This window comes from Watersipora subatra, chromosome 3 (assembly GCF_963576615.1).
Source record: "Watersipora subatra chromosome 3, tzWatSuba1.1, whole genome shotgun sequence".
NCBI lineage: Eukaryota > Metazoa > Bryozoa > Gymnolaemata > Cheilostomatida > Watersiporidae > Watersipora > Watersipora subatra.
Window position 1 is genome coordinate 28,943,701 of NC_088710.1, and position 144,179 is coordinate 29,087,879.

The window sequence follows — 144,179 nt, forward strand, 5'->3', positions numbered from 1 at the left end:
GTTCAGCACAAGCACAAACGCGTTTTGGTCGAGCCTGGCATCAGTATTAGCAGTATTTTAGTTGTTTTTTTTATTTATTATGGTGAGATATCCAACAATCTTTACCGAATTTTTTTTTTGTGAAACTTTAAAATCAAAGGAGTTATTTCACTTAGGGCATTTTGTTTGCTTAAATTGACAATTTACTAAGCTGGCACTAGGCAATCAAACGCCCTATCACTGCAGATAAGGCCTTTTGATTGCTTAATTGGACTGGTTTCTCATTGTTAGTTTGCCACAAGACCATTTGCCATGACTGGATTATCAAAGGATTACAAGTTTAAATTCCGATATTAACCCGCAATTAGTCAACAAAATAATATATGTTGCAATTCCTATTACTCATCCAGTCAACACTTGGATTAAAGCCCTGTAATAGCCATATTTAGCTCAAAAGTTAAGAGATGATCAAAGATCTAGGTATCCTTCAAACCTGATGTCATGAAATGAAAGGAGTAAGTAAAATAGTAGTTTAAAAAAGATCAAACGCTTTTATTGAAAATAATTTAAAGCAAACAACTGAGTGCAATAATGTCAGTATTTTAAAAAAGCAAAACCTTCCAATGGACATGTAATTAAAACAAATTTTTCATCAAATCTCTGAGTCGGATCTCTAAATCGAGACTTTTGTCACTTAGATATCGTCCTGTCATAATAAATATATTATGATAACAAATATAGCAATAAGATGAGCACTTAGAAGTGCACTAGCTTGTATGAGCTGCCTTAAAACAACCAAATATATATGCTTCAGTTTCGCTTCCCTTTGTTTATATACTCTTTGATTACATAATGCTGCTCATAATGTCCAACTTTGTGTATGTTCAGGCCAATCAAAACGCTGTATCTGCAGATAGAGAGCTTTGATTGCCACTTTATGTGTGGTAAATGTGGATAGGGCATTTTGCACATTGTGAAAAGTGCTATTTCTGGTGGTCTCAGATATATGAAATTTCGAGACATGTTAGATTTCAACCTAAATTACATATAAGCACAAAAAAGTGAATTTTGAAAAACTTTTCAGATAGGGCGTTTTGCTCGCTTAGGGCAGTATAAAGTTATGATAATGTATTATTTTCGTTGTAATTAACAAGTTGATGCATTTTAGTCGTAATTTGATACGGATTTAAACTAGAGGCTGAGTCATAAGTAAGTGACTGGAGTAAATGAAATCCTTTAAATCGTTGAAGCTTTAAAATCTATGTTTCAATTTGGTAGAAGAATATCGCAAGAGATAAAATATTACTGCTTCATAGAATTTTAGTAATGGGAGGTAGGGACACGGATTTGCTGAAAAACCTAAAAACATCAGGCATCTTTTGCATCAATTTTTAATCTGCATAACATCTGTTTGGGCTATTAAAATGGTTTTGCTTATTTTGGTAGAAACCTGGTCACCGCATCCAAGCACTATATCCACCAGATGGAAAATGGTACGAAGCACAGCTGGACGCTTTCTTGAAGGGGGTATGTTGCTGATTAACGGTTAATTTCCACAAGAGCGTGCCACATTAATAAAAGTTTTATTTCAAAAAATTTATAAGAAATAATATTACTATAAAATCTATGTTTGAATGCCATGGCACTGCATTTTTTAACCCTTCCAATTATAGTGGCAAAAATTGTCGATTGTGCTTCATAATATATGTTCAATCTTTATTAGCTTCAACTCTATCTAAAACCTTTTTGTTATAGATTTTATTTTTCCAACACGTTAAAAAATAGTACTATTCAAAAAACTTAATGCATTCCTACTTCGTGCATTGCTAATGCTATGTGAAGCTACGATCCCTTCGAATCTCGAAAAACAATGCTCTACCATGTTCCTTACTCTTACGAAACTATTACTTTGACCACCATTGGAGTCACTATTGGAGCTGCTACTTTAATTATATGTGTAATCACTAAAATCTTAATCCGTCAGTCATCAACAATCATCAATATTGTTATCAACATAAGTAATTATCTGTTTTCAATTCTGGATGCACTTGCGAAAGCTATAATAGCACTAAATATTTCGAAAATCAGAAAGAACAAATGTTTCTTTTTATGTTGAAAAGTCCTAAACAAAAATTTAAAATTGCTTCGTGAGTTTAGGGTAATTTTACCGAGAAACTTTTGGACAACACTTTCAATACCATAAAAAGTCTTAAAGACTGTTAGTTATGTTGTCAACGAATAATAAAATTAAGTTACTACGCAATTGCCAGGAAATTCGCAACATGCACATATGCCGGTCGTCCATTGATTTCACCTAAATGCGCATGCAGCGGTGAAAGGGTTAATAAAATTTTATGTAATCTCTAATTGAATCCCCATTCATTTAAACGCCCCTCTACTAGACCTGTACTATAATAGATGGCTGTTAAAGATAGAACGCCACCGTTCAAGTGATCGTTACTTCTTTTGAAAAAAACACATAAAAACTATATAACACACAAACTAAGCTGTGATCCAGTGATAACATATACACTGGGCGTTGAGCTTGCAAAATGCCATCGTTAACTGCTTATTCTAATGCTGTAGCATGTGCAAGAAATTTTAGCCTCAAATAGTAGTACAGATGTCATCATATTTGCTAAACGGTTTTTTCATATATGCCGAACTATCAAGGCCGCTTAAACAATAAAATTATTATCAGCCTGATAGAGTTATTAATTATTTCCACGGTGCTGCTTTCAAAGCTTCAACGAAAACACTGTAAAGCTTAGAAGTTAGAAAACTCGCTTCAATATGCATTGACAAAAGTATTAATTGCTATTGTTGTAACTGAGTCATTGTTAGTAAAAATTTGTCAACATTTTTCTATCCATCCTGTCCAAAATCAGATCCAAAGATCAAAGAATGTTGAAGTCGCAGTCAGCTGGATGTGGTTGTCAATTAAAGGGTGACACTCTAGTTTTCAAGAGTAGTTTTCTAGAGTAGCACTCAAATGAACATGGCCTTCAAATTAAGATTCTACCTTATGTCAATTTAGCTGTATTTCAGAATGTTATAATATTGGAGTTTTGGGTCAAGGTTAAAATAGCAAGCATAACTTTGCAAATATCGACGCAAAAAGATTTTAGTTTTAAATGAGGCTCTGCTTTCATATATTTGCAAATCGCTAATGCATGAATTTAAAAAAAGAACCCAAGGGTATATTTCTCTTTGTGTAGTAGCATCTAATCAAAAATGCATTGATTTTAAATAAGTGCAGCTTGACATACATGGATTATCAACACCGAAGAGTGATTTTCAGACATCAGATTAAATGTAGATAATGCTATGATAAGTGGCTTTAAACTAACACAATGTACTAGGGACCCAAGCGGGATTATTTTGCTGTAGCTCAAATGCAGTAGAAAAAATAAAGGTGTCTAGCTTTTCAAGTATTTCAGTCAAATTCGTTGCCTACATAAATGCTGACACTAGTCTTTGTGTTCTGCTGCTGTCAGGTTACAAAACATAGCTCTCCTAGTCAGAGGCATTTAGGTATCTAGAGCAATCTAGGCATTAGTGGTTTCAATGAACACCTGAACAATGCGTGTTTAACCACAGTGGTTGACCCCATAGGTCAAGTATTAGCCTAATTAACTTTTAATTTAAGACTAATTTAACTTTTGAATGGAGCTGAGCAATGATATGTGATTCATCAAAGCCATAGCTTATCAGATTTTTATAAATGATAATTCACATTATTTACTATTTCAGTCAGCAGAAAACGGTAAAGCGCAGAGGAAATAGCAGAATTTGACAAGCAGTGAACTGAAAAATCAGGCAAACTGCCAACAAGATCAGTGTTGGATGCTATACACTCAACGCTGCCTAACAGAAGTGTTTTAGTGATTCGGGCTCGAGCCAACAACTTGCTAAAGAAGGCTGCGAGAAAAAATGCCAGCTGAATTTTTTATGTTGAACCTTCTTATTATCATTGCGTTGTATTTGTCAATAAATGTGCTCTTTTTGAAGACTAAAAGTGACCAACTCCGCAGTAATGCACTTGTATAGTTATTTTGTATCAAGCAGTCTTAGCTATTATTTTATGTACAGAAAATGTGCATAAAACAATGACTATGATAGATAATACAATACCGACAATAGATATTATCTGTTGTACTGCACTGTACACTATTATGTATTATTCAAGAAACAAGCTCTAAGATAAATTATAATAATTCTTTTAAAGAAAAACCAAATATAAGGAAATATGTCGCAGCAGCCAGTCTACTGACAACTTACTGTCAAACCGACAAGCCCAAAAGATTACTTAGAACGCTGTGCTTGACTAAAAACAATTATAAATTCACTACACAATGAGAAATATATCTTTTTGGGTCATTTTCCAAATTTAAGTGAATGTGTCTGAGTAGAATGTTCTATCAATTTCTTGACAGTTCAGGGCATTATTATTACTGGTAAAATGTAAATAATAACACTCAGTATTACTATTGATCAATAAAACCACCCAAAGTCAAGATATCTAAAGTTAGAAAAAATTTGGTACTGTGCTGGGTCCAGCCCGACTGATCATTGCTAACAATAAATTGTAGTAAGAAAGAAGTTTTGAAAAGCGAAAATGCCCTCAAGATAGAATGTTATTGTATTTTTATTGGCTCTCTATGTGACATTAAGTTTTTCCCCGGGTTCTACATAGGCACAATGGGCTTGTTTGGAATCTACCCAATTTATGGTGCTGTGGTATTGCGCAGATTTTGCAACCTGACACTCCATTCCCGAGTGGGGAAATGTTTTTACTTAACGTTCTAAGAGTGGCTTAAGATGAATAGAAAGACATTCCTGTTATTGTATGTTAGATTGAGTAACTTAGTATGTTGTGCAAGTAATTCATATTATTACTGTAGATAATATGCACAGCAAGCAAAGATGTGTGTGTTTCATTTTAGCAATCACAGTAACTGAGTTGCGTCCATGCATTGTTACCAACTAATTTTTTAAAGTTTTTGTATGCAGTGCAGCAGCGATATGTGACTGAATAAGAAACTATAACATAGACCATATTTATAAATATTGAGTTAAATTATTCGTTTATTTTAGTGAGCAGAAAGTTATGCAGCCTAAAAGAAAATTGAGAGTTCAAAAAGCCATGATCGGAAGATTGAGGCAAACTACCAAAAATGCCAGAGCTGTATACTGTTAAAAGAAATTGGTGTTTGAAAATTATAATGATGACTTATGCCCGAGCCCACAACTTACTCAAGAAGCGGCAAAATTAAACTGGCAGCAGGGTCTTCTTGTTGTTGAGGCTTTTGTAATATCGCATTAAACTTGACGTCTGAATAAATTTACTCCGTTTGGTGACTAAGCAACGACCATTCTATGGTACTTGACTAGTTGAATTTTTTAGTATCAAGCATGGGGGCTGTTGTTGTTTTAAATACAAATTTATTGATTCCTACGTTAAAGTTTAACATACTATGCAATATGTAAATTCTAACAACAATTATTGTTGTTTTATACAGATTGTTGTTTTATTGTACAGATTATAGCAGACTCTTAGTTGATCTATAAGTGATAGCAACATCCCAAATTATGTGTAAGCCATGGCACCTCTGCATTGATATGTAAGTTATAGCAACCTCCTAAATGATATATAAATAACAGCAGCTTCCTAATTACTATATAATTCATTGCAGCCTCCTAACTGATATATAAATAGTAGCTACCAACTATATGAAATTCAAATTATAGTAAACTCTTTTGTGATCTACAAGTCATAGCAACATCCTAAATTCTATGTAACCCATAGCAACCACTGCAATGATATGTAAGTTATAGCAACCTCCTAAATGATATATAAATAGCAGCAGCCACCTAGTTAATATATTATTCATAGCAGTCTCCTAACTGATATATAAATAGTACTGTAGCTACCAACTAGATGAAATTCAAATTATAGCAAACTCTCAGGCGATCTATAAGTGATAGCAGCATCCTAAATTATATGTAACCCATAGCAGCCTCTGCAATGATATGTAAGTTATAGAAACCTCTTAAATGATATATAAATAGCAGCAGCCTTCTAATTAATATATAATTCATTGCAGCCTCCTAACTGATATATAAATAGTAGCTACCAACTATAAGAAATTCAAATTATAGTAAGCTCTTATGTGATCTATAAGTCATAGCAACATCCTAAATTCTATGTAACTCATAGCAACCTCTGCAATGATATGTAAGTTATAGCAACCTCCTAAATGATGTAAAAATAGCAGCAGCCTCCTAATTTATATATAATTCATTGCAGCCTACTAAATGATATATAAATACTAGCTATCAACTATGGGAAATACAAATTATAGCAAGGTCTTAGGTGATCTATAAGTGATAGCAACATCCTAAATTATATGTAACTCATAGCAGCCTCTGCAATGATATGTAAGTAATAGCAACCTCCTAAATGATATATAAATATCAGCAGCCTCCTAATTAATATATAATCCATAGCAGCCTCCTAACTGATATATAAATAATAGCTATCAATTATGGAAAATTCAAATTATAGCAAGGTCTTAGGTGATTTATAAGTGATAGCATCATCCTAAATTATATGTAACTCATAGCAGCCTCTGCAATGATATGTAAGTTATAGCAACCTCCTAAATGATATATAAATATCAGCAGCCTCCTAATTAATATATAATCCATAGCAGCCTCCTAACTGATATATAAATAATAGCTATCAACTATGGAACATTCAAATTATAGCAAGGTCTTAGGTGATCTATAAGTGATAGCAACATCCTAAATTATATGTAACTCATAGCAGCCTCTGCAATGATATGTAAGTTATAGCAACCTCCTAAATGATATAGAAATATCAGCAGCCTCCTAATTAATATATAATCCATAGCAGCCTCCTAACTGATATATAAATAATAGCTATCAACTATGGAAAATTCAAATTATAGAAAGGTCTTAGGTGATCTATAAGTGATAGCAACATCCTAAATTATATGTAACTCATTGCAGCCTCTGCAATGATATGTAAGTAATAGCAACCTCCTAAATGATATATAAATATCAGCAGCCTCCTAATTAATATATAATCCATAGCAGCCTCCTAACTGATATATAAATAATAGCTATCAATTATGGAAAATTCAAATTATAGCAAGGTCTTAGGTGATCTATAAGTGATAGCAACATCCTAAATTATATGTAACTCATAGCAGCCTCTGCAATGATATGTAAGTTATAGCAACCTCCAAAACAATTTATAAATAGCAGCAGCCTCCTAAATAATATATAACTTATAGCAGCCTCCTCACTGATATATAGATAATTGCTACCAACTATGTGAAATTCAAATTATAGCAATTTCTCAAGTGATCTATAAGTTATAGCAACATACTTTATTATATGTAAATCAGAGCAGCCTCTAAAAGAAACAAGTTATAGATAATCCTTAATGATATAAGTTATGGCATCTTACCAAAGTGTATGTAAGCTATGCCATGCTATGTAATGTTTCCACTGTAACTATTACATAAGTTACAATGGTAACATTTTAATTTATGTGTATTTTGTAGCAATCTGCTAACTGGTAATCATTATTTTTGCTTACTCATTGAGTTATGAATTATTTTACCTTCAAATTGATATGTAATTTACAACAACCATCTAGACATTCTCCAAGTTTTTCTAGTTTTTCTAGTATGCATATATACAAAGTATGATAAGGCGATGAATATATATTGTATGATACCACATTCTCCTAAAATTTCCATAAAAATATATAATAATTAGGAGGTGAATAAATATATATATATCTACAATGTAGATAAATTAGACCATATAGGAGGCTTACCCATATATATTTGCGTTAACTCCTAATCCCTTATATTCCGAAACCTCCTAACTGGTATATATTTATTCAACTCCTAACTTGGAAATATGGGTATATATATATATATATATATATATATATATACTAAACTAAAAGTAATAATTTTATTAGTCTTGGATACATTTACTAATTAACAAAATTATACTTTTTGCTATAACCAATCATCGTTTCATAAATATTTGGATGTCCACCTCGCTATAATATTTGCGTCAAATTTTCTATAGCAGCTTTAGCTAGTAAATCAGGTTCATGATTAGAATTTATCTTTACTTTTCACTTGTGGGAAGTGAGGAAAATAGATTGATCAATTCGCACCTTCAACTCCCACACAAAAAGCTTCAAACTGTTGGCTTGGCATGATTTTGTTAAAAATTTGTTCATTTTGTAATTTAACACTTAAACTTACAGAACAATGTATCTATTAATGACATCTATTCATCACATTGTTGTATTGATTATGGAATGTTTAAGTGGCACCACAAGTGCAGCAGTGATGTCAGTGTGGAAACTGCTATGAATGAGGAAAGAGGGAAATGAATGAGTGCTACACGAACCATGATATGTGCCATTATGTTTCTCAAGTTGATCTAAGTGTGTTGCAAAAGGGCAGAAGGTTGCAGAGCTTATAAAAGCAGGTCTATTGAGAGTGACATATTAAAACTACCGGCGCTACCATAATAGGTTTGGTAGCTAATTGAATTTTTTTCTGCTAATTTCACTAGATGTCATGTCACTTCCAAGCAACATTCAAAAAGTTATCAGAAGGGAATGAAAGTTTAACAGTTTGTTAGTTTCTAAGTATCCTGATGCGGAGTGCCTAAACAATATGAAAGGCTGAAGGAACATGAGATGTACAACATGGTATGTAAAGACAGAGGAAGTCATGCACCCACAAATCATTTTAAATCCCACAAAAAATTAATTAATAATTTAGGAAGTTATAAAAGACATCATACTACTAGTTTGAGGCTATAATTAGTCCCTTATACGCGTGTGCAACAAGAACACGTTGCAAAATGCTGATCGTCCTTTACGGAAAGCTAATCATCATGAACGGAAGCGATTGTTCAAGCGCTGCTAAAAAGATTTGTTTACAAGAAGATATCGACTGGTTTTAAGTAAAGAAGATGATTTTAGGGCAGAAGAATGTGAGGAAGACGATGAAAGTGAAAAAGAAGATCAACAGAGTGAATTGGATTGCGAAAGTGAGACTGAAATGAAAAAAGGAATAATGACGGATATCAAAGAGGAGCTGATTTAAAACCAAAATAATTACATTTTGATGACAGCTGGGCAAGAGTAGAAGTTCGAATTCTTAAACAGGTAAGTGTTTTTTCATTATCTAAAGCTTTTTATAACATTGTCCATTATAAATGTTATACTTTACGAAACGACTAAATATGGCCTTCAAAAACATTGCGATGCTTCGGAGCCTGTTGATTATAAATATATTTGGCTAGTTATTTGTTTAGTTTTGCATATAGGTATTCTCAAAAAGCCTACTCTGTTGTCTTACTGGTCCACATTCTTTTATTATCTACGCTGATTTTTAATTAAATTGAAAGTAGAAAGAAAATTAAACGCAAGTTTACACTTTACTGACACTTTTGAAGACCCTGCTGGAAATAAATTGTTCAAGTTAGAAAATGTTTTTGCCATGATATGCAACCGGTTCTATCTTGTTTTTCTGCCTGATAAATTTGTATGCAAAATTGTTACATAAATCTAGTTTCAAGAAATGTATAAAAATCAGACAACAAAAATCATAACTGCGTATATTTGGATCTCTAGTTGCAGTTTTTGCAAGCTGTCTGGAGGAAAAAATCTCATTCTGCTGGAAAATTTCTCAGCAACACATTTCTCAGCTCATTTCACAGCTGCTGATAGACAAGCTACACAAGCTTTTCTACGAGTGTCAAAGACTCTTACAAAAGCAATGCTTCCTTATTCTCATGCTGAGATTGTAAATAATGCATGGTTGAGGCTATGCAAACAATTTTTTCCAGATAAGCGTGATATGATTCGTAAATTCAAGGCTATACGACCTTTTGGGAAAAATTCTACTGGTAGAATTGAAACCATTAATGATTAGCTTGACTTTGCTAACCCATATAGACCAAGTAGATTACTTTTCAATCGCTATTGATGAGCCTACTGATATAATGGCCTACTACTCAATTAGCAGTCTTTGTAAGGCATGTAGGCTACTGTTTGTACACGATCAACTGGTAATGTTATTTTTATCATGTACAGTTCACCCTTGAGATACAATTACCCTAATATACGATTTTTTCATCTTACAAAGTCAAACACTGTGATATCTTCACCTCGCTATACAAATTTTATTTCACCATAAAATTTTGAGAAAAGTTTCGCCCGAGGTAAAATTTGGCGGTCGGTGTGCTCATAACGCACGTCGAAATGAAAAAAACACTGAAATATAGTTTGCCAAAAACATTTTCAGAACGTTTAGAAGCGACACGATGATCGATTTCTCTCATGTCAGCATTCTGCATGGAAAATTTGGACGAGTATAACTGGAGTGGCTCAGAACCTGGTCACATGATGAGGGAATTTTCTGTTTTTGTCTAATATTTAATATCTCATGCCAAATCTTACCAACTTTTTCTAGATTTAAATTTTGTCATACATTTCTCTATTTTTCTATACATTTTCCAAACATGTACCTCTCTGTGTGCAATAATCTTATGCAAGATTCTGCAACTATTTATGCACATTTTTGCATAATATCTTATATTTCTTAACAATATTGGGTTATTAGTAGTGGTTTATTGCACTATTGCTGTGATAGAATATAGCATTGTGGCAAGTGTCTAATATTAATCATGATACATGATTGAATGCAACTGAGCATGTGCAAGACATGTGACAAAAACAGAAAATTCCCCCGTCAAGTGACCAGGTTCTGAGCCACTCCAGTTATACTCATCCGGAAATTTCGTGTAAAATACACAAGCGAAAGCAAATATTCATTTGTAGCGTTATTATAGCTTTTACTATAAAATTTTAAACTCGGCATACGTATATAACTGCAAATATCTACATTTAATTTGTTAGCTATAGAATCTGAGACCGATACAAATGTTACAAAACGAAGGAAAAATGATTTCTATGTCAACAAAGTTGGATGTCATAAATAAGAAAAAAGCACCATATTATTAACGTTGTCAAGGAATATGATCGCAACCAATCAGCATTTGCAATTATTATTAAAACAAGAGCTCAATTAAAGCAAGCACAAGAAAAAGCTTCCGACTGAAGATTTGAATGAGCTAGGTCGTGCACGCGATCAGCATTGAAAAGGAGCAACCATTTAGTAAAGGCGAGGAAGTAGAAGATACAGAAAACCCAACATTCACAGAAATATTTCAAGTGTTTAATTTACTGATGTGGACTGGTACATTAAAACAATGCATGTATAATATATATTATTTGTTTCTTGTGGTACATTTTTCATATTTTATTCATTCTATTTTTTTTTTTGATTTTATATTTTATTTTCTTGTTTAACCATGTCTTTGCAGGTGGGCTTGTTATCTCCTTTGTGAATACAATTCATTGTATGTATGTAATTCATATAACTAGCTACTCATGATAGTTGACACATTTACATTACTTTCTGAAACTTGTTAAAGCCCTTTCCTCTAGGGTATAAATACGTATAAACTTTGTACGTATAGTTACATTGATTCCTGCGCACATTTCATACAAGAAAAACTACTGTAGCACCTTCTATGGATCATTCTACAAGCTTTAGCTAGCTAACAGTTCTCTGCATTGCTCCAGCATTTTTTTTTAAACCAGAAGAAAAATTGGACAGGACTAGACAACCTTCTTTAGCTTGCTAAAAATTCCATTTTATTACGTATTAAATTAATCTCCAAGTGTACAGCAACATAATTAGCATTGATACCTTTTTTCCTCCTCTCTGCTTTATTCGCTACAATATACCAGCTAAAGTCACGTTACCCCAAAGGTATGTATGTCCTGTATAGTAAATAAAAAAAAAATTTCTGTAGCCATTAAATAGTCAGGTGTGTGAAAGGCCGCTTTCGATAACTGCATCGGTCGGCCTTTCTTATTGAATTCTGGTCGAAAAATGTTTCAACTAGACACGCTAAATTTTATAATGAAAGTGAAGACAAACTTATGAAGGATAAAATTTCGTGATAAAAAGTTGAAATTCATTAAAATACTTCAAAATACATAATAAAACTAGGTTTTAAGGGTGAGTTTGGCAAGCTAAACCTATTTGAAGTAAATTCAACGTTTATGTTACGCGTACCTTTTGAAGGTAAGAACTTGTTACCGTACGATCTGCATTTGGTACACAGACTATAGTTTTACAGTATTGCAGATTTTAATCATTAGGTGCACTTAATACAACACAGATACTGTAGGTAACTATAGTTACTAGAGTTAACATACTATTTTGTTACTAATTTTCAATATGTACAACATTTTTTAATATTTCGGACGATTTTTACCATTTTTTTTCGTTGTATAATTACAATGGTTCCTATACCCGGATATACGATTTTTTCACCATACGATGCCAGCCTTGGAACGGATTACCATCGTATCTCGAGGGTGCACTGTAGTTGCAAACTGAAGTCATACAAGTGCATTTTAGGAGACAGTTGAAGGAGAACACAACTCCAAGTGGAAAATGATGCACTTATTTTATGATTTTTGGTTCAAAGTGACTAATCCAAACATTTATACTACACGCTTATTTATAAAGCATCAGCATGTTTCTCTATAAAGCATAGTATTATGTTCTATTCTTGTACCCTGTGTCGGTGATTCTTTGATGGTGAAGAAATAAAAGAGGGCTTCTTACTTTGGTTGGATTAGAAGGAGAAACCACCACCCAGCTATCTATGATGCACTAATTAAAGGACTTGATAATATGAATATACCTTTCCACAAATGTATATCTGTCACAACAGATGGTGCAAAAGCCGTGGTTGGAAGAGAGCAGTGTCATAGCTAGATTGAAGAATGATATGGCATCAGTGCTAGCATTCTATTGCATCATTCACCAAACTATTTTATGCAGAAAACCAAATAATCTATTTCAACAACTAATGTGTGAGATGAGGCTATGAAGATGATCAACTTTTTCAGAAGTCAATCAGCTCTCAGATACAGAAACTCAAGGAAGTTCATAAAAAGCAATGGCAATTGTTAAGATTTACTAACATACAATAACATCAGATGGCTAAGTATTGGAAAATATGCGTATGTGTGTACGTGTGTGTACGTGCGCGTGCGTGTAAATCAGCATTTGAGTTCAAAATCATTTGAGATCAAGATCATTTGAGATCAAGATCATTTGAGATCATTTCAGATCAAGATCATTTGATCATTTGAGTTCAAGATCATTTGAGATCTAGATCATTTGAGATCTAGATCATTTGAGATCAAGATCATTTGAGATCAAGATCATTTGAGATCAAGATCATTTGAGATCAAGATCATTTGATCATTTGAGTTCAAAATCATTTGAGATCAAGATCCATTGAGATCAAGATCATTTGAGATCAAAAGCATTTGATCATTTGAGATCAAGGTCATTTGAGATCAAGATCATTTGAGATCAAGATCATTTGAGATCAAGATCATTTGATCATTTGAGATCAAGATCATTTGAGATCAAGATCATTTGGGATCAAGATCATTTGATCATTTGAGATCATTTGAGATCAAGATCATTTGAGTTCAAGATCATTTGAGATCAATATCATTTGAGATCAAGATCATTTGAGATCAAGATCATTTGAGATCAACATCATTTGAGATCAACATCATTTGATCATTTGAGATCAAGATCAAGATCAAGTTCAAGATCAATCAAGTTGAGATCCACTTTGACTCAAGATCATTTGTGAGAGCCAGATTACCAAGAGATAGCGAGCAGTCATAAAATCTTTTTAAAAAAAGTGATTTTGCAGTAAATTAATTCACCCACTGGGGTCTGATATAATCTTGAAAATTTTTCTGCGAAAGGGTGAAAAATATTTTTAGAAAACATTTTGATGGACGGTGCAGTGCACTCAGAGGATGCAATTTTGATCCATTCCAGGGTTGGTATAATATAGTGAAAAAATCATATGCAGGGGTATAGAAACCCTAGTAATTATATAATGCAAACATCCCCTGGTGAAAATTGTCAAAGTTTTATATAAGTGATGCGCATATTAAAAACTAGCATAATAGTATAGTAACCTTACAGTAAGTTTATGGTTATGATCTGCAATGAAATGTAACATTATAAGGCACCATAGAGAGTTCTTGCCTTCAAGACTAATGCACGTATAACATAAACTTTGAATTCACCTCAAAATTTAGCTTACTAAACACACGCACCCACCCGATGCTGTTTTCATAATGAAGTGGAATTTTGTTAGGAGGTTAGAAGAGGTTGCCTGATCACTGACCTCTTTGAAGAGATCGAAAATCCAAATTTGCTACTGATTTTGAAGAAAAGATATTACCACTTCACATAGGAATTGCTGAACTGAAAGAAATCAGTCATCGTGTCTCTTTAAAGCATTGTGAAAATATTTTTGTCGAACAGCATTTCGGTGGATTTGCAATTTTCATGCACACAATAAGCACACTGACTGCCAAATTTGAACTTGGGCAAAAATTTTGTTGAATTTGTGAAATGAGATTTGTATGGCGTGGTGAAAAAATCATCATGTTTCCCTTGGTAAGGTAAAAAAATCGTACATCAGGGTAATCATATCTTGAAGGAGCACTATATATTTTTATAAGATGAGGTCAGCATGATTTAATTTTAATGAAATATGCATAATGAACATTGAGTTCAGGTAACTTGGTCAAATTATGAAAATCTAGCCTAGCTTTCATATAATAAAAACCATCTATACACTAACAATAGACATCAATTTACCAAATATTCATTGATAAAATAACCAACTGGGGGTGTATTTGAACATGTAACTCTTCTGGTAATACTAGCGTCATTTCATTCATTGTGATTTTATTGTATGTCAGACATTTGACTTCATATTATAATTCATTGAATAATAAATACATACTCTAGGTTTCCGTTTTCATTTGTTTAAATCACACTAAAAGGCAACTGCTTTACTCACTAGGTTTCCTGAAATCCGGTTGCTCATCAAAATTATTACTATTTGTCCTCTTTTCACTGGGGGCATCTGCCTTGCTACAAGAAGCTCCATGTTTCCAACCAATATCTTTGTCCATTTTCCTTCTTTCAGAACAGCTGGTCAAAGTTAGGTTTCGTCATAAAGTTACTGCATGGGCAGTGAAGTGCTGTTAAAACAATTAGGAGATAAAATGCCAATGATTGATATTTGACTAGTGTTATATAACATGCATCATATGCTGTGTGATGCTAAGGTATTTAAAACTATTGATTTTTAATGAATACGTTGAATGATTATTAAAGTGTTTGAGTAACTTAATCTAGTCTAAACCTGCCAAAATTTATATAATAAAGTTTTTCTCATTTCTATTGTTTTATTAATATATTTGATCTTTATATTTGACCACCTAGAAAATAGACAGCGCATGTTTCATTTTTAGGGTGTTGTTATTCCCTGCAGGTATATCAACCATGGAAAGTTTATATAATTTGTAATATCTGAAGAATTTGATTGCTGTACACAAAGTTTATTATGTGAAAATAAAAATATAAACGCTCTAAAACTGTATATTATAAAAGAGTGTTTTGAACAGTGTCAATAGATTTTGAGAGAAAATGAAACAACATCAACGGTGTTTAGTTGTGAACCATTTAGTAAGTAATAATTAGAAAAAGTATGTTCTACTCCAATGCTTACAATAAAAAATGATTGGATACTGATTCAATAATTACAAACAGATTACAATCCAACAATTACAATAACAACAAAAAGAGAACAACCAAAACTGCTCATCAAATACATAGGGTAATACCAGGTTATAAAAACCTGAGCCAATCAACTGTACTTGGCAAAATCAGTGTGCAATAGTTAAATCATGCTGCAGTCATCCTCAAACCCAGAAGAAGGTATAATGCAAAAACAGACCAACTGTTTCAGTTACTAAAGACAGCTGAGAAGCTGGAAGTGATATCATATACCCATACGAGTAGTCAAAAAAAATACAAAAAAAGAAATAAAAAGGACTGTTGGTCGACAACTTCTGTCAGAAGAATCAGCCAGCTCCACCAGCAGGGGGAAGCCTGAGCTGATGCAGACATGACTATGCCAGGTATTGCCGCTAACAGTGACACTAGCTCCACCAAGCAAGGAGGGATAATAGAAGAAATCAGCTGTTTGGAGCCTGGGCTCAGGTGGCTCTTCCACTTAAATTCTAATTAGAGAATGGTACATTCGAGGTCAGATCCAATGGGCCCTGTGGACAGGCCAGCTCTTGACTTGGTTCAATTTGATTGGGTTCAACTAAATAAAACTAGGTCATGCAAAGTGAAGTTTGCTTCGCCACAGTGTGTATGAAAATGAAACAACGCAAGCAATGAACAGAGCACTTTTGCGCTTTCTCCACATATGGGCTTTATCATATATTTCTTATATACAAACACATCCATAAATACTTTTCCACCACTGACGAGTTGATCTGATTTTGGTGTTGTGTTGTAAAAGAATCTTGCAGACTTTCTACACACATGAGTCTCCATGACACTGCAAATATCAATTTGTACATATATGCATTTATGCATGTATGCATAAGTACTTGTTCATCGAAAAAAGTATGCGTAGGTACTTGTACATCGGTAAAAGTATGGATAGGTACTTGTTCATTGGTAAAAGTATACATGGAGACATTTATGTGCAAATTAATGTTTGCGTTTATAAATACTTGACAATAAAAACTTGTTTTTAATTCAAATTATGATTAGATGAAGCAGATTTTTTCAAAAACTTACTGTTTGCTGCCAAAAAGGTGCATTAAAATATATGAAATGCATTCTTATGAATTATATAAAAAGCATCAAAATTTGTCTCTATATCTTGAAAGAGGTTATACCTGGCAACTTAACTATTGTACTGATCAAACCTCAAAGCTCTAAAGGTGCTGATGTCTGGACCGAGACTCTGACCAGGTATATCAATGAAAACCACCATCCAGTATGGCATTATAGGGTATGCTGAATATTTATCAGCCACTGGAAGTGGAAAATGCCCTTTAGTGAACAGCCGGGGCATTCATATTGCACTTCCGAAAAAAGCTCAAAGAAGAAGTTGAAGGTCGAGGGCAACCCAATGAAATATAAGCAGAATTTGATGCCCTCAATGCAGACAAATTTCGAACTCTCCACAAGGTAAACCAAAATCGAGCTGAATGCCGTGAAAAGCAACCCGATCTCACCGTAAGGACACGATGTAGAGGTCGAAAGACTAATCTTTATCACGTATGCAGACTTGTTGGGGCAATACCTGCCAACAATAGCCAAGACGTTTTGCAACTCCTTGAACTACCCCCTGCTACAGAGACATCTTCTGGCCGTGCACACACCAACACTAGCAAACTTAAATCATTTTTTCAGTGAGGGCGTTTGGCACTGCCTTTGCAAAATTTGCCAGTTTTTCTAAGACAAAAGAAAGATAACCAGATGAAGCCTGTGTCAGTACTAGCTGAGATGACCCAGCGGTATTCATCAGCTTACTCGCTTACTCTGATGGTAAAGCCGTTGGCCAAACAGATAAAGCAAACACCAGACTGGCTCAGTCACCGACTTGCAAATGACGGTTATCAGGCAAAGACAAACCTTTTCTTAGGATTCGAAAGAAAGAGACATAGTCGCTGAAGCAGCCCCAGCCGTGAAAAGCGCAGTCTGGTAAATCAGTAGTGTTGCAGCAGTACAGCCTAATACTCATTGCGCTCAAGCCCTCCACACTGATTGACTGGAAAAAAATGGACGCCAGAGGTCGTCACATAAAATCACCTCTGGAGGACAGCAAAACCAAAGGCTCAGTAACTTATTTTAACCTATGGAGAAAGTAGGACATGAGCCGGCACAAGAGAACAAACACATGGATACACCCGAGTCCTTAGCTCCAGGTGAGACTCAAAGTGCAGGAAGGATACTGGGGGCCCTACTTCCGAGTTTCAAAAACCAATGAGAATTAGGAGAGTGACGGTACCTGCTTTAAAAGTGGCATGGCCAATCCCAATTACACTAGCCGAGCTTAAGCAAGAAGACCTGCAGATTCTGCCTCGAAAGTGGCGGGCTTCAACTCAGTTTACAAGAGCTGGCCAGACTAGTAGGAAAGTCGGACAAAACAATATGGCCACCCATTCAGTCATCACTGGAGCAAGAGTACAGTTTGGCCTGAGCGCAAACTCTCAGCTGGACAAACTTCAGTTATTTCTTTTCCAGAAAGCTGGAGGGTTAGTGTGTGCAGTTGCTGATCGATACACGGTTGCAACACTATGTTTAGTAAGCAAGTGGTCAATCAAGTTCCTGTGGTGTTGTAAGACCAACTCGAAAAAAATGATGTCCATAAGATGTTGCTCAATAAAGCCCAATTGCTTTTCTACCTGATAAGCCTAATGAGGCTAAAATATATCAAAATAGAAATATTGTAGTCAGTTGAACTAACAAAGATGCCACTCTGAGAGGCTGCATTTAGTTGCCCAAGTGCTCCTTAGAATTTAAGTAGTGGGTTGTCCTGGTAAAATGGCGATCGTCGACCTGCATTTGCCAGTGTGGCTGCTTTTTGCAAAATAAGGTACAGTTAGTGAAGGATATGGTGATTCCAGCCCGGACCAAAATGACCATTCTCATGGCAAAGCTCGAAAGGCAAGTATGCGACCTGCTGGGTAAGGCTCTCATAGAACCAGCCGACAGAGCTTGGAGCCCAATAATAGTGAGTGGGAGACCGAAAGGAAATAAAATGGCATTGTTATGTAGGCTACAGCCGACTCAAAACAGTTACCAAACAGGATTACTCCTTCCTTCCCTGAATCGACTACACATTTAATGCGTTCGTCAGCATGCTACTTGCAGGCCCTTAACATGCTACCTCAGTGGCTACTTGCAGGCCCGCATGAATGTTGACATCAAAGAGAAGTTGGCATTTATTTCCAGTTCTTGTCTCTGGAAGTGGAAGGTCTGTCCTTTCAGGTTGATATTCGTGTCGAGTATTTTCAAGAGGCTGATTGTCACCATTGGTGAACACTCCAATTGTGCCTATATGACACTTATATCGCTATGAATTAAAAGATGCACCTTCAGCTTTTAGAAAAGGTTTTCGAGAAATGGCAGAAACCATATTGAAGTTGAAGCCATCTATGTAAAAACTGCTGGGATAAGGGTCAGATAGCCAGACAACATGGCCAAACAGGAAGGCAAAAACTACCAATCTAGCAAAAACAGTTTGGAAGCTAAAAGAATTTTTGGTTACAGTCAATTATTATTAACAGTACATTCCAGGTGTGTCACGATGATGAGCCCTCACTACAGGCTGGTCAAAAAAAAATCATGGATCTGGTCCTGAGAAGAGCAGTCAGCATTCAACCAGCTTAAAATCAGCTACATAACCCCTGTACTGGGATGTCTGAAATATCAGAGGGTATACATATTGGACTCACATGCTAGCAAACACAAGGTGTAAACAGTGCCGTGACAGGAGCAAGATAGATGGAATAGGTATTGGTGTACCATAGCAAAACCTTGTCACTCGCCAAGAAAAAAACTACTGCTCATGTGAAAAGAGCTGCTAGTAGTCATAAAAGCGCCAAATTACTCCAGATCCTACCTTTATAGCCGGGATTCCCGTTCAGCCAGTCCTGGAATCAATAGAAGGAACCTTTCTACCAGCTGACACATCAAGGCCAGGTTCTGTTACTTGTGGAGCATCACACCGGCTAAAGGCACAAAAATGCAGATGGGCTCAGCCAGCAAACCCAGGAGGACAGCCGACAGTGTGAGCTCACAAAAACTAGTATAGAGAGCCAACTAAGTGGAGCTGGCTCGTGAGGGCTGGGACGAGACGGAGGAATCAAAGTGAGACACCAAAACCTTGTCACTAATCGTCAGGACGCCGCAAGACGGCCTGCCATTTAGGACAACTTCCTGACTTGAAAGTGGCAGATGTAGAAATTGAACCAGGGCAGGCCAAAACCACCCTGGCAACTCTTGACCTTTCTCGAGTAACAATGCGAGATACCTGGAAAAGCTTGCCTAGTCTGGGCCGTTTGGGCAGACTCGTTGCCACTCTATAATGAAAGTTGTCAGCAATGAAACGAAGGTAATTCCAGGGCAGCTAGAGCTGGGCGGCTAAAAGCTCAAGATACTGCACAAGATCTCTCTACTCTGACCATCTGGTACTCTCTGACCTTTTCATGAGATGGCAAGATAGTAAAAGCACTGAATACATTTGGGCGTTTAACTACTTTGGTTTACCTGAGCAGATCTAAATTGATTAGGGAAACCCTTTTTGAGAGCAGATGATGAATGAGCTCAGCCAACGGTAAAAAAGAAACAAGTCGGACTCACTCACCACACCTTATCATTCATCCATTAATGGGATAGTAGAGGAAAATAACAGAGGGCTAGTAAACTCTTTGAGAGTCCTGTTGCTAAGTGTATGTCATGGCATTTGGGATGAGCTACTTCCAGGACTGATGAGAACATAACAGGCACACCAAACTAACCAGCTTTAGAAATACTACATATGTGGCATATCTTCCTTTATTACATCATGTGTAACATACATATATGTTACATATAATGTAATATGCATGTAATACATACATACATATGATTCAACATATCATAGTATTAAAACAATGGTTGACATCCCAGTTCCCGTGTCCAGTTTCGTTTTTTCTTCATGGCCATTTATGAGAGCGCGGCACATTATCTCTGGTTCTCTCCACACACCTCAGCAGATTATTCATCTTTATTTTAGAAGACACTAGTTGTAGCTTAGAGAGTGTGAGTTCTGCAGGTTTGTTTAAATTGCGTTCTGCTTCAAGCTTTTTGATTTGACTTTGGAATAGCTGTCCTCCACAAGCAGACAGTCTGTAGGTGTTCCTATTAGGCAAAGGTTGAAGAACAATGGTTGCAGGTGTCGACAGTTCTTTTTTATGCATTCAATACTACCACAGGTGTGACAAGGTCTTAGAATCATTTAGGTGCCTGTGTTCTTGGAGAGAAATGGTACACCCACAATATTTGAATTTAATGAAGATACTTTTAAGATTCTCTAGTCATACTTTGAACATCTTTATTGGCTTGCTCCATACCCTTAGCTATTTCTAAGGCTTCATCTAGTGTCAGTTTTGCTCCTGAGAGTAGTTTACAACGTATGCTCTCAGATGAAATGTTGCATACAAATTGAACTCGCAATACTCATGGTCTAAAATTGGCACAGGCATTACAGTGTTCCGAAATTGCTTTGAGTTGTGCTAGAAACAGGGTCACAGTTTTATCTGGTAGCTGTATTTTTTGCGAAAATAGAAAGTTTCTACAATCATCGAGGGCTAGAAATAATTGTTCAGTTAAAAATTGTGTACATGCTGGAAGACCTTTTTTATATATATCAGGAGCTGTGAGACTATAAAAAAGACTGTTTTTAACAGTATATTTTGACAGTCATTTATTATGGTGAATATTTCAAGCCATTCAAAATAAAGAGTGAATGTTTCCAAATAGTCATCATCTTGGTTCCAGTGAATGGAGAAAAAAATTAATGTTTCTTGCTTGTTGAGCTTGTTTCAAAAGAAAATATATGACTAAAAAGTGTGATAGGATAATAAATAATAGTTATAGTTATAATTGATAGTTGGTGTAATTTTACATTTGGTATGCAAAGTATACAAGTATACATGACTGTCAACAAAAGCCTCCGTTTGTTGACATGCATGTATAATTTATGACATTCTACGCAATCAAGTGAATCCCATACTCGTTGCCAGTTGTTATCTTATTACCCGTTGTGATAGATACACAGCCTAAGTGATAGTAATTACAGCAGTGTCATAAATAGTGTTTACACAAGGCCCTTGAAGTACAGTAAAGGAATGTTAACCAAGTAGTCATAAAGTTACTTTAGTGTCAATTAGCAGAATTGGTGGTTTGATTTGCCACTTTGTTTACGTGTATAATTATTACAGTTCATGAGCATGTGTAGAGGTCAATATGAGCGTGTGTTGATAAGTGATTTGGTTATTGTAAGAGTAGATAGCCACTAGTTATGTGTAACATTATGAAAAGAAAGTAACTGCTAAATGTGTATAGGAATAATGATGTATACATTACAGCTTTAATGAACATACATGATTTCTCCATAAGCTAAAGAAAAATTTGATCTGTAAAAATTTACCTACCGAAATTACACAATTTTAAATTTTCATTTCCTACATAGAATTTTGATATTTTGTTAGGCCCGTCATTTTACATGTCCGCTGATGAAAGTAGTAAAAGGCACACTTTTTGACCTAAACAGTAGCACAAGTGTTTACTTCTTACGACAACGGCTGGTGATATTTATTTCTTATTATCAGAGCAAAATCTAATTTTTTCAGGTCAAGCAGGTATATCAATCTGATATGGCAGAAGAAAATAATGTCAGTCATGATGGCAGAGCCATCACAACTGACATTATTATCCCATTAGCCATCGTGTCCAGCCAACCGCTCTAAAGCTAGAAGACTCGGCCTCAGCGAAATTACAGAGAACCGAACAGAAAAGACTAAGTCGGCACTCGATTCGGCCAAAAAAACAGATAGCCAATTACTGGCCAATAGGGAACCACTGAGTGACCACCAAGTTAGAGATTGAGAGATGGATCTACCACCGAATCGGCAATTGAGAGACCAACCTACCACCGAGTCAGCAAATGAGAGAGCGACCAGCTACCGAATCGGCAATTCTGAAACTGATCTACCACTGAGCCGACAAATGAAAGTTCAAACTAATACTGAGTAAGCCCTTTTGGAGAAGGTGTGGAGCCTTTACTTAAAGTAATTTGGGTTCAGAAACCAGTTTCATGTACCTCATAAGTAAGCTATGAAAATGTCTTACAATTGAATGGTGTAACTACTGCAGACGCTGGTTTCATCTATGTATATAAATCTCAGTCTGTTAGGTGTATGTGCAGCTACAGCAATACAACAACTATAGCTGGACATACACACATATAAAATCGTATAAAAGGAGCCCAAATAAGCCAAGCAAGCCACAGCACGGGAAAGTCTTGCTACATACAGTTGATTGTATGTGCACTCTCAACTGTATTCGTTATATATTTGTAGAAATGCATACACTTCCTTCTATACTCAATATGGTTTGGTTTCTTGTGGAGCCATAAAAGGTCACAGCAAAATCCTTTACAAATTAACATGCAAGTTGATTGAATTCATCCCAGCCAAAAGTCATTTGATGAATTATGTACATGAAAAGCTTTGTGTTATAGTTTTAAACTGAAAAAAAAGAACGTTATTACCATATATACTCATGTATAAGTAAAGTCTCGGGAAGAAAATGTTGGAAAAGATTTATAAAAGAGTGACGTTTATGAATATGCTCTGCTAAGTCAAATTATAGAATATGAACGTTAAAAGGAAACTCAGTTTTTATAAATGCAATATAAACATTCCAGTATCGCCTTAACAGACACGCATAATAATGGTCCTTCGCAATATGAATGTTAAAGTTTTTTATTTATTTGCAGATACAGTGCACCCTTGCCATGCAATTTTGTGTCTGCTCCAGACTTGGCATCGTAAGGCAAAAATATTGTATAAACGGGTATACAAACCCATAGCAATTATCTAACGCAAACATCCCCTGGTAAAAATTATCAAAATATTATATAAGTACTGTACATATTAAAAATGATTAACAAGCTAGTATGTTAGCCCTAGTAACTATAGTTACATCCAGCAACTTCAATTTTTTTAGTGATTACGATATGATATAAAATGTAACATTACAATGTACCTTCGAGACAGAGGTATTACGTAAATTACTTTGAATTACTTTGAAATTAATTTGAATTTAACCGAATTTAGATTACTAAACAAGCACTTAAAGCTGAGCTTTAATATGTATTGTCATCTATTTAACAGAACTTAACTTTTTTATTGCTAAAATTTTATCACCTATACCTATAAATTTCCGACTTCCTTTTCACCTTCACTATAAGCCGACCTTATAAAAACCCTTTTCAACCGAAGTTGACAAGAAAGCTCAAGCAATGCTGTTCTCAAAAATTTTCTGTTTAATATGTAATGAAGTGGGTTTTGTTAGCAGGTTAAGGAAAGTTTTTTGATTCCAGATGCCCTGTTCGAAGGGATCGCAACTCAAACTTTGTTAACAGTTTCAAAGGAGAAAAATTATCATTTTTCGCTCAAGGAATGCTGAGTTGAGAGAAATGGGTCATCGTACCTCTTTCAGGCATTGTGAAAAGGTTTTCAGCGGACAAAATATCGGCCTCTTTGTTATTTCGGCGTAATAACCAAATCGACTGCCAAATTTGAATTTTGAGCAAAATACATGACTGAATTCGTATGGCGAAATAGAATTCGTATGGCGAAGTAGAATTCGTATGGCGAAATAAAAATTGTATGGCGAAGTAGAAATTGTATGGCAAAGTAGAATTCATATGGCGAAGTAGAATTCGTCTGGCGAAGTAAAATTCGTATGGCGAGGACGAAAAACAACCTCATTGGGCAAGGCCAAGCATGGTGTCACAAACAAAGGCAAATTTTTCTCTGCCTTTTGCAACCATAATTTTTAGTTAATTAGCAAGAGAACATGTTCAGATGTGTGAAAACACAAAAGTTCTCATAATGAAATCTTCTCTCATGAAAATATTGGGCATGCAAGTAGGTTTTTCCTGTATGGGACAATTGATAATTCCTCTCAAACTTTACAATTCATTCTGAAATAAATTTTGCTTTTATTTTATAATCAATACAATAGTGGATTTTCTAGCCCAGGTGTTTTTTTCCGAGCAAATGCAAGTTTCTCATTATAATTCAGGTGAGCAAAAATCAGTTTGTCCAGCGCGTCACAATTTCAGTGCATTTATAAATGATAGCTTGGGAAGAACAGGCTGCAACTATAGTTGCAGCCTGTTCTTCCCAAGCTATCTGAGCTAAAAAATTGTTATCTATAATTTGATTTTGGGCTGCTATAGCTTAGCCAAACTCACCAATTTGCTGAAAATACTGCACGTTTCTGTTTAATAAGTACATGGAAGTATTTGTGACGGGCGTGACAGTTTCAATAACATGGTGATGTCTGCCTTTGTTTGGAAATTCTCTATGATACCCTGGCATGTGAAAGCAATGCTGGATATTCCAAGTCTATGAAGCTAGTTTCTTTGAGAAAAATAATGAATTAAAATTATTTTATGTTTTGTAACTCAGAATATGGAGGTTGTCAATATTAGCCTACTCTTATCATACACACACCTAGTGTTCAAATCACGAGGTAATCTTTGAACGAACTGTTTAATTTTAAAGTACGGTTACAAAAATTCTCTATCACTCACGCATCAAATCTTTAGTCAGTAGAGAAAGTAGGTTTCCCTTATAGATACTGGTAAGACGTTTTTTAACTGGCATGTATTCTAATGACTGCCAAACCGCTGTTAACATCATGCCAAACTTTCTGTCCACAAGCGACGAAAGCTTCGGAAACACCTGCTGACCTACACGTTGAGTGACATCTCTGATATTTTCAATGAAGAATATCCGGTCGTCAAAATGAGCCTTAGTAAATTTAAAGAGTTGGGTCAAGTAAATTGCAAGCCATTGTCTAGACATGATCAAATTGTCTGCTCGCAAATACTGCGAAAATGCGGAGTTAACTCTACTGGGACTCTACCCTCTGTTCGTTTTTTGGAAATGCCCACTACTGTCCACCAGCTTTTGAAAATAACTGTGTGTAACATGGAAAAATATTCATGTGTAAAGAGAGATTGTGACTCTTGTGGCGCTGATTCAATCAATAGTTTGGTTGTTAGCGTTGAAGAACATGTGAATTTCTATCATTGGAGAGATGGTGAAAACGGCTCCCTAAACAAGCTCGAAGGTCAGATGCCATCATCTGACTTGCTTGTGCTGCTGAAATACCAACTGACATCACTTTTCCTTCGTTTGTACGCTTCCAAAGGTCAACACAAATCAATCATTTACCTCAAACAGAATTTGAAAAATGGGGCAGTGATCATTCACAAAGACTTTAGTGAGAACTTTAACTGTAAGCAAGCAAACAAAATCCAAAGCACCTGCTACACCACGATAGGGGTGACAGTATTCACTGTCATGATTCATTGTGGGCTGAATGGAGTCCTAGCCCAAAAATAGTGTGCAATAGTTAGTGATAGCCTAAAACACACGAAAGATGCTGTTTACACGTTTAATGGAGAACTTGTGAAATTTCTGAAAGCAGACAATATTAACTTGCAACATATTCATTATGTAAGTGATGGATCCGCATCGCAAATCAAAATTTGTTTCACAGTTCAGAACTTGATTGGCTATAAGGGAGAAATGGGTAAGGCAGCTGACTGGAGTTTTTTTTTAGACATCGCATCGCAAAGGCTCAGTAGATGGTGTTGAGAGAAGCATCAATCAACAGGTTCTAATGGCAGAATATCGAGGATGATATGTCGTAAACTCGGCAAAATTATTTGCAGAAGCTGCAACAATAGTAACTTCCAAATCAGTAAAACCAATGAATATTTTATACATCTCAGAAAATATGATCACTAAAACGGCAAGGAGCTGCAAAGAACGCTGGTCCACTGCACCTCCAAATCGTGGCATTCGATCTTGCCATTACATAGCAAGTAAGGAAGATGGTGATGTTACTCCGATGGAATGGTGTGATTCCACTTATCAGCCAGTTTCATCCACACTGAACAGCGAACCGAATCAAAAGGCAACCATAGGAGATACTTCACAAACACTGACTCAGCTCTTACCCCAAACGTTGGTCACAGTGGCTTATGACTCTGAAGTCAGCTTTGGAGAAATTCTCACAATCGAAGCAAATGAAAGTAGTTACACTGTAAAGTACATACACCGTGCACACAAGCAGCTCAAGTGACCAAACCCCAACGACATAAGATCCACCCACAAGAATTTGCTTCTTAAAGTATGCCTAGTTGTTGTACCAGGAGCAACTACCAGGTCACTGAGATACTTTGTACTAGGAAATTAGGCAATAATAATGGCAGAATATGTTCTTAAGAAAAAATGGTTTACTGCATGAAAGTCTGACAGCCTTCAGGTTATATGTGTTTTATGTTTAAATAAAATAAATACAATATATGGTAATTTTAAACTATTGTTTGGTTTAGCACAAGTATATGCGATGTTTCAACTACAACTCATAACAATTTGTGGTCTAACAACTAGAAAACATAGAAAAATGCTTAATTTTCATAATGTTATTTTTGTCCCACGCGTCACAGTCACGCGCGTCACAGGTGGCAGTATTCTTTCAAACCTTACAGAATCATTAAAATTTCGCCTGGAAACAAAATGATATGTATTCCTAATAGGAGAACAATTGAGCTTTCAGCTCGTGAAATAATAATGTTATGAGTCCAAATTTCAGAAGATTTTCCAACTGATCAAAATTTAGTTTTTCATGTCAAATTATGGTTCCGCGCGTCACACCAGCTTTAATGGTTCATAATTTGTTAATGCGTTGCATGACAAAGATGAAATCTCATTGAGTGATGGTTGATGTCAAGTGCTTTCTAAAAAGGTATGAATAATACCAGAATTACGCATCTGAGCTGAGAAGTATGCGAGGAAGCACTCAAATGACCGGCGCGTCACAATATTGCCAAAAACGGCCTTATCCCAGTGCATTTTGTGAGCCAAAAAAATTGTATAACAGGGGAACATCATATCCCCAGGGCTCACTGTGTCCGGTTTCGGTCGCTTTAAACTATTATTTAAAACTTGGAGTTGTCATCTTGCTTTTGATAACTCTTAACACATTATGCATTCACCAGGTTACTTTGCCTCACGAGGGCTGTGTTCCAGCATTGGTACCTAGCGTCTCACATCGCAATTGACGTTCAAATTGGCTTAAAGGTGGTACAGTTTTTCCTTAGTCAATGGAATGATGCCAACAGATCCGGGTCAATTATGATAGCCAAGTTCTATTTTGATAGGTAATTACTGATACCGTCCCACCCTTAATTGTGAGCAGTGAGTGCTCCTGTCACTCTTACTGAAGTTCGCGAAGACCCCATTTCTGCGTTTATCTCTCTTCAATGCCTGGTAAATGAACGTGAGATCCTATTGTTGACTGTCTCAACAACCAAAATACATGCTTCTCGTGGCGGGTTCCGTACATCCAAGGAGCGCCCAACTCGCCGAGTGATCTCTTCATAAAATGAGTAGGCTATTACTGATTCCTGCATAATTTCACTTTCCTTAAGTTTAATAATACTTGTAATCATGATATAATCGTCCCTGTGAATATTTCTTCAATTAAAAAAATGATCATTACTGTCTTGGAGTTAAAAATAAACTAACAAACGAATAAACTCTGGCTGCAAGTTCTAATTTTAGTAACTGTTATTACTAATATTAGGACTACTATTAATAATAATATTAGTAATTATTATTAATATTATTCATATTAATTATCCAACAACCAAACAAGAGGGAAGCGATTGATTAGGAGATTTATGTTAAATGCACATGTGCACACGACTCCCGAAAAGTTATCCGTTAACGGCCGTCACCAAACCCTTGCAATGAATTCCAGTCAACAAATTTAACTATTTTTCAGTAAAGTCGTTTAAGTATAATAATGATACAAAATGCATATAAACCTATTTAAATATGTTATCAAGCCTTTGAAAGGTTACCGCAAATTCCTAAAACTAACCCATCTGATCGGATTATACACAAACAGACAGATTAATTTGGACGAAAATCACCACAAAACGCTTGAAAAGCTTGGTTTATTAAAAGTTAAGACCGGAAATTGAAACGCCGAGCGACAGAGAATAGAACGATAAAGTCGTGCGCATTTCACGAAAACATAACGTGCATATTTCACCAGTCATTAGCACTGTCGAAGGATTCTGTAATTAACATAAGAGTACTGAAATCGTTTCATTTTTGCCGATTTCAAAGTAACTGACATTTTAGACTCTTGAGTACTTCGGTATTCTAGCTGATGTACAACGCAGTGTAAGTAAAGGAAATGACGATGATATTTTTTTCTAACGATTCTCATGAGTTGTTTTAATATTATGAGATTATACTTATGAGATTAGAAAAACTATGATGTTTTTAAATGTAAACAAAATTGTGTATTGGCCTTATATTATTACAATATTAATAATATTGGTTATTCTAATAAAATCAGTGCATTTTACTTCTAATATTGGCCAATATTGCATTTCTCCTATTGCAGGCGGAGAGATATAAACATAATCTTTTCCTCTCATTATTGCTAATTGTTGTATATAATAACACCCACACCCAGTACATTACAACTACCATTGCAGTTATCCTATTGCACTGCAGTGCCATTTGACTGCTAATATTGCATTTCTCAACCATCAGTACCCTTTCTTTTTTTCCAATATCTCTTTGGTCGTGGGCTGTATGACAGTGGAATTTCTAGCAATATTAACATTATTATTATTAATAATATTATTAATAATTGGTTAACTCGAGTAATTGAGAATCCACACATATCTCCATAACATGTTAATTCACAGAGCTGTTGGTATCAAATATCAGTTAAAATCCGATATAACATACATATATTATCTTAAACAATCTTATGACAGTACTTTCAATCATAAAAAGTAAGCGCTATAGTGTGTTATACCGTTATGTCTGATATCAGCCATGTACAGATAGACAGCACCATGTACAGCAGCGTTGCAAATTTCATAGCAAATTGCCACAGATATAGCATCTACAAATTCCAGAGATGGGATAATCATCATTACAAGCCAACTCCCAGATTTCCATCCACAAATAGAACATTGGAAACTTTACATAAAAACTATAGATAACAACCAAAACCTTGAAGGTTAGAGCCCAAATTAAAACCAAGGATTAGCTTCTAAATAGTGCATTTTAAGATAAGCGGCTAACCAGATTCCTTAACAGGTACGGTGGCCAGACAATAGCAACTTGCATCATGCAGTATATCAAAATCCGCATCTGGTACCAATCTACACCAAACCAAAAGTTTATAATTAGAGATTACGTATGATATAATCTCTGCTGATGGAAAACAAAAAGAAGTAGGCAAAAACATTCAAAAACTACAAGATTCCCAATTGAAGACCTGAAACATATAGTTTCACTCCTGGACACTAAGGCTAACTTTTATTCAAAATAAAAAGACGAATATTTAATCATACTCTTCACTCTTTTAGCACAGCTTCTTCATAGCAGTCAGACGCATCAGTAGAACAAGCTGAAGAATTGATTATCGAGAGGGCAAGAGAGTGGCGTCATCTCAAGTTTCAGACATTTACTTTTCATCTCTTATAATCTAGTCTTACGGTATAACTAGTATATCTGTATAGCACTCTTAAAATAAACATAGGGTCATGAGAAACTATAAAACTGCAGTCTTAAATTGCAGTATTTGGAAAGGTCAACTGCCAAATCTTACGTACATTAATAAACAAGTTAAATCGATTAAAATAGCCACTAATCAAGATCAGACCTTACCAAGGAGCTATTAGCATTAACTACCTACAGCAGCACATCTGTGGTCGATAAATAAACTGAGCCATTCCCAAAACGCTGTAGGGAACTGGTACGATCATCCAGTTCTATCAATCACCAATACAACAATACTGCTAAAAAAAAACGAGTGAAATGTTGCACCTCATACTGCAGGAAAGAGTTCCTAAATAATTGTTTGCTTTTAGTAGCAATAGCATGTATTTGAGAATCTTCAACGATCAACTTAAGCTTTAAAGTGCTGCCATTGCACAAAGATTATTTAGGCAAGTCAAGCCAAACTTCATTTAAAACAAGTCTAGATGGGGCGTTTTCTGAGATTACGATTACGGCACGAAACTTTAGACAAGACGCCATAGTTGGTTGCTACGGAAATGCTACGCCTCCAAATGATAACATATTACTGAGGCACTAACGTTTCCCCTCCAAAACTTACCTTAAAAAGTAGCTAGGGTTATTCACCTACAATGATTCCGTTTTTCCGTTCTTTACTCTGTTGATAGCTTTATGTATTGGCAGTTGTCCTTTCCTAAATGTTTGAAAAGATAACTCTAGAATTGTCTATCAGATAATTGGTAAATCCGTTTTTGAATAAATAAATTGCAAACATTTTGAGAATTACTTTGACCTTATAAGTTGGAGATGTTTCTACTTTTTTTGCTTTGGCTTCATTGGCAGATTTGCAGCAGAAATAACAACAAGACATTAATTTAATAAATTATGAGTTAAAATGTTAATTTTACAATTTTCACAGTATGATAGAAAGACCGAGACACCGTCCACTTATTTAACTATGGCCCTTTTGTTGCTGGTGGTACATTTTGCAAATTGATGAATTTGATAAATCAAAGTGCGCTTTTCTCTTTGGCTGTGAATTTGAAGGTGCAAAATAAAACACTGTGGGAACTGCATATTTCTTCAAGATCTTTACGCCTCTCACTTTTGAATATCAGTTATCAGTAAAGCACGCCTGAAATAAAAATCAAGTCAGAGATATACATATTAAGTAACATTAACAGAAGTAATACTAACATATTTTCATTACAATAGACCTACCTAGAAAAGTATGTGCAATGTGCTGAAAATATAGCACCGAACAAGAATGATAAACCTAACCAACCCACAAACAAACAAACCAGTTGAAGTGGCATAATGGGCGATGACATGAGTTGTCTACAGAGACTAATATTTTCCTCAAACTTATGAATTCTTAGATCTGTAGAAGATTCCTTTACACTAAGTATCAGCTTCTACTTTTACTAGCAGCATTATTGTTAAGACTCATTAACTAGGTGGTCTTTTGTACTTAGTACTTTATACTAAACTTAGCCTCTTTATGAAATGTTACAACTTGCTGATCATAAACATGATGAGCTAGTGGGCTGCCACAGTTTGTTTCCTTTACCAAAGTTGAAAGAGGAGAGACACTTCATATTTATCAGCCATTGATTCCGTAGTAAGTCAGCCTTTGGAAACTGATGGAAAGTAAACTCTGAGTCTCTATTAGTGCGAAGAGGTTTTGTACAACTGCTTGGCACTAAAACTAATTTAAAAAGAGTCAGCATGATGTAAATTAAGTGTAAAACTTCTTGGGTACATTTAAGTAAACCTTTGCAGACATGTAGTAGTAGATTGTTGCCTAACCTTGATAGAATTGGAAGTAAAGAGAGCAGCCGAAGTCTACTCGAATATATATCACACACAGCTTCGAAGCTGTGTGTGACTCGCCGGGTACCAGATTAAGATGTCACATGATGCAAAGGCTATATATACAGAATTATCAAGCCTCTAGGTCCTCTTGACTTTTCTTAGTGGTAACTGATCTGTAAAATCTAACATGGTGTCATAGGTAGAAAATATTTATGCCAGATTTATCATATGGTACAAGACCCCCAATAAAGATGTCAGGTTGTCAGCCTGTAGAACAACTCCATTGCCGTGAGGATATTCCCCTAGTAAACTCATGTTTGACCGACCAATAAGGTCAACCTTATGCGTACCTTATGAGAGGGATGTAGACTATGGTCAGTTCAAAGATACCAGAGAACACATGAAAGTAAATTTGATGGTAATAGGAAATACAGGGCAAAACAACTCCTGAAAACTTTACTGGGGCAGGTTGTACACGTTAGGTCTCCTACTGACATTGGAACTGAGGGTACCGTGCTGAATAAGAATACCTCTCCTTATAGTTACTATATTAGGGTGGAGTGAGATCCAGATAAACAAGAGAAAATTTTTTGAGTCATACCCTGATTTGTCTGGTGGCTGTGACATGGATGGAGGAGAGGACCAGCCACCAGCTACTCTCAGAGGTACCAGAACTAAAATCTTTCTTTCGAGGCACAAACAACAGGTTGAGAATGTGATGCCACTTGGGAACGTGGAGTCAGTAATTGGCAAGTAATCCAGGCATGAGCAGCAGGTTGGGAATGTTATACCAACAAGAAATGGGATGCAAGTAGAAGGCGAGCAACCCATAAGCGCTCAAGGTGCAAGGAATGGTCGGGTGACAATATATGGCAGAATTAGCAAACCACCCAATATGGGGACTATGAGGTTTATTGAGGTCCATTTGTAGTTTTAGATACAGACCAATGTCAAGTTCTAGTTCTGGTGCGTACAATGGCTCAGGAAGGGATCTGGATCCAGAAAATTATATGATTATTATGATTAACATTGAATAGGTTCGTATTCTCGATGTGGTATTATTTGGTGTGGCATATTCACACGAATTATGAAAAAGAGGCTGGAAACCATGTTGTGCCCAGTTTGTTAACATGTGTATACGTATAATGGCAGGCCGTAATTCAAACAGAACATTATATTAGACATACACTCATCAAATACACCACAATTATTGAGGGCTATAAAATCTTAAAGAATTACATAATTAACTGCAAACAACTGTTTGACATTTTTTCTAAAATCAAAAGGTTGAAACTTATAGAAAAACTCAACTGTTTGGAAAAAGCACCATATCGATTGTAAAGTTGTTGAAATATGAATATAACTACTTGAGCAAGAAATGAGCTAGGAGATGGTGCTTGTCTGGTTGATGGCATTGATAAGCCTGATCACCTCCTCATCTTTGTTCTGTAACAAAATATATAAGAGTGGCAGATAATGACAAGTGGCAGTTGATGACAAGTGGCAAATGATGACAAGTGGCAAATGATGACAAGTGGCAGTTGATGACAAGCGGCCGGAGGCACAGTTAAGAAGTAAGTTACAACTGAAAGACGCAGTAAATAAAATTTACAAAACTAGCTAGTAAGATGTAATGTTCATCATTTTTCAGTAGCTAATGAATTAACTTACAAAACATAATCAGTGCTTGTAAAAACCTAAGGAACTCAAGATTCAAGCTTGAGGTGTACAATCTGTTTAATGATATCATAAATAATTTCCTTACAACATTGTCATGCAGAAACCAAGATTCATGTCGCAATCAAACCAATCCAAGTGACAATTATTAAATGAGAACCATGACTAAAGTACTTTGTTAGCCATAGTACTTGATGGTGAAGTATGTAGTACTCAGTTAGTTGCAGTACTTGATGGTGAAGTATGCAGTACTTTGTCAGTTGTAGTACGTGGTGGTAAAGTATGCAGTACTTTGTTAGTTGTAGTACTTGATGGTGAAGTATGTAGTACTTTGTTAGTTGTAGTACTTGATGGTGAAGTATGTAGTACTCAGTTAGTTGCAGTACTTGATGGTGAAGTATGCAGCCCTTTATTAGTTGTAGTACTTGATGGTGAAGTACGTAGCACTTGGTTAATTGCGGTGATCCGACGGCCAGCATGTTTCCAGATTAAAATAGACAAAACTTTATTGCGGTTCAAACACCTGGGTGAAAAATACCTGTGAAATGTGTTTTAACTGCGATCAAGTTTTGTTGATTTTAATTTTGAAACATCCTGGCAGTCAGATCACCTCAAACATTGAAAACCATAGCAAATAATAAAAATACTGATACTTTAGAATCTACTAAGATTTTGTGAAAGTTCATATTTAATTAAATATTTATTAAGTGAACTGAGCAGATAACAAGCAATAAATATTTCCTACCTTCCAAATAATGACTAGAGACTCATCTGAGTAAGTTATCAGGCCATGGCAGCACAACTCTACACCCAATGAGAAATAAATGGAATTGTCGATTATACGATAACAAAAAAGGAAAGAAGACAACTCTTGGATGTACCGCTGACAATTTGAGATAACGTAAAACATTTATGCAAAGTTTTTGCTTCACACTTCGTAAAAATTCCATATCACATGACCTGCTAAGTCGGCAAAATTTTTCACAAAAATATTGCTTTCTTTCGTTCCGCACTTGAGAGAAAGAAAACAACGATGTCTCTATTATATATACAAGTACCATAGCTGTCTGGTCCATCAGATGGTCGATAAAGCACAGGGAATCAGTAGGCGTATATAATCTTATAATCTTCAGCAATAATTGAGACGATCGATTGATGCAGATGTTAGAGTGTCGCACTACTAATCCTATCACGAGTTGGAGAATCGGCAAAAGTTATCTTGTAGCATAACCTTAAACCCTGGTGACGAATAGACAGACGGACAGATAGTCACCGCTCTATTTAGAGTGAAATATTTATTTGTTTTGCTTTAGTGTGGACGTATAAAATATTTTTCTTATTTTTCTATTGCAGGATAAACTTCGCAGTCTGCAAAAAATGAACAAGTGTTGTAAATTGGCGTTGTAGGTGTGCACTCCTTTTAACTTATTGTAAAATTACAGCAATATTGGACCAAAAACTGAGCAAAATTGATGAAATAAAAATAAGAAAAGTTGTCAACACAAACCAAAAATACTACAGTTACAGTAGTAATAAATACTAAATTAAGGTAGTTTTTTTCATTCATGAAAGATCAGATCACCTCGTAACGATCCTGGAATGAATTAGGTAATTCACATGTATTTTAATGTAACTATAACATAAATTTCCTTTAATGTAAAATTTTCTGGAACAGATTATTTATGTTGTAGGAGCCTCTACTGTACCTTACTCACTGTGCCCAAATGCTACTTCTACAGCCCAAATCACACTTATACAACTCATATCATACAATTCATATCTTACTCCTACAATTCATATCATACCCTTTCAACTCATATCATACACTGGTAACTCGTATCATACCCTTGTAACTCACACCCTACCCTTTCAACTCATATCCTCCTCTTGCAACTCATACCCTACCCTTGCAACTCGTGTCATACTCTTGCAACTCATATCAAATCGTTGCAACTCGTATGATACCCTCGCAACTCATACCGTACCCTTGCAATTCATATGATACCCTTGCAACTCATATCACACCTTTGCAACTCCTATCATACCCTTGCAACTCATATCATACCCTTTCAACTCATAACATACCCTTGCAACCCATATCATACCCTTTCAACTCATATCATACCCTTGCAACTTCTATCATACCCTTGCAACTCATATCATACCCTTTCAACTCATAACATACCGTTGCAACTCATATCATACCCTTGCAACTCATATCATACCCTTGCAACTCATATCATACCCTTGCAACTCATATCATACCCTTGCAACTCATATCATACCCTTGCAACTCATATCATACCATTGTAACTCATATCATACCTTTGCAACTCATATCATACCCTTGCAACTCATATCATACTCTCACAGCGAATACCCTACTCACACAACCCAGCAGCAAACAACAGTCCAAGAATCAATGATTTGCAACACAGAAGTGTCTGCCAGATGCCTGAATTGATTAACAATCAACGAACATCAAAACCTCTATTTGAACACCGGCTTTCTTCGAACGCTACCTTTAATAGAACCCCACTATAGGAGAAAGGTTAAAAATAGAGCATCATCTTTAAATAGAGCGCTTTAAATACGAGTTGACTGCCACTTTGAAATTTTGTGATCTTTACAAACCCATAGTAGAAAGTCATCAGTAAAAAAATGTCCACAGGATCACATCAATAGAGTGATCTCAGTCTGGAACTTCGGGTGTACTTTGGGTGTACTGTAGAACTGTCGGTGTACTTCAGCATGTAAGTTACATACTATGGGTGTACTTTAGCATGTAAGTTACACACTGTGGGTGTACTGCAGCATGTAAGTTACATACTATGGGTGTACTGTAGCATGTAAGTTACATACTATGGGTGTACTGTAGCATGTAAGTTACACACTATGGGTGTACTGCAGCATGTAAGTTACATACTATGGGTGTACTGTAGCATGTAAGTTACACACTGTGGGTGTACTGCAGCATGCATGTTACATACTGTGGGTGTACTGTAGCATGTACGTTACATAATATGGGTGTACTGCAGCATGTAAGTTACAAACTATGGTTGTACTGTAGCATGTAAGTTACATACTATGGGTGTACTGTAGCATGTATGTTACATACTGTGGGTGTACTGCAGCATGTAAGTTACATACTGTGGGTGTACTGTAGCATGGAAGTTACATAGTATGGGTGTACTGTAGCATGTACATTACATAATATGGGTGTACTGTAGCATGTAAGTTACACACTATGGGTGTACTGCAGCATGTAAGTTACATACTACGGATGTACTGTAACATGTAAGTTACACACTGTGGGTGTACTGCAGCATGTAAGTTGCATACTGTGGGTGTACTGTAGCATGGAAGTTACATACTATGGGTGTACTGCAGCATGTAAGTTACATACGATGGGTGTAATGTAGCATGTAAGTTACATACTGTGGGTGTACTGCAGCATGTAAGTTACATATTGTGGGTGTACTGTAGCATGTAAGTTACATACCACGGGTGTACTGTAGCAAGTAAGTTACACACTGTGGGTGTACTGCAGCATGTAAGTTACATACTGTGGGTGTACTGTAGCATGTAAGTTACATACTACGGGTGTACCGTAGCATGTAAGTTACATACTATGGGTATACTGTAGCCTGTAAGTTACATACTATGGGTGTACTGTAGCATGCAAGTTACATACTACGGGTATACTGTAGCATGTAAGTTACATACTATGGGTATACTGTAGCATGTAAGTTACATAATATGGGTGTACTGTAGCATGTAAGTTACATATAATGGGTATACTGCAGCATGTAAGTTACAAACTATGGGTATACTGTAGCATGTAAGTTACATAATATGGGTGTACTGTAGCATGTAAGTTACATAAAATGGGTATACTGCAGCATGTAAGTTACAAACTATGGGTGTACTGCAGCATGTAAGTTACATACTATGGGTGTACTGTAGCATGTAAGTTACATACTATGGGTGTACTGCAGCATGTAAGTTATATACTATGAGTGTACTGCAGCATGTAAGTTACACACTATGGGTGTACTGCAGCATGTAAGTTCTGGTAAAAGCAAATACTAAACAATATAAACGAAGTGTTGTTTGGCTATCAGGTTCATCAGACGATATACAAACCTATTGAAAAAGTAAAAATACTGGATGTTCACACCCTACAGTCATCTGGTAGTATGTTATATGACTAGGTCATCTTAACTCATCAAGTCGGAATGAATCTTTTTTATTATTGTAAAAGCTGACATGGCCATATATAATCTTTCACACCTTGAGAAGTAGTTGGTATTTTTTCAAACTGAAAACTGCATCTTATTCAAAATAAAATGTCCTTCATAATGATACATGAAATAGCTAGCTTTACTAAATTTTTCTTTCTATAAAAATATGAAAAAATAGTTTAAGAAATAATTTCCAAATCGCACCTAAAGTGCAGGAAATTATTGGTATAAGAACAAAAATGTAGTGTTACACATCCTTTGTGACCTGTAACCTCTTATATTTGTCGTTACCATCATAGTGAGCAGCGCTGAAACCTTTTCATCACGATAGCTTTTTTATTTTGCACTACAGAGGAAAAGTTTTCATCGAGCACAACGCGGAGTTATAACTGGGATTGTAGAAGTTGCGTGATTAACACTGTTTTGTGTTCTTTGAAGCTTAAAATCGCGAAGTTCTTTGATAGTTTGGACAAAATAAAAACGTTGACTTGGGTTTCTAGACTATTTAAAAAAAAACTCAACGCTTTTAATTGGTTGAAACAGAATCATAAACTCCTAGAGATTTTACATAATAAAATTCACGTCTATTGTGTTGATCATGTCATAGCAATGAAAAAAATTAAATGGGATACTTGGCTCTGAAGATTTGCCTTCGTTTTTGATTACCAACTTTGGAAAAATAAAAAAACACTCACTTTGACAATATAGGGTTTCAAATAGGTTGTATCTTGTAGAAAATTTATGGAGATACAAATAAAAAACTATTTAGCTACTGTTAGTGGTTGCCATGCAACAAGCAAATGAACTGTGCAATGTCAGAAAGTCAGCTTGCTGACTTTGAAGAGTTAAGACTAGACAGAAACTCAATGATACCTTGTTGGAACATAGTATACAAGGCCAAGGGAGGAAGAGAATGTCTGTGCATATTCACACTTTCCAGATAGCAAGGAGACGACGTGGAGGCTTTTCTCATAGGCAACCAGCAGCAAGTCCTGTGCAAACATAGGAACTGTAATTAATGCTCAGACAGCGATCCATCCCATGCCAGCCAGCTTGCCAGACACAACCAAAGGAATTAAGTATAATAATACAGGTACCAACGGTTGAGCAAGCTTGGTATAGAACACAACTGAGAAACTGATGGAACAATAGATTTTCCCTAGACAACTTATGTACACAATGGAATTGGCCTGACGCCTGCTCTACCAGTTTCTACTCAAGAGTAGGTTACACCTTCCCAAAAGGGTTTTATAGAGATTATTCTATGAACATGTTTTGGACAATTAGATTCCAGTCATGAGCACAGTAAATAGAAAAGCTTTGTAACAGAAATAATTTCAAACTACTCATCAGATAAGTCAAAACTTGCTCCTACATTCCAGTCAGTTCTTATGGTAAAAAACACTATCGTGTTTTAAACATATATGGCTCACATCAACAATTAGACTAGAAGAATGTCGAGATGTCCCCATGTGACATATCAACGCTGAACTTCCATACAAGAAATATTGTATGAGGTCTGAAAGCTTGGCGTAAATCATACATAGAGAGATAGACATAGAACAGAGCTTGCGCTTGCAGTAAACAAAAACAAACTGATGTATTTAAAGAAATAAAATTGGGGTTTCCATGCGCGTGTAACAGGAAATGACAAGATTAAAAGAGCAAGAAACAAACCAATCAGGGTGTTACTCTGTTTGAACAGGCCTACCGCTACCACACTCAATGGTAATACGTCAGCAATATAATCACTAATGTGTAGAGTTGTCCCGATTTTAATATCGGTATCGGTGCCGAAATGGGTGTTAAGTATCTGAATCGGTATCAGCCGATCTTTTCTTAAAAAATTGGAAATTTCAGATACTTTTTATAGATCAATTATTTAGCAGAAAACCATATTTTAGCCTGGTATACTAATAAAAAATCTTCAGCTGCAAGTTTCCTACTTTTACCTAATGAATTCCAGGCCTGTCACACAATCTATTTCATGTCTATAGCTTAATAAACATCAACACAGCAGAGGAATCTTTTGGCTTTAGTCAGGACGTAATCACCAAGTGCGGTATTTCCCAATTACAGTGATATGATTTATTGCAGCCAATCAAGAAAAAAAAAATTATGGGAAACAAGAATGCGGTGTAATATTTCTATGTACTAGCATCACGAAAGTAATTTGAGCATTCGATGCATAAAATTATCTAACTCTCTTGATCCTAATGATATAATGTATCGTTTGCGGCGCATAAAATAACCTCAGTAGCCTATCGGTATTTAGCCTGTCCTCCACCATCTGTGGCAAGTGAGTCATTTTTCAGTACGACTGGCTACATCGATAGCGATGGAAGATAAAGACGTTTCGCTGAGATAATTAAATCACTAACGGTAATTAAGAGAAACATTTATTTGCTCTAAACTTGTACAGGCGCAGCAGTTCGTTCAGCAGTAGAAGAGAGACATCAATATCACCAAAAAAGCTGTACCACTAACAGTAACTACCATTATTAATAGCAGATTACAAGATACATGGACTGTTTTGTTACTAGATGCATGGTAAGTCATAATGTCAGTATGTGACTATATATACATGTATATTTTTTTTCCATGAATACAAACAAATACATCAATATTTATAGTTTCTTTGCATTATATTTGCATAATAAAATCAACAAATATCTATGCAACACAGGAGATCTGAATCGGTATCTGAACCGGATTATTTTTCAATAAGAACCGGTGTATCGGTCGGTATCTGAATCGGCTGGTGAAATTAGAATCGGGGCATCTCTACTAATGTGTTGCGGATTAGCTTATTAACTTATCAAATGTAGTCAGCAGGTTCTCTTCATTTGTTTACCTCACCATATAGTTGACTTTACAAAAAAATGACCTTGTTAAGTGAGGGTCACACGCGCGCACACACACACACGCAACTAATTCAGCCAATAATAAAACACACAAATGAAGGTAAAAACTGACTTACGCCATGCAGCTTCAAAAGGCAGTTTACAGGAGAATCTGAGAAGGCAGGATATTCAGTTGGTTCCATCCGGTGATAAATTTTACATACTAACACTTCTCCTGATAATGTGCCGACTGCAAAATTATCCTCTAAAAACAATTCAGACTAAATACAGTCAAGAGCAAAGATAGATTATCAAGTGAATATGAAGTAGAGATAAGATATTGGCAGGAATATGGATTATTTAATAGAATGGAAAGTTTAAAGCAGGAGCAGCACCAGAGAGAACTTATCGGTAGGAAACAAATGTCTGTAAAATGCTCAACTCCATCGCTTTACCTGCATTTTTGTGTATTCAAACAAGGCTACATAATCTGGAGAGTGGAAGAAGATGGTGTAAAACAAAGTGTGTAACAAACACCTGATAGTTTGGTAGCAGAACAGAAAAGTGACTTCTCATCAGGTCGAGCTAGAATATCTACATGCTGTAGTGTAAGTCTACCATTGGTATCCCATTGCTTCTCATATATGTCTATAAAAACAAACAGTCACTAACCGTCATTGCTCCAAATACAGCTGATAAGAATATGTACATTATGAACACTATCAACTATCAACATTATTACGCTAGTAGTAAATATTAATCGTTTATCAGTTGTTCAACTCCTTCACTACCACAAGCAGCCCAGTACGGCTCGGCAAAGCGTTTGCGTATGGCCAAAATGCGCATGGTGCGGCTTTAGTAAGCTTCATACAAACCTTTCTGATTAGTGAGTAGTTGATTAATTAGACTATTGTATCTGTGCTGGAACAAAATTAAACATACATAGGCATGTGTTAGGTAAATAGAAAATGTTTTCAACCCATCCCGGGCGTAGTTTCATTTTGCAAAGACTGTATTCTCCATTGCAACTTTGTGCTTACAAGGGTTGCACTAATTTTAGATTTAAAGACTTTCGGTGATTTTTATTGAGCAATAACACTGCTGGGAGTATTTTTATTTTAGAAATAATAATGCTGTAAGCTGCAATAATGTTGGTAAATTGTCTGACGTGGATGTGATCATGGTTGTATTGAAAATAGTCAAAAAAGTGACCAAGCTCATCTTGCAACAGTGGAATTGTTGTGGAATTTTTATGGCGCAAACTGGTGTAAAATTTAATGCTGTCAAATTTGATTTCAAAACATTTTTATAGACTGTGTGGCTTGAAAGTTATGATAATTTACTTAATGCCATATATGGCATATATATAATGGTGGCAAAATGATTAATGATGGTTACAATCTATATATATATACATTTCTCAAAGTTTGTCATCTGTTTTATGTCGTCTGTTTTCAGTATGTCCAGCTTTAGCTATCATTAGAATCTTGGAATGACGAATCCGTACCGAAGAAGATTTGATCTCGGACCCTCCCCTTTGCCAGTCCGACCCCGTACCAATTAGGCCACAGATATTGATCTGTTAGCTAGCTGACATATTTCGCTATATGAGGGCAAATACCCAACGGTTTCGCCCACTACACAGGGTGATTGCGTAACGCCACGGAGGCGAATAGCTCTCATTAGTAAGCTTACTCAAATTTCCAATTGGCAAGGTGCCAGGCTAATAGCAAGTGGCAGGCAACTCTCATTACTTCTCATTATTTACGAGCTGATTTTTAATACCCAGGCAACGCCGGGAAGCACAGCTAGTATAAGTATATAATCCATATCATAGAAACACTGAGAGCCCCACCTAATATTATACATGTAAGTATATAATCCATCTCATAGAAACACTGAAAGCACCACCTACTGTTATAAGTATATAATCCATCTCATAGAAACAATCAGAGCACCACCTACTGTTATAAGTATATAATCCATCTCATAGAAACACTGGGAGCACCACCAACTGTTATATGTATATAATCCATCTCATAAAAACACTGAGAGCACCACCTACTGTTATAAGTATATAATCCATATCATAGAAACACTGGGAGCACCACCTACTGTTATATGTATATAATCCATCTCATAGAAACACTGAGAGCACCACCTACTGTTATAAATATATAATCCATCTCATAGAAACAATCAGAGCACCACCTACTGTTATAAGTATATAATCCATCTCATAAAAACACTGAGAGCACCACCTACTGTTATAAGTATATAATTCATCTCATAGAAACACTGAGAGCACGACCTACTGTTATAAGTATATAATCCATCTCATAGAAACACTGAGAGCACCACCTACTGTTATAAGTATATAATCCATCTGATAGAAACACTGAGAGTACCACCTACTGTTATAAGTATATAATCCATCTCATAGAAACACAGAAAGCACCACCTACTGTTATAAGTATATAATCCATCTCATAGAAACACTGGGAGCACCACCTACTGTTATAAGTATATAATCCATCTCATAGAAACACTGGGAGCACCACCTACTGTTATAAGAATGTAATCCATCTCATAGAAACACTGAGAGCACCACCTACTGTTATAAGAATGTAATCCATCTCATAGAAACACTGAGAGCACCACCTACTGTTATAAGTATATAATCCATCTCATAGAAACACTGAGAGCACCACCTACTGTTATAAGTATATAATCCATCTCATAGAAACACTGAGAGTACCACCTACTGTTATAAGTATATAATCCATCTCATAGAAACACTGAAAGCACCACCTACTGTTATAAGTATATAATCCATATCATAGAATTACTGGGAGCACCACCTACTGTTATATGTATATAATCCATCTCATAGAAACACTGAGAGCACCACCTACTGTTATAAATATATAATCCATCTCATAGAAACAATCAGAGCACCACCTACTGTTATAAGTATATAATCCATCTCATAAAAACACTGAGAGCACCACCTACTGTTATAAGTATATAATCCATCTCATAGAAACACTGCGAGCACCACCAACTGTTATAAGTATATAATCCATCTCATAGAAACACTGGGAGCACCACCTACTGTTATAAGTATATAATCCATCTCATAGAAACACTGGGAGCACCACCTACTGTTATAAGAATGTAATCCATCTCATAGAAACACTGAGAGCACCACCTACTGTTATAAGTATATAATCCATCTCATAGAAACACTGAGAGTACCACCTACTGTTATAAGTATATAATCCATCTCATAGAAACACTGAAAGCACCACCTACTGTTATAAGTATATAATCCATCTCATAGAAACACAGAGCATCACCTACTGTTATAAGTATATAATCCATCTCATAGAAACACTGTGAGCACCACCTACTGTTATAAGTATATAATCCATCTCATGGAAACACTGAGAGCATCACCTACTGTTATAAGTATATAATCCTTCTCATAGAAACACTGTGAGCACCACCTACTGTTATAAGTATATAATCCATCTGATGGAAACACTGAGAGCATCACCTACTGTTATAAGTATATAATCCATATCATAGAAACACTGGGAGCACCACCTACTGTTATAAGAATGTAATCCATCTCATAGAAACACTGAGAGCACCAAATACTGTTATAAGTATATAATCCATCTCATAGAAACACTGAGAGTACCACCTACTGTTATAAGTATATAATCCATCTCATAGAAACACTGTGAGCACCACCTACTGTTATAAGTATATAATCCATCTCATAGAAACACTGGGAGCACCACCTACTGTTATAAGAATGTAATCCATCTCATAGAAACACTGAGAGCACCACCTACTGTTATAAGAATGTAATCCATCTCATAGAAACACTGAGAGCACCACCTACTGTTATAAGTATATAATCCATCTCATAGAAACACTGAGAGCACCACCTACTGTTATAAGTATATAATCCATCTCATAGAAACACTGAGAGTACCACCTACTGTTATAAGTATATAATCCATCTCATAGAAACACTGAAAGCACCACCTACTGTTATAAGTATATAATCCATATCATAGAATTACTGGGAGCACCACCTACTGTTATATGTATATAATCCATCTGATAGAAACACTGAGAGCACCACCTACTGTTATAAATATATAATCCATCTCATAGAAACAATCAGAGCACCACCTACTGTTATAAGTATATAATCCATCTCATAAAAACACTGAGAGCACCACCTACTGTTATAAGTATATAATCCATCTCATAGAAACACTGCGAGCACCACCAACTGTTATAAGTATATAATCCATCTCATAGAAACACTGGGAGCACCACCTACTGTTATAAGTATATAATCCATCTCATAGAAACACTGGGAGCACCACCTACTGTTATAAGAATGTAATCCATCTCATAGAAACACTGAGAGCACCACCTACTGTTATAAGTATATAATCCATCTCATAGAAACACTGAGAGTACCACCTACTGTTATAAGTATATAATCCATCTCATAGAAACACTGAAAGCACCACCTACTGTTATAAGTATATAATCCATCTCATAGAAACACTGAGAGCATCACCTACTGTTATAAGTATATAATCCATCTCATAGAAACACTGTGAGCACCACCTACTGTTATAAGTATATAATCCATCTCATGGAAACACTGAGAGCATCACCTACTGTTATAAGTATATAATCCTTCTCATAGAAACACTGTGAGCACCACCTACTGTTATAAGTATATAATCCATCTGATGGAAACACTGAGAGCATCACCTACTGTTATAAGTATATAATCCATATCATAGAAACACTGGGAGCACCACCTACTGTTATAAGAATGTAATCCATCTCATAGAAACACTGAGAGCACCAAATACTGTTATAAGTATATAATCCATCTCATAGAAACACTGAGAGTACCACCTACTGTTATAAGTATATAATCCATCTCATAGAAACACTGTGAGCACCACCTACTGTTATAAGTATATAATCCATCTCATAGAAACACTGAGAGCATCACATACTGTTATAAGTATATAATCCTTCTCATAGAAACACTGTGAGCACCACCTACTGTTATAAGTATATAATCCATCTGATGGAAACACTGAGAGCACCACCTACTGTTATAAGTATATAATCCATCTCATAGAAACACTGGGAGCACCACCTACTGTTATAAGAATGTAATCCATCTCATAGAAACACTGAGAGCACCACCTACTGTTATAAGTATATAATCCATCTCATAGAAAAACTGAGAGTACCACCTACTGTTATAAGTATATAATCCATCTCATAGAAACACTGAAAGCACCACCTACTGTTATAAGTATATAATCCATCTCATAGAAACACTGAGAGCATCACCTACTGTTATAAGTATATAATCCATCTCATAGAAACACTGTGAGCACCACCTACTGTTATAAGTATATAATCCTTCTCATAGAAACACTGAGAGCATCACCTACTGTTATAAGTATATAATCCTTCTCATAGAAACACTGTGAGCACCACCTACTGTTATAAGTATATAATCCATCTGATGGAAACACTGAGAGCATCACCTACTGTTATATAAATAATCCATCTCATAGAAACACTGAGAGCACCACCTACTGTTATAAGTATATAATCCTTCTCATAGAAACACTGTGAGCACCACCTACTGTTATAAGTATATAATCCATCTGATAGAAACACTGAGAGCATCACCTACTGTTATATAAATAATCCATCTCATAGAAACACTGAGAGCACCACCTACTGTTATAAGTATATAATCTATCTGATAGAAACACTGAGAACACCACCTACTGTTATAAGTATATAATCCATCTCATAGAAACACTGAGAGGACCACCTACTGTTATAAGTATATACTCCATCTCATAGAAACACTGTGAGCACCACCTAATGTTATAAGTATATAATCCATCTCATAGAAACACTGTGAGCACCACCTACTGTTATAAGTATATAATCTATCTGATAGAAACACTGAGAGCACCACCTACTGTTATAAGTATATAATCTATCTGATAGAAACACTGAGAGCACCACCTACTGCTATAAGTATATAATCTATCTGATAGAAACACTGAGAACACCACCTACTGTTATAAGTATATAATCCATCTCATAGAAACACTGAGAGGACCACCTACTGTTATAAGTATATACTCCATCTCATAGAACTCTGTGAGCACCACCTAATGTTATAAGTATATACTCCATCTCATAGAACACTGTGAGCACCACCTAATGTTATAAGTATATAATCCATCTCATAGAAACACTGTGAGCACCACCTACTGTTATAAGTATATAATCTATCTAATAGAAACACTGAGAGCACCACCTACTGTTATAAGTATATAATCTATCTGATAGAAACACTGAGAACACCACCTACTGTTATAAGTATATAATCCATCTCATAGAAACACTGAGAGGGCCACCTACTGTTATAAGTATATACTCCATCTCATAGAAACACTGTGAGCACCACCTAATGTTATAAGTATATAATCCATCTCATAGAAACAATGTGAGCACCACCTACTGTTATAAGTATATAATCTATCTGATAGAAACACTGAGAGCACCACCTACTGTTATAAGTATATAATCTATCTGATAGAAACACTGAGAACACCACCTACTGTTATAAGTATATAATCCATCTCATAGAAACACTGAGAGGACCACCTACTGTTATAAGTATATACTCCATCTCATAAAAACACTGTGAGCACCACCTAATGTTAAAAGTATATAATCCATCTCATAGAAACACTGTGAGCACCACCTACTGTTATAAGTATATAATCTATCTGATAGAAACACTGTGAGCACCACCTAATCTTATAAGTATATAATCCATCTCATAGAAACACTGAGAGCACCACCTACTGTTATAAGTATATAATCCATCTCATAGAAACACTGAGAGCACCACCTACTGTTATAAGTATATAATCCATCTCATAGAAACACTGAGAGCACCACCAAATGTTATAAGTATATAATCCATCTCATAGAAACACTGAGAGCACCACCTACTGTTATAAGTATATAATCCATCTCATAGAAACACTGAGGGCGCCACCTACTGTTATAAGTATATAATCCATCTCATAAAAACACTCAGAGCACCACCTACTGTTATAAGTATATAATCCATCTCATAGAAACACTGAGAGCATCACCTACTGTTATAAGTATATAATCCATCTCATAGAAACACTGAGAGCACCACCTTCTGTTATAAGTATATAATCCATCTCATAGAAACACTGAGAGCGCCACCTACTGTTATAATTATATAATCCATTTCATAGAAACACTCAGAGCACCACCTACTGTTATAAGTATATAATCCATCTCATAGAAACACTGAGAACACCACCTACTGTTATAAGTATATAATCCATCTCATAGAAACACTGAGAGGACCACCTACTGTTATAAGTATATAATCCATCTCATAGAAACACTGAGAGCATCACCTACTGTTATAAGTATATAATCCTTCTCATAGAAACACTGTGAGCACCACCTACTGTTATAAGTATATAATCCATCTGATGGAAACACTGAGAGCATCACCTACTGTTATAAGTATATAATCCATATCATAGAAACACTGGGAGCACCACCTACTGTTATAAGAATGTAATCCATCTCATAGAAACACTGAGAGCACCAAATACTGTTATAAGTATATAATCCATCTCATAGAAACACTGAGAGTACCACCTACTGTTATAAGTATATAATCCATCTCATAGAAACACTGTGAGCACCACCTACTGTTATAAGTATATAATCCATCTCATAGAAACACTGAGAGCATCACATACTGTTATAAGTATATATTCCTTCTCATAGAAACACTGTGAGCACCACCTACTGTTATAAGTATATAATCCATCTGATGGAAACACTGAGAGCACCACCTACTGTTATAAGTATATAATCCATCTCATAGAAACACTGGGAGCACCACCTACTGTTATAAGAATGTAATCCATCTCATAGAAACACTGAGAGCACCACCTACTGTTATAAGTATATAATCCATCTCATAGAAAAACTGAGAGTACCACCTACAACTGTTATAAGTATATAATCCATCTCATAGAAACACTGAAAGCACCACCTACTGTTATAAGTATATAATCCATCTCATAGAAACACTGAGAGCATCACCTACTGTTATAAGTATATAATCCATCTCATAGAAACACTGTGAGCACCACCTACTGTTATAAGTATATAATCCATCTCATAGAAACACTGAGAGCATCACCTACTGTTATAAGTATATAATCCTTCTCATAGAAACACTGTGAGCACCACCTACTGTTATAAGTATATAATCCATCTGATGGAAACACTGAGAGCATCACCTACTGTTATATAAATAATCCATCTCATAGAAACACTGAGAGCACCACCTACTGTTATAAGTATATAATCCTTCTCATAGAAACACTGTGAGCACCACCTACAGTTATAAGTATATAATCCATCTGATAGAAACACTGAGAGCATCACCTACTGTTATATAAATAATCCATCTCATAGAAACACTGAGAGCACCACCTACTGTTATAAGTATATAATCTATCTGATAGAAACACTGAGAACACCTACTACTGTTATAAGTATATAATCCATCTCATAGAAACACTGAGAGGACCACCTACTGTTATAAGTATATACTCCATCTCATAGAAACACTGTGAGCACCACCTAATGTTATAAGTATATAATCCATCTCATAGAAACACTGTGAGCACCACCTACTGTTATAAGTATATAATCTATCTGATAGAAACACTGAGAGCACCACCTACTGTTATAAGTATATAATCTATCTGATAGAAACACTGAGAGCACCACCTACTGTTATAAGTATATAATCTATCTGATAGAAACAGTGAGAACACCACCTACTGTTATAAGTATATAATCCATCTCATAGAAACACTGAGAGGACCACCTACTGTTATAAGTATATACTCCATCTCATAGAACTCTGTGAGCACCACCTAATGTTATAAGTATATACTCCATCTCATAGAACACTGTGAGCACCACCTAATGTTATAAGTATATAATCCATCTCATAGAAACACTGTGAGCACCACCTACTGTTATAAGTATATAATCTATCTAATAGAAACACTGAGAGCACCACCTACTGTTATAAGTATATAATCTATCTGATAGAAACACTGAGAACACCACCTACTGTTATAAGTATATAATCCATCTCATAGAAACACTGAGAGGGCCACCTACTGTTATAAGTATATACTCCATCTCATAGAAACACTGTGAGCACCACCTAATGTTATAAGTATATAATCCATCTCATAGAAACACTGTGAGCACCACCTACTGTTATAAGTATATAATCTATCTGATAGAAACACTGAGAGCACCACCTACTGTTATAAGTATATAATCTATCTGATAGAAACACTGAGAACACCACCTACTGTTATAAGTATATAATCCATCTCATAGAAACACTGAGAGGACCACCTACTGTTATAAGTATATACTCCATCTCATAAAAACACTGTGAGCACCACCTAATGTTAAAAGTATATAATCCATCTCATAGAAACACTGTGAGCACCACCTACTGTTATAAGTATATAATCTATCTGATAGAAACACTGTGAGCACCACCTAATCTTATAAGTATATAATCCATCTCATAGAAACACTGAGAGCACCACCTACTGTTATAAGTATATAATCCATCTCATAGAAACACTGAGAGCACCACCTACTGTTATAAGTATATAATCCATCTCATAGAAACACTGAGAGCACCACCAAATGTTATAAGTATATAATCCATCTCATAGAAACCCTGAGAGCACCACCTACTGTTATAAGTATATAATCCATCTCATAGAAACACTGAGGGCGCCACCTACTGTTATAAGTATATAATCCATCTCATAAAAACACTCAGAGCACCACCTACTGTTATAAGTATATAATCCATCTCATAGAAACACTGAGGGCGCCACCTACTGTTATAAGTATATAATCCATCTCATAGAAAAACTGAGAGTACCACCTTCTGTTATAAGTATATAATCCATCTCATAGAAACACTGAGAGCGCCACCTACTGTTATAATTATATAATCCATTTCATAGAAACACTCAGAGCACCACCTACTGTTATAAGTATATAATCCATCTCATAGAAACACTGAGAACACCACCTACTGTTATAAGTATATAATCCATCTCATAGAAACACTGAGAGGACCACCTACTGTTATAAGTATATAATCCATCTCATAGAAACACTGAGAGCATCACCTACTGTTATAAGTATATAATCCATCTCATAGAAACACTGAGAGTACCACCTACTGTTATAAGTATATAATCCATCTCATAGAAACACTGTGAGCACCACCTACTGTTATAAGTATATAATCCATCTCATAGAAACACTGAGAGCATCACATACTGTTATAAGTATATAATCCTTCTCATAGAAACACTGTGAGCACCACCTACTGTTATAAGTATATAATCCATCTGATGGAAACACTGAGAGCACCACCTACTGTTATAAGTAAATAATCCATCTCATAGAAACACTGGGAGCACCACCTACTGTTATAAGAATGTAATCCATCTCATAGAAACACTGAGAGCACCACCTACTGTTATAAGTATATAATCCATCTCATAGAAAAACTGAGAGTACCACCTACTGTTATAAGTATATAATCCATCTCATAGAAACACTGAAAGCACCACCTACTGTTATAAGTATATAATCCATCTCATAGAAACACTGAGAGCATCACCTACTGTTATAAGTATATAATCCATGTCATAGAAACACTGTGAGCACCACCTACTGTTATAAGTATATAATCCATCTCATAGAAACACTGAGAGCATCACCTACTGTTATAAGTATATAATCCTTCTCATAGAAACACTGTGAGCACCACCTACTGTTATAAGTATATAATCCATCTGATGGAAACACTGAGAGCATCACCTACTGTTATATAAATAATCCATCTCATAGAAACACTGAGAGCACCACCTACTGTTATAAGTATATAATCCTTCTCATAGAAACACTGTGAGCACCACCTACTGTTATAAGTATATAATCCATCTGATAGAAACACTGAGAGCATCACCTACTGTTATATAAATAATCCATCTCATAGAAACACTGAGAGCACCACCTACTGTTATAAGTATATAATCTATCTGATAGAAACACTGAGAACACCACCTACTGTTATAAGTATATAATCCATCTCATAGAAACACTGAGAGGACCACCTACTGTTATAAGTATATACTCCATCTCATAGAAACACTGTGAGCACCACCTAATGTTATAAGTATATAATCCATCTCATAGAAACACTGTGAGCACCACCTACTGTTATAAGTATATAATCTATCTGATAGAAACACTGAGAGCACCACCTACTGTTATAAGTATATAATCTATCTGATAGAAACACTGAGAGCACCACCTACTGTTATAAGTATATAATCTATCTGATAGAAACACTGAGAACACCACCTACTGTTATAAGTATATAATCCATCTCATAGAAACACTGAGAGGACCACCTACTGTTATAAGTATATACTCCATCTCATAGAACTCTGTGAGCACCACCTAATGTTATAAGTATATACTCCATCTCATAGAACACTGTGAGCACCACCTAATGTTATAAGTATATAATCCATCTCATAGAAACACTGTGAGCACCACCTACTGTTATAAGTATATAATCTATCTAATAGAAACACTGAGAGCACCACCTACTGTTATAAGTATATAATCTATCTGATAGAAACACTGAGAACACCACCTACTGTTATAAGTATATAATCCATCTCATAGAAACACTGAGAGGGCCACCTACTGTTATAAGTATATACTCCATCTCATAGAAACACTGTGAGCACCACCTAATGTTATAAGTATATAATCCATCTCATAGAAACACTGTGAGCACCACCTACTGTTATAAGTATATAATCTATCTGATAGAAACACTGAGAGCACCACCTACTGTTATAAGTATATAATCTATCTGATAGAAACACTGAGAACACCACCTACTGTTATAAGTATATAATCCATCTCATAGAAACACTGAGAGGACCACCTACTGTTATAAGTATATACTCCATCTCATAAAAACACTGTGAGCACCACCTAATGTTAAAAGTATATAATCCATCTCATAGAAACACTGTGAGCACCACCTACTGTTATAAGTATATAATCTATCTGATAGAAACACTGTGAGCACCACCTAATCTTATAAGTATATAATCCATCTCATAGAAACACTGAGAGCACCACCTACTGTTATAAGTATATAATCCATCTGATGGAAACACTGAGAGCATCACCTACTGTTATATAAATAATCCATCTCATAGAAACACTGAGAGCACCACCTACTGTTATAAGTATATAATCCTTCTCATAGAAACACTGTGAGCACCACCTACTGTTATAAGTATATAATCCATCTGATAGAAACACTGAGAGCATCACCTACTGTTATATAAATAATCCATCTCATAGAAACACTGAGAGCACCACCTACTGTTATAAGTATATAATCTATTTGATAGAAACACTGAGAACACCACCTACTGTTATAAGTATATAATCCATCTCATAGAAACACTGAGAGGACCACCTACTGTTATAAGTATATACTCCATCTCATAGAAACACTGTGAGCACCACCTAATGTTATAAGTATATAATCCATCTCATAGAAACACTGTGAGCACCACCTACTGTTATAAGTATATAATCTATCTGATAGAAACACTGAGAGCACCACCTACTGTTATAAGTATATAATCTATCTGATAGAAACACTGAGAGCACCACCTACTGTTATAAGTATATAATCTATCTGATAGAAACACTGAGAACACCACCTACTGTTATAAGTATATAATCCATCTCATAGAAACACTGAGAGGACCACCTACTGTTATAAGTATATACTCCATCTCATAGAACTCTGTGAGCACCACCTAATGTTATAAGTATATACTCCATCTCATAGAACACTGTGAGCACCACCTAATGTTATAAGTATATAATCCATCTCATAGAAACACTGTGAGCACCACCTACTGTTATAAGTATATAATCTATCTAATAGAAACACTGAGAGCACCACCTACTGTTATAAGTATATAATCTATCTGATAGAAACACTGAGAACACCACCTACTGTTATAAGTATATAATCCATCTCATAGAAACATTGAGAGGGCCACCTACTGTTATAAGTATATACTCCATCTCATAGAAACACTGTGAGCACCACCTACTGTTATAAGTATATAATCCATCTCATAGAAACACTGTGAGCACCACCTACTGTTATAAGTATATAATCTATCTGATAGAAACACTGAGAGCACCACCTACTGTTATAAGTATATAATCTATCTGATAGAAACACTGAGAACACCACCTACTGTTATAAGTATATAATCCATCTCATAGAAACACTGAGAGGACCACCTACTGTTATAAGTATATACTCCATCTCATAAAAACACTGTGAGCACCACCTAATGTTAAAAGTATATAATCCATCTCATAGAAACACTGTGAGCACCACCTACTGTTATAAGTATATAATCTATCTGATAGAAACACTGTGAGCACCACCTAATCTTATAAGTATATAATCCATCTCATAGAAACACTGAGAGCACCACCTACTGTTATAAGTATATAATCCATCTCATAGAAACACTGAGAGCACCACCTACTGTTATAAGTATATAATCCATCTCATAGAAACACTCAGAGCACCACCTACTGTTATAAGTATATAATCCATCTCATAGAAACACTGAGAGCATCACCTACTGTTATAAGTATATAATCCATCTCATAGAAACACTGAGAGCACCACCTTCTGTTATAAGTATATAATCCATCTCATAGAAACACTGAGAGCGCCACCTACTGTTATAATTATATAATCCATTTCATAGAAACACTCAGAGCACCACCTACTGTTATAAGTATATAATCCATCTCATAGAAACACTGAGAACACCACCTACTGTTATAAGTATATAATCCATCTCATAGAAACACTGAGAGGACCACCTACTGTTATAAGTATATACTCCATCTCATAGAAACACTGTGAGCACCACCTAATGTTATAAGTATATAATCCATCTCATAGAAACACTGTGAGCACCACCTACTGTTATAAGTATATAATCTATCTGATAGAAACACTGAGAGCACCACCTACTGTTATAAGTATATAATCCATATCATAGAAACACTGAGAGCACCACCTACTGTTATAAGTATATAATCTATCTGATAGAAACACTGAGAGCACCACCTACTGTTATAAGTATATAATCTATCTGATAGAAACACTGAGAACACCACCTACTGTTATAAGTATATAATCCATCTCATAGAAACACTGAGAGGACCACCTACTGTTATAAGTATATACTCCATCTCATAGAACACTGTGAGCACCACCTAATGTTATAAGTATATAATCCATCTCATAGAAACACTGTGAGCACCACCTACTGTTATAAGTATATAATCTATCTGATAGAAACACTGTGAGCACCACCTACTGTTATAAGTATATAATCCATCTCATAGAAACACTGTGAGCACCACCTACTGTTATAAGTATATAATCTATCTGATAGAAACACTGTGAGCACCACCTACTGTTATAAGTATATAATCCATCTCATAGAAACACTGAGGGCGCCACCTACTGTTATAAGTATATAATCCATCTCATAGAAACACTCAGAGCACCACCTACTGTTATAAGTATATAATCCATCTTATAGAAACACTGAGAGCATCACCTACTGTTATAAGTATATAATCCATCTCATAGAAACACTGAGAGCACCACCTACTGTTATAATTATATAATCCATTTCATAGAAACACTCAGAGCACCACCTACTGTTATAAGTATATAACCCATCTCATAGAAACACTCAGAGCACCACCTACTGTTATAATTATATAATCCATCTCATAGAAACACTGAGAGCATCACCTACTGTTATAAGCATATAATCCATCTCATAGAAACACTGAGAGCACCACCAACTGTTATAAGTATATAATCCATCTCATAGAAACACTGAGAGCACCACCTACTGTTATAAGTATGTAATCCATCTCATAGAAACACTGACAGCACTACCTACTGTTATAAGTATATAATCCATCTCATAGAAACACTGAGAGCGCCACCTACTGTTATAAGTATATAATCCATCTCATAGAAACACTGAGAGCACCACCTACTGTTATAAGTATATAATCCATCTCATAGAAACACTGACAGCACCACCTACTGTTATAAGTATATAATCCATCTCATAGAAACACTGAGAGCACCACCTACTGTTATAAGTATATAATCCATATCATAGAAACACTGAGAGCACCACCTAATGTTATAAGTATATAATCTATCTCATAGAAACACTGAGAGCACCACCTACTGTTATAAGTATATAATCCATCTCATAGAAACACTGAGAGCACCACCTACTGTTATAAGTATATGATCCATCTCATAGAAACACTGAGAGCACCACCTACTGTTATAAGTATATAATCCATATCATAGAAACACTGAGAGCACCACCTACTGTTATAAGTATATAATCCATCTCATAGAAACACTGAGAGCACCACCTAATGTACAAGGAATCAATCGCTTGTGATTAATAAACTATCATAAAGTATTTGACGCAGAAAACAAGGGCAAAAACAAGTGGATGGATTTGACCAATCAGAGCATGATAAATGAACTACTACTGTATATAAAATGAGGGCAATCAGCAACTTATTAGTACCTTATAATTAGAAAATGCATTTAAAAGCTGCGCATCACAAATCTTTCACTGTTTTTATCAAAAAGAAATGAATAATGATAAAAGTTAAAGTCGACTAGGAACCAAGTGAATTTCTACAATGAACTAATTCTTGTTGATGTATGATAATATATTTATAAAGAGAAATGAAAGTAGTTAGTGTTAAGTGATAACGATCCAATATGATGAAGACTTGACCTTTGACTCATTATGATAAAGACTTGACCTTAGACTCATTATCATAAAGCCTTGACCTTAGACTTATAATGATAAAGACATCACCTTAGACTCATTATCGTAAAGCCTTGACCTCAGACTCATTATCATAAAGACTTGACCTTAGACTCATTATCATAAACAATTGACCTTGGACTCACTATCATAAAGACTTGACCTCAGACTCATTATGATAAAGACGTGACCTTGGATTCATTACCATAAAGACTTGACCTTGGACTCATTATCATAACGACGCGCCCTTACATTGTATTACCTTTTTGAAAAAACTTTTTGATAGAAAGTAGAAACAGGGAATATAAACGCAAAAGGAAGTATGAAATGTTTTAAGCCATCCGCCACCCAGATGGCAACATTTGGAGGCGATCAACTGGTGATGCTGGTAACACAGTGCATAACAAGTCATATGGTACTCACCTACAGCATGGCCAGAGATGCACACAACATGTTCAGAAGATTCCAGAAGCTTCACAACATCATCTATATATAATGGAAAACCACTCATTAGTGATAGCAGAATAGAACACAATGTCCATTACACACAACACACATGTGCTTCATACAGCATTGGAATGCATAAGGAAAGTTCACAGTTCAAAAATGGTTGCAACTAAGACAACAATGCAGAGAGTAACAACCTCCGTCAACCTACAAACAAAGACAGCTAGCATAGGTAGAGAAAGCAGCAGTGCTGGCAATGTCTAGAGAACAACTTGGCAATGAATTATAATGTTCTCAGTCCTTGAGTGTACCACTGGTTTACCACTGGTACCGAGATATACCGCTTCATCACTGATTGGACCAGTAATCAATTGATACAATCTTATTGAACTAATGAAGTCAGAAGTACCACTTTATCACTAGTGGTACATCTCAGTACCACTTTATTATTAATAGAATCAGTGATGAAGTGGTAATCTCAGTACCACCTCATCACTGGTACAATCAGTAATGAGGAGGTACATCTCCATACCACTTCATTACTGGTACAATCAGTAATGAGGTGATACATCTCAGTACTGCTTTACCACTGATTGTACCAGTGATGAAGTGGTACATGTCAGTACCACTTTATCATTGATACAATCAGTGACGAGGTGGTACATCTCAGTACCACCTCATCACTGGTACAATCAGTGGTAAAGCGGTACTGAGATGTACCACTTCATCACTGTTTGTATCAATGATATAGTGGTACTGACACGTACCACTAGTGATAAAGTGGTACTTCTGACTTCATTAGTTCCCTTTAGTTTTGATCGTTTAGTTTGCCTGAATTATGATGATAACTACCCCGGCAGTTTAGCGTACCATGAAAGATCATCAATAAATAGTATTTTGGTCAACCTGCGTCTATATTACCTCTGTTCACTTTTTCTGCGATCTGCGATAAAGCACAAACAATATCTTGAAACCTTTCTTCTGTAGTGGCGGTCAAATAGAGGTGTCGTTCAAATAGAGGTTTATATATACATAATTATATACATAATTATTTTGCAATGGCAGAAGATGGTCGATTAGCGGAAGTGTTAGAGTGTCAATCAACTACACAGCAAGTTATTAGTTCGATTACTACAGAAAGCATTATTTTATAGTAACATTTAACCCTGGCTTCGGGCAGACAGACTGACACGGCTCTTATCCTTGTAAAAAAGATTAGAATGTGATATCCAAGAGAGTGGTCTTATATTCATCTTCTAGAATATTCTAGAATGCTGCTGTCCTTCATGTCAGGCTGTGCAAGCCAAAGGTTATGTTAAAATGACTAGAAACTAAACAAGAATTAAAATCATACAACTTGTAACTTCATTTATAATTCAGCAGTGGGTAAGATGACTTGGGCTAACCTTTAGCATTAGTTCTACCAATATCTTGAGTCGAGAAGGGTTCTTGAAGCTGGTGGGAACTCATCTGGCAGAGCTGCAGCTTTGAGTGCCCAAACAATAGAGTAATAACATCAGGAAACTCTAAACAAGCTATGTGCAACATCAGCCTGTAATACATATGATGATTCAACTAAAGTTACTACTGCCTCAGAATGTCCTTGGGGCAGGGAGTACCACAAAATAGTTCATAGAAAAGTAAGAGATGAATTAATAATAACACCAAGATAAACCGATTTGCAAAGGAATCAGAAAGTGTGGAAGACTGTCTTAAACATAGGAATTTGTAGCATGAACAAAATATAATGTCTATGAATGACAATCAGGACAGACGTAAAGTAAGTAATCTATCCTACTTTATGGCTTCAAGTTTGACGGCTTTGCTGAATCATTGTTTTTCCATGACCTTGATTTGTATACGCATACACTGCAACGCACTGTGTTTTCTCCCTGCTAAGGCACGAAAATGGCGGTGCCACAGCAATGAGCTGGTTGATGTCGTCAATAAAAATAAAATCCCAGTAACAGCTGAGATCAAATTTAACTATTGAATGCGATTTGACAATCTCACAATTTTACAGAGATTCTTCTATAAGCCATTTTCGTCATTTTGCTATCCGGATGCTGATTGGCTCAAATTTTTTAGCATTTACTTAATTTCTTTGATTTTCACTGCACTCATATTTCGAAGTTGCGTTCTCATTTGTCACTAGAGAATATCGTTACTACATATAACATACTATAGATGTATGCCACAGGTAAACGGTTACACATATAGTGATTTCAAAAGTTCAGAAATCTGTTTATGTTCCGAAGTATTACAACTATGGTTGGTACGTCGAAAAAATATATTTTCTATTTCATGGAAATTTTGATTTCACGCGTGGGTCAGTAACTTAATCTTGCAATGCAGGAGGGATTACTGAACTCTGTGTACTTATTATTGTGTCAATACAAGTGCAGATGACATATGAAGGAGTTTTCAAAATGTAACTATCAACTAGTTATAGTTAGAAGTTGAACAGGGACTCTAAAGACCCATGCACACTATCGCTCAAATCAATGTTTAGCCACATGATGGACTGCAATGAGTAGTTGTTTTGACATCATCACCAATGATAAGGTGTACACACACACTAAAGCAATTAGCCGTAGGTGACCGCTAACCAACAACCAATAGAAGTTGTGAAATTGCATTACTGATATCGCGGGCCCTTTTTCATCTTTTTAATTATCTGATTATGTAATTCATCACCAGCGTAGTTCTTCGCCATGCATGCTCATGGCAAAATGATGCCATAGCAGCACATCGTTGCATAGCTAATCGCTGAATTGAGTGATAGCGTGCACAAGCCTTGTGGTTAGCATCGGGATGAGAGCAGACCACAAATAAACATTTCAATACCTTCATTTACTCTCAGCCTGTCAAAGATCAAACAAGGATAATATCAGAAGATACTCAGGACACGACCAGCAGACACTTAAAACATGAACAGGAGACACTTGAGGCATCACCAAGTAACACTCAAAGTATCACCAGGCAACACTCAAGGTATTGTCAGATAAAACTCCAGGTATTGCAAGGAGATATTCTCCAGTGATAATTAGATCAGCGGTACCGGACAGAACTTTTAAAGTCTGACTGTATAATTACTTTGTTTTCTAGATTTACGCAAAATTTAGTTTGTTGAAAAACTCGAAATTTTTTTGTCTTAACATATAAACAGACATCTTTACTTTATTTAAAAAATCTAAAAATTATTGCTAATAGCTGTCGCTAAACAAGCTGGAAAAACCTAAAACTGGCTATGCTACGTTTTGTATTTGCAAAAGGTAATGGCTGCTGATCGCGCAAACTAAATATCACCTGCATAAAAAGTTAATTTTGGTATAAAAATTCGCCGAGTAACTTTAGAGATTTATTTCGCTGACAGAAATCAAATAATCCTGTCAATAATTAGATCATCATGAATCCAATAAGGACAATAACTGAAAGCTTAAAAGCGCCAAGTAGAGGCAAATGTGAGTGCAATAAGCTAGACCTGTTTGACGAACACAAGCCATCATTTAAAAGGTGTCATACACTAACCTCACAGATATATCTTCACTTAGCATAAAACACTTCAGCATCTCTCTACTTTCCAAGTCCCAGATGTGTAGTGGTGGTTAAGAAATGTTCACCAAACAGCAAATAAGTAGCAACAAACAGAAAGATTACGAGAGTCCCACAGCAAAGGATACAGAAAGTTATAATGTCATGAGTATTAGACGAATATTTTCTATTTTCAAACCAATGTTGTTGATGTTGATTACTAGATGTGATGCCACAGAGAATGCAAGGGTAAAGGTGATGCCACAGAGAATACAAGGGTAAAGGTGATGTCACAGAGAATAAAAGGCTAAAGGTGATGCCACAGAGAATACAAGGCTAAAGATGATGCCACAGAAAATACAAGGGTAAAGGTGATGCCACAGAGAATATAAGGGTAAAGGTGATGCCACATAGAATACAAGGGTAAAGGTGATGCCACAGAGAATATAAGGCTAATGGTGATGCCACAGAGAATATAAGGCTAATGGTGATGCCACAGAGAATATAATGCTAAAGGTGATGTCACAAAGAATACCAGGGTAAAGGTGACGATGCCACAGAGAATACAAGGGTAAAGGTGATGCCACAGAGAATAAAAGGCTAAAGGTGATGCCACAGAGAATACAAGGCTAAAGGTGATGCCACAGAGAATATAAGGGTAAAGGTGATGCCACAAAGAATACAAGGGTAAAGGGAAGGGAGGGTATTCAAAGGGAAGGGAGGGTATTTAAAGGAAACGAAAAGTATTTAAAGGGAAGGAAGAGTATTTAAAGAGAAGGAAAAGTATTTAAAGGGAAGGGAGGGTATTTAAGGAAACGAAAAGTATTTAAAGGGAAGGGAGGGTATTTAAAGGGAAGGAAGGGTATTTAAAGAGAGGGAAGGGTATTTAAAGGGAAGGAAAAGTATTTAAAAGGAAAGAAGGGTATTTAAAGGGAAGGGAGGGTATGTAAAGGGAAAGAAGGGTATTTAAAGGGAAGGGAGGGTATTTAAAGGGAAGGGAGGGTATTTAAAGGGAAGGGAAAGTATTTAAAGGGAAGGAAGGGTATTTAAAGAGAAGGAAAAGTATATAAAGGGAAAGGAGGGTATTTAAAGGGAAGAAAGGGTATTTAAAGGGAAGGGAGGGTATTTAAAGAGAAGGAAGGGTATTTAAAGGGAAGGGAGGGTATTTAAAGGAAACGAAAAGTATTTAAAGGGAAGGGAGGGTATTTAAAGAGAAGGAAGGGTATTTAAAGGGAAGGAAAAGTATTTAAAAGGAAGGAAGGGTATTTAAAGGGAAGGGAGGGTATGTAAAGGGAAAGAAGGGTATTTAAAGGGAAGGGAGGGTATTTAAAGGAAAGGGAAAGTATTTAAAGGGAAGGAAGGGTATTTAAAGAGAAGGAAGGGTATTTAAAGGGAAGGAAAAGTATTTAAAAGGAAGGAAGGGTATTTAAAGGGAAGGAAGGGTATTTAAAGGGAAGGGAGGGTATTTAAAGGAAACGAAAAGTATTTAAAGGGAAGGAAGGGTATTTAAAGAGAAGGGAGGGTATTTAAAGGGAAGGAAAAGTATTTAAAAGGAAGGAAGGGTATTTAAAGGGAAGGAAGGGTATTTAAAGGGAAGGGAGGGTATTTAAAGGAAACGAAAAGTATTTAAAGGGAAGGAAGGGTATTTAAAGGGAAGGGAGGGTATTTAAAGGGAAGGAAAAGTATTTAAAAGGAAGGAAGGGTATTTAAAGGGAAGGAAGGGTATTTAAAGGGAAGGGAGGGTATTTAAAGGAAACGAAAAGTATTTAAAGGGAAGGAAGGGTATTTAAAGAGAAGGGAGGGTATTTAAAGGGAAGGAAGGGTATTTAAAGGGAAGGAAGGGTATTTAAAGGGAAGGGAGGGTATTTAAAGGAAACGAAAAGTATTTAAAGGGAAGGAAGGGTATTTAAAGAGAAGGAAGGGTATTTAAAGGGAAGGAAAAGTATTTAAAAGGAAGGAAGGGTATTTAAAGGGAAGGGAGGGTATGTAAAGGGAAAGAAGGGTATTTAAAGGGAAGGGAGGGTATTTAAAGGGAAGGAAGGGTATTTAAAGGGAAGGGAGGGTATGTAAAGGGAAAGAAGGGTATTTAAAGGGAAGGGAGGGTATTTAAAGGGAAGGAAGGGTATTTAAAGGGAAGGGAAAGTATTTAAAAGGAAGGAAGGGTATTTAAAGGGAAGGGAGGGTATGTAAAGGGAAAGAAGGGTATTTAAAGGGAAGGAAGGGTATTTAAAGGGAAGGGAGGGTATTTAAAGGAAACGAAAAGTATTTAAAGGGAAGGAAGGGTATTTAAAGAGAAGGAAGGGTATTTAAAGGGAAGGAAAAGTATTTAAAAGGAAGGAAGGGTATTTAAAGGGAAGGGAGGGTATGTAAAGGGAAAGAAGGGTATTTAAAGGGAAGGGAGGGTATTTAAAGGGAAGGAAGGGTATTTAAAGGGAAGGGAAAGTATTTAAAGGGAAGGAAGGGTATTTAAAGAGAAGGAAGGGTATTTAAAGGGAAGGAAAAGTATTTAAAAGGAAGGAAGGGTATTTAAAGGGAAGGGAGGGTATGTAAAGGGAAAGAAGGGTATTTAAAGGGAAGGAAGGGTATTTAAAGGGAAGGGAAAGTATTTAAAGGGAAGGAAGGGTATTTAAAGGGAAGGAAGGGTATTTAAAGGGAAGGGAGGGTATTTAAAGGAAACAAAAAGTATTTAAAGGGAAGGAAGGGTATTTAAAGAGAAGGAAGGGTATTTAAAGGGAAGGAAAAGTATTTAAAAGGAAGGAAGGGTATTTAAAGGGAAGGGAGGGTATGTAAAGGGAAAGAAGGGTATTTAAAGGGAAGGGAGGGTATTTAAAGGGAAGGAAGGGTATTTAAAGGGAAGGGAAAGTATTTAAAGGGAAGGAAGGGTATTTAAAGGAAAGGGAGGGTATTTAAAGGGAGGGTATTTAAAGAGAAGGAAGGGTATTTAAAGGGAAGGAAAAGTATTTAAAAGGAAGGAAGGGTATTTAAAGGGAAGGGAGGGTATGTAAAGGGAAAGAAAGGTATTTAAAGGGAAGGGAGGGTATTTAAAGGGAAGGGAGGGTATTTAAAGGAAACGAAAAGTATTTAAAGGGAAGGAAGGGTATTTAAAGAGAAGGTAAAGTATATAAAGGGAAAGAAGGGTATTTAAAGGGAAGAAAGGGTATTTAAAGGGAAGGGAGGGTATTTAAAGGGAAGGGAAAGTATGTAAAGGGAAGGAAGGGTATTTAAAGGGAAGGAAAAGTATGTAAAGGGAAGGAAGGGTATTTAAAGAGAGGGAAGGGTATTTAAAGGGAAGGAAAAGTATTTAAAAGGAAGGAAGGGTATTTAAAGGGAAGGAAAAGTATTTAAAAGGAAGGAAGGGTATTTAAAGGGAAGGGAGGGTATGTAAAGGGAAAGAAGGGTATTTAAAGGGAAGGGAGGGTATTTAAAGGGAAGGAAGGGTATTTAAAGGGAAGGGAAAGTATTTAAAGGGAAGGAAGGGTATTTAAAGGGAAGGAAGGGTATTTAAAGGGAAGGGAGGGTATTTAAAGGAAACGAAAAGTATTTAAAGGGAAGGAAGGGTATTTAAAGAGAAGGAAGGGTATTTAAAGGGAAGGAAAAGTATTTAAAAGGAAGGAAGGGTATTTAAAGGGAAGGGAGGGTATGTAAAGGGAAAGAAGGGTATTTAAAGGGAAGGGAGGGTATTTAAAGGGAAGGGAGGGTATTTAAAGGAAACGAAAAGTATTTAAAGGGAAGGAAGGGTATTTAAAGAGAAGGTAAAGTATATAAAGGGAAAGAAGGGTATTTAAAGGGAAGAAAGGGTATTTAAAGGGAAGGGAGGGTATTTAAAGGGAAGGAAGGGTATTTAAAGGGAAGGGAGGGTATTTAAAGGAAACAAAAAGTATTTAAAGGGAAGGGCGGGTATTTAAAGGGACGGAAGAGTATTTAAAGAGAAGGAATGGAATATAAAGAGAAGGGAGGGTATTTAAAGGAAAGGGAGGGTATTTAAAGGGAAGGAAGGGTATTTAAAGGGAAGGAAGGGTATTTAAAGGGAAGGAAGGGTATTTAAAGAGAAAGGAGGGTATTTAAAGGGAAGGAAAGGTATTTAAAGGGAAGGAATGGTATTTAAAGGGAAGGGTATTTAAAGGGAAAGAAGGGTATTTAAAGGGAAGGAAGGGTATTTAAAGAGAAGGGAGGGTATTTAAAGGGAAGGAAGGGTATTTAAAGGGAAGGGAGGGTATTTAAAGGGAAGGAAGGGTATTTAAAGAGAAGGTATTTAAAGGGTAGGGAAGGTATTTAAAGGGAAGGGCGGGTATTTAAAGGGAAGGAAAGGTATATAAAGGGAAAGGAAGGGTATTTAAAGGGAAGGAAGGGTATTTAAAGGGAAAGGAAGGGTATTTAAAGGGAAGGAAGGGTATTTAAAGGGAAGGAAGGGTATTTAAAGGGAAGAGAGGGTATTTAAAGAGAAGGGAGGGTATTTAAAGGGAAGGGAAAGTATTTAAAGGGAAGGGAGGGTATTTAAAGGGAAGGAAGGATATTTAAAGGGAAGGGAGGGTATTTAAAGGGAAGGGAGAGTAATTAAAGGGAAGGGAGGGTATTTAAAGGGAAATATGGTCAACAAAAGTAAAACATAAGTTAGAGGTAAATAAAGGATATGGTAATGAGACCATCTTTATCAATGCTGATCAGTTTGGTGCACTGCCCAGGGAAATTAATAGATTTTAATAAACTTATAGAAACTTGATGGTTGTAGAGGATGGCTAACTCCTTTCCAGCCTACAATGTTCACATATGATATCTTTAAATTACCCATAACTAAAGCTTTCTTAACCCTTTGGCTGGGGAAACGACCAGAATGTCGTTTACCGGTTGCGTGGGGAAACGAGATTTATGTCTATTTCGGTAGATGTTTATAAAGCTGTCGCCTAGTAACGTTAAACAAAGGATATGAGCACTAGTAAGTTTTAAATATCATCAACAAGATATCAATCGATGATTTACAATATGAAACGATTATCTGAGAGGCGGTAAAATAAAAGATTATTTTATCCTGTGATCGTTAGTGATTTTTTGTCTGATCAGAATAAAAATAATTCAAATGAAAGAAGTGATGTAAACTTTTTGGACTTTTAATATGCTTGGAATATGCAGAGAAAATGATCGTTATGGTGGCTCGCACGGCTACGTTATAGCGTTTGACTCTACCGAAAAAAATGCTTCCAAGCATTTCATACAGGGACAATTGCACATGGTTGTAATTTTTTTTGAGTAGTAGATATGTGAATGAATGTATATGTACAAAAAATTTTGTTCATAGAGATAAATTTAAGATTTGAGCTATGCATGTTCATAAAATATCGATTTTATTGAATTTTCGAAAATAAATTACATGAATTTCGGTTGTTTTTGGGGGGCTTATACCTGGTCAAAGGGTTAACTGTAAACATACAAGATATCAGCCTTAATGCAATTACATACCAGAATATCCCAAACAACCACTTTTCCAGATAAAAGTCCTGCAGCAAGCCTACAATTAGAAAAAAGCCGACCGATGGCTAACCATTTGTGAAAATACTACACAGTAAAGCCATGCATTATTAGTAGCAACCTTTGTAAATATTGATATAATAAATGGTGTTTAGTACCTTGAGAGATTCAATAATTAAATTTGTATGAATATTCAATTTCCCTTTCATCGCATAGTAGTCACACAAATAATCAGTCAAACATTTTGAACAACTCATAGAGATTATATCAGAATAACTTATCTAACTGACTCCTAGTGTGATCCTCTAACCGCTAGTAGTGATCATGCTACATGAGCAGTGATAACTATGATGATGTTTAACCATTTTTTACACAATCTTTACTATAATAATATCTGTCTATCCGACACCACACTAAAAGCATTATAAAAAAGATCACCTCACACAAAAATCAAACCCCAGGCACAAGATTAAAAAGCGAGCATGCTACCACTACCCCACTCAGTCACCTAACCACTTCATGGGATAATTACGCACATATTGATTACTCATGATGATCTCTCATAGCACATGAGACTGGTAAGTATACTAATTATTTTAATATAAACACCATGTAGTAATTTACATGTGTATCAATGATCAAGGAGGCTTGCCTTGGCATCAGGGTAAGTGGCAAAATGATGCGTATGCAAACTTTCTGATATTGCTGACACAAGATCGACTACAAACAGTGGCAGGAAGTTTTTAACAGCATACCAACCTCTTGCCCCTCAGATATGGAACAAAATTTATACACTGAAGGCAGTAGACAATAAGGAATGATGAACAATAAAGATAAGCCATAAAGAATGTTCTAGAAAACCAATCCCAAAGTACATCCCAGAGTTTTCATATTGATAATCAAACAAGTGCAAAGAGAAGCATTGCTTTGTTTAAACCTAACAGATTCTAGAAACAAGATTTTGTGTATTAAGTACATTAATACAACACTGTACAACACAGCCTATGATACTGTTTACTATAGATATAGTAAACCATAAACCATAGATATAGTAAACCATAAACCGTAGATACAGTAAACCATAAACCATAGATATAGTAAACCATAAACCGTAGATATAGTAAACCATAAACCGTAGATATAGTAAACCATAAACCATAGATATAGTAAACAATAAACCATAGATATAGTAAACCATAAACCATAGATATAGTAAACCATAAACCATAGATATAGTAAACCATAAACCATAGATATAGTAAACCATAAACCATAGATACAGTAAACCATAAACCGTAAATATAGTAAACCATAAACCATAGATATAGTAAACCATAAACCATAGATATAGTAAACCATAAACCATAGATATAGTAAACCATAAACCATAGATACAGTAAACAATAACCCATAGATATAGTAAACCATAAACCATAGATATAGTAAACCATAAACCATAGATACAGTAAACCATAAACCATAGATATAGTAAACCATAAACCATAGATATAGTAAACAATAAACCATAGATATAGTAAACCATAAACCATAGATATAGTAAACAATAAACCATAGATATAGTAAACCATAAACCATAGATATAGTAAACCATAAACCATAGATATAGTAAACCATAAACCATAGATACAGTAAACCATAAACCGTAAATATAGTAAACCATAAACCATAGATATAGTAAACCATAAACCATAGATATAGTAAACCATAAACCATAGATATAGTAAACCATAAACCATAGATACAGTTAACAATAACCCATAGATATAGTAAACCATAAACCATAGATATAGTAAACCATAAACCATAGATACAGTAAACCATAAACCATAGATATAGTAAACCATAAACCATAGATACAGTAAACCATAAACCATAGATATAGTAAACCATAAACCATAGATATAGTAAACCATAAACCATAGATATAGAAAACCATAGATATAGTAAACCATAAACCATAGATATAGTAAACCATAAACCATAGATACAGTAAACCATAAACCATAGATAGAGTAAACCATAAACCATAGATACAGTAAACCATAAACCATAGATATAGTAAACCATAAACCATAGATATAGTAAACCATAAACCATAGATATAGTAAACCATAAACCATAGATATAGTAAACCATAAACCATAAATATAGTAAACCATAAACCATAGATATAGTAAACCATAAACCATAGATACAGTAAACCATAAACCATAGATATAGTAAACCATCAACCATAGATATAGTAAACCATAAACCATAGATACAGTAAACCATAAACCATAGATATAGTAAACCATAAACCATAGATATAGTAAACCATAAACCATAGATACAGTATACCATAAACCATAGATATAGTAAACCATAAACCATAGATATAGTAAACAATAAACCATAGATATAGTAAACAATAAACCATAGATACAGTAAACCATAAACCATAAATATAGTAAACCATAAACCATAGATATAGTAAACCATAAACCATAGATACAGTAAACCATAAACCATAGATATAGTAAACCATCAACCATAGATATAGTAAACCATAAACCATAGATACAGTAAACCATAAACCATAGATATAGTAAACCATAAACCATAGATATAGTAAACCATAAACCATAAATATAGTAAACCATAAACCATAGATATAGTAAACCATAAACCATAGATACAGTAAACCATAAACCATAGATATAGTAAACCATCAACCATAGATATAGTAAACCATAAACCATAGATACAGTAAACCATAAACCATAGATATAGTAAACCATAAACCATAGATATAGTAAACCATAAACCGTAGATATAGTAAACAATAAACCATAGATATAGTAAACCATAAACCATAGATACAGTAAACCATAAACCATAGATATAGTAAACCATAAACCATAGATATAGTAAACCATAAACCATAGATATAGTAAACAATAAACCATAGATACAGTAAACCATAAACATTAAATATAGTAAACCATAAACCATAGATATAGTAAACCATAAACCATAGATATAGTAAGCCATAAACCATAGATACAGTAAACAATAAACCATAGATATAGTAAACCATAAACCATAGATATAGTAAACCATAAACCATAGATATAGTAAACAATAAACCATAGATACAGTAAACCATAAACCATAAATATAGTAAACCATAAACCATAGATACAGTAAACCATAAACCATAGATATAGTAAACCATCAACCATAGATATAGTAAACCATAAACCATAGATACAGTAAACCATAAACCATAGATATAGTAAACCATAAACCATAGATATAGTAAACCATAAACCGTAGATATAGTAAACAATAAACCATAGATATAGTAAACCATAAACCATAGATACAGTAAACCATAAACCATAGATATAGTAAACCATAAACCATAGATATAGTAAACCATAAACCATAGATATAGTAAACAATAAACCATAGATACAGTAAACCATAAACCATAAATATAGTAAACCATAAACCATAGATATAGTAAACCATAAACCATAGATATAGTAAGCCATAAACCATAGATACAGTAAACAATAAACCATAGATACAGTAAACCTACTATATCTATGCTTTTCACAGAAAACAAAACAAACAACGAGAAAAATGCCCACCTGGCAGCTGAACTAGAGCCCCTCACATAGGAAGGTTCTGTTGAGTGAAGGAGTCCAAGTAACCGTAAGGTGAAAACATAGCATTTCATTGATTCAACACACTTTATTGATTTTTGAAGCAATTGCAATATTCAAATACTGCAATTGCTTCAAATCAGACATCAAGCAACACCCCATTGATTTACTCGAATAGTGAATGTGTACGTTTTTACCATCTAAATAAATCAACTAACTGGTAACCAGGGCCCAGCGGCATTACTAGCTATCCTAATGAGCATGTGGGTCCTCATTGCACAATTTTTGTTCTGTTTCTCGCTGCCATGTAATTATTTTCAATGAAATAAAACAAACAAACAAAATATTTACCTGCGATTGTCTATCACCAAGATACACTCAACACCCTCTTGTGCATCAAATATCTTGATATCGCTATAGTATGGATTTGGCCTCCTAATCTGCAAATGGTATATGCTAAATGTAGAGTGTACCATTAACAGCACAAAGTAGTGACATAACACCTGACTACTCCGCATCATGTCACTGCGTATATACTTTTCAATAGTGAGCTCTAGTGAAGGTATATGACAGTGTTGAATCACTAGAAATTGTCACCAATGTTGATTTTTTTTAAAAGGCCATCAATTCGATTCTACAACTATACTCGTGATATAATATATATTATATAATATTAATCATATAAAATATATATAATATATGCTATATCTACTATTATAAGTAATAAGTTAGTACTCCCAACTCACATACACCTGTTTAGTATGGAGTGCAGCTTCAAGGATCTTAGATTCTGATATCATAAGTATAACAGATATAAGTTTATAACAATATAAGTTTTCGTGTAGTAGATGTGACTACATAAACAACTGCATAAACTACATTCTCTTTTTGACCCTCTGTCGAATTGTTAACATTAGAAACACTTTATTGTAGTCTGTGTACTCGATATAGTGTATTATAGGAGTTGCCCTATCATGTTTTGTTGGTGAAGATAACTCCATCTACTACTACTCAGACATTAACAAAATCTTTTCACAAAAACATATAACTTATGTATTTGCTTACAATGGTGAACCTTTAGTTTCAATACAAGAACCAGCCAAATGCAAACTTTCGTGAGCAAATGACAACTATGAAGAATAGGATTCACTTGTCTAAAATCTAAGCTAATTTAACTCCATACATATACAATGTTTGTAGTTTTTGAAATAGTCAGGCATTATAAATCACTAGAAATAATTATATACCGAATTATTCATAAACCACACTTACTAGTGATACATCTCATTTTGTGTAATATTAAATATATATCAAAATGAATGGCAAGTATTAAAACTACTTAATATGATACCTGTTCCAGCAAACGCCCTCTCTGATTGGCTGATTTGGATTTGTTTGCGTCTTCTTGCAACTGAAAAGGAGAATGAATTATGACACAAAGTCCGTGTAAACAAACTCATTCCAAGCTTTTCAGCATAAAATACAGGTAGTTGCCTCCTCGTGTCAAGCACTATAAGTGTTGCTTACCATAAACTAACAAGCAATAACCTAATACCCATGATATAAGTTCAACAGGCTGAACTTATATCATGGCCAACAAAGTTTATGTGTATGAATAAGACAAACGCTATATTAACCTATAGATTTGTAAAGATTTTCACATGAAACTACAGGAATTTAGAGAAAAAATTAGTTTACTACGCTGTTATGCACTTGTTAGTCATAATACATTGTATTGCCAACACATGACAGGATTGTCATTCCTAAATTATTCAGTTCCATCAAATTTAAGCTGCAAGGTTGAAGATTAGCAAAGTCTGTTCCTCCCATTAAAATCTTATCAAATAATATAATTGATACAATAATAATAATAATATAAACAGCCATTTCAGCTAATTAGAAATAATATAAGAAATGGAAACCTTTAAATACACCACAAAGTTAGACGTATTACGCCAGGTTTCAATTTGACACTATTGCAAGACCTTGTAAGTTTAAAGGCAAGTTTTATCTCCTAAAGTTTATAACTGTAAGAGATAAAACTTGCATTACGCTGATCACTGTAGTGATGATCAGACTGTAGTGATGATCAGACTGTAGTGATGATCAGACTGTAGTGATGATCAGACTGTAGTGATGATCAGACTGTAGTGATGATCAGACTGTAGTGATGATCAGACTGTAGTGATGATCAGACTGTAGTGATGATCAGACTGTAGTGATGATCAGACTGTAGTGATGATCAGACTGTAGTGATGATCAGACTGTAGTGATGATCAGACTGTAGTGTGAGCATTTCTTTGAAAACATCATTCTAGTGATTAAAATTATGGATATATCAGAAATAATGATTGGCTTAAAGAAATATCCTCGAGGTGTCAATGTATCCTCAATATAAATAATAAATATGCCCACGTCCAAACCAAGCTTCATGTGAATAGTACAAGCAACACATAAAATACTAATATACAGTACTAGGTGAGTATCAATTACTAATATGGTTTTTTGTATCTTTTTATCCACATGCTAAACAAAATAGCGTAAGGGCGTTATTAAAAGACTATTATATTATGGTCTACGGATGTAGTTTTACAAGTGGCAGGAGACATACAGTAAAACTTCAGATTTTTACTGTAATCCTTTCCAAAAGGCTGTTTAAAAAGTGATTTGTTCAAAATCCAGTTATTTAAATTGAAAACTACATTCCCAATATAACCAATGTGAAATAATTTTAAACCATTACAAATCTAGAAAATAGCTTTTTCAAACAATTTTTATGATTTAAACTATATAAACTGTACGCATGTAATAAGAAAGCTGGTCATATGTGAAATACAATGATCATCTCATGAAAATATATTAATAGACTAGAACAGATTGTGGAATGTACCATACTGCTGTATCTGTAGCCGGTCATACCTCACCCTCGTTTACTCAAAGTCTTGTCAACTGTTTACCATAAATAAAAAATATAGAAACAGACTGCCATTTATTTTAAGAAAAAATTTCCTATATAAGATCATAAACAATACATCAACATTCCCTTCATTTCGTTTTAGCAATTTTTATATAAACTTTAAAGTAGCGAAAGCTCGCCTATGCTCAGGTTGCAGATATAACACATTCAATGAAGGAGTGTGTGACATAAAACAGCACAACAGAAACATTCTATTTTTGCCAATCGTAACATCAAAACAATTAAGGTAGCAACATAATCCATGCTATGGTAAGAGGTAACATAATAATCAGAAAAAATTGTAGAAACGTTAATAAAGGATATAGGTAAGCATTGTATCAAAGATTGTGCGTCTAAAATGGCCCATCTAAAAATGTTTTTTCGACACGAATCACAATTACAACTGCTCACAATAGAGGTTGAATACTAAAGGTATTCAGGTTCATTCAGCTTTTGGTTCGATCCAAAGGTGACATTTTTGTCAAAGTTTAAGGTGTGAAGGATCTCGAATTTTCTGGTGGAAATCCTATTTGGATGATATCAGAAACGTTTGAAAGTCAAGGTATAATTGTACTTTACTAATATCTCATTAGCTGCACTGTGTGCTCAAATGTATACTAGACAACTTAAGTTTTACCAAATATATTATAAGCAATTTTGGTTCCAGATTACATGTTGCAGTCCGCTTCCAAGACGTGTAAAAGGTTCACCTTATTCTAGTTCTGAACTGGAACATTATTTAGCTAATGCATTTAAACTATGAAATTTTGACAGTGATGCATGTTGAATGCCTTACACCATTTAATATCAAGAGAAGATAATTGCTAGATTAAACTTTTTATCAGATACTCACCAGAGAACTAGAATCCAAGACATTTTCAAAAAACTTTGACAAGGTTATCTTTAACTTCTGCATCTGTTATCTTTAGAGAGCTTACATCAAGTGTATGTAGCATTAGTAGTTCTTCGAAGATGAAATTTTCAACCTAAAAAAGTCGTAAGTTACCAAACCTATGACAGCAATCTGAGACATCTTATGACATAATAAAAATTATCATAACTTGTAAAGAAGCCATGTACAATCATTCTTGTCATACCTAAATGGCTCTGAAAAGTCTATTAAAAAATTATGGCATTGGCAAGAATAGGCAGTCAGTAAGCAAAAAAAATGTTAGCTATTTGGCAGGGTTGCCTCGGCAAAAACCAAGCGGTTTAAACCAGCCAAAAAAACCTGTTTGCAAACTAATATTTCATTTAGTGGGTTCAAGCCAACATATTTGGATTGTCAGAATTCAGTTCATCAAGTTTTTGTGTTTGAAAAAAAGCAGTGCCTTAAATTTCCAACATGCCTCGCAAAAAAAGAATCCCATTTGGCAGTTTTTCACTCAAACAGCAGAAGGCAAAGGTTTGAAGGCAAAGTGTAATAGTTGCGTTGTCGTAATGCAAGGTCACGCAGGTAAGCTTAAAGCACACGTAGCAAATGTCAAGCTGCTCTTCACTACCACACAACTAATCACTGGGAATCAGCATGATTAAGCATATTTGTGTGCTTTACCCTGGGTGAATCCCAAGTTTTCATTGCATATTCCAGCAACACCCTACACGAGAAGAGGTATGCTACATACTTCACTTTGGGGGAGCTTGAAATAGTATAAGATCTATCAATCCAAACATCCTAGTTGCTTTTTAACACACTGTTTCAATATGCACATCCCATTTAATATCTCTACCGATATTCACACCTTAATACTTTATTGTTTTATTGTTTCCCTGTTTATTGTTTTTGTTATTGCAAGCATATTTTGTCCAAACGCTGAAACAAGTAATTTTACAGGATTTAACTGCATCTCACATTTATCTGCCCTGTATTAATGTCATCCTGAAATTTTATGCAGTCCCGGTTTGACTTAACATCACATTAAAGAAAGACATCATCGGCATAAAGCCTGATTTTTTAATGCTTAATCCTATTAACTATGTGATTTATGTATAGGATAAACAACGCTGCACATAGAAAGAAGCTTGATGAACTCCAAATGTAACTAGCAACATTTCTGAAAGTCAACCATTCACCACAACCTTTTGGACAGATAATATTGTACCCACAGCTAAAGCTTAGGATTTATGTCGTATTGAGATTGTCGCTCAAATATTAATTTGTCTTGATCTATTATATAAAACGATTTGAGAATTCTAAGATAGCGGTATGTACAGTTGTTTCGTTGTCTCGAGACTGCTACAGGCCATTTAGAAAAGTCACAATTTGAGTGTGCAAAAACCCTTTTCTAAAACCGTGTTGGTTGACATTTTGTTAATATTGTTATATGTGTTATCGAAGTATTTGACTTACTTGACAGCACAATAACATCAATGATTAATCACTGTTAGCTCTTCTCCAATCTAGACTAATATTACTATGGTTGATTAAGTGTAGGCAAGCCGCCTGGTTTGTTCAATGATTGATTGAAGTGTGAGTTCAATTTATGGGACTTGACCCAGATCTTTTAGTGCAAGCCTCAACTAGCTAAACTCCGATGTTGATTGTTAGCAAATAGCAACACTTTATTTCATGAACCAAAACCTAGGGTACAAGTAGTAAAGTTCTAGAATATGAGAAAGATAACAAATAGTGAGAAATAACTAAGTAGTATATAAATCTCTTACGCCAACGTCAAGCTTGCGTCTGCCCTTAAAGCTCAGTCTTACACGTCTGTAAGTGTCACTGCCAAAGAGGCTGAGCTATTAAAAAACACAAGCTTTTATAGGCATTTAGGATAGCCTGAGGACGGGTATATAATGTTCGTATCATATACTATGTTGCAGGAGTAAGTCCATTGGAAGGAACACTGTCTTTGGATACGTCACAGGGGGTGCGCTGAGATTGTGGCTGGATGCTAGGATTACGCAATATTGTCTCCGTCAGCACCGTAACATGTCATGGAAAAGTACTGGCTTAGGGTGATGGTAAGTTCAGTTATTTTTGGTAGTGCTTGGTGATGGGTGGATAGATATAATTACTCCCAAATTCCTTGGTGGTTTCCATAGGCGGTGTTGACTCATCAGTTTCCAGATTGATGTATTATAATTTTGACATTTCCAATTAGGGGATCTTTTGATGTCTCTTAGGCGTTTCGATGTTTGTACGGCGGTTTGGCTGCACTCCTGCTGTTATCATGTTTTCGGAGTATTTCCATACAACATTTCTCCCGTTGTTAAAGAACGATATGTCCTCATGTCGTATTTCGTGGTAACGTTGCTGTTGGCATAACGGTAGTAAAATAAACAGAATATATAAAATGAAATGAAGTTATAAAGTTGTGGTTAGAATAAAGATATTTAAAACCCATGTACCCGAGTTAAAAAAAAATTATATAAGAATTCGTAAAACCAAAACCATGAATAAAATCCAAAACATAAAGATGTTGAAAGTGGAAATAAAAGTTTTTTTTTTTTGATTTTTCTCAAAGCAATAAGATTTAGGTTAGTAGTAGAAGTATATGGTTGTTAGTTTGCCATGTGGTCCAGGTGAGTGTCAATTGTCCTTTCGGTGTCGCGTATTATTGTCCTGGTTTTGTATTGCGTCTCCCTTGGCAAAGTAAACGGGTCCTCCCGTATGTCGGTATGTATGGGTGGTTGTATGTGGCGGGTAGTCATTGGTCTTATGGTCAGGAAAGAAACTAAATCTTGAAATAGAAACTTCACATAACATTATAGCAAAAACTGGCGTGTATTTTTAGAATTCTAAAATCACAAAATAAATGTTATAACATGCATGACTCAGTTGTGTGTAAGACATTTTCACTTTCCACTGCTGGAGCTACCTATAGAAAGAAAAATTGTCCAAGCATCTGCTTTCATCACTAACCTGTCTTATCCTAAAAAATAGAAAGTCACAATAAAAGTTAACAGTTTTAAACGAGTTCGTTTTCTGGTATGTGCCGTGTCTATTTCACAACAAAGTCTATCCTAAAAATTCAAAAGTCAATTTTTGTTACATGAGTAAGACACGCCAATAATTGTTGTATTTTTTTTTTGTTATTGGCTAAATTTAGCTCCCATCTCAAGGTTGAATGAATCGTGGTGTGTTTAATCAAATTAGGTAATCAATCAGTTACTATTGATAAAACAATACGGCACGCTGTACCTGTCAAGGAAATATAGATGTTAGCATGTGGTGAGCATTATGACAAGTTACTAGTGATAAATGGACAGTTACTAGTAGCGTTAGAGCATGAATAATTGTCATAGCAAGTGCTACTAGGCAAATACCAGTGTGGCAAGCGTAGAGGCAATAATTTAGCTCATACTTACGTTACTGTCATGGTCTGTTGGTTCAGGTTTCGGGTTGATTATAGGCGCACTGCAAATGGATAATATTTGATCTTGTCTGGTAGTTGCTTGTGGAACTTGCGTAGCTGTTGAATTTGGAGGATGGGCGGAGCTTGTATATCGTCTTGAGCTGTTAGTTTGGCTGGCTAGTTTCAATGATAGGATCTTCGGTATCGCTTGACTGCACGTGGTGTCTATTTGATGTTTGACTTTCGCATTCCGTAAGCACTCTTAGACAGCGAGCTAATGATAAGCATGCCATCTGAAGCATGTCATTACTTTCTCTGTTGTTTCTTATTCTGATCGCTGTTATTTCTGATGTGGTGAGTTAAAGTCTTCCTAGTTATGCTGTCTAGAAATGATTGGTATGGGATGGTTAGTCGTGTTGATGAATGATGTACTCTTCTTTTCGTGAATATTTTCTTACTTCTTCCTTTAGCCTTGTCAAATGTCCGGTATATGTGTCGTGTTGTTTAAAAAAATTTATCGTGAAATTTCGTCTAGTCTTGGTCTATTTAATCGTAGTCCGAGTGGAGTTAATTCTTGAAAAAAAGAATCCGTTTTAGTCCAAAATTTTGTTCCATTTGTGTAGGTGAGAACTGTGGCTATTCGTAATATTCAAAATCTTCTACTCTGTAGTTCCTTGATGTCGCCTCTCTTCTTGGAAATCTCGTTTCGTTTTCTTTTATTCTTCTTGCTTGATCGTTCACTAGCATGGTCAGTCCTTGTACTTGTCGTGTCAATGGTGCGAGGGGGTCAGTGTCTACTTGATTAACACTCATCGTCTTGTTTCTTGTCACTGCTTTATCTATAGCTTCCAGGTTTCTTGCTTCTTTTAGAGCTTCTTGTAAAGTAATATTCTCATGCCTCAGAATCGATCTCTGATAGCTCTCCTTTAGGCCTCCAATGAATGCGGATTTTATAACTTGATCACGGTTCACCTCCGGTAAATCTTTAAAAACTGATCGGCCTGCAGCTACAATCTCAGAGTAAAAGTCGTTAATCGACTTCTTCCCTTGGCTGATGTTCCATAGGTTCTTCTCTCGGAGTGGTTGGTCGATTCGGAAAGCCGATATCAATTCCTTCTTTAAGGAGCTGTAGCTCCTCGCGCAATTAGGGTTCAGCTTTATAACATTTCTGTAGGTCTCCCACGCTGGTCCAACAAGTTTAGCAGGTAGGGCTTGTGCTAGTCGTCTGTTGTCGTAGTTGTATTGAGCCATCAGTATTTCCCATTGATCAAGGTAATCTTCGAAGTTATCTCCTTCCTTGAATGGCTCTATGTTATCGACGTTTGGCACTACGCTGATGATGGGTGGTCCAAATCTGGGTGGGAAGAGTAGATCTCCATTTGATGTTCTCGGTGCTACACCAGGTCCTGTGTAGCTTCCGGAGTCGTCCACGGTTGGTTTTTCACCTTGTGGGCTTTGTTCCTGGGCTTCAACATCTTCCGGGCTGAGTTGTTCACCACGTGGACTCTGGTCCTCAACGATGATTCGGTTTCTCAGTGCTCTCCTTACCATAGAAGTTGTTTTCTTAACTCTCTTTTTTACCATCTCGTAGTCGGGTTGTTGTGCCTTGGGTCAGTCCATCCGGTTTATGGGAGTAGCTCAATGCCGGCTTTGGCTGCTCCTTTTGGATATTCTTTTGTCACTGCTGGTTTGGCTCCTGGGTGTGTGACTAGGCTGTGTAGGTTCTGGTCTGCTATAACAAACTTAGTTAACATGCAACCTACGAGTAACGTGCTCTAAATTATATATAGGCACTGCTATATGTATATAGTTGACAGAATATATATGTATATATATATATATTTTTTTTTTTAAATTGTAATTATGTTAAGACGATTATTGAATAAGTGACAAAGACTAGGTAGTCTATTATGTCTGTCAACGAGAAAGTTATTCTATATAGGGAGGGTTGTTTTCCAAATGGTTGAAGTTCAACCGCAAGTATGAGTCTGTAACGTTTATATATCAGTAAACAGCGTAATAATATATACAGGATTAGTGGAATTAGCATATAAATGCAGTCAGTCGCTGTTATAGGTTAGCAGTTGTCAGTTCAGTATCTTGTCTGAGATATGTCTAGAGTTATGTGTAGTCTGTGCACTATATTAGTATCTAATTGAAAGTTTATACTCGTTTAAGTTTCCTATATTAGTGTGCTTGTCTATGAGTCAAGCTGATGTAACTTGTTTTATAACTGGTGTATTATTATTATTAGGCCTTATACGTATGTAAATGTTAGGTGTAATAACCTAGAGCTCCGTGTATCTACAGTCACTAATAGAATGAGTGTGAGCGTGTGACTGGATGAATCTGCAGAATTGCACGTACATAAGAAGTTGCCAATGTATAAATAGATCTATGCTTTCCCTGCAAACCGAAACAGTCAGAAAGGTAGATCAAGGTAGTGAGTGTCCTAAGAAATTTGTGAATTTGTACGTGTATCAAGTTCTGATCTATGTTTGCCCTGGAGCGAAACAGTCAGAAAGCATATAGTATAGTGATAACAGTGCTCAGCTGTGAACTATGTATGTATAACTTTCCTGCAAACCGAAACAGTCAAAAGTTATAGACACTATAGTAAGGCACGCGGCTATAAAATTGTAATTTCCCTGCAAACCGAAACAGTCAGAAATTATGAAAGGCACGCGGCTATGTAATTGTAATTTCCCTGCAAACCGAAACAGTCAGAAATTATGGACACTATGGCAATGTAAAGTGAAGGCACGCGGCTATTAAATTGTTTATGTATAATTTCCCTGCAAACCGAAACAGTCAGAAATTATGAAATAATTGTTTTCTCCTAGGCAAATGTAAATCTGACCTCAGATTTTCTTAAAATAGATTAGGATCCTCAAGCCTATAAGTAGTATGCAAGTGGGTGATCAATCCCAATATAGGCTGCAATTACGCGTTATGAAAGTATGAATTACGAAAGGTCTAGGCGTCAGGGGATTATTTGCCTAGCTATGTGGTTATGCTTTAGCTAAACGGTACACCTAGATAAGTCACTAGATCTCAGCTAACATAGACTTTTTAATGAGTCCCACAATAGATATGTGAATATCTACCTGCCCAGTAGAATATAGCGATCAAATTAGGTATTGTAAATAGCTTAAGCAACCAGATATGAATGAAGATGAAGATGTCAGTTCTATGGTAAGCGCTATGAATAATATTACGAAAGATTTAAGCGTTCAGGGATTACCCACTTAGCTATGTGAAAGGTTGATGACCGATAAGGCACCTCCACCAAAAATGTTATATGTGTTATCGAAGTATTTGACTTACTTGACAGCACAATAACATCAATGATTAATCACTGTTAGCTCTTCTCCAATCTAGACTAATATTACTATGGTTGATTAAGTGTAGGCAAGCCGCCTGGTTTGTTCAATGATTGATTGAAGTGTGAGTTCAATTTATGGGACTTGACCCAGATCTTTTAGTGCAAGCCTCAACTAGCTAAACTCCGATGTTGATTGTTAGCAAATAGCAACACTTTATTTCATGAACCAAAACCTAGGGTACAAGTAGTAAAGTTCTAGAATATGAGAAAGATAACAAATAGTGAGAAATAACTAAGTAGTATATAAATCTCTTACGCCAACGTCAAGCTTGCGTCTGCCCTTAAAGCTCAGTCTTACACGTCTGTAAGTGTCACTGCCAAAGAGGCTGAGCTATTAAAAAACACAAGCTTTTATAGGCATTTAGGATAGCCTGAGGACGGGTATATAATGTTCGTATCATATACTATGTTGCAGGAGTAAGTCCATTGGAAGGAACACTGTCTTTGGATACGTCACAGGGGGTGCGCTGAGATTGTGGCTGGATGCTAGGATTACGCAATATTGTCTCCGTCAGCACCGTAACATGTCATGGAAAAGTACTGGCTTAGGGTGATGGTAAGTTCAGTTATTTTTGGTAGTGCTTGGTGATGGGTGGATAGATATAATTACTCCCAAATTCCTTGGTGGTTTCCATAGGCGGTGTTGACTCATCAGTTTCCAGATTGATGTATTATAATTTTGACATTTCCAATTAGGGGATCTTTTGATGTCTCTTAGGCGTTTCGATGTTTGTACGGCGGTTTGGCTGCACTCCTGCTGTTATCATGTTTTCGGAGTATTTCCATACAACAATATACATTAACAATAGGCGATTGCACAAATTTGTCGCCAGACTATTCTCCTTTTGTTTGAATAAAATACAGGATGATACTACTTTAAATTTTTACAACTACAAGTTTTATTAAATAGGATGTAGAGCAGCCCAGTTCAAGATATTCCCCCGATATTACCCTTTGCGTAATACTCGACTTCATTTACTTACACAAATAGCCCCCTTTTGTTTAATGAGGTTTGCAACAAATCTAATTTCATTGCCAGTTCCAAAATAAATACCATTAAATTTTCAATCACAGAAGGTTAGTAAAAGTATGAGGTTTGCGAAGAACTAAATAAAAAGGCAGTCAAAGCGTACAATTTAGACGAAAGGTTGAAGGCGTGTTAACCGTGACCTTGGTCGAGAACAGCAAAAAGAAAGTGCTTAGGGGTGTCGCGAAGAAATGATAGCGATTTGCAATTAGAACTGTTCGCTAAAATAGACTTAAAACGAAATCTAGAGTAGTACGTACATGTACATATTTTGATAAAATATGTACGTACTACTCTAGATTTGGTTTCAAGTCTATTTTATCGGACAGATTTAGTCCATTTAACCCGTAAATATTATGAATTACTGATCGAATGTCTTTTATGTTAGGCACTTTATCTAAATTATTCAATCTCATGTAGCTAATGAGGTGCATAAATTTTAAGCAGTTTTGGTATACGAACTGGCTGGTGTTGAAGAATTTAATTAGGTAGTATATTTGTCACGTTTGAAGTAAGTTGAATTAAATAAATTCCAATTTGGTAAACACATTTTATTTATAAATAGCTCATTTTTTATTTCGCCTTGTAACATTAACGCCCAACGTTAAAGATTATGTTTGCGTATTTTATGCTAACGATAAAGCACTCACCGTGAACTCCTGATCACAAGAGGCCGTCAGCTTGGTCTCCAGTCACTATATAGCGATGGGGGTCACGTGTCTCCTAGACGTCTAAGCCGTAGCCAAATAGCCGTCTAAGCCGTAGCTTCCAGTAGCTATAACTTCTAGTAGTATATTTAGCCTGTGGTTCTTTATTCCTGAACGTGTTACAGTATGAATATATAACATGCCCTTTTTTTCAAGACTACACCGCTTAATCTAAAATCCAAATACGAACTCTAATTCCAATACACTCAAATTGACCCAAGTGCAACCACTATTAGCAGAACAAAAAATCTCTCAAGAGGAGCGTTAAATTCAATGAAGCAGGGTTATCAAGCCAAGCAGGTTAGATAATCACAAAAGCTTCAAATCATAGTTAGGCTACCGTTTCGAAGATGAGATAAATATCTCTCTACTCACCCAATATTCTGTTTACTTACTCGTCTTTCCTTCAGTCATCAGTTATCGCAAATTTAACAGTTTTAATCGCACCCCAATCCATCTCAATCTACCTCATCTCCATTTAGCAAATCACCTTCCTCCATACTGGCAGTATCCCCATACCAATCGGCCTTCTCATGTTCCTCCTCCATTGCCACCAGGTTATCTGAAACTTTTGGCTCAGAACCAGCAAGCTGGTCATCATTGCCACTCTGAACTTTTGGCTCAGAACCAGCAAGCTGGTCGTCATTGCCACTCTGAACTTTTGGCTCAGAACCAGCAAGCTGGTCGTCGTTGCCACTATGAACTTTTGGCTCAGAACCAGCAAGCTGGTCGTCATTGCCACTCTTTTCGGAGCTTTCAGGTTGGACCTCCTCTTTGGGTTCCTCAACCTTACTCTCCTCACAACTAGCATCTCTGCTAGGGACTACTCTCACAACGGAGGTTTCAGGTTGAATCTCCTCTTTGGATTCCTCAACCTTACTCTCCTTTCTAGTAGTCGTTACGGAACTCGCGCTCCTTGCACCCGTCCTCTGAGCCCTCTTTTGCTTTACAGCAGCCAAGTGCAACAGAGCCTCTCTATACTCCTTCTCACTCTCAATTTCCTCCTCCAACTCTCTCTCGTCCTTCTCTATAGCAGACCATGCGCGCTTGTACTGCTCCTCTACTTGTCTCCTCCTATGCAAGAGCATAGCTTTCCTCTGCTTGATGGCAGCCTCGATCGAAACAGACTCCGACTCCATCTCTTCTACAAAACTATCCATCTTAGCAACAAAGGGTAAACTCGAACTAGGCTTTTTCAACTTAGAATCCGGTCCCCTATTGTTACTCTCCTCTACCCTACGCTTAATACCCGCTGCAATATCTCTATAGGAAGACCCACCAAGAGTACATCCTTCAAGTCCATGGTCTAACTTCCCACAAAATCTACACAATGTCTTCTTGCAATCTACCGCAAAATGTCCTTGATCTTTACAATTATAACAAATAAATCCAGGAAACTGAGCAGCATAGTGGTCTCTAAAGCTTTTGCAGACAACACACTTAATGTTACCTGGCTTACCGTACACTTCTTTCTTACCTTCGCTCTCGTTCTTACCCGACTCACTCCCCTTCTGCTTACTAAACACTGTGTTACCTTCTGAATCCCTCGTCACCTTCACACCTCCACCCCTGCCTCTACCTGCACGGCCGCTCTCGGCACCACCACCGGCGAATCGCCAGCACTCTTCATAAGTGATAGAGAAGTAAGATTGGTCTGATATCAATCTGAAACTATAAACAAGGTCATTTATAATATTCCATACCATATTTCTTAGGTGGTTTACTAACTCGACCTGAGCTAGTGACAACAGGTTCTCTACCAAGAGGCACAGATTTACTTCTAGAATTTCTTCTAGGCAAATCATTACTATTTCCTGGAACGAGTCTATTCTCAACAACAGAGGTTTCCTCCTCATGTTCACTGATGCCAGGAGTTTCCTAAACGTGCTCAGCCACACCAGGAGTTTCCTCCCCTTGTTCAAGGATCTCTAAATCAGGGATCATGTTCTCCTGACTTTCAGATAAACCGTTGGCATTTTTTACTATTTCAGAGTTGCCCTCTTTTGAGGAGTAGCTATCCAAGGAAAGACAATTTTCCTCAGAAGAGTCAGACGATGTGTTCTCGTCATCAGAATTCAACAAAAACAAATGTTTTCTATTTCTGCGTTTTTCACTCATGCCTACATTGACCCAGTAACTTTCCGGGGATTTATCCTTTCTCAAAACTATGCCTCTTGAACCTACATCAGTAGGAGCTTTTACATAACCATTTGACCAGGTTTTAACTTGTCTAACTTTGAAACTCTATACTTTTTATCCCACCGTTTCTTAATTTTCTTTTTACGTCTAATTTCATTTTCTTCAAACAGTTCATAGTCTACATCACTTTCATATGGGAAGCCCAAGTTTGATCTAATAGCTCGACCAAAAATCAGATCACTTGGCATATATCCTGAAGCCAAAGGTGTAGTCCTATATGCAGACAAAGCCACATCTTTATCTCGGCTTTTCTCCCATAATCATTTAACAATTTTTACGGCGCTTTCTGCTAAACCATTAGAACAAGGATACCGGGGGCTACTAGTAGTTAGAATGAAGCCCATTTTCTCTCCAAAGTTTCTAAATTCTTTACTAGCATAACAAGTTCCATTATCAGACCTGATAACGTTGGGTATACCAAATCGAGAAAACAGATACTTGAGTACTCGAATTATCTCTCTTGCAGTTTGAGATTCTATATGCAGACATTCTATCCATTTCGAATAATAGTCTATAGCTATCAGATAATATTCGTTATCAAACACAAGTATATCCGAACCTATCACCTCCCATGGTTTAGAAGGCATTTCTGCTTCATACATGGGCTGGTGTTTAACTTGACCATGCATAATGCAAACATTACATCTACTTATATAATCTGCAATCTCCTTACTGTAACCAGGCCACCAAAAATGACGCTGAGCTCGTCTGCGACATTTCGTTATGCCTTGATGACCTTCATGACAAATTTCCAAATACTGCAGTCTTAATGATTTGGGAATATACATCCTAGAGTCATATAACAATATATTATTATAAATACCTAATCTCTCTCTAGATCCATATAAACCTATCAGTTCTTTACTAGAACCATCCATTTCAGATGGCCAACCAGAGTATAAATACTCTATACACTTGAGAGCATCTGAATCTTTACTAACCTCTTCTCTTAGTTTCTCTTCTTTAACGTCTCCATATGCAGAAGAGGAAACTATCGAGTTAACATAAGCTTCTACCTTATTACAAACAGCTTTACTTACCTCATCACAAACAGCACCAATGTTCGGACGGCTAAGCAAATCAGCAATGAACATATCTTTCCCAGGAGTGTGGAAAATATCATAATCATATCTCATTAGTCTTAACTTGAAACGTCGTAATCTTACAGGTAGTTTAGACAAATCCTTTTCACCTAAAATCGCAATTAAAGGCTTATGGTCCGTCTCTATTTCAAATTTTCTACCAACTAAATAGTAATCAAACTTTTCACATGCCCATGTCGTAGCTAAAGCTTCCTTTTCGACCATGGCATATCTACCTTCAGTTTCAGTCATTTTTCTAGAAGCGTATTCTACAGGTTGCCACGCACCTTCCTCGTTATACCGCAGCAAAACTGCACCTAGTGCATTTTTACTAGCATCAGCAGAAACTCTATGTTTAGCATTTATCTCGAAAGTACATAATACTGGACTATTAGAAATTTCTTTCTTAACAGTTTCAAAAGCTTCTTGTTGGTCAGGACCCCAATACCATTCCGATTTACTACCCGTTACTCCATAAATCGCAGTACATAAACCAGCTAACCTTTTATTAAACTTCATCAAATAATTAACCATTCCGGTAAATCTCCTGGCCTCCTTTTTGCTCCTCGGAGGCTTCATTTCAACTATAGCTTTTATTTTACCTGGGTCTGGTTTAATACCAGCACTGCTAACCAAATGTCCTAAAAACTTCACCTCGGTACATCCAAATTCACATTTTTCTTTCCTCAAAGTCATTCCAGACTTCTCAATTCTATTTAAAACTTTATGTAAACGTTGCCAATGTTCGGTTACAGTTTTACCGTAAACTAAAATGTCGTCCATCAAACATACAATTCCGTCTAAGCCTTTCAATATCTTTTCCATTTCCCTCTGAAAAAATTCAGGTGCTGAAGATATCCCAAAAGGCATTCTCTTAAAACAAAATCTACCCCATGGAGTTACAAAAGTTGTCAATTCTTTGCATTTCTTATCAAGTCTAACTTGACAAAATCCAGAGTTAGCATCAAGTTTGGAAAACATAACTCTTTTTGCCAATTTACTCAACATGTCTGATATCCTAGGTAAAGGATATAGTTCCCTTCTAACACATTTATTCAAATTGGTCAAATCTACACACATTCTAATCTTACCACCTTGTTTTGGAGCAATAGTAAGACCAGAGCACCAATCAGTTGCTTTTTCTATAGGTTCTATAACCTTACTTTCCAACATTTTATCAATTTCTTTTTTAGCTTTCTCACGCAAGCCTGCTGCAATTATAGGCCTAGGCGCGTACAATCTAACTGGTTCAGCATTCCTATTTATGTCAATACTAAAAATACCAGGCATTGTTCCTAGTCCCTCGAATGTCTTAGGAAATTCCTTCAATGGGTCAAATTCATTAGCACACAAAGCATTAATAACTGCTAACAAATTCAACTTCTTAATCTCGAGCATACCTAAAAGATTTCTTCTAGAACCTTTAAGTATGTAAACAGAAGTATCAATAGCTCTGTAAGTACTTTTAATAGCTACATCAGCTACTCCTAAAACATTCAATCTATTTCCATCAGCTCCATTCAAAATTTGCTCGGGTTCTTTTAAATTCAAACCAAGCTTTCTACTAGCTTTCTCAGTCATAGTGGACACATCAGCTCCTGTGTCAAAAGTAAATTCCATATCCTTACCATTTACAGATAAATTTCTGACAATTTTCTTGTCTAGTCAGCTGCTATTACTAGACTCAGAAAACCTTACTCTGGGAGTAGGACTTCTTCTACCTTCACTACTTCCACTACTTTCGTACCTATCTCTCCTTTGACTCCTACGTACCTTGCAGTCCTTAATTGTGTGCCCTTTGGTAGCACAAAAAAGCATCTTATCTCTGGACAAAATCTGATTTCATGTCCTCTCACCCCACAACCATAGCATTTATCTGCCCCTGGAGATGGATACCGTCTAGAATTTTTGCTAGATCTATCATCATATCTCCTCGGGGAATACCTGTATCTACTTCTCCTACGCCATTCAAGTAGTCTCTCTCTAACAGAATCCCTAGATGAACTACTATAGTCTCTAGAGCTTCTAACTTTACTATAGTCTTTATCGTATTTACTTGACTTCCTATCCTTACCATACCCTCTAGATTTATATTTGTCTCTAGAAGATACTCTATTCATTTCTTTCTCATTATCCGAATCAGAGTCAAATTTAAATTGACTATCTTTGCCCTCTGATTTGTTTTCTACTGCATCTACTTCCAATTTCACATTAAAATTGCCTGCTTTAACAGTTTCCATAGCTCTTTCTAAATCTCTAGCTATTTTTTAGCTCTCAAGATACCTGAAAACTTAGTCCAATTCAAGTCATTTTGTTGCATCAGCTGGGATCGAAGAGAAGATTCTCTCAACCCATTAACTGCAATAGCTAAAGCAAATTCTTGTCTCAAAGCATCATGTTCAGTTCCAAAAGTCATTTTTCTACTTAAATCTTCAATTCGTAATAAATAGTCATTTTCATTTTCTCCTATAGCCTGACTAGCGGTTACAAATTTCATTGTTTTACCATAAACAGTTTCTTCAGATTCATAAACAGTTTTCAAAAGTTCCATGGCTCCCTCGTATGTAGAAGCTGCACTTTTTTGATCAAAACCTAAAGATGTCAAAGCTGCTCTGCCTGCCTTCCCCACGGCATTCAATAAAGATACTAATTTCATTCTACCTCTAAATACATCAACAGTTTCTTCCTCGACATCTATTGTAACTTTTTCTTCACCTAATCTCAGTGTGATCATTTCAACGCTTAGATCAAACTCATTTAACCAATTTTTCCATGATCCACCAACATCGTTGCTATTAATTACTAGTTTCGGAAAGTCATTAAAGTTCAAATTTTTAGCCATATTCAGAAATAGCTTAAACTTACCTCCGAACACCCTTCGGAACTTCTATAACAATGTAATCACCACTCACCTTGTATAGTGTCTCCCACTTATCACAGAAAATACCCCACGGAAATCACTAACCACTGTATCACCACTATCGATGGCCGATATCACCAGTTATTCACTACTACACCACAATATAATAACGTACCACCGATCACAATTCTCCCCGAACAATCCTGCCTACGACGCCATGTTATATTGCTGGGGGAGCAATAAAGCACTCACCGTGAACTCCTGATCACAAGAGGCCGTCAGCTTGGTCTCCAGTCACTATGTAGCGATGGGGGGTCACGTGTCTCCTAGACGTCTAAGCCGTAGCCTAATAGCCGTCTAAGCCGTAGCTTCCAGTAGCTATAACTTCTAGTAGTCTATTTAGCCTGTGGTTCTTTATTCCTGAACGTGTTACAGTATGAATATATAACAACGATTTTCTACTTATTAAGCTTATGTTGACTGTAAGTTAAGGTTAATTTTTTCTCCTTTTGGTGCATCAACTACTCAAACTGGACGCTAAAGCAACATTTTTAAAACTACATTGTTATAAGGTCGTTCACGACTTGTGTTTTTCAAGGCCGTTCAATGTTATTTCAACGTCATTTTGCTTGTCACTAATGTTTCAATTACTATAGAACATGCACATATCTAATTGATTAATCAACCGCCTAAATGTTAAATCTGATATGAGACAATATTATATGCATCAATTGAATTCACATTATCCATATCACATGCTTATGTTTGCTGTAGTCAAAAACAGCAAATTTTAATACCCCAAAATTTGCGAGCTTGCTGTTGCTTTATTTAAAAATAGTGCCATCACATTTTTGAGGTCTGCTTAACATACAAACCACCAACTGAACCATAAATAGCTACCTCAACCATCAAGAAAAATGAGCCATTGTGGCAAAAATTTCGCATTTGTGTTGTTTGCTCGAGTACTCCTCAGCTTCCTTGTATCTATTATCTTGATTATATTATGTTTTTGACCAGGTAATATAGGTTTAACAATAACAATTATTCTGTGTAACATTGTAGATTGTTGTAATTTAATTAAAGACTAGATTGTCTCAGCAGAGTAAAGAGCTAAAGCTTATCTTACAAAGCATGAAAGTATGATTAAAAAATTAAATTTTGAAAGAATTATCTAAATCAAAGTATACCTAGCTGTATAAGAGAATTATAAAAGCAAAATAATAGTCTACAGTTCTATAACAGTGTCATCAGAGTGAACTATAATTTATTCTTAAAGCACATCAATTACATAAGTACTTTTATCATTTATTTCAGTACATCAAAGTCTTGGCTTTCGAATGAGCCTATATTCAATGCAAAAAGAATAATAGAACTATGAAAAACAAGGTGTCAAAAGTATGTCCTGCAATTAAAAAACACTTGATTGTGGTTCCCACAATGTGATGTCATAATTATCATTTAGCCTTAGATCGCCGATCTTTTTCGCTGCCATTGAAGCTGCGCTTTTCTGTGACAATCTGTGCTCTTAAACCTGGAGAGCGCTAATAATAAACTAGGGTTCTAGATAATCAACAATGCTCGGGGATCATGCTAGCGCCTGACCAATACAAACACGAGTTCTGAGTTAGATTTTGGGTAATTGTTAGAGTTTACTTTTTTCATCCTTTCGCTCATTTAAACATTTATAGTAATTATCATCACATCGTTTTATATGATAGCATTGTTTGTCCCATACAGAAATGATTAATAACTTGATTAATAACTAATTAGTAATTAAATATCAAAAAGAAAAAAAAGAAAATATTTATACTGTATTATATTCAAATAAATTACAGTATATGGAAAATAGAAAACAGGTGTATTGGACAGTTAAATTAATCACTTTGTGTATGCTACTAGCTTATAGACAGATAGTAATAATACTAAGTTATTTACAGTAGGCTTCTCTATTTTGAACAATCCCGGAGTGCAGTGAGTCAACCCCAACGATTGATTTAATTCAATTGACTTTTACAATAAAATTAAACAAAAACAGAAATGACTACTAACAACGTACCTTGTTGTTAACTACCCATGGTGGTAAAGGTAATGAAATCACATCGATTAAATTGTGACCTGCAGGGGTTTGGTCTTAGGACTATATGTAGATTGCAGTTTTGCGAGATCATGCGATGCTTGAAATTAATTAGCCTCAGTGGTGCCCCTCAACATCACAATAAAAGGTGAGGGCTAGGTCATAATATCATGGGAAAAATATATTATGGTGCTTGGAATCTGAGTTAATTATCTTAAACTAATCTGTACATGGAGAGCTAATGACACTGATTCCTATGTCATCTCCATTGGTTCTCTGGAGTTGTCCTACCTTCGCCTGCCACTAGCGTCATTATCGTCGTTGATAATCATAAGTGGTAAGCGATAAAAATAAGCGGTAAGAGCACACAACACCGAATATGAAAATTTTTGACGTCACAGTTTTCGAGCCTATACCATTGAACGTTTCTGCGGTAGGGCTCTTGGGAAATCCTATAAAGACCAACTAATGTCTGTCTCACCATGTCAAACAATGGCTCATTTGAAAGCCAAGTTATTGAAGAACTTGAATAAGCTGAAATAGTACTTATGTAATTGATGTGCTTTAGCCATATTTACTCTTTTTAGTTTTTACTTTTGATTTTGTCAAATTAATACAAGCTTTTATGGATGTATTTCGCGTTGTGTGTGAGAGTTGAAGTTTCTTAAGCATTTGATTTTCTTCCGAGTTTTCCTAATCATTCTAGCTCTTATCAATATCAATCTGACCCTTCATGGGACTTCTACAAACAAGTTTGTTTTTAATGTCATTGTTTGCTAATATATTTTAGTACAAAATATGCGACGCTACAAGAATATTCCTTCATGGAAATAGCGCTGAAAACTAGTGTTGTTTTCTAAATTGCTGAATTTTGAAGACGTCACATCAGGTGACATGGCGAAGGTGGTCAATTTTGGTTTTGACACCATTAAAGATGCATCCTCAGCTCTTTCATCTTCAATTAGGTCAGGATTTGGGACTAATTTTCAGCACACTGTCATTTCAACATCAACAGGACGCGTTTTAATAACGAATCAGGGCATACAAATACTAAAGGTTTTGGAACTAAAAAGTCCGATTTATGAGTGTGTTATGACTCACATCAGAGCCTATTATGATAAGTTTGGTGATTGCACGAAATCATTTTTACTTTTGTTAAATGAACTCCTCATACAGGTTGCTCACTTGTCTGGAAATCCTACTAGCTTCAGTTATTTTCAAGAAAAAGACAGAGTTGCTCAGAGAGTGAAGCTATGCCAAGAGATAGAGCATATTCTGGCTCATACATTAAACCATTTGTTTATTTTGATGAGCCAGTATAGTCTTGTATCAGACATCGCTTTAGTCACTCATGGCTCATCTCATCATATCGTAAACCTTACCGCGGGTTACCTCAAGAGTCATCTTGCTGACCAGGAGGCTTTTTATCTCGGATCACTTTCAGTTCAGTTGATGGAAGCGTGGAGAACATGTAAGACTTTCTCGTCTGTCGACTCCGTTGTACATCATCTCCTAAAAAACAAAATTATATTCACCATGAAAATGTCGGCCAACCCTTGTCAGCCTCAGCCTTATTTCTTGGATATTTTCTAAGTCGAGGGTTTTGTCGTTTCGAACGTCTACAAAATGCTAAAATTAGTGTGAACAAAGGGAGGTTTGTTTTGTTGTCATGTCCTCTGGACAGCAGTGCTACAGACGGTGATAACATCACAGAATATTCCTTTCATGATAACGAGGGTATAGATGCAGCTTTATATCACAAACGTGTCTGTGCATCAAAAGTCCTTGAGTTGATCACAAGGCTTGGAGTTCAGCTAATCATTACTGTTTACCAACTCTTTACCACTGATAAAGATCTCTGTCAACAACATAATTTGGATGTTATTCATGCCCTTCCTGAAGACGAGCTTGAATTCTTATCCAGATCCTGCAACAAAGCAATAGTCTATGATATTAATGATTTAGCTATAGACCATGTTTGCCCATTTAGTAAATGTAATGAAATAACTTTTGGAACAGTTACCTACATTTATCTCATCCCAAAAGATGCATATGGTGTGTCCACATTAGTATTAGGAGCTCCAACGGAAGGTATCGCTCATCAACTTACATCATTTCAGGCAGTTTGAAATCAGTAAAAAGCTCACTGGTGTTTTGCTTGGCAGTTTTTGCTATAATGATATAGTCATGCCTATTAATAGGGTGATATATTATATTGTGACTAATCATAATCCAACTTGCTGCTGATGAAAGTCTTATTGTTCAGCTCGAGTTCAAAACTGTGTTTCTAGTGCTACATAGAATCAGTATGTCTCACTAATCTCTAGCACACTTACACCGGTTCTCAGGCTATACTTCACAAACCTGTTCAATCACCAATACCTTTTTCTATCATGACTTCATTCGCAGCATCGAAATGATCACAGAGGAAGTGCTTTATCTACAGGATATTTACTGAGTTTTGGTAGCCTGAACTAAAAGTTCTCATTTGAAAATACTTTTTCCTTTCTGGCTGTTTACTATCAGTGCAGCTGTACATGGTTTTAGCTCACTTGCAGCTGTTGTCATATGTTAGTCAGGTACTAGCCTAGGAGTAGGTACTAGACTTTTGTGTATTAGCCATAAAGCTCTGTTGTAGCACAAATAATCTTCATAGTTCATTATCGTGATTCCAGTCTGCTAAAACTGTGACAATTTATGAATGGTTATGTCAGACTAACTCGACGCATGTAAAAAGGTCCAAAAAGGATAAATAAAGTGAAAACAGTTTTTTTTTCAGTTTGAAGACCAATCAAAATTGAGTTATTAGTAATTTTGAATTACAAACATTACCTGACATCTTGTATACAATAACTATGAGTCTGAAGGTTTGTTAATTTCCATTTCAAATTAAAAATAGCTAGTTGATAAACTTTTACAATGTTGATGTGTCATATGACATCTCTCTCTCCCCCTCTCTCTATTTATCTCTCTATCTCCCTCTCTCTATCTTCCTCTCTCTCTACCTCCTGTCTCTCTCCTCTCCATCTCCTTCTCTGTCTCTCCCTCTCTATCTCCCTCTCTCTATCTCCATCTCTCTATCTCCCTCTCTTTCTTCCTCCCTCTCTTTATCTCTCCCTTTCTCTATCTCCCTCTTTCTCTCTCTATCTCCCTCTTCCTATATCTCTCTCCCTATCTCCCGCTCTTTATCTCTCCTTCTCTCTATTTCCCTCTTTCTGTCCCTCTCTCTATCTCCTTTTCTCTCTACATATCCCTCTCTCTCTATCCTTCTCTCTATCTCCCTCTCTCTATCTCCCTCTATCTCCCTCTCTTTCTTCCTCACTCTCTCTCTCTATCTCTCCCTCTCTCTATCTCCCTTTCTCTCTATATCCCTCTCTCTCTATCCTTCTCTCTATCTCCCTCTCTCTATCTCTCTCTATCTCCCTCTTCTATTTCCCTCTTTCTATTTATCTCTCTATCTCCCTCTTTCTATCTCCCTCTCTCTATCTCTCTCTCTTTCTACAGTTATATAGTTTGTCTAGAATGGTTCTTATTTGAAAAATTTTAATTATAACTGATCAGCTTATACAAGTCTCAGTCTGCCTGCGTTTATAAGTCTGGATGATCGTCTTGTAACGAATTGATTATAAAAAATCGTCTTCTCCTGATGTATGTTAATTCTGTAATAGTGTGAAGTTTGCAGCTTCAGTCTGGTGAAGTTTTAAAGGAAACCTCCATAGATCTCTCTGTATTTTGTAGTTGGCTTGTAGGTTTGTCTGTATTATTACATATGTGAAAGGATGTTGAGGCATACTGCTTTGATTAAGCTACAAACTTATTATTACCTCATATGATAGCTTGTGGCAGCGAAAGCACTATTATGACCTTGTTTCTAAATCTCTCAGCACATTTACCTTGGTAGATATCAGCTCCATTTTTTACAAAGACTGGTTTGTGTATTGATCATAAGTTGATGTGTGCCTTCGCTCTTTACTCTGAAATTTGAGGCTGGTTTGAGATGCTTATTAAATGGAAAATGTAGCAGTAATCGTTATTTTAGCCCTTTAATCGTTAAAACCAGTTCAATCTTTTCTAATAGTTGTGATCAACCCTTGGTATCCTGGATTAATGCAACCCAAATCAGTCTTTTTGTCATTATCATAGATTGATCTTTCAAGTGATCAATTCAGCTTAATACATTCAGGTCTAAAGAGGAAGGGTATAACCCATGTTTTGCCTTGTTTGAAGACAGTAGGAAAAGCTTGCTTGTTTCTCTTTTTAGATCCTCCCCCAGAGTACCTCTGCACACTAGCCGTTGGTGGGACATTCGAGCTTGTTCTCCACCATACCATTGACAAACACCTGCAAGAACTGTCAGTCACATCGCATGGCGTTACTTTGTTGACCATCCTTAGAGACTCTGCTCTGCATACCTCAGCTGTTGCATGAGAATGCATATGGTCCTGCTAAGCCCCGTTGGTTGGAGACCCTCATCGTAGCCAAGAACCGACTGCATCAAGGCGATTCTGTTGGGGTAGATGCTGTTGAAGGCACGATAACCACCCATTCAGAGACTGAGTCATTCCATAGCAAGTGTCAACTAATAGTTGAAGTATTGATTGATTTACGTCAATTCCTGCATCTTCAGTCTGCAATCTAGTCAAGTGAACCTTTAAATATACAGTTTGCTTTGGTACCTGCTGACACTTACAGAAATCTGTCCATATTAGACGCTTTTATTTTCTCTAAAATATTCTTAAGTTTTTCTCCATTTGTCTGTGATTAAAACGTATGGATGCTGAATCATTGCTAAATTAATGGTTTAGAGTGTTTTTTGGGGCACCCAGACTAAATTCGTCATCCCTACACCTGCCTGTCTCACAGTTCACAAAGCGCTTATGTGCACTCACAATGTCATATGTCACTAGACTTCTTTGTTCAATAATGTAATAACAGGAATCTTTCTTTTTTATTAACTCTGTTGATACATGTATGTTTGTTAGCATAGCTAAATACAATCATTGTCTCGTACAAACTGCTAATTAAGAGTTTTTCTCCTTTTAATCAAGAGCAGTCAACTACAACAACGACTTAGTAAGTTCCATTGATTTTTTATTATCATAAAGTGACAGCTAACTTTTCAGAATTCATTCAATTTTACTAGACATTATTTTTACTTGGCTCACCTGCCATAGCATTTTACCACTGCACTGTTCTTTTGTATTACAAACAAGTAAACTTGCCATAACTCATTTTATGAAAGTAACTTATCAATCACACTTTTGTAGCAGTCAATAAATTTGAGTTCTTTATCTGCATTTCGAGAGAATTCCTTGTTCACACATGAGTGCCAGGAGGTTAGAGAGCCAGACTATTTCAACAACTGTTTAGCTGCAAAAAAGTGGTGCATAAATGACCAGGATGCTTTGGCAGCATCTTCCTTTTTATACCTACTATTGATAGCCACATTTGACAGTGTCTTCATGAACACACAAAAGAATGATCAAGATAAATCCAACTCATGTCAACAATAATGCAGCATTTCAAATCTGTACTAAGGCAAACATATAATAAAAGTTGTCTTTAGAACTGTACTTAAAACACTCATGAACTGGTTTGGGGTTTGACGTGAATCAGCAAATATGAGTTACAGTTAAAGTGAACAGCAAGGTGTGATTCAATAGTGTCATAGCTGAATAAAAACACAAAGATACCCATTAGCAGTTGCCTTGAAACAACTGTTTACTTGATCTGATGATTGTTAAGAAAATAAAGTCTCACATGGTTTGGGTTGTCAATGAAGGAAAACTGATGATTTTATTGTTCGCAAGCTGTGATCACCTATAAAGTTAACCATCAAGTTTGTAAAGGTCTCGGGCTGATTTCTGTGTTGTGAATGTTAATCATTAATATGGAGTTCTCTCTATATAGGGTTGTTTTTTGATTGACAACTTATTTACACCTTTTAACAATATCAAAGCTAATAAAATAAAAAATCAAGATAATCATAGCAACCGATTTGGGAATGCAATCTGCAAAGTGACCAAATATCTCTGTATTCTATGGTGAATATTTAGACTCAACTAGGCAAGATACACCTTTTCAGGGAAATCAACTGACGTTGTCTTTAAATTTGACACCGTCGTCTGGGAGGTTTTAGGCTCAATACTATTTCAGTGTTACCTGTTTGCTCAGATAAACACGTTTTATAAACTCCCAACCTACTTATAAGCGGTGTTGGCGAGCTGTATTAATCCAAATGCCTTGTTACGTGACGAACCGCAAAAACCATAAAAAGGACTACGCAGCAGTTATTAGTTAAAAATGCTTGATACAAGATTTATAGTTCGCGTAATATAAGAGATCGTTTTTGAACAAATCCTGTACTCTAGGCATCCACTATGCTCCTCAACAGTTAACAAATTACTTTGGTGCAAGCGTTAATATAGTTAAAGCGTGATTTTGCTGCCATGGAATTAGCTTTTTGCCAAAAATCAAACAACAAAAGGTTTCGTGACCTGTACAAGTTACAAATACAATACAACAAATGTTCAACATAAAAACAGCAAATGCTCATGTAAGACTAATACGAAACAATGATTTCCTTACAATTAGTGAGAGAAGCAGCAATTTCCATCCAGCAATTTATAAACCACGGCAAAGGCTTCACTTCTCTAAAATATAATTCACTTATACAGTCTTTTGAAGATTAAAGGATTTGTCTCTGCTGGCGTTCATTGCTTCTTCGCTGGTTTCTTAATCTGTCACTTTTATTTTATAATCTGTCTGCCGTTAGCTATCTTAATGTACTTTATCCGTTGCTTTAAGCCCTCTTGTTGAAGCTCATTATTCCTTAGATATTACATGAGATTACTAACACGTGGATAGAAAGTTTGATTGAGAATTAAAATCTCTTGCATCAATGACAAACAGCAACATATATCAACTATGTCTGTTTAGTTGCATCCTTGAACAATTACAACGCTAGATTTTTAGGTTTGATGACCAGTTTACTTTCAATGATTAGTAACACTGTTTCACCATCGTAACTATCTGCCTCTGAAGGATATACTCTACATAGACTCTTCATAGAGCTGATATTTATTATTAATGTTATACAATGAGCAGACTGAGTACAGAGTAGAAAGCGTCAAAAGCTAAACAAGCTTTTTAGGTAAAAATAAATCATCATAATTATAGATAATAAAAGATTCAGTATCAAAAAATTTTTATTCTTTCAAGTCAGTCTAAAAATTTTATATTACGTATTAGTTTTAGAATCATTTGACCTGGAATAATGCGATTAAAATAATTAAAATATCAACAAAAGTCAAATAATATAAAAATGGTTAATAGTTAGACGTATTCCTGCCGGCTGCTAACAAAATTGAGCTGTGGATGATTTGTTGAGCTGTGAACTGTTTTTCTTCTTTGAGATATCTTCATAGCTTACATGTTATTAGTTTGCACCGACAACTTGTCTCTTTTTCTGACCAATTTATGAGTTATATAAACAATGATTGCAAAAATTTTACAATGTTTCAATAAGGAATGGCACATATTCAACGACTATTTACAGCAGTTTGTTAATTTTTAGACGGCAAAGTCTCTTCTATAAAGTAAAAATTAGTAACGGATATGTGATATGTCTGCAATAAAGCAAAACAAAATCATACTTTACTTTAAGAATAGCTGCGTCTACCTGTTTCTCATCTATCTGCATCCAGGGCTCAAGGTTAAAATAAAAAATAGCTTCAAGTTATACTCCAAACTCATGACATTTAAATTGGAAGATCAACGCTGTAACACCTGCACCAATGGAATGCTTTTTAAGTATTTAGTAACAATTGTGCAGTTACCTATTCTCTGTTTTGAGGACACACTCATGATTTATCACAATGGACTAAAATGTCATGGAAGTTGCCTATAAAATAGATATGACGCAATAACATGTACTTCAATTTTTTCACAAGTGCTGCAAAATATTTGACTTTTCATATTGAATTTGAGAAGTTGTCCTTACTTGAAACTTTATATAGAATCTATTCTGTAGTGCAAAGCAAAACTTTGCATAATTCTTTTTACTTCTAGGAGGTATATGTTATAGAAACGTCTACTATATGTTATACAGCAACTAATATATATGCACCTATATTACATATTCTGTACAATAGTAAGCCCTCACATATGTCAAATTTGCGCAAAAGACAAGCCTAATTATGAACAGTATCAAGTAGAAAAACCACAGAGGAAAATAAGTAGAGACTAGATAGTATTAACTAAGCATAGACAACTCAGGCATAGTCATAGAATGTAGTTAGTACTAATTAGGCATAGACATAGAATATAGTTAGTAATAACGAAGCATAGCCATATATTGTAGTTAGTAATAACTAAGTGTATAGACATAAAGAGCAGTTGATGACAGCTTGGCATAGACATAGATATTAGTTAGTAATAACTAAGCATAGATATAGAATGTAGTTAGTACCAACAAAGCATTAAAATAACAAATAGTTAGTAACGACCACTTATAGACATAGAGTGTCATTAGTAACAACTGAGCACATATATTTATGAATGACATGGTATAATAAAAAGACAACCAATCCAACTGTACGGTTATTCTTTATTCTTACAAACTGGTTCGCATGAGCTCTGAATATTATTTACTATTTTACTGTTATATTATAAACTGCTATAAGGTAAGCAAGGAATGAGCAGTATCAAGAGTTTGTGAGAGTATGGTTGGTTACTAATACAAACAATGCTTGGCAAAAATAGCTTGCAAAGAGCACACAAATTCAAAGTATAATTAATCAATTTTAATCACGTTTGCTCTTAGCCAAGGTAGTTTTTGTTTCATTGTTAACTCATCTTTTCTATCTAAAATTTGATTCTTTTCTTAAGGGAAGATTACTCTAACAGTAGCCAAGAGCAGCAAAGAGTAGCTAGTAGCCCCAGTTTTGGCTAGCTCGGAGGAGATAAGTCTGGAAAGAGAAACTGATTTTGATAAAACTGATTAGGAACTGGAGAAGATAATAGAAAATGAAGTAACATAACTTGGTAGTTTGTTCAATTGTATATTCATTTTTATTGTTTAAATGTAATTGATTTGGAAAACTCGTGAAACTGCCCTGTGAAAAGGGGATGATGTGAATATGCAATGTGAGTTGCATATTAACAGATTGCATAGTGTGTAGCCTCAATCTACATTTTAAAAGTGACAATATTCAGGCTACTGTCTAGTTAAAATAAACAAGACAAATTCTATTGTTACTACCTCAGTTCCTTACATTATTTACATGTGTAAAGAAATAATGTTATGTCTCATACTTTTAATATGAATCGTCTGTTATGCATCTTTTCAAGTTTACATAAAATTTTTGTCAAAGTTTGTAGCATGCTGAACAGCGACCAACTTAAAATTTATAATAAGTTATTTTTGTTTACTTTAATTTTTTTAAATACTATCTGCTTGATCAGCAATATCCTTATGTGTAGTGAGATAGTGCAATATTAAATCTTGCAAGATGCTTGAAATAGAGGTAGCAAAATGTTTATTTACTAACATAGACATTAAAAATTCATAAGATTATACTCGTCTAAAATAATATAATATTTTACTTTTTTATAAAACTTGTAATATAGAGTACAGAATTTAATTATTCAATATGTGCTACACTATTAGTATAGCAACACTAATTATACTATATATTGTAATGTATCAACACCTGCCATGATATATGTAATACTATTTAATACAACACACATGTATTGTAACTTGATGTAAGCAATGATACAAACCCCCCAACAGAATTGGCGACAGCTATCATATGGGCGAGGTTTAGGGATCGAGCCCTGTTAGGATTGTGCTAGCCTGGGTTTTCTTCGCTAACACAGTTCTCGCGGGGTGGTCGCATTGCCCTGTTAGGTTTTCGGGTCTAGATTTTCATTGCCTGTATGTTTCAATCGCGGATAATACCTGTTTTCTAGCAAACCAGCAAACACGTAATTCTCGTTTGTTACTCTTCAATTTTAACGATATACTAGGATCCATTAAAAATAAAACATTTCAAATTACCTATTTTTACCAATTTTGAAACTGGTAGAGGTCGTAGTCTATGCCTAAAGTTGAATATAATTTACCCGAAATCACTCGAACAAGTCTTTTTTCCCTAGCTTTTGATAAATATTTTGCTACCTGTAATGTAAAATGACAAAGTTTTTCATTGTTGTCACATTGTTTAAACTGGCCAATAAGATGGTTTAGCAGGTAAAGCTGTATAATGTAGCTTTCATACTCAAAATCTAAATCCAAAACCGAAATTGGGCTATTTCACGATGGCGACTATTAATATCACGAATGTTTGTGAATGGCAAGTGACTGATCATAATGGTGACAATATTGGGCAACAAAATTTATTTTATCACAAAATGAAACCAACAGATCAGTAAAATAACCACTATTGTTCATAATATTTTTAAATTTACAAGTGGCTTTATTCAGCATATTTCATTGTTCTGTTGTTATGTTTGGGTTCATCCCAACAGAGCCCAATTATTAAACCCTACCCATATGATACCCTTCGCCTATCCTGTGGAGGGGGGTTTATATCATCGGTGATACACCATAATATATTTGCTATACAATCTCTTTATTCAGCTAATAATAGTAATCAAAGCTGTAATATAATAGTAATTCATTAGTAGTCGTTAGCACAGCAGCCAAAAAACTTCTAAATAAAAATTAAATGACAGTATATAATAGCGTGATATGAAAAACTAAAATATTACATGAATTAAGCAGGCGCCCATTACGTTTAACTTAAAAATGAAAGAGAGATCCAACTAGTTGGTGCCAATAAACACCTGGTACTATGCTATGCAGATGCCCTAGGAGCAAATAGCTAAGCAAACTTTTATAACTTTAAGAAATGGTAAATACAATAAGTATTCATTAAAAAGTTCTTCAACGGAAATTTTTGTAACAACGACTGTAAGGTTCTACTGAAACAATTTAATGCAAAATTTCTAGTATAGCTTATCTCTTAAATAGCAACTTTAGTTCTATAGCATTATAATATAACGTCGTAACCTAAAGCTCAATAAATGATATGAACTATGCAATATAAAGTTGTTTGTAGGCAGGAAAATTGGCTGTAGCTGAACAAACAATTAAACTATGAACTTAAAACCAAGCTGTTATAGCTCTGGATCCAAAAACATTGTTTCATAGCAAGCGTTTCTCTCTTATTACTTCACAAACAAAGGCTAATGTAGCGATGCTAGTTATCCAAAAGATAATAATAGAAGTATACAAATAAAAACTAATAAAAACATGCAAATACTAGGAGGGATGAGAAAGGAAACTGATGTCTATGTCAAGGACAAAGGACGAGCATCGGAGCATAAAAACAAAAACAACGACAAAGAGATATACAGATAAAATTTCGAGTAACTAAAGCCCATCTGAAGATGAATGGAAAACATTTTGACACCAGCTCAGTGTCGGTCTGGGAATTCATTAGAGCGGCTCTACTAAACTTTTTATTTCAGTTTTTTTTTGGACTTCAAAAAAGTAACAGTTCAAGTTCATTTTTAATTGATTAGCTCTACCTGCAAGAGCAGGAATAAACTACATAGGAGAGCACATGTCTATGAAGTGCCATTTGTAAAATTTTGTGATATCCACAATATAAAAACTTTTTTAGTATATAAGTTCACATGTTTAATATGTGAAAATTCATGTTTAGTATGCTAACTTACATATTTAGTATGCCAACTTACATGTTTAGTATGTGAAAATTCGTGTTTAGTATGTCAGTTCACATGTTTTATATGGCAAGATTCATGTTTAGTATGCTAATTTTCATGTTTAGTATGTGAAGATTGGTGTTTAGTATGTCAAAATTTATGTTTGGTATGCTAACTTTAATTTTTTGTATTGCGAAACGCGCATGTTCGCTATTCCGCTGCGATCTTGTTTGATATGCCAATACGCATGTTTGTTATTCAACTTTTATTTTATATGCGATCTCCTTTTTATTACATTTCGAAGAAATGCTCCTAAGTCAATCGCGCCCTGTTTTACACGTAGCCCGTGGCCCATCGATAAATAGTTGGCAAACGTGGAGAATTTCGATCAATAACCCTGGGGTGCGAAGACACTATAGCGAGATTTCCTCACTTGCGTACATCCGAAGCTAGCTTTGCCACTCTCGTTTAATAGAAAATTGTTTCAAATTCAAAAGTTGCTTGACTTTGAAAAAATGTAAGAGTCAAGATTCTATTAAGACTCAACTTCCTATATATGTGATGTTTTATCACAGCAAGTGAGTATTGTAGGTTACTGTTCTGTTTTGTAGTAACAACGTCGTAGAGTTCTTCAACGACCTTTTTTTATAATATATTGAGGAAGTTAGTTATTAGATGTTATTAAAAGTTAGATAGTTATTGAGGAATTCTCCAAGTTTGCCAACTATTTATCGATGGGCCACGGGCTACGTGTAAAACAGGGCGCGATTGACTTAGGAGCATTTCTTCAAAATGTAATAAAAAGGAGATCGCATATAAAATAAAAGTTGAATAACAAACATGCGTATTGGCATATCAAACAGGATCGCAGCGGAATAGCAAACATGCGCATTTCGCAATACAAAACATTAAAGTTAGCATACCAAACATGAATTTCGACATACTAAACACCAATCTTCACATACTAAACATGAAAATTAGCATACTAAACATGAATCTTGCCATATAAAACATGTGAACTGACATACTAAACACGAATTTTCACATACTAAACATGTAAGTTGGCATACTAAATATGTAAGTTAGCATACTAAACATGAATCTTCACATATTAAACATGTAAACTTATATACTAAAAAAGTTTTTATATTGTGGATATCACAAAATTTTACAAATGGCACTCCATACATGTCTGTGTGTAGCAGAAGTGAATGATTGGGTTAAATAAAGGCAACAATGTTGTAGCAGGCATTGATAGTTATCAAGATATTGAATTTTTTTGGGTTCTGGATTTGTAAATTGAAGTAAAGAATGTAAAAAAACTCATGTAATTATATTAACCATAATTATGAGATGTTGCAGCATATTCTGTAAATACTGCCACCTGGTGACAGAAATAAACAACCTTAAATATAAAGATTCCACCTCGTGATGTAAAAGTCAAGAACTACCAGTGATGAGTTTCAACACACAACCTCACTAATAATCATATCATGAAATGACTCAGCAGGAGTTCAAACATTGAGGTTAGTTGGTACATCAGGTAGAATGCTGTGAAAATTCATTCACTTTCAAAAGCAAGTTGGTTGTTTGTATATAGCGAGTGATAGCCTACCAGAACAGATTATGAAAGTGTTGTACATTAGAACAGTAGAATTCAAAAATATAAATATACAAAGTATGTAAAGTTCTTGTGTAAAAGTTTGGTGATAAAGTAGTAACATCTTTCCTTTCAGCTTTAATATTTGTCGTAGGGTCAGTATTACTAATATATAGAGTAAGTTAATTCTATAAGTCAGTAGTACTTACATACAGAGTATGTTAGTATTACAAGTCAGTACTACTGATATACTGAATATGCTGGTTCGATATTATTTCCTAGGCCATTTTCCTCCGGTTTTACATGGTCATAGAGTTGTCATGTAACAATTTGTGTCAACATTTATGCGGTGATTATGTTTTATGACAGACAATGATACAAACAAATGCTAAAGAAGCTTTCTAATTAAGGCTATGTAGTCCGGCATATATGTTTGGCTTTGACTATAATATCACAGAAGCAAATACACCCTAATGTCATGCATTTTATGAACTTTTATAAAGTGACTGAGTCAATGTTTATCCAGCAAAAGCTATTAGCTTTATTCTTAAACAAAAAAAAAGGGATTCAATCATTCCTTTTATGAGTTGATGTCATTAATTATGATGTTATCTGATATAGAAATGCTACAGATCTCTAAGAGTCTGTAACGAATTCATTTTTGCACAGCTGTTTCATGCATCATTTTCCATAGATTTTTGTAGATTCTATTACATTCGAAGAGTTCTTGTTTCATTAGTTCATTTTTTCTCTAGTTCTTGTAATCATTAATGGTTTATTACTTTAAAAAATATTATATGTACATTTAATTGTTAAATCGTTTATGAGGGGCTAAATATTGTGCTTGACAAGGCATGATGTTCTCCTGCATGTCTATGCATCTCACAAGAAAGTATCTGCTGCTGATTCTATTAGGGTCAGTTTTTTGGCAATCAGTGCTTTTGCTTTTAAAGTCGAGTCACTTGTGATTGCCTGTGATGGCACTGCTAGACATAAGAAACATGAGTACTATGTTAAATAGTTGTTATTGGCATACATTGGGAGGATCAATTGCAAAACGCTTCCATAAAGTATCTGGTGAATCATGCCGTAATATTTATACCAGGATCATTTTCAACACACCAGCTATGATTTCATGTTTTCCTGCTAGACTAGTTCTTTCACAAGTGTTTCTTCTATCAAAATTTTTGACCTTTCTATTATCTGTATTTCAGGCATTCATAAAGTGACAAGATCTGCTGATGGCTGTCCAGGGCTGTCATTGAAACTTCTGTCACAATTAATCATTATTCCACAAAGTTTTACCAAAGAAATGTTTGTACTAAACAGAATAACAGATTTATTGATCTGGTTGGTGATACACAATCATCCAGGGCCTACAAAGGGGCAGACTTTCCTGCAACAATTTTTCTCTGATCCTACAGATGACTCCATAGTTATCGATGATCACTCCTGACTTTAGAGAATTATAGAAGAACAAATAGTCGTAGTTGAAGCGGAGGTTTAATGGGATAGTGAATATCAACACATGGAATTTTAACTTTCTCATACCCTGAGAGAAGAAATATATATTTTAATACAAGCTTGTCTATGTCTATTTTATATACCCAAAGCGTCATTGCAGCTGTTTATTATAATAATTAGTTTATGGTGTTCTGCAAATCAATCCAATTTCACGTTTTACCCCAACAGTGTGGGTAAAATGGAATGCTACACTAATATCAGTGGGATCGTTTGGAAGATTCAAAATAATGCTTTTTTTAGTTTTTTATTCCTTCAAATAATTTGAAAATAATACAGTGAATTACGTAGCTTTAAAGACAATGCATTATAAACACAATTATATGCATAGCCCACGCATAAACTCATCATCCTCATCAGCTACTGCAATGCTTGCATTTTACCCATCCATTGTCAGTGCTATGATACGTGTTGCCTATCCTGTGGAAGGGGCTTTAGATCATCGGTGATACACCATAATATATGTGCTAAACAATCTCTTTATTCTGCTAATAATAGTAATCAAAGCTGTAATATAATAGTAAGCCATCAGTAGTCGTCAGCACAGCTGCCAAAAAAATACTAAATAAAAATTAAGCGTGACATAAAAAAACTAAAAGATTACATGAATTAAGCAAATGCCAATTTCTATTAGCTTAAAAATGAGAGAGATAGAGAGATCCGACTAGTTGGTGCCAATAAACACCCGGTACTATGCTGTGCAGATGCCCTAGCAGCAAATAGCTAAGCAAACTTTTATAACTTTAAGAAATGGTAAATGCAATAAAGTAATCTTTTGTGACATTGACTATAAGGTTCTTCCAAAACAATATAATGCAAAATTTCTAGTATAGCTTAACTTTTAAATAGCAACTTTAGTTTTATAGCGTTATATTATAATGTCGTAACCTAAAGCTCAATAATTGATATGAATTATGCTATATAAAGTTGTTTGTATGTGGAAACAGTGGCTGTAGCTGCTCAAACAATTACCCTATGAACTTAAAACCAATCTGTTATAGCTCTAAATCCACAAACATTATGTTCCATAGCAAGCGTTTCTCTCTTATTGCTCCAAAGATAAAGGCTAATGTAGCAATGCTAGTTATCCAAAAGATAATAATAGAAGTATACAAATAAAAACATCCATGTATCAAATAAGTTTAGTGAATATTGAGTTCCCCTCAAATAACTTGCCCCAGTCGAGTCTACTCGCCGCATTCCACTCGCCACAGACTAGTCAACTCGCTTCAGCTCCATCAAATTCATTACTAGCAGTGTTCAATCAATGATACAAAACCCCCTCAAGATAGGCGCCGGCTATCATATGGGGGGAGGGTGAGGGTTTAATGATCGAGCTCTGTTGGGATTGTGCTAGCCTAGGTTTAGTGGCTAACACCTTTCCCACGAGGCTAAGATAATATGATAAATGAGAATTATTTATTATTACATTGGTCAGACTCTGTGTAACCCAGACTCCTACTGGGGAGACATGCAAATACTAGAAGGAATGAAAAAGGAAACTGATGTCTATGTCAAGGACAAAGGACGAGCATCGGAGCATAAAAACAAAAACAACGACGAAGAGATATACAGATAAAATTTCGAGAAACTAAAGCCCGTCTGAAGATGAATGGAAAACATTTTGACACCAGCTCAGTGTCGGTCTGGGAATTCATTAGAGCGGCTCTACTAAACTTTTTATTTCAGTTATTTTTTGGACTTCAAAAAAGTAACAGTTCAAGTTCATTTTTATTTGATTAGTTCTACCTGCAAGAGCAGGAATAAAATACATAGGAGAGCACAGGTCTGTGTGTAGCAGAAGTGAATGATTGGGTTAAATATAGGCAACAATGCTGTAGCAGGCATTGATAGTCATCGAGATATTGAATTAATGTTTGGGTTCTGGATTTGTAGATTGAAGTAAAGAATTTAAAAAAACTCATGCAATTATATTAACCATAATTGTGCAATGTTGCAGTATATTATGTAAATACTGCCATCTGGTGACATAAATAAACAACCTTAAATATACAGATTCCACCTCGTGTTGTCAAGGTGATCAGTTTCAACACAATACCTTAATACTAACTATATCATGAGATGACTCAGCAGGAGTGCAAACATTGAGGTAAGTTGGTACATCGGGTAGAGTGCTGTGAACAGTCATCAACTTTTAAAAGCAAGTTGGTTGTTTGTATATAGCAAGTGATAGCCTACAAGAACAGATTATGAAAGTGTTGTAAATTAGAACAGTAGAGTTCAAAAATATAAATATACAGAGTATGTAAAGTACTTGTGTATAAATTTGGTGATAAAGTGGTTACTTCATTCCTTTCAGGTTTAATATTTGCCGTAAGGTCAGTATTACTAATATATAGAGTAAGTTAATTGTATAAGTCAGTAGTACTTACATACAGAGTATGTTAGTATTACAAGTCAGTACTACTAATATACTGAATATGCTGGTTCGATATCGTTTGCTAGGCCATTTTCTTCAGGTTTTACATGGTCATAGAGTTGCCATGTAACAATTTGTGTCAACATTTATGTGGCGATTATGTTTTATGACACACAATGATGTAGTCTGGCATATATGTTTGGCTTTGACTATAATATCACAGAAGCAAATAAACTCTAACATCATGTATTTTATGAACCTTTATAAAGTGACTGAATCAATGTTTATCCAGCAAAAACTATTTGCTTTATTGTTAAACCAAAAAACAAGAGACTCAATCATTCCTTTAATGAGTTGATGTCATTAATTATGATGTTATCTAATATAGAAATGCTACAGATCTCCAAGAGTCTGTAACGATTTCAATTTAGCGCAGATATTTCATGCATCATTTTCCATAGATTTTGATCTGTTTTATCACCTTAAAAGAGAATTAGTTCCTGTAATCATTAATGGTTTATTATTTTAAAAATATTATATGTACATTTAATTGTTAAATCTTTATTGAGTAGCTATATTGTGTGTTTTTAAAGGCATGACGTTCTCCTGCATGTCTACGTATCTCACAAGGGAGTATCTGATGTTTACTCTATTAGTGTCAGCTTTTTGGCAATCAGTGCTTTTGTTTTTAAAGTCGAGTCACTTGTGATAGCCTGTGATAGCACTGCTAGAGATAAGAAACACGAGTACTATGTTAAATAGTTGTTATTGGCATACATTGGGAGGATGAATTGCAAAACGCCTCCATAAAGTATTTGGTGAATCATGCCCTAATCTTTATACCAGGATCATTTTCAACACATCAGCTATGATTTCATGTTTTCCCGCTAGACCAGTTCTTTCACAAGTGTTTCTTCTATTAAAATTCTTGACCTTTCTATTATCTGTATTTCAGGCATTCATGAAGTGACAAGATCTGCTGATGGCTTTCTAGGGCTGTGCTTGAAACTTCTGTCATAATCATTATTCCTCAAAGTTTTACCAAAGAATTTCTTGTACCAAACAGAATAACAGATTTATGGATCTGGTTAGTGATACACAAACATCCATGGCCTACAAAGGGGCAGACCTTACTGCAACAATTTTTGTCTGATCTTACAGGTGATTCCATAAATATCAATGGTCACTCTTGACTTTATAGGCTTATAAAAGAACAAAATGTAGTAGGGATTCGGAGGTTTAACGGGATACTTAATATCAACACATGAAATTTTCCTTTTCTCATTCCCTGAGAGAAGTAATATATATTTTAATACAAGCTTGCTTATGTCTATTTTATATACTCAAAGCGCCATTGCAGCTGTTTATTATGATAATTACCTTTTGGTGGTTTGTAAATCAATCCAATTTCCCATTTTTCCCGAACCGTGTGGGTAAAATGGAGCGCTACGCTAATATCAGTAGGATCGTTAGGTTGATTCAAAATAATGCTTTTATTAGGTAATAATTCATTATAATAATTTAAAAAACAGTATGGTAAATTACGTAGCTTTAAAGAAAATGAATTATGAACCCAATTATATGCATAGCCCACACATTAAGTCATCATCGTCATCATTGAGGCCAGCAAAGAGCTCGTGAGCCCAGCTACTGCAATGCCTGCATTTCACCCATCTACGGTCAACGGTACCTATCCAGTAGGAATCATTGCAGTGTAGACAGCTAACGTCTCCGTCAATGTTGTTGCTACTTAATGGTGTAGGAGTCTTTTCTATTCTGGCCTCTTTAGTTTTTTTCTTTTAGATGTTATTTAGCCGCTTTCGAGTTTTTTTCTGCCAAATGAGCCAAATTTGCTTCATTAGTAAGTATTCCTCTCTTAGTGTTAAGTTTTGTGAATGTATAAGTTGATTATTTAGGAAAGGGTGATATTTCTTTGGGGTGTTTATGAAAATATGTGTGTCTGGTAGTTAATGCAGATGTTGATGATTTGCTTAGAAAAGGTGAAGGATTAGAATTACCTACTTATAGATATTGCACGCTTCTGTATTGTCAGTAGACGCTGCTCTCTCAAACATTTCATCAGTGAATATCTCACGATCTGTTGGGAGAATCACACTCCTCCTAAATTCACTTGTGGCATCTGCTGGAACTGAAGCTTTGACATAGGCCTTACCCAATAAAGTTGCTACTTCGTCTAACGTCACTACATATCTTTGATTATTACATAGTCATACCTCAACTTCCTTGTCTTAGGAGGTGCTGCGTGAACACATCATAAACACCTCCAGGAGCTGCATGCAGTGGCTATGGTGTGGTGGCAAGCAAAGTATAGTAACTTCACTGCGTTTTGTATTACAGTAAGATTCTGTCTGTGGTTTTTTGTGGCCATCAAGGGTCAGCAGACCTGGGTTGTTTCGGGTAGACCCAGTTTGCTTGAGAAATTGTTCAAACCATATTTCAAACATTTGAATTGGAAATCTATGCAGAAGGATGTGTGACACAGAGGGAATCTGGTGGGCCCCTAACTTGAAATAGAGCTTTATGCAGACTCGAGAACAAATTAGCATGGAAAAGACAAACATTCTAACAGCATTCATGCACATTAATTTAGTGCTCAAGGTACCTCATTTAGCTGATTTCAGAGGGCCAACCTGGATTTTTCTGCAAAGAGAAACCACTTTTGATGTTTTGGCTTGCAATTTAGTAACACCTATCTCATCCGTGTAAAATATCCTACTAGCTGGAAATTTTTTAGCTTCCTGAATACTCTGCAGGAGGTCAAAAGATGAGGATACAGATCGCCTGTTGAACCCTCCGGCTCGTGCTGTGGAGGTAGCCTTGGGGCTTCTCAGTGACAATTTATGACTACTCATGAAACTTCTCATCTGATCCCAACCAGAATGTTCTGACTCATTGTGTAATGGATGTTGAATGTGATTGCTCCCAGCACATTGATTTGCCAAACTAAGCAGCCCAGTTGTAGTTAGACCATACAACTTCCATAGACCATCCATAGACTTTACATATGCTGCAAGCTCAGCCTCTTGATTAATTGTAAATGTAGTTGGTCTACTGCCCAGTCCTTAACTATTTTCTTGGAATGGTTTGTTGTCATTCTTAGACCGGGGCTCTAATGTACTTTTTTGGTACACCATACTTCTTTACGGCACCCAGGTATCCACATTCATCTTCCTTTACTTCAGCTATTGCTTTAAGCATAGAATCTTTATCCCATGACTGCCTGTTGGTTTTTCTTACATAATCTCGTAGCAATTTGACACCTAAAAAGCTAGAAAGTGTAATGAAATGATGAAGTTTCACAGCTTGAGGTAAAATTGGAATAGCCTTGGGTAAAACGGGATACAAAGTATCTTATTTTACCCAATTCTCTTAGCCTATAAAGTTTATGTGTAAAAAGAAAGTGAATAAATGAATCATTTTTAAATTCTATGCCATCTGAGGCTTAAACACTGAAAAGGTTTTAAAAGTTGTTACTGGTTTTAAAACAGATAATTTGTGATTTAGTAACTAGTCACATGACCTTCGGTTTTTGCAAAAAAATTGAAAAAAAATGAAAATCTTTTACAAGTTTTCTAATCTTGAAAAAATAAAATATGACCTTTACATTTAGTTAGCATAGGTCACTGGTATTCTCTCTGTGTTAATTAGGATTTGCTACCATTGTCCTATATACAAAATATTGCTTTATCCCATTCTACTTCATAACTTGACATACTCCAAATTCCCCTATCTTTACACTTGAAAACTAAAGCTTTTTTTAAAACAGACATTTGTGTAAAAGTAAACAAATTTCTCACCGTTTGTCATAAAATAATGTTTTCTGTCAATGTCATTATCTAAATGATACTACAAACATACAAAAGTGAAAATATATTGCGGCACCAATGATCATGCACCTAATGGAGTACTGAGTGTTACTAAATACTTATAACTTTCAAGAACTTTACAGCCATGTTCAAGTATAAATCAATGACATATGTTGAACTCAGTTAACACCAGTGCTCTTCAGCAGACAATAGGGTCTATCCAAAGATAAATTTTGTTTATTATCTGTGTTGCCAATATTAAACAAAAAATTAGCTAACATTCAATACACATCAGAGTATACTTGAAAAAAAAAACCTAACATTAGTTTAAAAATAGCTAGTATAAGCGGATGGTGGAAGCACCGACATTGTGTGCTCCACATTGGACATTTTTTGATGAAATTAAGTGTTTACAGACCAAAATTTAACTTTCTATCTTAATGACTTTTGCAGATGATCTAGGGTAGACAGCTGTCAGAAATGATTGAATGCCTTTGCTAGTGAAATGGGTAAAACAGTGAAATGTGAATGATGTAGTATTTCACTCGGACAAAGATGTAAAAGCATATTACTTGACCCATTTTCCATAAATGGATGCTGATGCTCTACCAAAGTATAAAAGCAGCTAGACATGAATATCAGCAACCAGAAGGTGCTGCTGTCTAAGGCAAGTGTATTACATATACAACTAGACTTCGATTCTGCTTATTAGGGTTGAACGTTGAACTCGAAAACATATACACAAATATTTTCAGAAAACATTTTGATTTTTCACTTACAAAAATATTTTTTGGTATGAATTTGGTTTTACCACAAATTGTCAAAACGTATTTTGCGCCGATACAAATGGAGAAACATCCAATAGGATTCTTAATACCAAAACAATGAAAACAAAAAAGGCTCCCTTAGCATACAGTTCTATAATGGCATTTTTATTCATCACCAACATTAATATATTTAATTGTTCAGTTTAATTTGAAAATTAAACTTCTTTAGTTAAATAATTTTACAATTATAAAATTTACTTTCAAGAAAGCAGTTTTGGTTATAAGCATCAAAGGGAAATTTCGTAATAAATTCTCATAAAAGAACTCGCTTGTCTGGTATGCCTTATTACTATTATTGTTATGTTATCATAATATTATGATTAAAGTTTCACACATAGGATGGTGAGCATTAAATGCACTGATCTGAGTAAAAATCATATTTTGAGATCTTTGATCTATAAGTTTTGTATCTGTAAACTTTTGTATACAAATTTTAGAGTACATAATGGAAAAAGGCTATGTAGTCAAGCAACATAAGCGTAATGATGTCATCCAGCTATTGACTGCTGTTATAGCAGCATCTGCTCTGGTTGTCTCGGTCTACTCTCAAATAAGTTACCAGTTGTTACAGAAAGATGTTGATCATTTAACCAGTAGACTAGATCAGCTAGAAAGAACTGGAATACAGGTGAGAAGTTATTAAATATGTACATGTACATTAAATTACTACAGGTGACCTAAATAATGGTCAATGTTACAATAATGTATTCTGAACTGATACAAGTAGGAATGTACAGCAGAGCCTAATGATTTTTAATTTTGTTGTGACCCAGTGAATGGTCACATGAGAGTTTGTTTTCATTTTAAAAGTAGTTTTGTCACACATGTTTGAATATCTCAAAGTGCAGGTACATGTACATATAAATGTCTAAATACTTGCAACTCTATATAATATACAATATGATTATGGTTTATGTTCAAAGCATGTTGTGTATAATATGAACAGTGAACTTAGAACATGCACTTGTGCCTAGCAGGGATTCTTCTTTAACATAAATCTTGGTTTTATAGAGGAAAAAATCTATAAATTATGTCGCATCAAATGATAAAAAATTTAGTAAAAAGATTAATGAATTTGAGCTGTTCACCTAATGGATGAGAATCTGTTTCAGATGCAGAGGTTCATAGGATTGTGATATTAAAAAACTTTATATGTAGGTTTCAATAATGTCTCCAGCTGATATGGAACATGCCTTACAAAAAAGATCAGCCGAAGATGAGGGTATCAGTGATGGCATACTAAGTCAATTATCACCAGGTAAATTAGCCAAAATGTAACAATCACCAAAGCAACATTTTAACAGATATTTGGTATTCAGTTTTTATATCAAAGCAATAGACTTAATAACAAAGTTGTTAGTTTGCTAGTTTTTTAGAAGATGTAAAACAGCACACAACGGTACTTTTACAGAGGAATTGTTCAGTTCCTCAGCTTTTCGCTGGATATATGGTTTTTTTCAATTTAATTACTGTTATTTTCATGGTACCATGATGAAAAGGGAATTGTTTTCTCAATGCACTACTAACATAAATAGGTAACTCTCAATTGATTGATAAGAATCATAGAGATGCGCATTAAAGGAATCATTAAATGACCTCGATATATCATAAACTGACACTAATTCAGGCCTGTGAGCTGGATAATTTTGGTATAACATTGATCTGCTCAAAATATTAGATAGCTATAAAAGATTAAAATGTAGTTTAACTCATGTTTAACTGTAAAGCCTAAACAAAACTATTACCCTTACTACTAAGATTAGCGTTGGTCAGGAGAGAAAAACTCCTCGATACAAATATTTTTTGAAAGTAGTGAGGAGTAAACGTGTTAAATAAATAAAGACTTGCTATTGATTAAGACTTGATGATGTCATGACAGGTGTAATCAGAGCTAGATATACAATGGTTATTAAATGTATAAATGTTGATGATATTAGTAGGATTGCTTATGAATGTGTTTGCATGTACAGGTTTAATTAAAATAATTTGGACAGGCAGAAAAAAAGTCATTGGAAACTTTAAATATATTATTTTATTATCACAATGCTGGTGTTCTGTACTGTGTAAATGTCAACTAGACAATTCTGAAAGTTTTTAAAACTTTTACTCAAGTTTTTATTTGGTTTTACTCATAGCACATTTAGATTATTTTAATTTTCTGAAAAACTTCAGCATCGAATAAGAAACAAAAACTATTGTAACATATTTTTCCAACAGGACAACTTTCATACTTAAGAGGACCTCCAGGAAGAGATGGTAGGGACGGTAGAGATGGTAGAGATTGTGAAGAGTCAGATCTGGCTGGACTGAGTATGAGGGTTGGAAAATTGGTAAACCAGACCAAGTCAGTTGTAGCGCGACCATCTGCCAGGCCTTCTGATAATGGTATGTTTTCAATATTTAACAAGTTGAGCATCATTTAAAAAGATGCTACAATTCAATGAAAAGGAAAACAGCCCATATTGGTTTGGGGTAAATTATTTACAGAGTAAAAATGAGTATTGCACTACAAAGCTTTATCTTATGTTGAGATAAGAAACACCAATATTATTTTCAGACGAACTCCTACAAGAGTTTAACCAAACAATTGCTCATGGGTTGCTGAGCCTCCTCCAAAGCAACAACAGAAAGTTGGAAGAAATTGAGCAACAACTGCAGGAAGATGACGAGAGAAGAGGACTTTCTTCAGCAGGTTAGAAGAGTTTCCCTTTTGTAGTACGCTGTAAATTTTTTTTAAGATTTGGTATAAAGAGGAGCTGGAAGTTAATAAAACTGTTATTCTGAAAGCAACAGGAAGTTTGCTCGTGGTAGATTTATTAGGTGATTTATAATGAAAGACTTGAAAATTCTTTACTGCTCATTATGTGCAAAACATTTAGATGCTAAACAGAAATGTATGAGACTTAGATCTGTGATAACGAAAAATTGAAAACTAGACCTTATTTTTATATAAAATGGAACTTTTGCAACGTGGAACTTGATCATTTTGTAGTTGATATACAACCAGCTTCTGGGGGAGGGAGCTCGTACATCAGATGGGGCAGGAAATCATGTGGTAACTCTTCAGAGCTTCTCTACACAGGTTGGTTACAATAAATATTTACTTTATTCTAGTTTCTTACAGCTGACTTTACCAAGCAGATAAGGCGACTTGCTATTCATTTAAATTATCATAATTTTGCAGCATCATTAGAATATGTTGTTTGATGATGTTGCGATGTTCCGATGCTCCGATGTTCCGATGTTCCGATGCTCCGATGCTCCGATGCTCCGATGCTCCGATGTTCCGATGTTCCGATGCTCCGATGCTCCGATGTTCCGATGTTCCGGTGCTCTGATGCTCCGATGCCCCGATGCCCCGATGCCCCGATACCCCGATGCCCCGATGCCCCGATGCCCCGATGCTCCGATGCTCCGATGCTCCGATGCTCCGATGCTCCGATGCTCCGATGCTCCGATGCTCCGATGCTCCGATGCTCCGATGCTCCGATGCTCCGATGTTCCGATGTTCCCATGTTCCGATGTTCCGATGTTCCGATGCTCCGATGTTCCGATGTTCCGGTGTTCTTGATGTTCTGATGTTCTTGATATATCCTACAGGGCTAGCAGCAGGGCAATTCTATGGTCATGAAGGAGGCTCATCTGTCTATACATGTCTCCCATCAGAGCCAGATTATAACTCATATTTAGCTGGTGATCAGGGTAATTACATATATGGAGCAGAGTACCAGACCGACTCTAATATATTTCCCAGTCGTATGCATGATCAGAATGTACCCTGTTCCAGATGCTACCTTCCTAGCAGGTCTACAACTATTATGATACCTGCTCAAAGAACTTGCCCATCATCTTGGAATAAGGTGAATTATCATATATCATCTTATGTAAACTGATCTTGCATATTCACTGATATTATAAAATACATTTTCAAAATGACAATTTTGTTTCATACATTAGGTTAGTTTCAGTGTCCTATTACATATACCGGTAAGCCCTACTATCCATATTAGCAAGAAAGTAATTAATTTGCTAGTTTTATACACATTATAGAGTAACACCACGCGGCTTTTTGCAGCAAGTTTTCTCGTATGCTCAGTTTGACACAAAGTTTTGTGTCTTAAATGCTATTATCATCATAGTTACATGATAAAAAAGAAGTTGTTTTCTCATTTACATCACAAACATAACTGCATACCTGCCAATTTAATGAGAAGATAGAAATAAGAAAAGAATTAGACCAATAATTGCAATAAGATAAATATGCATAAATAATTAAGTTAGTAAATATAGGAATGTGAGCAATAATTAAATATAAAAACTGAGCTCATTTTGGTTTAGGAGTACGAAGGATATCTGATGTCAGGACACCACAGCCACAAAAGAGCGTACAACTATGTTTGTATGGACAAAGAACCAGAAGCCTTAACTGGACTACATGCCAATACAGATGGAGCGCTGTTTTATTTTGTTCAAGGAAGCTGCAGCCACCTTGGATACTGCCCACCTTATATTCAGGATGCAGAATTAGCTTGTGTTGTCTGCTCTAAATAGCATTCTTCATGTGCACTGAGTTTATGAGCTAACTAAATTAAATAGTCACAGGGTAACTTTACTGACTAATTGTTTCCTTAACTTTGTTAGCTGATTATATAACTTTTTATGAATATTAATTATACAAACAACGTAATCTGAAACTCCAAATATTCCTTCCCAATATTAATGTTTTCATTTAATCCAAAATTATTTTCCCATGGAATGACTTGTAACAAACGATGGAAATAGTTTATGCATGTAATATTTTCCAAAGGCAAAATATAACAATATAAATAATACTTTTGGTAATGTACTGTGTTGATTTTTTATTAAAGTACAGTCTGAGAGAATATTACTGAAATGGTGCCTCTCACATCCTAAACCACTGTCAACATTACCTTTTGACGTTTTTCTGTGCTTCTGTGAACATTTTTTACAGGAAATAATGAGTGTTTCAATCTCATTGACCGCTACTATGACTCTGGCTAATAGCGTACCATCAAAATCGCGACAAAAATCCCAAGTTTGTTTCAAAAACATCCTCAGTTTCTTTTTACTTCGTTTAGACTTTTCCTAAAAATTCCAATTGGTTAGCTATGGCAGCATCACTGACCATGTTAGGTACTCACCTGCAGCCCACTTTTGAGTACTCAATATCCCTTTGAAGAATATATTTTATTGTTTCAATGGAGCGGCTAAATGGTTCAGCATATTTCGTTACTAAACTCCAAATTATTCTCTGACGAGATCGTTCAAGGCTCCCAATTTGCTGATGAAGCTCTCTCTTTTGGTCTACCTGACCTTGATTTGTCCTCACAATAATCTTTTGGTTTCTCAAAACTATTAGGCTGTTAAAAAACTTGTTTTGTTTCTAGCAATATGAATTATATTAAGCTTCCATTCTCCGATTAATTTCACTTGGTTTGACTCCTTCACTTAACAAAAATCTTATAAGGGTTATTGGTTTAACATGTGAGTAAATTTTGAGGAGAGCAGCCATTTTAAAAGAATCCCCAAAATTTTATGCCTTAAAACTTAAAAAAAAACGCAATGAAGCAAACACCTAAACAAGCATAATTCCAAAGATTATACAAGTATCACAATAAAAATTTAAGGTATAAATGCATCATCTTCATTAATGTTATATTTTTACTAATGGATGAGCTAAACACACATGCACACTTGCACACACATTCACACGCACACATGCACACACGCACACACACACTCACACACACACGCATGCACGCACAAGCACACACACGCGCACATGTATACGTACATCCTCACACACGCATACTCGCACACACGTACACACACACTCCCACACACACATTCAGACTCACTCTCACTCACTCACACACACACATACACACGCACGCACGCGCACGCACGCACGCACACACGCATGTACGTACGCATGCACGCACACACACACACACACACACTTATTGAAAAACACCCATATCAAAAAGGATTCATACAACGAAAGTGCCATTATGGGCATGGCAACTCCAAAAATCGCTGAGGCTGTTGGAAGATTTCTCGGTCATACGAATTATTTCTCTAACCTTGATCCCTACTGTTTGCCAGAATCAGAACAACTATGATGACTACTGAGTCTGGTGGATAAAGGTTCTTTGTAAAAAAACTGTTCAAGAAAAAGCTTCTGGCAGGCCAAAACAACTGACCACACCAGGCTCAACACTACAGTATTTTGGGGTGAATAAACGAGTGACTGAACAAACTGATGCCAGCATCCATGGGCTAAAAAGTGCACTCTTTCAAGACGACAAACTAATAGCGCTTGTGTCATGGAGTCTTACTGATCCCGAAAATAACCATGCCCATATCGGATAGAAGCTACTAGCAAGATTTAGATAAAGATTGAGGTTGAATTATGGCAGATATTAGATCAATATGTATTTGGGAACCTTGATGCAGCTATTCCAACAAATCATCAACCTTCGGTTACAATATTAGGCAAATATCTTCTAAAGGCATCTCGAAAGTTGCAGTCCATGCTGTTATTTTGACAGCGCTATCTATCCTAGATAATTTACAAGTCATGAGCTGAAAGGATTACAGCAGACATGCTATCAAAATGTCCAGTAGACTGACCGTGCAGTAAGGAAATTCCCGAAAAAGAGGTCTTTCAAGTATCTATAACAAATTATATTTTATGTCAACTCCTGTTATCGTCAATAAGGTGTTTTGGCTTCTGCACAAACATATCAGCAGATAAAACAAGCTACTTTGGAAATGCGGAGTGGAAAAGTTAACCTACTTATCACCACAAGATAGCCAACATCTCACTAGCACTTGGATGATAATATAAAGTCTTACTATCACCCCTTGATGAGTTAGATGTAGAATATTACGTAGTTTATTAAGGATCCTTGCCTTTTGTTCCTCAGACATACCAAACAGAGATACTGTGAGAGTCACTTCTTAATCATCAAGGAGTTGCTGCCATCAGTAGTCTTAAGTCTTGTGTATATTGGCCATTGATGTGTGGCGACATAAAACAACACAAAACAATGTGTCAGAAGTGCCATGGATGCATCAAACCAATAACAATAAAGTAAACAAAATCATGAAACTACAGCCGCTCTCTGAAAAAGTAGGAATGGATTCGATCACCTACAAAAAACCAGAGACTGTGTACTCATAGTCGACCCCCTCACTGACTACTTAGCGAATGAAAAGCTGAAGGGAACCTCGCCAAATAAGTCATTGGTATATGCAAAAAAACACTTGTTAGACTATAAATCCTAGAAATCATAATCACAGCTCAGTCTGATAACGGACTGCAGTTTACTGCATCCGACCTTACATATTTTTTGTAACAGTGTGGGATTTAACCCTATTACCACTTCTCCAAGAAAGCCGAATCAAATAGTAAAATTTACTGTCAAGATTCCTCAATTGAATTCTGAAGCACTCAAATGGTCTTTTTCTGTTTCTGTTAGAATGCAGTAACACCTCCACAGCTGGAACATCTCCTTAATTCACCTTTAAAAACATATTTTGCCGGTCTACCTGGTCTGTACTTCCTACAGGAGAAACTCATGGCGAATCTTCAAATTTACTGAGCTTACCGGAGAAAAATCGAAAAGGCTTGAGACTCAAACAAAATATGATCAGTTTCCCAGATATCTACAGCCTATATCACTTAGCAGGCCTGTACTAAATAAAAGCCTAATTTAGATAAATAATCAATGAGCAAAAGGTAAGGTGATAGAAAAACTGTCTCACAGAACTTACCCAGTGTTGAATGAAAACAGTGGTAACAATATACAGACAAGCAGATATGATATACTTCCAAGACCTGAAACTCAGCCTACATGTATCACAAAAGCTGTGCCACAGATTACTCACAACCCTCAATACATTGAAAAAGTACTAGAGCCTACACAGCCATTGGTTCAACTGAACGCCTCACCATTTATGAGTCAACACCACTCCAATGAACCTCACGAATCAGCAGGGTTCATCAGATGTTTAAAACAATGTGATAGATTAAAACCGTGAATTTTGGAAGCAATGACATTAGATTTAAATAGTTTTGTAAATAAAATCTCTCCAACAACTGATATCATGAGAAAGGGGATGTTGATGTAATGTGATTAAGACTCATGTTCCTCTTATTGATTGTTACTTTATATTAGAAGTTGTGATCTCATTCACATTTATTAATTGTGTGTGATGTTTATCTAGATGCTTAATGTTATAACAACATAATATTTATCAACAGTATAAAAATTCTAGTTTATTTTGCCCTGATTTGTATGTACTTATCAATGTAGTTAATGTATCTTAAAATATCCTGCATATTACATACTGTGTTATTATATCATTGATACAGTCCCTGGTTTAAGGTATGAGTCTAGAACAGCAGTACAATGTACAACTGAATGAACTCTCTAACTCATCAAACCTGATTGACTGTATATAAAGTTTGCATACTACCAATCACAAAAGTTGCTCAGTTGGGTCTTCTCACTGCCTTGAAAAATTGACCCAAGCCAAACCAATGAGTAAATGACAAGGAATCTATTGACACATTCATGGTAAAATCTACCAGGTACTTTCAAATAATGATGAGCTGACCCAGAAGCAGTTACAACTTTAAGAAGGGAAGCTTCGGATACATCACAATGTCCATGAATCCCTTAAAATCAGATAGATGTATCCGTAGATAAGATAGGTAAGATCCCTAGATATATCCCATTCAGCAATCCAGAAAGTGCTCTATTTTCTGTTTGGCTGTTGTCTAAACTACCATTTGGCAAGCGTGTGCTATTGCCTACTATGTGACTTGCAGGAGGACCTGTCAGCTTCGTTTGAGTTTGTTCCGGCTATATCTGAAAGAAGTGGTAAGGAGGCTGGTCAGGGGTTGCCCATAGTACCAAACTGTGATGCATAGAACGCCAGAGGGAGGCAGAGGCTGTACACCAGCTGGCCATTGTGGAAAGTAGCTGTGGACTTAAAAAGCCTTCTATAAAGATATAGAAAGCTAATAAATGGACCCTTTTTCTAACCAAACACTACGACCGCTAACAAAATGTGCTGGCTCTTCTTGAAGCCATTGTAGTGATAGTAGATGGCACCTTAGATAAGCAGGTGTTCTGCTACATGGGTTTGCCTGAACAGGTCTACAGAAACATGAGGCATAATTTAATAGTAAATTATTGGCAGAGATGTGCCAACTGTGGTGTGTAAATAAATAAAATACCCTTTATCACTCTCAGGTGATTGAATAGTAGAGCGTAATACCTAATAGAAATCTGACGATTTGCTTAGGCAGCTACTAATAAACTGAGGCCAAAAGGAATGAGATGTGTTGCCTATCTAGTTGATAAGAGTGTACCAGAAAGGGCGACGATAAGCCCAAGGGAAAACAAAAAAACATCCTCCTGTAGGAGATGAATTACAATTTCTAGATTAGCTGCAGTGTCAACCCTATTCACAAAGTCCGCCTGGCACATGAATATGTGGCAGAAATGTAGAAAAGAAGCAGGAGTAGACACACCAGATGCTTTGTTAGGTAATGATAAAGATCTAACTGTAAATCAAGAGGTGCCATATTCTATACCAGCCATAACTACTTTTAGATTAAAAACAAGGATAGATGACATTCTTACAACCATAGTGCAAAAACTTAATTTTTTATAGGACCCTACATATCTGGCAGAGTAACAAAACCAGTTGTTTATACAGAATGAAGCCCAGCAAAAGCCTAAACATGCCTGTCGTATGAGTTGGATTGAGCGCTGGCTACAGTACTACTATGGAGGAACCAAAACAAAATGGTAGCCAGACAGGCTCAAAAAGACTTGAGACTTTAGCCAGACCAAATCAAAATTTTCAGTTCCAAAAATAGAAATGAGTGGCAGTTTTAAGTAGTTTCTTGGACCAGGAACACAGTGAGAAAAACTGGCATCAATTCCAATAACGCTACAAAGCTTTAGAACTACCAGCCCAGCTTGCAAGCCTGGAAAGGTCAGCACCAGCTCCAATACAGCACAGTTCCATGGTCAGCCAGAATGCTGTGAAAGTTGAGCAAACCTAAATATTGTACGAATCCATCTTATTCGATTTGAGTAGGGTGCTACAATGACGTCTAGAAGGCGCCGAGACAAATATTCATCCTTCGGAAAATGGTTTCGATTATGGACTAGTACCACTTCAGTGCAGTGCGACACAATTCATGATACACAACTTTCTGACTCTGATGAGATAGACTATCAGCAGCAGCGTAAGCCTAGCAATTTGGGTGAATATATGATAAGCAAGCTGAGACCACCAATGTCAGGAGAAAAGAAGTGGTTAGATGACCTCCCAAACTAAAATAATCTGATGGTGTGTATGAATAGACGGCTCAGCTGACTGTAACAGGGCAATGGGGCCACCAATGAAAGAGATAGAGACCGAAGATGTAAATGCTTGTACAGACTGGATTAGCACATCATTACTAATTTTTGTGTGAGAAACACGTTGTGTTTTCATGGAGCCACTTCTAGCCAGAATTCAACCACCGGCTAAAACCGACTCAAAACATCATACCGTACTAGGGGTAAAGGTTTGGGTTGAATGAGACTAAACAAGCAGGTTCACCTTCTTTAGCTAAATCGGCACTACTGGAGATAAAAAAAAGTTTTCAATGGCTGTGAACGGTAGAGCTGGCTAGTCTATTTGTCGTGAATGCTGTAGAAGCCAACATAGATTCCTCTCACAACACGACAACTCGAGCCAGCTGGTGAGACAAAGCAGCAAGCCAGCAAAAACACCTGTCAAATCCGAGACTGCGCCAGCAACAAAATAATCTGGACACGGTGATCTTTTGCTGACAGCTCATGCCCAAATACACTGAAGATCAAGCTGGTCTGAACTAGTCTTGAGATTTATCAAGCTAGACTTGGCAGGCTTCTATTAAACTGGCAAACAAGATTGCACAGATGTAGCAATACATTTCAAAAAATTCCTGGAAATGTAACAACTACACTAAAGGTAATTATGTGTGATTGTTGTTTCAACTCTAACTATGGGTGGGCCAAATGGGTTAAAACCACATTATCCAGCACTACAGCATTTTTTGTGTCCTGACATGTGACAACGCATTTCGAAGAGCTAGATGTAGCTAGATGTAGAAACACGATTGTAGTTGGCATAAAGATGGTCGGTACCACAAGAATCGACCCCAATGTAACTAGCGGAGCAGGTGTTGCAGACTCAATCCAAAGAAGCCGACTTGTAACTCTTTCCTAACCAAAGCCTACTGACTACTCAATGGTCAGCTAAACTAACAAGCCAGGAAAGATAAGCAATGTATTGCAGAGAAGACTACCGTTCCCGTTCAAAACAGTGTCCCAGTGCCAGGTGAGCCAGCCAGAACCCCTGTCTGAACTTATGGAAATAGACCTTCGGATCTTCAGAGACTGATAACGAAAAAGGGTTAGCCAGCTGCTGACCAAAACTAACTTTTGAGCAGAGGTGGCTAAGGTCACAGCCAATGCGGTGTCTGACCGAAACATGTGTTGACCGAAATAAAAGTTCTGCAACAGAAAATGCAACATATGGACCGCAGAGCCTGTTGGCAGCGTCTCTGGATGAAGCTGATGGCACCTCATGCAACATTGGACTGATAATGAGAGAAAGTATGAGAGAAGCTGGTCAACCAATATCTCGGCTGAACTTCTAATTGATATAATAATTAACAAAATTTACCCCAGCAAGCGGCCAGTTCAAAGTGGAGAGAGGAAAGTTGGCTGTGAATTATTTTTAATAGAAACTAGAACTTTACAAAAGAGAGCAAAATGACATCTTTATCATGAATGGTGGGTGATGCATCACATCAGTTGGATTTGGTTGTAATAGTGAAAACCTTTCTCAAGTGTGTAGGGTAACGCCAGAGATAGATGGTGTGCAGTGTCAGCCAGCCAGGCAATAACACCAAACGTTCTGGCTGGGAGGTCAAGAAGTAGTGACAAGTATTATAAGCCAAGCAATTGCGTGATAGCCAGCTGGCTGCTAGAATCAAATTGCGTTGCGAGGATTATCTCAGTTTTCATGGACAAATGAGTCAGTTCAGTTACCTCGGCTATACTTGGATCAGCCTAATCAACCACATTATGGTTTAAACATATAAGCCGAGTCACATGAAATATTTACGGCGCAAAGAAAGATGGCGAGAATTGATAAGCAGGAGGCGGAGCTCAACGTGAAAAGAAGCAAATAAAATGAGTCTGCCTTCACAGTTGGCTCTCTACATGCTTGTCATTTGTATGCACACACATTTTAATTCATGTATTTATGTATATACATTGAGATAAAATTTATATTCTCTGGGGACTAAACACTCAATGTATTTATTCATTGCTTGACTTTCTTGTGAAGAATAAAGAAGCTTCCCTTACAGGTGTGCATTATAGTTTTATATGACATGAAGTAGTTCTATTCAAGAAGCAAACAGTGATTTTGAAGATGATGATCAACCTGAGAGCAATAATGTGTTTTATGAAGAGATAACCGATACTTGGGTCATTGAGATGCACTAAACTGTTTGGGGATATCAATAGGGATGATGAGACTTGCTTTGAAGGATTTGAATAAACTTTTATTTGGACTACTAGTATGCAATTATTGATCTTTTTTAGGTTTTAGTGTTTGTACAGTTGTACAATTGCTTTTTAGGTAAGTTACCAACAGTTTGGAAAAGCTACAATAAAAAAAGCTGAGTTACATAATGCGATATGACTATGGCAGCAACTGCAAGAATAGCCCTAAAATGTAAGGTCGGCTAACAAATAGATATGTATCATATTTGACATAAATATCAACAACAAAATCTATGTAAAATGAATGACTAATAGAAATTGTAACAATGTTAGACAAAAATAGTATACAAAACTGGTGGTCGTGTTCATAGAAATAGAAGATTTCGGATAATTGACTTTTGCAAGACATTTCATTCTGTTGGTGAGATAAGCGATTACCAACTACTGTTCGTATTATATCATAGTATTTAAATATCTTATGTATAGATAAAGATTTATAGTATGATGGAACTTACATGTAGATTAAGAAAGTTGTCACAAAGTTTGAAAGGTGTTGATAAATATTCAAAAGACCTTTAGAATATCTTTTACCGGTATCAATTTCCTTTACCACTATTAAATAATTGCTGACCTTAACTGTTTAAAGCTACTTCATAGGCAATCTAAAAAATATTTTTCTTGTAAAATATTAGGCTAGTAGGTCTGTTGTAAAAATATGATCATTCAATGGTCATAGGTTTTATGGACTCTGAGCCTTTGCAGATTTCCAGTGATGTGAAAAGTTCACTCGGGTCACATAAGTGTTTGTGCAAAAATGTGAAAATGGCGCAAAAAGGCTCAACCCTGCTTTTATCGGCCCCAAAAAAACTTCTTCCAAGTGTTGGAGATGCGTATACAAGTCTATAGAAATGATGATGATATTTTCATAGTTGAGCAATTTCGTTGCCACTGGATGTCCTGGAGGACGCACTCTATCAGCCTTTAGGAACTGGCTGTGGCCAATGTCAACTGTAAAGGTAAGACCTTCTATTTTCAGAAGCTGGAATGGGTGTTTACGCTAATTTTCACTTATACTTTTCCAACAGGGATTCTACACCCCTTTCTTTTGAGTTTTTGCCAACGATCGGATTGGTTGGCTCCCCCATCCACTGGGCAATCTTTGAAACTGCTACAAAATTCTGCCATGATGCCTGCAAGGCAGTTCATACTTTCCCTTATTTCTCATTCAGTCAACCAATTTGTATTTTGTCGGGTTGACGAGTTGTAGAGGCTTTGGTATAAACAATATTCAGCCCTACTCCTACATTTCTAGTCATTTTTACTGCCCATTCTTTTTTACTGGAACAGCCCTACTGTATGAGGCTTTTTAGTTCACACCAACATCAGAGAAGAGTCTTAAAGGGGAAGTCAGTTTCTTGGTAGCACCGTGCTAGATACACAGCTGCTGCACTTGCTTCATCAGCTGCTGCATCAATTGGGTGAGCTGGCTAGTAGCCTTGTATTTAGCAATCAGCTTCCACAATGGAAGCTGTTTCTATTGTGGAAGCAATAGAAATGGCAACATTTCTCAGATTTATTTTTATGGCTTTGCTTCGACAAAGTATTGAGTTGGCTTCTGCCTATTGATTGGCCTCAGTACTTTCTGAAAATGACTAATAAATTATTCCATGTCCTTGCTACTAGCTTATCGGGCTTACTGGCCTATTGATTTGAATGCGTTGATTTGATGGGCGTCTCAGCTGATTGTTCTTGGAGGGCCTTAGATTTATCTGAGTGGCCTTTCTCTTGGTCTGCCTAGATCATGTTTTGATGGCGAGGTGGTATATTTTATTACACTCCAAATCACTCAAAGCACCACATAGATTTGCTCCATAATATTATTTCCAGTAATTATCTTGCCTTTTCACATTATTACCACAAAGGTTAATCTTGTCTTTGTAATGTTATCTTATACTTTGACTTACATCCGTCTCTAGTATTATAATTATGTCAGTGTGCCAACTGAGTATGAGTAGCCTTAGTCTGTTTTTGTTATGAATGCCAATTTTTCTGTTGTGAATACATAATTATTAACATATCATCCTGCTGCGTTATTTTGTTCTGTAGATGTTGTCATTTATGTACTAATGTTTGGTAGAGTCATAAATTGTGGAGTTTACTTCAGTTGTCTCTCTGTACAAACACAGGCTTCCATTTAAACAAGTAATTGAGCTTAATGAAGAAGAACAGCTAACTAAAATACTAAAACCAATTCGAATCAATTTGAAAAAAAAAACGTTATAACTTGTAAAGCAGAGTGTGAATTGCAAGCTTTTGTGCAGAATAAAGTCAAGTTTAAGCTGAAATAGTTGAATGAGAAACTATATTTACATTTGTAATTTTGAAACTTGCAGGTGGTGGCAATGAAAAGTTTTATTTTGAACAAACGGGCGAGTGAGCTCAGCTCATTTCGTATATAGTGAGCAACGCCCAAAATAACCACAACTCTCTTGAACAAAGTAAAAACAATGCACAAATGCTATCTCTGTTTAGTCCATTCAAAGCATTTGCTTCATTGTCCAGACAGACCAAGTCTTACTGTTCTTTGTGAGTGTGGTTTCTAAAGATGCTTTCTGGCTTTAAGGGAAAATGATGGCTATATCAAAAATAGAGCCCAGGAAAAGAAGGCTAATTTTGATTAATAGTTTATATATGAAACAGTGCATACTTTGTGCTGAACATCATACATGCAACTTAATTCAGCAAAAAAATGTATACATTGCTTTAGTAGTAAAATATATCTTTAAAACATAAAATTGACTTAGTTACACAAATCAAAGCTAATGAATTTCTGACAAACTATTTAAAAGTCTCATCAATTTTTCAGACGATATTTAAGTTGCTCACCTTATGCCAAGATAATAGACAAGCTTGTTTAGCAGAAATCCTAATAGATGTATATCTGGTAGGAAAGTAGATCTGGTACATGGTAAATTGAGCTTATATGTGAAATTAGGGAATATGTTACAATTTGTCTCATACTCCTCACTGTAGATGTATACTCTGGCACTGATGGGAGACATGTATAGACAGGTGAACCTCCATTCTTTGTATTGTGCTGACCTGCTTCCAGTCCTGAAGAATGTAAGAAACTTATATTCGTGTAGCCCAATTATCTGCTTTTAGTTGTACCAACATCACTATATCAGAAAATTATTCAAGTTGTCAGCTCTAAACTTTACTAAACACAACTTCTATAAGCGTGAATTAATCACACGCTCTGCCGTTTTCAGTTGTGATAATGAAAAGTTTCTCAAGGTTCTTAGATCATGTCTTCTGTTACAAAGGAAATGATCTAAGAACCAGTATACCTCATGGTTATTATGTCATTTAAATAAAAATATTCCAAAAGTTATATTAACAAACCCGTGTAGAGGAGTTCTAAATATTGGTACATGACTTTCGCCCTCATCTGATATATGAACTCGCTCCTTCAAACGGTGTGGAAGAAACTTTTTCTGCTGGAGACAAACATGAATTGTCATTAAAACCTTACCTTCTGCACCTCATGCTGTTTTCAGTAAAGATCTTGTTTGTTTTTTTCTAAATTGCAAAGCGTATCAGTGGTATCCAAGTCTATTATCTTGTCAATAAATTTCATTTAGTTCAGAAAGTGAGTATTATATACTACAACTCTTCCTAGCAACTCTCAAAAATAGGGTTGCCAACTAAAAGTGTTAAATTATTTTTGAGTTGCTGCCATGCATACTAAACCAAAACTAGCTAATAGAAAATTGGGGTATTTTTTTCAACTTCACCTTGAAAGTCCCCAACAATTTTTTTCAACTTCATGTTGAAAAGAATTTTTCAAAAGCCAACCTTGCAACGCTATTTTTTGTTAAGAATCTTAGCTGTGGGTCACAAAAATAACAGCCATCTCAGACTCTGAAGAGTTCCTCAAACTTTCACATAGCCCCATTTGATTTCTTGTGACAAACATCACAGTGTGAGACTCTACAGTAAGTTACAAAAATGTACCGACAACTTAAACTTCCCATTGAAGGTTTATGTTGTACATGTAGGTATATATATGGCACATGTCTCTTTTAGGCTTATCCTGATATTTTTGCAAACGTATTTTTCATGATTTTTTAAGAAGCTCACCCTATATTTTACTAAGTGTTTTGGCCACTACCCATAGAAGAAATTGTTAGTTCTTGTTAAAAACTTAGGTCAGGTTTGAGCTGAAGCTCATGACAATATAACTTTTGCGACTAAAGCCACTGGTGCATTCTTAGCATAGGATTCGAAGCCGAAGGTTTTTACTTCATTTTAAACTATCTAAGGCTGAAAGGTGCTTCATTGTAAGAGGGTGTGGTTGTGAGTGTATTGGTAAATTGGGGTGAGCTCTTGTCATGACTTTTTATTTTTTTGACCAGTCTTTAGAACATTCAAAGCGTAGTTTTACCTGATCAGTTTATGTAAGAACTTTGTGAGATATCTGTAATAGAAAGCAAAAAGCCTTTTTAGAAGCAAATCCTTCTCTAGACAGATGGAAACAATGAAATATGTCGAGGCTTCAGAAAATGGTAAGAAATGACAGTGATGGAAATCAGATAGTTTCCAACCAATGATAGGATCATAGTCTAGCAATATTTTTTACTACTGAGTTATTGAACAGCAGGTTTGATAAATAACAAACATCGTGTTTTTTTAAAACGGTCTTTTGGTCGCAATTGGTTATTTAAACACATTAAAAAGCTAACAATTTGGCTATATTATTTTTAGCGAGTCTATAGTTTGACTTTGAAATACGCATCAGATATCTCAACATTATACAAATAGAGGTCATAGACATACAAGTGACCCAGAAACTTCCACAAATACTGTAGAAGTTTCTGAAATTCAGATGCTAGAGCAAATAAAAGAAGAAGGTATAATCCATAGTACTAGAATAGCTCATATCTACCTAACATTTGAAATTTAAACTTTATATCCCTTTATCAGTTTGAAATGGAAAAAGAAATCATAGAGAAATTGAACTCATAAATTTTAACATGGTAAACTGACGCTCTAACAACCGCACTAGTCAAACACATTGCCAAATAGGAATAATATTGAATATACTAAATATCTGTGCATTATTGGCACATCTGATTATGTTTCACAGCACACTCTACAGCCAGGGTACTATCTCATGTTATCAGAAAACTAACAGCTATTCTAGTGATTAATTTTTGTCAGATCGCATACTACAGTCAGCCAGACAAGCTTTCAGACTATGCCAAGTATTAGGACTATTTCATCTAATCAACGTATATTATGAAGCAGTTTAAAACAGTTCAAGTTGGAGATACTTTTTAGGACCAACTTCTATGTTTATATTAAAATAAACTCAGCATGTTAGAGAATTTACATGTAGATTTTTGATACGGTGTGTACTATGTTTGTTTGATTTTGATGGCCGACGTTGATTGAGTGCAACATGAATTTGTTCAGCCGTATCGTGCATTAGCACCAGAAATACACTGATGATATATTCTGCTGTTTCTTAAATTATTAGTTAACCTTAGCATTAGCTGTGTTTACACCACAATGATTTACAATAAATAGCAATTAGATTACATGTACTAACTAATATAATTATTGCACATACATAAAATGACTCTTGTTTTGTGTTAAGGATACCAAAACATCAAAATGGGATGGATGTTGATATCATAATTCATTGACTAAAAAGGCGACCAATTTTAAATGTTCAGAATTTGAGTTGGATTGGCGTCTTTGCAAAACTTTATTTTAAGTTGTGATCAGACTAAAGGTCAGTTCAATTCCGAGTTTTGCAGCAAAAACACCACTCCGAAAAATCAGCCTGGTGTATATACATCTCTATTATCAAGTCTTTGCATTGGGTTGCTACTCTTCCGTTTACATGGTTGTAAAGTACTAGTATGACTCACTTTTATTTTATAGTACATTGTTAATATAACTTTTACATATAATTTATGATTTTAAATTTTGTTGTTAGCATATTTTTATGCAAATAATCTGCTCTAGTACCAAATAAGAATACTTTATGAGTTAATAAATAATTTCTAAGTTCTTGTGAGTACAAATTTACTGACAGGTCTGTGCCCTGCGAAAGACAATCATGAGTACTGAAGCTGAACTCAAACAAAATTTTTACTAATTTTATGAGAAAGTATTCGTATTTTTGCATCATTCGTGATTTGCTTTAATGTTTGAGGTGATCCAATAACCAGGATGTTTCAAGATTATTTGATTATCAGAAATTTTCAAGATTGAAATCAATAAAATTGTTCAAAATAAAAACTCTCACATCAAGTGAAAGTGTGATTATAACATCTATAATTTCAAAGAGTTTGACGGAATAAAAACTATGAACGTTTCAACTTGAATACAATATCCACTATCAACTGTGGTAGAGATAAAAACTAACGATGTATTTTTGCATGTATTTTTCTTCTGCGCGTTATCAAAGGATACTCTCTGATAAAATGCTCAAAATTTTGGGTTATGTTCATATTTGAGAAACTGCATGATTATTCTGCAAGATGTGAAGGAGGTCAAAGAGAACATTTACTGTAGTGGTGCGCCTCGCTGCAAAATCAAATATTCGACTTCGATTCTTCCATGCTTTTTTTCTTGTAAGGGTAGCTTCGGACAGATGAACAGATGGACATTGCACTTATTGTAGATAATATTATAAAACATATTAGTAAAAATAGAATTAAAACTAGCCTGTTCACTTTTCTCATAATACGAGTGCGAAAGTCCACGCAATTTGTTTTTCAAATTCTAGGGAGTCAGTGACCAGCCCTGTAATTTCACATTTAGGTTTTGGTTTTACTCAAAACCATGAAAACGCAAGGTTTGGTGTGGAAAAAAGAATGAGCTAAGCGCATTACCTAAGGAAGTATAGTTTTTTTTATTCTCTGTAACACGCAACTGAGCAAATTTATTTAATATAAACTATCCTGAAGTAAAGTATTGATTATTGTCGATTTACATGTTAGTCTTTCTACATGGGGCCTTGTCTACAGTGAGATAGTGCAGTATGAATTATCACAAGAATTAATTCTTGCATGAAATATATGTTGTAAAGTGTTTATCTACTAAAATGAACAATAAAAATTCGTAAGATTATTTGCATATAAGATAATATAATATTCTACCTTTTATAAAAGTTGTAATATAAAAGCACAGAATTTAATTATTCAATAAGTGCTACACTATTATTAAAGCACCATTGATAATAACGTATAATGTAATTTATCATTGTCTACCGTAATATATGTAATGCCATTTATTACAACATATGATAACCTGATATAATGTGATGCATCATAGTATAACTTATCATAATATTATGCAATTAAACATAAACTTAAATATGATTTTTACTATAATCTTCACCATCATCTTTACTATCATTTTTTTCATCTTAACAATTGTTTTATTTTAAAGTTTATCGTAATCTTTATCACATTGGTAATTTATCGTGACCTTCACCGAAATCTTTAATATAATGTTTACCATAATATTTACTGTAATCTTTAACGTAATCTTGAAGAATTTGAACTGTCAGCTATCAGCATAGCAGCCCAGCATGCTATTCTGTGTCTAATCAGCAGCCTTTTAGTATTGCAGATTGAATGCAGTGATTGGCTTCTTTAAAATATTAACTAGTGGGAAACGTGATAAAAAAAAACAAGCGCTGCGTTTACAGGGTGTGTTATGTACGCAGTGTTGAAAAAAGGTTTTTGCATAAAAATACTGCAAGTAAAACGACATAGAAAATGATGCAAAGTATGCAAGCACACAGGAAATGTCTTGTGTCTTTTATTATAAGAAGGCCTGAAAAAAATGATGTTGTATCTTCTAATACACAGGCTCTTGGTCCTTACTCTTTGAGCTGTCAGCAGCTGACTACTGAGCAACAGTGTTATACTGGCTTCTAATTTAAGCATTTTACTTGAACCTTATATTTATAGTAAATTAATTATGATATAACTTAAATGCGCAAACCACAAACCACATGACCTAAAAAGACAATATATAAAGCATATGTGGTTATTTTGTACTATAGCGATTTTGGTTAGTATAAAATCATCATGTACTTTGTTTTACCAGTTCTAGAAGCAAAGTCACCTAGTTTATACTAGATGATTCAGTTTTGATCTGAAACTGATTTAAATTTGTTAAAGATTTTAATACACATTCCTGAATTTTTTTGTCACATTTACATTTGCTAAGTGTACCATATAGCTCTCTACATATTTCTGTTTTGGTCTTTGCAATGCAATACATAACTCAAATGTAATCCAACTTCTTGATGTGATCTTGATGCAATATTGACATTGTCATAACAACTGATGGTCGAGTACTCTAGCTATTGCAAACTTGTGTTTGTTGTCATAATTTGTTACTAAAACCTGGGCTTGCCTTTTGGAGATTATCTAGTTTTTCCACTAGAATCTTTCCTTCATTGTCAAGTTGAACTTATGGGGTGTTAATCACACTTCATCACATTTATGCAGAAGTACAAGAGTTCTGTTACAACCTACAATAATTTAACTTCCTGAACCTTAAAACATAGGCTTAGTAGCATTTGATGCTGCCAAAGAATTCAAACAAGCCAATCACCAAAGTTATAAAACACCCTGACAATTATATCGTAATATGACAAACCCTTACCAGGTCTTTAGTGTAACTACTAAATAGATGAAAAGTTTCATATTGGGTAAAACAGTAATTTATTATTATTTTAACTTTGTGATCAAACTAAGTCCTTTTTCTGAATGAAAATTAAACAGATTCTCTACTTTGTTGGGCAAACAAAAAGTTAAATAAATTTCCATTATCTACCTTATCAGCGTTGAGAGGACTGGAGTTTTGAATTTTGACATGAAAGTATTTAAACGATGTTGTTGAGATACTAAGTTAAATGTCAAATCAAAATTGTTTTAAATTGATCCTTACAACAAAATATTAAAGTAATTCCAAATAGTTTTAGTCAAATAAATTGTTAAAAAAATTGTTTAAAACACATTTAACTTTTACAGTTCATAATAAAAACAGCCAGAATTAGTTATGCTGCACTAATAAATACATGTATACTTGAACTTATTTGTATCTTGTCTATATAATTTGCAAAAATGGTTAATGTTGAATCATGAAAATCTGGTCGATTAATGAACCCACTATACAATACACAACTGAAAAATAATAGGTGCAGTGTTCAATCTATCTGAAGAACAGATGAAAACGTTTTAACAGTGATTAACTATGATTCTAAATGTAACATTTCATTTAGATTATAAAGCAACTTGATGGGACTGGTCAAAACAAGAATCAAATCAATTTTGTTTAATTATTTTGGAATTTGTGTACAATATCCTACAACTTTTATAATTTTGTGAAAGTATTTTTTTTAGATTAGCTTTCTGAAACTGAAAGTTTTTCTCCCTTTAAAGCGTAGTGTTAACACTCGAAAAACTTTAATACATTGCTTGAATTTATTTTACTCCCATATAAATCGATGATTTATTTGCAATTTTGTTTACGGAATGCGAATTTTGCGCAGCTTGCTTAAAGCAAATATTTTACCAGAGGAGATGCACTGAGCTGCCAGTTTATAAAATTTCTAAGTATACTTGGTTTTAAATAACCAGGATGAAATTTTGTGAGTGTGAAGCAGACTTTAGTATGCAATACTATCTGGGCCAGAATATATTTTAGTTGACCTTGATGTTGATGACTTGTAACATTACTGGAACATTAATCTGAAGGTAACATTTATGTCACACCAATAAATTAATTTCAGCATTATTGCAAAGCTATAGGCCTATGGATTTTTAAACTCGAATCATTCAAAGTGCATGTAATATTTCTGTAGCATTGCTGGAACATTATTTGAAGATCAAATTGATCTCACACTATAATGTTTCAGTTACATTGAAAAGCAATGTTATACAGATGTTTATACTCTAATATTCCAAAGTAAAATTTCTGGAACAATGCCAGAACATTCATTTGAAGGTAAAAATGATGTCGCACCATAATTTTGGAGTTACATTGCCAGCTAATGTTATATGAGTGTTTACACTCGAACATTTTAAAGTAACATTCCTATAACATTGCTGGGGCAGCCATTTGAAAGTAAAAATTATGCCACACCATAATGTTCCAGTTGCATTACAATAAAATTTTATATAGATGTTCGCAGTGAAACATCTTAAAGATAAATTCCTGGAACTTTGCTGGAACATTCACTGTACGCTAAAATTGATATCACACCATAAATTTCTAGCTACATTAGCTCATTTGAGTTCCTTTTGTTTTATTGCTTTCAAAACTTCAAGGCTGAGAAAAAAAACATTTTAATATTTAACATACTTGAAAATTTAACACAAACTAATATTAGTTTTAATAACAAAGTAATCCTATTCAACTTTGTAGTTTTGCTTTATGTAACGAAAACATATCTTCTATAAGACTTGACTGTTTTTCTGCAACAACGCTTTTTCAGTTTCAAAGTTTGTTAAAGGATTTTTATTTATTAAATTCCAACTTTTAGGTAAAAAACTTTTTTATTCTACAATCATAAAATACCCGCAAATTATCTGCATGTATAGAAACAGAAGTTATTGGAACAAAAATATCCAATAATCGAACTCTGCTTGATAATTGGTCTACCATATGGATAATTTAAAAACAACTATTTTAAGAACAGCCCGAAAAAGGTTGAGATGACAAATTTTGAGCAACCCATCAAAACCTTTGGAAATTTCATTGAAACATATCAACATTTTTCTGTCATTTTCTGTTGTTGTTAATGTTCAAGATGTCAGACTGCCAGAACTTTGTAAGAAAAAATTGGCAAAGCTTTATCGTGGTCAAAACACTCAAAATATATCTGCATATTTATTTACCCGGCCAGTCAGCACTTGTTTTTCAGAAGATGAGCTGCAGTTTTTCACCCTTTGCAAAAACAGTGGTGTGAGTTGCAAAGTCAAGTTTAAGTTGGGTCTTAGATTGGTAGTGTCAATAGTGGGACCTCTGGCTGCTGAACCTAGTTGTAGATCTGAAAATAATGGAAGTTCGTGTGTCGCGGCGCATAATCCTAATACTGCGCCTGGTCCTACGGTGACTGGGTATGGTTTTGTGTTAAGGTACCTCACAAGAACTCTATCATTTAGATCTGAGCAAACTATTGCAGCTGCCAAATGGACCCTATAGTCTGTTTTGCACGGTATGTATACACAGGTCTCGTATAATATGATGGATTAGATACATCTATAAGGGAACAGATGAGTCATCATTCAGCTCTAAATTGCACTTCTATTTGTTTTGTGGCCTGGACTTTAATGCTTAACGGCTCTCCAGTTCTGGATGTACAGGCAAATTAAAAGTCTTAGAGTCCCTGTAGTATATATTTTTCAAATATGATACATAGTTGTGCTTTCAGAAAAATGACCACCCCTTTCAGCTGCATCCGCAATATTTATCATCCAGGCGTGTAGTAAAGCGTTTAATATATCTAATGTATGTTCTTTCTTTACACTGAATGAAAAAATTTACAAAGCATATTTGACATTTCGCCTGCATTGTCCCATAGAATACTAACACTGATCCATAAAAGTCTTGAATTCTAGTTTCTTTTTCTATTAGCTGCTTTTCCATTCTAATTGGCAGAAACAAAAACGTTCTGTAGAAGATACATTATCATTGCTGCTTGTATCCAGTAGGAATTGAAGGGTATGTCATTCTAATGTTCCTTGAATAATTTGACAGTCTGGCTTGTCACATATTAGTTTTTGAATTTTTAGTATGCCTTAAAATCTAGAGCCCTGAGAGGGTGCAGCTGCACAAGATCCGGCAGTGAAAAATGACAGTGGCCATTCTAAATAAGGCTTTCTACTGAGCACTACCAAGTAAAGTTTCCACCTGCTGAACATGGCGAGTTTATACCTGAAGTGCTGCTGGCATGGAGTATTGTACTTTGCGTGAATAGCTTCCCCAATGTAGACTCAATAAATCAAGCTGTAGATGAGAAGGAGCATGGGCATGATGTAGTGCTGGCTGTATTCATATTGAAGGTGGTAACTGATAATGATAGCTAACAGCGTCATATGTTTTTGTGAACAGTGTATCTTAAGATGGCCACATCTCCTCAAGTAACAGGTAAAACACCTAGCATATATTTCCTAGATGGCTGGATTCAGAATCTCCTTATACTATACCAATTCTCCAACAATTTATGTTTGGTGAGCCAGAGTCTGCTGCATCAGGCTAATCGTTGAGTCCAACAGAGTAAACCCAAATACAGCTATAACATTTACCTGCTCCAGTTTGGTAGTTGTAGCAACTCTTGATGATATTCCTTCATCAACCTGATAGCTTGTCTTATGGTCTTCGGGTGCTTGATTAACATGTGTTTTTATATAATATATATCATATAGTGCTTACTTAAAATAATCTTAGACTAGGTTATGATAACTCTAGCAATCAAGTTGTGGATAGGTAAAGTTCATTAATTGTGAGACCTCAATCTCCAGACATTGCATAGTAATATTCGCTACTTCTTGAGGCTAGCCAACTGAGTATGAGCTGGCCAAACATATGTCCTGAATCCAGAAACCAGAGTTTTAAAAGTCTGATCCAGAAGTTCTTTGACCGGTTCCCCAAAAATATTGATAGGTGCAGCACTCTTTCATCACCACTCAATTTGTTGTTCTTGAAACTGTTCAATAAAACCGTTCAAAGTCTCGAGTTCCTTTGAATACTGGATGTTTGATGAAAGCTTTAAGCAACTAAAGAGTCTATTGAAATTCTGTTAAAACTAAGGCATGATGATAATGCTAAAGCATTGTGGGCTGGAGTACTAGATCCAGCTTCCTCTAACTCCGGGTTCTTGGCTTGCCTTTGCTCAATTATAGTAATGCCATTTAAAAGAAAATCTAACTCCTGCAACCAAAATATCTTGATAGGTTTAATACCAAGGTCATGTTACAACTAATAATAATTAATGGATAATCACAAATAATAACAGGAGTCTAGATTAGAATACTATCAAATGCTTGACTATTTTTGATGTTTTAATGCAAGCGACCAGATTTTCAGCAGCCTGATTAAATGAAGATGGTTGAAATGAGTCTTTCCGCATCCAACATGTTTTATTTAAACTAACTGGTATCTTTAAACACCTAGCAACATAAAGTGAGATGATCCTAGTTGAGACACTAGTCGAAAGGGTCTGAGCTATACTAATAACCTACATCTCGAAACTTATATGTTTAGACGTGTTCTAGTAATTTGCATGATGAGCATACGGTATTGACAATAGTATTGATGGCAATTTCATAGGGCCATTACCAATGCACATTTTTGAACTTTTATGATATTGCATGCATGAAAAAGCTAATATATAGCAAATAGAATGAGTTTAACTGGTTTTAAAAACTAAAGAGAGAATTATGCTGCACTATCAACTTTATTTCAGCTTTCAATTTTGTTTTATTGGTAACCCAGTTGTTGAGTTGTTTTTTTATTTGTTTTGTTGCATAAAACGAAGTAACATTGTTTAATTTACTAAAAGATCAGCTTGGCCTAAACCTTAACTGTTAATTTTTTTTGTAATGAGCCACTAAGCCAAATTCAACTACCGCAATTTTGTGTTCTATAATACTCAAAGACACAAGGTCATGCACTGACACATGATTGCAGTGTTTAGATTTTGTATTCCAAAATATACATGTACTTTGACTTGAGGTTTAAATATTTAAACTTTCTTTTTCTAGAATTTAAAGATCACATCCTTTATTAAACAAAAATAAACCAATTTTATTATGTTCCACTGTAATGGCGTAAAATTATATTTGTTTCAAAACAAATAAATGTTCGTTAAAACAGTAGATATGGTACTGTGACGGCATGTAATACCACATGGGCTCATCAGACTTTGATGTACCATATATTTTCATAACAAAACTTATCTGTTTAATTTTGATACAAACGAAAGGGAAGCGATCAACTATTTTGAGAAGATCAAAAGCATGTTTGCAAACACTCAGAGACTATGCAAGATAGATAAAGAAAGAGCAACTGTTAGCAACCGAAATGTGTGATAGAGAAGTTTCTTGATTTACCCTGAGTGTATGTGTTAGTGCGTGAGTGCAAGCGGATGTGTGTGCATATGCATGTTCGTAGGTGTGTGGTGTGCGTGTGTGTACGCGTGGATGCACATGTGTGTGTTTGCTTCAGCTTTTTTAGACAACAAAGTGTGAAATTGGTTGTTTGACCTAAGTTTGACCGGATATATATTCATTACATATGCATCTTTATTTTATAATACACTTTGCATGCTTATGTACAATATATATTATAATTTGCAAATAAATTCAGTTAATTCAGCTATATATAAACATATTTCATTATATTTTTTTTTCAACACGGTTAACCAAAGTGCTCAGTAATGTCTTTTTAAGCTCGGTTCTCCTACCAGACTTCCGTAAGTTGAGCAATAGCCTAAAACTCTTGTTTGTTCACAATAGCTCCCTTTTCTGGAACTCACTTGTGTTTAATGTTTGCGTTAGTTACATGTAGACAAACCTCATTTTAGTTGAAAAAAAATTTCCACAGCTATCTGCTGCGGAAGTTTAAACTCACCGCTAACTTTAGATTCTCCATTCCGATACCTCAGAGTTTTAGTAATTGCTTCAGGATAACCAGTTTATCATCTGAGTAGCTACTGAAATCCTTTGGTAAATGCTCTTTTGTCTGCTGATATAAATAGGGTTTCTGATGCTGATGAAATCATAAATTGAGCTCATCAATATTTTCTATTAGTTATCACAATATGATATTGATCAGAAATTCAGTCTACTCTGCTTAATGGCTCGAATGACCTTTGTAGTATAATTTCATTTCAATCTGCATACTCTCTCTAACAAAAACTACACATAAGGTTTTATACCTAATGAGAATATACTACTCAGGTCTGTAATGAACAACTTTTTTGGAGTCTGATCTGTAGTTGTAAATTTAATCTCATCAGCCCAAAAAGAACTTTATCAGTTTTCAGTTGACACAACCATCTAATGCATATTTTGTTAATAATTTAACCAAAACATAGCATTCCGGTAAATTATTCATAATAAAAAGGTTTGATATATTAGGATATCATTTTAGATTACGAATTAGTTTTTACTCAGGTAGTCACTAACATTTTAATTTAAAAATTAATGTATGCATCTAGTTGTACTGACAAGGCTCCAGCAGAAATTCACCTAAAATACTTTACTTGGCTATCATTTGCTTCAGACTCATTCAAGCGCATAATGTATTTTTATTGAGATGAACAGTTGGCCAAAGGCTCCAAATTTTTAAGGCCAGTATTTGAATATTATATATTTTTTATGAAATGTAGTGACTGCATTTACTCCTACTATCTAAATTAATGTTTTTATAATGCATTGCAGATAATACGCATGAAACAATTTTGTTTAGTTCTGACTTGACATAGTGATGGCTGAAATATGTACGCCTACTATTTAATAAAGTAGTTCATGTTTGTTTGTATTTAAACTAGATAACTCAAATAATACAATGACCATACAAAAATATAACATATTTATAAAAAAGAGCAACTACACTAGAAGCTAGCGCTTTTCGAATTTAGGATTTACTAAGTTTGAATTGTGGCGAGTCTGAAATGGTAGTAACACCATTTAGATATCTACCTTTTTCAAAAGAATAGTTGGAGTAACTCTCATGTTATTAGAACTGTTATGAACTGTGGGTCCAGCACATGTCTTCAACTATTTTAGACATATATAAGATAATTTAGATTATCTGCTAGTGCTGCTATTGTGAGATAACTTATAGCATTCATTCACTTTGTATCAGTGAAAAAACTAAAAGTTGTAAAAAAGAAAAAACAAACTTGAAATATTCACACAGCTCAACTGTATTTAAATAAATGATCATATAAAACTTACAATTAGATATAAACATATTAGTAGTAATAAAAAAAGCCTAAGATGAGCTGAAATTCTGGTTGATGTGAACATATTGAGTTTTGGTATACAGATATACTATAGACTAAGTCTATAATTGTCTAAAACATCAGAAGGTAATCAATGACAAAAACGTACAATTTGGTTGATCAACACACTCCTAACAAATGAATCAACATATTTGGAATCCTTGAAACAGATATAACTTTCGGCGAAGTGTGAAGTGTGTTATTTTTTAACATTGACATATTAACTTTTAAAATTTGTTTCTCAATTTCTATAAATCTAAATTAGTTTTTTCGTCTTTTCCCCGCTTTATGCTGTTTGGCCGTCACAGGCAACTTTCAATGGCTCAAACTTAAACATTAATAACATAATTACTTTTTTCATTGATAGGTTTTCCTTGGCCAAATGGGTATGGAACTTGGCCATAAATAATATGATCATGTCTTCGAGTTCCATTAAAGTCAACTTAAATGTGTTTTTTTTTTGCTGCTTGGTAACATTATAACAGAACTTTTCTATACTACTTAACCTTTTCGCCTTATCACTGCCAAAAGGATTCGGCTCAAAAGTGTCCTGTACTGAGAGCCAATCAGTAGCGTGATTTAGAGCTCCTAGGCACCAACATGCCTAGTAGATGAAAAAATAGGCAAAACCTATTAGTTTCATTTACTGCAATTTTCTCATGTTGTCTGAAGTTATGACAATATTTAAATGATCAGACTTCTCTAGCCAGCAATTCAAACTTTAAATTGTGCTAAGCTTTCCTCGAAATGCAAGTCCTTTGGCTTCAAATCCACTTTTTGTTGATATTGATTGTTAGCGCTCGTTCAATGATCAGCTGTCTCACACTCACTTTTGTAATCAGCTGTCTCACACTCACTGTTGTAATCAGCTGTCTCACACTAACTTTTATAATCAGCTGTCTCACACTCACTTTTATAATCAGCTGTCTCACACTCACTGTTGTAATCAGCTGTCTCACACTAACTTTTGTAATCAGCTGTCTCACACTCACTTTTGTAATCAGCTGTCTCACACTCACTTTTGTAATCAGCTGTCTCACACTCACTTTTGTAATCAGCTGTCTCACACTCACTTTTGTAATGAGCTGTCTCACACTCACTTTTGTAATGAGCTGTCTCACACTCACTTTTGTAATGAGCTGTCTCACACTCACTTTTATAATCAGCTGTCTCACACTCACTTTTATAATCAGCTGTCTCACACTCACTGTTGTACTCAGCTGTCTCACACTCACTTTTGTAATCAGCTGTCTCACACTCTCTTTTGTACTCAGCTGTCTCACACTCACTTTTGTACTCAGCTGTCTCACACTCACTTTTGTAATCATTTTTATTTAATTTATGCCTACCAATAATGCAATCAAAAAACTACTATAGAGAAAGCAATAACTTTAGAGTGCACTGAGACACGACGGAAAAAAAGTAAAACCAAGGTACAAAGCAGCTGCAAAACAATCGGTAATAAATTCTCAACATCATGAAAGATTTGCACATATAATGAAGCTTACAACTGAAACTAAGTACTCTGAAACGACTGAGTAGACTGAGGCATAGATTTAGCTGAGCAAAATTCACACAACAGCAGCTACGGTGGATGACACCTCATATCAGAATCATAAATGCTACAATCAGAATGTTGCCCATCTACACTGCCTTAGCCATTTAAGCACCTGGTTACTGGCCAACTAGATTGAATCATGAGTTTCCTATCAAAAGAATGTTTTTCAAGGACACTAAATGCAATTAACTTTACTTGAATAATCGAAACAGCTAGAATCTTTTGCAATAATGGTAAAATCAAATGGCCAACATTGACTGAAAATATTCTATTTATTAGGAAGCACTTTTTCCGCGGTGAAGATTTTGATCTTGAGGAGTTTTTTTGTCAGGGAAACGAAAACAACAGCTGCTATTAGCTAACTATGTTTTGGTACCAGAATAATTGATCAGCTTTGTGTTTAAGCCCACAATTAAGGTTTAATGCCAGCCTCACAATATCAGGTTACTTTCAGTATCAGGTGAACAACCACATTTTTTTCAAGTTTTCTTTTCAAATTATCAGCAAAAGCAGCAGAGCGTAGTTGCAACTTTGTTGAAGGGGTGTAAGCAGACGCAAATTTTGCGCTGCAGAAAAAGCTGCATAACATGGCCATAACACATAGGTAGAAAATTTCAGTACTGATATATAAAAGGTAACACAGAATGCCGACGAGTTTGGAATTGGTACTTGTGCAGAAAAGAAACCTAATAAGAAGCATGACAAGAGATTTAATGCTCATACGGTGGGAAATGTTGCTCTCCCCACTTTGTTGTTTATTTAAGCAAAATTATGCAATGACCAGGCAATCACAGGTACAGCAGCTAGTAAAGCATAAACTTTAAGAGGAATGTAAACAAAAGCACTTACTATTCTGAATAGACTCTCAACATCTCTGTGACAGGCAAGTTTATAGAATGTAACAACTAATATCCGTATGAAAAAAACACACGTGTTTGAGATTTAGCAGCTAAATACGCTGTAAAACAAGAAATAGTGTGTTATCAGACCAATGAAGTGGTAACAGTACAAGCTTTAATAAACAATTAGATTATCACTGTTAGCATAAATATTAACAACAAAGATCATGGTTATGTAAGCAAGTATTATGTTTACAC

At 35.4% G+C, this 144,179-nt stretch overlaps 3 protein-coding genes across 3 annotated transcripts; 1 reads left to right on the top strand and 2 right to left on the bottom strand.

Moving 5' to 3' along the window:
- Positions 1-33,014: 33,014 nt before the first annotated feature.
- On the bottom strand, positions 33,015-61,305 carry LOC137390487 (uncharacterized). The gene is made up of 7 exons (XM_068076816.1): positions 61,265-61,305; positions 59,140-59,285; positions 57,710-57,772; positions 41,577-41,687; positions 41,177-41,304; positions 39,070-39,188; positions 33,015-33,267 (listed from the first exon to the last, which is right to left on the bottom strand). Exons 1-7 carry the CDS (start codon positions 61,303-61,305, stop codon positions 33,015-33,017), a joined length of 861 nt encoding a protein of 286 aa, XP_067932917.1.
- A 4,573-nt stretch (positions 61,306-65,878) lies between these two features.
- LOC137390488 (uncharacterized) lies at positions 65,879-74,323 on the bottom strand. The gene is made up of 5 exons (XM_068076817.1): positions 74,214-74,323; positions 71,756-71,815; positions 70,756-70,844; positions 66,722-66,770; positions 65,879-66,019 (listed from the first exon to the last, which is right to left on the bottom strand). The coding sequence occupies exons 1-5, from the start codon at positions 74,274-74,276 to the stop codon at positions 65,879-65,881; spliced, it is 402 nt and encodes a 133-aa protein (XP_067932918.1). The 5' UTR covers positions 74,277-74,323.
- A 39,001-nt stretch (positions 74,324-113,324) lies between these two features.
- On the top strand, positions 113,325-117,725 carry LOC137391182 (uncharacterized). Its single transcript, XM_068077565.1, has 7 exons — positions 113,325-113,511; positions 114,042-114,141; positions 115,101-115,268; positions 115,441-115,575; positions 115,876-115,965; positions 116,484-116,743; positions 117,222-117,725. Exons 1-7 carry the CDS (start codon positions 113,329-113,331, stop codon positions 117,432-117,434), a joined length of 1,149 nt encoding a protein of 382 aa, XP_067933666.1. The 5' UTR covers positions 113,325-113,328; the 3' UTR covers positions 117,435-117,725.
- The last annotated feature ends 26,454 nt before the right edge of the window (positions 117,726-144,179 follow it).

What these genes read in the sequence shown, in the direction of transcription:
- LOC137390487 (XM_068076816.1), bottom strand. Translation starts at nt 61,305, where the DNA reads ATGCTGAAGTGTTTTATGCTAAGTGAAGATATATCTGTGAG. An exon ending in CATCTCTGGCCATGCTGTAG is followed by an intron (nt 41,688 to 57,709) that starts GTGAGTACCATA and finishes TTGTTTTTATAG; the next exon opens with ACATATATGAGAAGCAATGG. An exon ending in TTCTGCTACCAAACTATCAG is followed by an intron (nt 41,305 to 41,576) that starts GTGTTTGTTACA and finishes AATTGTTTTTAG; the next exon opens with AGGATAATTTTGCAGTCGGC.
- LOC137390488 (XM_068076817.1), bottom strand. Translation starts at nt 74,276, where the DNA reads ATGCAGAAGTTAAAGATAACCTTGTCAAAGTTTTTTGAAAATGTCTTG. An exon ending in GAGGGCGTTTGCTGGAACAG is followed by an intron (nt 70,845 to 71,755) that starts GTATCATATTAA and finishes TACCATTTGCAG; the next exon opens with ATTAGGAGGCCAAATCCATA. An exon ending in TTGGTGATAGACAATCGCAG is followed by an intron (nt 66,771 to 70,755) that starts GTAAATATTTTG and finishes TTCTAATTGTAG; the next exon opens with GCTTGCTGCAGGACTTTTAT.
- LOC137391182 (XM_068077565.1), top strand. Translation starts at nt 113,329, where the DNA reads ATGGAAAAAGGCTATGTAGTCAAGCAACATAAGCGTAATGATGTCATC. An exon ending in TTCAGAGCTTCTCTACACAG is followed by an intron (nt 115,966 to 116,483) that starts GTTGGTTACAAT and finishes TATATCCTACAG; the next exon opens with GGCTAGCAGCAGGGCAATTC. An exon ending in GCCCATCATCTTGGAATAAG is followed by an intron (nt 116,744 to 117,221) that starts GTGAATTATCAT and finishes ATTTTGGTTTAG; the next exon opens with GAGTACGAAGGATATCTGAT.